The 143,259-nt window shown below is 45.4% G+C and overlaps 3 protein-coding genes across 8 annotated transcripts; 2 read left to right on the plus strand and 1 right to left on the minus strand.

Moving 5' to 3' along the window:
- Positions 1-17,694: 17,694 nt before the first annotated feature.
- ERH (ERH mRNA splicing and mitosis factor) lies at positions 17,695-32,616 on the minus strand. The gene is made up of 4 exons (XM_022570272.3): positions 32,510-32,616; positions 28,816-28,903; positions 24,890-25,010; positions 17,695-18,205 (listed from the first exon to the last, which is right to left on the minus strand). The coding sequence occupies exons 1-4, from the start codon at positions 32,510-32,512 to the stop codon at positions 18,103-18,105; spliced, it is 315 nt and encodes a 104-aa protein (XP_022425980.1). The 5' UTR covers positions 32,513-32,616; the 3' UTR covers positions 17,695-18,102.
- Positions 32,489-81,619, plus strand: SLC39A9 (solute carrier family 39 member 9). Of its 5 annotated transcripts, XM_022570267.3 has the most exons (8): positions 32,500-33,787; positions 52,625-52,733; positions 55,732-55,752; positions 66,701-66,895; positions 73,763-73,831; positions 74,929-75,014; positions 75,523-75,657; positions 77,596-81,619. In XM_022570267.3, exons 1-8 carry the CDS (start codon positions 33,692-33,694, stop codon positions 77,824-77,826), a joined length of 942 nt encoding a protein of 313 aa, XP_022425975.1. In that variant the 5' UTR covers positions 32,500-33,691; the 3' UTR covers positions 77,827-81,619. The 5 variants fall into 5 exon arrangements, with proteins under 5 accessions (XP_030619254.1, XP_022425978.1, XP_022425975.1 ...); XM_030763394.2 differs by lacking the exon at positions 73,763-73,831 and having other exon boundaries at positions 32,489-33,787; XM_022570268.3 differs by lacking the exon at positions 55,732-55,752 and having other exon boundaries at positions 32,664-33,787.
- A 10,704-nt stretch (positions 81,620-92,323) lies between these two features.
- On the plus strand, positions 92,324-121,124 carry PLEKHD1 (pleckstrin homology and coiled-coil domain containing D1). Of its 2 annotated transcripts, none has more exons than XM_022570265.2 (13): positions 92,324-92,967; positions 104,497-104,590; positions 104,916-105,005; positions 105,236-105,312; positions 106,167-106,258; positions 107,246-107,298; positions 112,359-112,453; positions 115,079-115,172; positions 116,940-117,118; positions 117,647-117,779; positions 118,154-118,298; positions 118,624-118,773; positions 119,065-121,124. In XM_022570265.2, exons 1-13 carry the CDS (start codon positions 92,819-92,821, stop codon positions 119,232-119,234), a joined length of 1,521 nt encoding a protein of 506 aa, XP_022425973.1. In that variant the 5' UTR covers positions 92,324-92,818; the 3' UTR covers positions 119,235-121,124. The 2 variants fall into 2 exon arrangements, with proteins under 2 accessions (XP_022425973.1, XP_089763999.1); XM_089907873.1 differs by having other exon boundaries at positions 92,873-92,967; positions 96,511-104,590.
- Positions 121,125-143,259: the final 22,135 nt, after the last annotated feature.

Consider the following 143,259-nt stretch of genomic DNA (forward strand, 5'->3'; position numbering starts at 1 on the left):
GTTATCTCTGACCGCTCAGGCCGTCTGAAAAGCAGGCCTTTCAACAATTCTTCTTTCAAATAAGTTGTCTCTCAAGGTGCATCCAGATAACCCGCTGGAATCACTTGAGGTGCTTGTAAGCGCGTTTGTGCCCGGGCTCCCACCCATACCTGCTTCCCAGTTCACCTGCGTGATGACACGTGGCTCGGCTGATACCACGCATGTTGAGTCCACAGTGCTCTGAAGCAGGAGGGAGAGAAAGCCGCGCAGGGTAGAGTCAGGACACAGTGCACACAGGCCGGCTCCGGATTGTGTACACTGAACACAGTGGCCCTCGACCCCACTGCGAGAAGGAGAAGCCGAGGGGGAGCTGGATGAATGTGGGGACAAGATCTGGGAGCCAGACGTCAGAGCCAGACCGGCGCCCCCATAAGGAGAAATGCCCCCAGCTGGGAAACCCTCTTTGGGAGGAGAAACCAGGGCTGGCAGGAGAGTCTGGGGTTCTGGGTCCAGAACCAGGAGGGAAGAGTCTCCAGGGCCTCGTCGGGACCTCTGCCACCGTCCGGGTGAGAGGCGGTTGCCAGCGCAGCAGGAGGCTGGCTGCAGCACGGGTGGCCCTTGGCCCCAGCCCTCTGGGGTAGCTGCATAGCTCCGGGCTCCTCTGCTTACAGGCAAGGGCAGACCTTGCCTGGATGACTCTGCTCTCCAGAGCCTCTTCTCCACAGGGGTGGGAGAGTGGGGGGTTGTTAAGTTTAAGTCAGGTCACAGTAAGCAGTGGGGGACAGCAGGTGTAGCAGCAGAGTGGTGCTGGGGGCCCTCTCCTGGGTGTGTGTGTGACCTCAGCCCTGGGCTCATGTCCTGCGGCTGTCAGGGGAGGGCAGGGGACCGACGGATGCTGGGAAGGTGAGCAGGCTCTGGGCAGCGGTTTGGGCTCCTTGTGGATACCCTTCCTGGGTCATGCAGACTCTCACACCTGTGGTATCCTCACCAAGCCCATAATGTGCTGAGCGCTGACCCCACAGAGGGCACAGAACAGGCTCGGAGGAGCCGTGTCAACCACCGACGGTCAAGGCCATCCATCCCTGGACACCAGGCAGCCAGGCCAACCTCAGCTCCCACCCTCTGTTCCTCACCCTGCAATCCAGCCAAACCGCTCTGTGTCCTGTTTCTGGAAGTTGCGGTCTGCCTTCTCTTGTCTGTACTTTTGTGTTTCTTCCACCCTCTACTTGTCATCTCCAAGGGTTGAGTGCTATCCCTTTTCCAGACAAATGCTGCTTCCATAAGGAAACCTGAAAGCATCTCTCTGGCCTGTTTCTTCCTCGTCTTGAATGTTCCTCTCCAGCTGAAGTGAGCACCTTCCTCCTTATGCTGGGAGGTGGACTTTTTTCTGTTGGACTGCAGCTCCTTGATTACGGAACCTATGTCTGCTCCAGCTTCAGACAGCACTTCCCAGCACAGTACAATACAGCTGCAGCCCAGAGCCCAGTTCTCAGACTCACCCGTAAGTGTTGGCTTGTCGAATGAATGAAATGAAAGATTCTAGCTGCATTTCATTGGTTGGTTGGTTTTTGTTTTGAGTGATAAGGCATTTTTGCATTTAGGAATCAGTACACTGCATTCAGAAGGCACCCAATCTCTATTTGTTCATTTTCCCTCTCACTTGTCTTTAAAAGCTTAGGATCTTCAAATCTCCACCCTTCCTACTTATTAGTTGTCTCTGAGCCCTCAACAACAATGCACTGGTGGATTAATGGATTGAGCATTTCCTGGGATCCCAGAACTGAAGAGGGCTACCATGTGCCTTATCTCATTTGGTGTCCACACCCCCATGAGGCAGGTTCTGGTGTGCCCACCTTAGGGATGAGGGAGTGGCGACTCAGTCAGGAGAAGAAACTTGCCCAAGGACAAACAGCAAGGTGTAAACTCAGTCCCACAGAGGTGCAGGTGAGTGGTTCTCAAAGTGTGGTCCCACAGACCAGCAGCCTCAGCATCAGGTGGGCACTTACTAGAAATACAAACTCTTGAACTCCACCCAGACCTATTGAATCAACACTGGTGGTGGCGTTCAGCCACCTGAGTTTAACAAGCCCCCAGGGGATTCTGATGCACACTCAAGTTTGAGAGCCACTCACTGGTTTGGTGACTGAGATGGGTCCTGGTCTCTTACTGGAGGGCGTGGGTCACCACCTGGCACAGAGGGCTCAGAGAGCTGACGCTGCGTGTGGCAGACCTGGCCTCTGCTAAGTAGGCTGCCAGATATCTCCGGGGCAGAGGGTGGGTGGGCAGGGGGCTTGGCCAAGGTTTGCTGCTGAGCCAGATGTCACATGCCAACTTTGCTTTGTGTGATTTCTGAGTTTCTTCCCCAATACCAGCCACAGATGGCTGACTTGGTTATAGAAGAGTTTCCACCCCAGAAGATTCATGAATCAAGGAATCAGTGCTGCACCTCCCAAGCCCACAGGATGGGCATACATTTTGCCATGAGTTATATGACTAGGTCCTTTTTATGGGTCATCCAACTGATGACATTCATAGCCAGTACTATCACTTATCCACCAGCCACTGACAGTCACACACTTCAACTTCTTTAATCCTAACAACTCTATCAGGTAGGTGTTTTATCATCACCCCGTTTACAAAGTAGGACATTGAAGCCCAGAGAGGTTAACACACCTGCCCAAGATTACCCAGCTAAGCTGGAGGTAGAGCCAGAATTTGAACTCATGAGGTCTGACCCAGGGTCCAAGCTCCTTACTGCCCTTCATTGCCTTTCATATATTAGTTCATATCCTCTTACTAACTCTGACACGCTTCTGTACTGTTATTTCCCCATCTTGCACTTAAGGAAACTGAGGCCCTGTGCAAAGCTCTCAGTCTTATTCCAGGGCCCAAGGTTTGTCCCCCTACACCCCAGTTCCTTCCATGGCTGATTCCTAGAAGCCCGAGCGGTAGGGTGGGCCAGGATCGGCTCTACTATCATCTTCTACAGATGTAGAAACAGGCTGAGAGGCCGAGACGCCCAAAGTCACAGAGCAGGAAATTGGGGGCCCCAGGAGACCTGAGAACGTAACCTTCCGTGACACAGTAACACAGACAATTGCTGATGTCTCTGCCTGGTGCCAGGCTCCCCCCCACAATGCTCCGGCCCCACAGGCCAGGGTTCTTTCCTACATTGTCTGCTTTCTCCCTGCAGCCTGGCCAGGGTACTGTTTTCCACACACCTTCCTGCCAGTAAGTTTCTTTGTTCTGCATTATTTCTCCTCAGGCCCTAGTTTTGTGCTTGCTCAGGTGGAATCTCCTTTTGCATACTAGATTCACCCAGTTCTCACCAGGCACCTAGGTGGTCTCTGTATGCTCGTCAAGCACCTGGGTTTGTTTTAAATTTATAACCCAATGTGTCCGTCCCAGTTATTTCTTGGCTGTTTACCATGTGACAACAGGGGTGGCGAGGAGGGTTCTGGCCTGGCAGTAAGAGAACAATTGCTCCAACTCTAGCCCAGCCCTTTATGAGCCAGGTAATCTCCAGCACGCCACTTAGGCTTCCTGAGCCTCAGGGTCCTCAACTGTAAACGGGGGTGATGTGGGCAGAGGTCACATGAGAAAATGTCTGTGGTCAGAAACTGGAAAGCATGTGCAGCCTTCTGGAAACTATCAGGGAGGGTTTCTCTGACCCTGGGCCAGGCCAGAGCTGCCAGACCCTGAGCCTGTGGGTTTCCCAGCTGCTAAGGACGTTCTCCAGCCAACAGGAGACGGCCTCGCAGCTCAGACATGGGGGCCCGAGTCCTGGCATCCACTTTGTTCCTGAGCTGCTGATCTGGCTCTGAAACTTTGTTGGTGCCACTTGCTTTTACCTTTGAGAAGCAGAGAAAGTTGATTCAGCAGGGGACTTGATGTTCCAACAAGGCTTTGAAAAGCTTCAGCCTGGTGGGGAGGGCCAGGATGGGAGCCGGGAGGGAGGGTTACGAGGCAGAAGCGTGGTTCCATCTGGGGTCCTCTCTCATTTGCGTCCCCGGCCTGACATGGATCAGGGCTCACTGGGCCCACCCCCTGGAGCAGAGGGGCTGTGATGACTGTCCTAGGCCAGCGGCCTCTGTCTTTGGAGGCTACACAGGCACGACCTTGACACTCTCAGCAGGCCTGAGGGGGGATGACAAAGCCACACTTTGAGAAGGCCCCACAGATATTAATCAATGACACAGAGAAAGCCCCTGTGTCATTGTTGGGAGGCCCCTTCCCAGCCCAGGGTTCACTCTGCCTGGTGGGGCAGAAAAAGCAGCGGCTGGGGAGCCACACTGAAAGCTGTGGCCCGGCTGTTTCTCTGACTAGCTGGATAACCTACAGCAAGTCACCTCACCTTTCTGAACCTCAGTCCCCTCCCTGGTAAAACAGGGAAAACATACCTGCTTCTTAGCGATGTAGTAAGAGCTGAACGAGGTGACATTTGTGAATGGACAGGAATAAACAAAGAAAAGGGGGCATGGTGCCTAGAGGGGTGCCCAAACTCTGTGAGGGGGGAAGTATTTGTCTCGTTTGCAGCTGGACCCCCAGAGCTTGACGCAGAGGATGTGCTCAATAAATGTGGATGAATGAACGAATGAATGAGTGTAGCTCAGTGGGAAGCAAACGAGTCTCCTTGGGAAGGCCTTGACTCCAACTTTAGCTCCAGCCCTGGTCCAGGGTCCCCAGGACTCCAAAAGGGGGCATGTATTCAAGATAGGTACATGTCAGGCTTGTTAACTTTGCAGACAGAGGAGTCCTGGCAGGCCCGGATCTGAGAGATGGACAAATGGATGTAATTCATGGGCAAGAATGCTGGGAGCTTCCCTGAGATTCTCCACCTCCATCCCTAGCCACTGGGGGAGGTGTCTTCCTAAAGGTTCTCTGAGCGTCCATATTTCCCCCTTTTACCTTGAATCGGGGTTGTATTCTACATTCCCACTAGAATGCAAACTGCAGGAAGATAAAGACATATCCACAGCACCTGGTAAACACCTAGCACATGGTAGGTGTTCAATAAATGTTTGTTGAATGACTGAATGAGTGCAATAAAGCTTCTGTTCTCTCAGTTCTGAGAGTCTTTAGCCTTAGAAAGCAGGGTTTGGTGTGCATGTCAATTTTTTCTCAGCTTTCTCTTCTAAACTGGCTGTTGATTTGGGTTTTCAAGGAAATCAGGTGAGGTTTGACCAGTGAAAATACTTTTTCATCAGGCAGGGAGACCCAGCATTTGCAAGTTAATGCCAAATCAGTGCCTGATTAAACAGACAATGAATGTGAGAACAAGGATAATACAGCAGAGATGATGCAGCAAATACAGATGGGGATGCACCTACCTTGTTAGAAAACTGCCTTACATAATAATGAATATATTAAAGGCTAAGGCAGTGAAAACGGCAGCTTTGGGATTATCTAAGCTTTTAGTTTAAACTGGCAGCAGAGAGAAACTGATGAAGGCTTCTCTGAGGTCCAAGCCGTGGTCTTCTTGAAGTTTCTGCCCAGGGCCATGTCCTGGCTCAGGGTGTTGGAGTCTTCAGTATTTGCATACAAATTGCAAACATCTACGAAGTCTTCGCTCAAGCAATTTTTAAGTAAAATATTATTGCTTCCCTGAAGGCTATAATTCCTTGGTTTTTCTCCTCAGTATTCTTCTCACTTAGCAGTCACTCACACTGACCCAGATTTTCCACCTGGGACTATACAGGAGAGTGGGAGGAGCCAAAGGGAGGGGAGCAAAGAAGGGAGTGGGCAGCTGGGCCACTGGGCCTGCTTTTCAGGACATGCAGAACCGGACCTAAGGGTTTTAAGTATTATTTCATTTAATTCTCAAGCCAGCTCTGTGGGGGTAGACATTATCATTATCTCCATCTGTAATGAGGAAATCAAGGTTAGCAGATGTTATGAGTCGCTCAAAGTCACACAGCTAGGAAATGGCAGGACCAGGGCTCCAAGGATGTCTGGCTTCCAGAATTATATTCTTGAACCACACTATCTCTGTAAATCACTTACCCTTTCCAGAGCGTTAAATATGCAAGGCAGTCTGGTCAAAATTATTAACAGTGATGTGTAGAATCTACTGATTTGTCCCTAAACTGTTTTCAAATCTGAATGTGCTGAGGAGGTGTCTGGAGTTATCTTTAGGGTACGGCTGGCTACATAATTTGCAGGATTTGGTGCAAAATGAAAATATGGGTCACCTAATGCATAAACTATTAAGAATTTCAAAACAATCACAGCAGCATGGGGCCCTTCTAAGCACAACACCCTGAGCAAACTGCACACATTGCACACCTGAGAAGCCGGCCCTGAGTCAGGGTTCTTGGTGGAAACATGTCTGTTTTGTCTTGGAACAAGGCATTAGGTCTGGCACATGACACACATTTAAAAACTGTTGGCTAGGGCTTCCCTGGTGGCACAGTGACTGAGAATCTGTTTGCCAATGCAGGGGACACGGGTTCGAGCCCTGGTCTGGGAAGATCCCACATGCCGCGGAGCAACTAGGCCCACGAGCCACAACTACTGAGCCTGCGCGTCTGGAGCCTGTGCTCTGCAACAAGAGAGGCCGCGACAGTGAGAGGCCCGCACACCACGATGAAGAGTGGACCCCGCTTGCCACAACTAGAGAAAGCCCTCACATAGAAACGAAGACCCAACACACCCAAAAATAAATAAATAAAATTTAAAAAAAAACAAAAAACTGTTGGCTAACTGAATGAACAATAAATACTCACCTACTACTACATACCAAGCAGTGCTCTAGGCACAGGGGATATAGCAGTCAGCAATACCTACAAGGTCCTGATATGGAGCATATATTCTAGAGGGAGAGAAAAAAAAGTAACCCACAAGATGTACCAGATTATTCTGAGATACTAATAGGTGCTATGCAGAAAGTAAATGGTGCCTATGTGGCTGAGTTACTAGGAAGGTAAGGGCTAACTTCAGATGGGGCAGGAATTGGAACTGATGCAAGACCTGAGTGCTAGGAGAGGACTGTCTGGGGAAGAGCATTTGGGCAGAGGGAGTAGTGAGTGCGAGGCCTCGCGGGAGACGCCCTTGGCCAGAATGAAAGAACCGCACAGCTGGGCGGGTGCCCCCGTACTGGGGTTTCCTGTGTGGTGAGCTAGAGTCCTGGGCTCTGCTCCCCGCCTACCTGTCCATCCTCATTTTGTTCCGCTCCCCCTTGCCGTCACTGTGCCAGTCTTCTCTGAATTCCTCAAATGTACCAACCTCTTCCCCGCTTAGGGCCTTTGCACAGCAGGTCCTCTGCCTGTAACATGCTTCTCCCCCACTCTGGCTGGCTGGCTCCTTCTCATTTTTCAAATCTCAGCTTAATGTCAAGGCTTATTGGGGCCTCTGCCTCTGCAAGCTCCAATAACTCAAAATATTATTCTCTCTCAAAAAAACCTAATGGTTTCCTTCATAATAGTAACCACATTAGTTTTGTGTGTGTGTGTGTGTGTGTGTGTTTTGCTTTTTTTTTTTTTTGCCGTGCCAAGCGGCATGCAGGATGTTAGTTCCCTGACCAGGGATTAAGCCTGTGCCCTGAAAGGGAATGGTGGAATCTTAACCACTGGACCTCCAGGGAGGTCGTCGTAACCACACTAGTTTTACTTTTGACTGTAAGCATCATGAAGGTATCATGGATTGGGATTGTGTCTATTTCATTCACTTATGAACCCTAGTTGAGGTAATAAAATGAAGTTGACCCCCGAGGCCTACACTCTTTTATAATGGAACCAGATTAATAGGCAAGTGCAGGTGAGAGTAACTCCTTGATACCATAACTCAATTAATTAGCTAATGGATTAATTAATCAACATCTTGAGAACCTATTGATATTATTTAGAAGGAACTAGGGATTCCAATATGAAAGATTTGGTTCCTCCTTCAAAGAGCAGAGAATATCGAGGGAGGTGGACAATCACACCAACAATTCCACACAGTGGGATTAAGAACCATGACAGGGCTTCCCTGGTGGCGCAGTGGTTGAGAGTCCACCTGCCGATGCAGGGGATACGGGTTCTTGCCCCGGTCCGGGAAGATCCCACATGCCGCGGAGCGGCTGGGCCCGTGAGCCATGGCCGCTGAGTGTGCGCGTCCGCAGCCTGTGCTCTGCAACAGGCGAGGCCACAACAGTGAGAGGCCCGCGTACTGCAAAAAAAAAAAAAAAAGAACCATGACAGAGGATGCTACTAGAGCTCAGAAGATAGAGGACTGGAGGGATCAGGTGATCAGGGAAGGCTTCCTGGAGGTGGTGATACTGAGTCAAGCCTTAACCTGTGATTAGGGGTTAGAGTGTGTGGGCCTTGTGGACATGATCATAAGAGGAAGGGCTTGTGCAAAGGCAAGCCAGAGGTGACGTGGTGTACTCAAGGGACCGTAAGAAGTGTGGTGGGAGCTAAGTTTGACAGGTGGCAAGGTGCTCATCATAAAAAGCCTTGGGCATCAGGCTAAAAACTTGGACTTTATTTTAAGAGTCATAGACAGCTTTAAGAATCTTAAGCAGGAAAATGACTTTCATTATAGAAAAATCTCTCTTCCACAGCAAGAAAGAGGATAGACTAGGAGAGAGTAGTGGTAGAAGCTGTTCTTTTATCAGCAGAACGGCCCCCTCCTTTTCCTGGGAAATGCGCCTTCTCTTGTGGCTTGAATAGAGGCTTCCATTTTGTTAGAGACTGCATTAGTTATCTATCACTGTGTACCAAATAACCTCACAATTTAGTGACTGAAAACAACTCATATTTATTATCTCACAGTTTCTGTAGATCTAGGATCCAGGAACGGATTAGCTGACGGTTCTGGCGCAGGGACATCATGAGGTTGCAGTCAGGGTGTCAGCCAGGGCTGCAAGCATCTCAAAGCTCAACCAGGCCTAGAGAATTCACTTCCAAGCTCACTCACATGGCTGCTGGCAGGCCTCTGATGATCTGCTTCCAAGCCCACTCATGAGGGCTTCTCCACAGGGCTGTCTCACAACATGGCAGCTGGCTGCCCCCCAAGTGAACAGCCCGAGAGAGAGAGAGAGTGTGCCTAAGATGGCAGCCACAGCCTTTTCATAACTTAATATAAGTGAGAGTCCATCACTTCAGCTGTATCCTTTTTATTAGGAGAGCATCATTAATAAGTCCAGCCCTCACTTAAGAGTAGGGGTTTACTCAAGGGCACGACTACCACGAGGTGGGGATCATGGGGGGCCATTTAAGGGGCTGTCTACCACACAGACCCCACCTCTTCCTTAGGCTACGTGACCCAAACTGGGGCAACCTGAACATTTCCTTGCGATTTGTGCACTCAACCAGAAGAAGAAATCTTTCTCAAGTGGTGAAGCTTGAAGACTGTGGACAGCCATGGTCCCCACCAAGTAGAAGCTGGTCTGTGGGAGGAATGAAGCTGACACTGAAAGGGAAGCAGAGACTGGAAATAGCAGGCTTTCCTGATTGTCCGTGTTTCTGGTTGAATCTGACCCTGAGATTCACTTGTGCTCCGGCCATTCCCGTAGTTAGGTTATACAAGTCAATAAACGGCACCTCCTCTGGTTTTGCCTAAGGTAATTCAGGTGGGTTTTTGTCATTTGTAACAAGAAAGAAGACAACTGACTGGTGCAGAGTCACACTGAGGCAGGCGAGTTAGGAAACTTGGAGTGAGACAGCTGAGAGCTGACTTAGGGCAGACCTAGGGCACTGGGAATGGTGATTAGGGCCCAAATAGGAGAACGTATAAGAACTGAAAGCAGGGGTCACATAGGACTATGTTATTCATCACTCTATCCCCAGACGTTAACCCTGTGTCTGGCGCACAGTAGTGGAAATGAATGAACGAAGGCAGGGAGACAAAGGAAAAGCAAGACTTGCTGACTGATAGGATACAGAAAATGAGAAAGAGGGAGAAATAAATCGTACTCTGGTCTCAGGCTTGAATGGCTGGCTTGCAGTCCTATTCAAGACAGGAAATGCTGCTTTGGATGGGGTCAAGGGGAAGGGTGATGAGTTTGGTTTTGAATTACTGGCATGTGTTTTCAAGGAGTGGCTAGTCTTAGGGAACAGAGATGTTAACCTGTCTACATGAGTTCATCTCTGTCATTGGCCTCCTTAGCTCTGACCATGTAACTGAGGGACGCAGCTATACGTACTCAAAGTCTATTTACTCGGTTAGAGAAAGACCTAATTTGGCAAATAGGCAATGACCACAACTGCCTTGGGACCTGGTGGTCCTTGATTAGGAATGGTCTAAAATTAGCATGGCAAAAATCAGCTGTCCAGTGTCAGCCTAACGAGTCCTTCTGACTCCCAGCATGATTCTCCAGCGTCCCCGGTATGACAGCTTACACCCAGCCAGACTGGGGAAGATTATGGAGGCCGTCGAGGAAAGTTTGAAACTGGGTATTCAGAAAGCACATTTGCTTTCCTCTAACAGGAACAATGTGTCAAGTGCAAATACCCACACTCAGGCTGGGTGTAGTTGGCAGCTTTTTAAAAACTGGTGTTGGAAAGCTGTCAGAGGCGGGAAATGCCCCCTTTCAGATTGACACTCTGTGTCCACCCAGAAGCAGTCTAGGGAGATGGTTAAGCAAAGGTTGTTAAATTCCACAAAAATTTAGTTTGAAGGGCTGACTCTGTTTACATCCCTGAGCAAAGCTCATTAACACGTGTCAGAAATGCAGCTTCAGTGGCTCCAAACATCCCAAGCTGCTCCTGGGCCTGCGGGAACGCCAGCCTGACACAGCATAGCTAGCTAGGCTTCCTTGTAAGCTCTTCCTGCCACGGTGGCCAAAATGTGCAGGGCAAAGCCTTCTTTTGTGACCCACATATGTCCTGCTTTAAGAATTCAGCATGCCCTCTTCTGAGCTCAGGTTTCGAGGAGGGAGCTGGGCAGGTGGAATGGAGTAGTGAACATGAGGTGCTGTAAATGGCCAAGCACTACACAGGGGTAAGGGACCAGTGCTCACTGCCAGCCTCACAAACGATCAGCATTACAGCTACCTATAGCCCACTAGCACAGTAGTGGCAAGATTGTAACTGTGCTATCAATTTTCTTTCAAGCTTTTCATTATGAGAAATTTCAGGCATATAAAAAGGCCAAGAGATTAATGCCCATCTCCCAGTTTCAACAGTTATTAAATTATGACTAACCTTATTTCTTCTACATCATTCCACTGGATTATTTTGAAAAAAATCATAGATATTACATCATTTTATCTGTAAATATTTCAGTACATGCTCCAAAAGATAACAATTAAAAAAAGAAAAGCACAATACCATTATCAAACCTAAGGAACTTCACAACAATTCCTTAACACTGATGGAATCGCACACTAGTAAGCAAAGGGGGCTCCCGCACTCCCATCTCCTTTACCCTTCATCCCTCAAGGAATAATGTGTCAAATGCAAAGGAACAAAAAAGGAAAAAGATCAAAGCAAAGCAAGATTGTGCCCACACTAGGATCATCACCAATATCTTAGCAACTCTGGTATGTTTAAAACATTTCTTGAAATAGGCTAAAAGAGAAGTTAAACAGCAGCCCTCACATTTTTATCAGACCTTTTGGCATTTCCCAGTGCTGCAAGGACAGCCCATTAGAGAACCAAGAAGCGTTGGGAGGTGAACCAGATTCTTTGGCTGATCGGCTGCCATAGGGTCCCAGGCCTCTACTAAGGTACAGGGATAACTTCACGGTAACGTGAATTTTTTAGACTTCTTTCTGGAAGTATTGTTTTAATAACAGTATTAAATATTTCTGGGGAATACATTTTGTTAAACTACACCATATATATAGAGAGAAAAGTGCACAAAACTCTAGGAGTTTGTTTTGTAGTAACAGTTATTACTTACTGAGCTTTACATTTATCTTGAGGATTAAGTTAAACAGTAAAAATGGCACTAAAAATGGGACGTAAACAGCATGACAGCCATTAGGGCAGCTGGTCATGTAAGTGTTTACCATGTGAAATCATCTTTGTGGAAGAGCAGAGTGAGAGGGGCCTCTCCATGAGTGGCCTAGGTGGGAATCAGAACTAAGTGGGGAGATGTCTGTGCAGAGGGTAGCCAGGTGGTGGCTGTCAGAGCCCAGTGGGGCGAAGAATCTGTCCACGTGGGGAGCCTGAGTGACCGTCCTAGCCATGGGCTCTCAGGACAGCATGCTCCATGCTGATACCAACACCGGCTCAATGTTGGGTGGTCCCTTGAAGCACTGCTACAGAATCTTTTATACAAAATGCAGAATCCCCCTATCTAAGATGGTCAGTTGCTGGACTTACTGGGCAATATTACAGAGATGGTCGCTGTTCATGTACAGGTCACATAGGCCTCAAATGCTCTGCTGTTTTAAGTAGTGACCATCAGCCTTTTACGTGAAGGAAAGATGTAATTTCTTAAACCAAGTACTTGAATAGACCCAGAGGGTCTGGCTCAGAGAAGCCCCCAAATACTGGGGTATCAAGGCTTTCCGTCTTAAATCCCTTAGCGTTGTATCAGGACCTCATGCTAAAGAGCATTTGCCCTCAATAGTACCTGTACCTTCAAATCCTTTAGTAACACTCTGCTGAAGGGAGAATGAGGCTAACTCCCCTTCCGTCAGTACAACTGCCACTTCCCATTGGGATTTTTAAATTTTTTATTTATCTATCTATCTAAATTTAGGCTGCGTCAGGTCTTAGTTGTGGCACACGGGATCTTTTGTTGCGGCATGCAAATGCTTAGTTGGGCATGCATGTGGGATCTAGTTTCCCAACCTGGGATTGAACCTGGACCCCCTGCATGGGGAGTGTAGAGTCTTACCCACTGGACCACCAGGGAAGTCCCTCCCACTGGGATTTGCTTAATCGTTGGGAAGATCATTATGGTAATCCTTTCTGGAATTGCTTTGTAGGTGAAAGGAAGCGGGTGACCATGCTTCTAACAGACTTCCGTGTTCACGGACAGTGTCAAGGACAAAGCAATCTCTGCAATCAATGGCCAGGACTTTGGAGAGAAGGGGCCCAGCATTGTCTGGTGCTCTTCAAACTGTTCATCCTGAAGCAGTACTAAAAGACTCAAACATATTCTTTCCCTCAAAGACTAGGGGGCAATACAGTTGACCAAGCCTGGGTGGGTTTTGGAACAGAGTAGATACTCCACCACAAATGCTAGTAAGTGAAGGTAGGAGTTAGCATCACCATGGCAACCCCTCCAACCTCAGGCTTCCGAGGAAGAAACCATGATCTACCCCATATCTCTTAAATTACAATCCAGAGACCTTAAATTCAAACATCTGTTGACAAGGACACAGGGCCCATCTCAGTTACGTGATGTAACCAGTTCTCATTAGCCTTCTCCCTACTCTCCTGAAAAGCAAAAGTTACCTCTGGCACAGAAGAGGCTTTTAAACCAAGCTCTTCACAATATGCCTTAAATTGAACATCCTGTTGAAGAGCTGAATTACAAAACAGAAAGGAGTGTGCTAGGTAAATTGACACAGGACCTCTAAATGTAGCTGAAGGGATTACTATTTTCTCCAAAGGTAAAATATCTTTCTTAGCTCAGGCTTACAAGTCAAACTATGTAGTGGAGACAGGAAAGTGAATCACTAAGAAATTATCATCCTCTACGTTTTCTTTCACTGAAATTCCCAACCATCAACTAGCTTCTTCTAATCTCTCCATCTCCCAATTGTCCTCCTGGTTTCAGTCTCTCAGCCCCTCCTTATCTCTTAGCCCATCTTTCACTTGCCTTTGTGTCTAGTCCAGAACTGTTAGCCTTTTGATAGTACGCTTGTTACCTGTGATCCCTTGTCACCTTAACTCTCCCCTCCCCCACCCTAGAATTCCCTCCCATAACAATTTTATATTGTTTCTTGTACTAAATTTATAATCGTCTACCCTCTACTAGATGGCAAGATTTATACTAAGATCATTCTTTGTTCACTTTTGTAGCTAATTATGTACTTCACAGTGTTTAATCAGATTCACTATTTACTATACATCTAACACACACCAGGCACTTTCCTATGTTATCTCCTGGAAAGCAGTGTGGTGTAGGATATCTTGCCTCTCAACGTGTGGGCACCTGGAAGTTTGTTAAAAATGCAGAATGTCAAAGTCCACTGACCTAAATCTGCATTTTAGGTGCAGATTTAGGTGCAAGAGGTAGGCAACATTCAGAATGACAGGTAGTGCTAGCACATCAGAACCTCCCGAAAAGTTTTTCACTTCATATATTTTGAGTTCCATTATTGAGTGGCATATTTAAGATTATGTCTCTTGGTAAATTTACCCTTTTATGATTATACAACATCCCTCTTTATCCCTGGTAACATTCCTCATTATGAAGTCTGCTTTTGTCTGATACTGACTATATAGGTCAGTTTCTTAAGCTTAGTGTTTGCATGGCATATTTTCCCCCCCATCTTTTTACTTTTTTTTTTTTTTTTTTTTTTTGCGGTACGCGGGCCTCTCCCACTGCGAAGCACAGGCTCCGGACGCGCAGGCTTAGCAGCCATGGCTCAAGGGCCCAGCCGCTCCGTGGCATGTGGGATCTTCCCGGACCCGGGCACGAACCCGCGTCCCCTGCATCGGCAGGCGGACTCTCAACCACTTGCGCCACCAGGGAAGCCCCCCCATCTTTTTATTTTTAACCTGTTTTTATACTTTTATATTTAAAGTGGGTTTAGCATATAGTTGTGTCTTGCTTTATTGATCTAGTCTGACATTCCCAATCTTTAAATTTAAGGGTTAAGACCATTTACATTTAATGTAATTACCAGTATGATGGGGTCTAAATCTATCATTTTGCTATTTGTTATCTATTTGACCACCTGTTGTTTCTTCTGGGGGTCCTGGAACAGAGTAGATACTCTACAACAAATGCATGTGGGTGAGAGGGAGTTAGCTTTACCATGGCAATCCCTCCAACCCCAGGCTTCCACATTATCCTGCCTTCTTTTGAATTGAGGGTTGTTTTTTTTTAAGTGATTGCAGTCAGGTTTACAGTATCTTTCACTTTTCGCAGTACATCTTCAAATATTATACCACTTCATGTTGGTGTTAAAAATCTCTCAAGCATGTATTTCCATTTCGCCCTACTGTCCTTTACACAACTGTTATTTAATTCTAGATGTTAACACACAGTACATCTTTAAACAGTAAATTAACTACTAGAAAATTTAAAAACGAGAAAAAAGTCTATTATATTTGCCCACATATTTACCATTTCTGGTACTTCTCATGTTGTTGTGTAGATCCAAGTTTGTTTTTATTTTCCTTCTGCCTGAGGAACTTCCTTTAACATTTCTTGTAGTACAAGTTTGCTAGCAACCAATTATCTCAGATTCTGTTTGCCTGAAGAATCTTTTATTTTGCCCTTTTTTTGGAATATGTCCAATGAATACAGAATTTTAGGTTGACAGTTTTTTCTCTTAGCATCAAAAAAATGTCATTCCATTCTTCTGGCTTGTATAGTTCCGGATGAGAATTCTACTGTCATTCTTACCTTTGTTCCTCTGTATGCAATCTGCGTTTTTCCTCTGGCTGCTAAGATTTTTTTTCTTTTTTTTTAACATCTTTATTGGAGTATAATTGCTTTACACTGTTGTTAGTTTGTTGTATAACAAAGTGAATCAGCTATATGTATACATATATCCCCATATCCCCTCCCTCTTGCGTCTCCCTCCCACCCTCCCTGTCTCACCCCTCTAGGTGGTCACAAAGCACCAAGCTGATCTCCCTGTGCTATGCAGCTGCTTTCCACTAGCTATCTAGTTTACATTTGGTAGTGTATATGTGTCAATGCTACTCTCTCACTTCATCCCAGCTTACCCTTCCCCCTCCCCGTGTCCTCAAGTCCATTCTCTACATCTGCATCTTTATTCCTATCCTGCCCCTAGGTTCATCAGAACCATTTATTTATTTTTTTAAAGATTCCATATATATGTGTTAGCACATGGTATTTGTTTTTCTCTTTCTTCACCCTGTATGAGACTCTAGGTCCATCCACCTCACTATAAATAACTCAATTTCATTTCCTTTTTATGGCTGAGTAATATTCCACTGTATATACGTACCACATCTTCTTTATCCATTCATCTATCGATGGACACTTAGGTTGCTTCCATGTCCTGGTTATTGTAAATAGTGCTGCAATGAACACTGTGGTACATGACTTCTTGAATTATAGTTTTCTCAGGGTATATGCCCAGTAGTGGGATCACTGGGTCATATGGTAGTTCTATTTTTACTTTTTAAGGAACCTCCATACTGTTCTCCATAGTGGCTGTATCAATTTACATTCCGACCAACAGTGCTAGAGGGTTCCCTTTTCTCCACACCCTCTCCAGCATTTATTGTTTAGATTTTTTTTCTTTATCACTAGTTTTTAGTTATTTAATTATGATATGTGTGTGTTTTATTTATCATACTTAGGGTTAGTTGAGCTTTGTAAATCTGAGTTTAGAGTTGTCATCAAATTTGAAAATTTCTGGCATTATTTCTTCAACATTTTGTTCTCTCCACATCCTTTTTCCTGAGACTCTCAATTATACATTTTAGACAATTTGTTATTATCTTACAGGTCACTGAAGCTTTTTTTTCCCCAATTTCTTCCTATGCTTCAGTGTTTAAGTTTCTACTGCTCTAACTTCAAGTTCATCGCACTTTTATTCTGCAGTGTCTAATCTGTTGGGCTTTAAAAAAAATTCTTATTTATTTTTGGCTGTGTTGGGTCTTCGTTGCTGCGCGTGGGCTTTAACTAGTTGCAGCGAGCGGGGGCTACTCTTTGCTGAGGTGCGCGGGCTTCTCATTGCGGTGGCTTCTCTTGTTGCAGAGCATGGGCTCTAGGTGCAAGGGCTTCAGAGTTGTGGCGCATGGGCTTAGCTGCTATGCAGCATGTGGGATCTTCCTGGACCAGGGCTCAAACCCATGTCCCCCGCACTGGCAGGTGGATTCTTAACCACTGTGCCACCAGGGAAGCCCAATCTGACTTACTTTTGGATCTATATTTTTTCCTGAGAACATCTCAGCTTTAAAAATTAGCTGATTCACAGTGAAATATTAACTAAAGCTACACATATAATTTCATTCTGCATAAAACAAGACAAAACAGTTAAAGCTCTAATGTGGAAGTGAGGGCGGGGACAAGGGAAATATGAGGCCAGTCATGAAGCCTCCGAAAAAACTGCCAATCTTATAGTGTGTAAAAATATTATTTGCTATTGGTGAAGTGTGATAATAGTAGAATCAGGGAATGTTCTCATATATGGCTGGAGGTACAATGTAGTGTATGTTCAAGTCACAATGTGACCACAATCTTTACACTAAAACCAAGATTATCTTGTATTTCTCTGTGGTCTTTCCCTCACCCTCACAGCTTCGACATAGGGGTGGTAATCAGCATTCAACTGCTGAAGGCTATGAGAAGGCACAAGGACCTTCCAGGAGAAGTACATCACCAAAGCTAAGGAATTAACCTGGCTGCTGCTGTAGATAAGCTATGTCCCCAGAAAGAGCTTCATAATGTTTGCATCAACAGTAGGTACAAACCTTGGAGATACAACTGAGATTCACTTACAAGGATGGAAAATGAGGTAAAAGCTCTTTAGCTTCATATAAGCCACAGCAAAACAAATTCAGCACATATATAGGTTTTCTTCAAATTCACCGTGTAGCAGGCTACTGGTTTAGAAACTGATAATGCTTTGGCAAGAAAATCCAATTCAGTTGAGACAAAAAAAAAAAAAAAATCACTCAGGGGGAAAATATAACTAAAGGACATTTATTTGTTTCTCACTAAGACTTTGTCTTGAGGACATAACTAAACCGCGTAACCACCCCCACCCTGATTTGAAGAAGGGTTAGTACAGTGAATGTTATAAAGCAGATACGAACAGTCTGAAGGACTGGAACCAACATTAACTGACAAAAACCAACTTCCACCTAAATCATCATAAAAATGTTTAAGTAAAAAAAAAAAGGAGTGGAGAGAAGGGGGCAAAGGGGGTTTCAGATTGAACAAGATCCTATTTTATCTAATACATTCAATCCTGGCTAGAGTGTACCAAAATGGAAACAGGATTACTATAATACAAAACTTCTACTACAGCACACTGTACACACCTGTGTTCCAAGCCCACCCCCATCCCCCTAACGCTTCCAAACTCAACTATTTCCCGGCCTGTTGGGCCTGTCGACGAAGGAGCACGTAGATCTTCTCTTTAATCCAGTCTTTGTTATAAGGCTGGTATGTCTGGGTATCAGCTCGGTAACTGAGGAACAGAAAGGTAATAAGCAAAGTTACAATGGTCAATTACTGTCACGTTTTTAAAACCTGAAATCATAACTGCCCAATGATAGCACAGATGTGCACATGTTCATACATGAGCTTAATGAAAATGTAAAAGAGCGATTACATAACTGTTGAATTTTAAGCGATATGAAGTTTAGATCACCTAGTACTATCTTACAGCAGAAAAAGAAACCAAGGCCTAGAGATCTTAAGTTAAATGTGTAATGTTACACATCTACTTCTTGACAAAGTATGACCAGAAACCATGTGTTCTTTCTCCTACATAGTTACTATTTTTATGGTTCTTTTAGTGATTAAAAAACAAAAATTGGGGCTTCCCTGGTGGCGCAGTGGTTGAGAATCCGCCTGCCGATGCAGGGGACACGGGTTCGTGCCCTGGACCGGGAAGATCCCACGTGCCCCGGAGCAGCTGGGCCCATGAGCCATGCCCGCTGGGCCTGAGTGTCCGGAGCCTGTGCTCCTTAACGGAAGAGGCCACAGCAGTGAGAGGTCCGTGTACCACACACACACACACACACACAAAAAAAAAAAAAAAAAAAAAAAATTGAACACTAATTCAAATTTGCTAAATTTACTTTGAATCAACTTAAAAAAAACACAAACCTTTAACATGTTACTGCCACAAAGATTTCTTCCCTGAAAAGTATTAACAGGAGGAAATACTTTTATATACATCCAATATTTTAGGATTTGCTTTTTAATATAAACAATGCTAGAGGCTGGGAAGGGTCTGGAGTACAAGGAGTAGCATTAGCAACGAAGCTCCAATAGGATTCCAGGGTTTTGGGAGTACAAGGCATCAACTTAATAGCCAAATCACTCAAGGTATCTTTAGAGGACTCAAAAAACAGAAACATTCCAGCTGACCTACAACTGAAATCTAGCTGGTTAAGCAATAAATTCATTTTTTTGGAGTTAAAAAAAACTAAAGCTATAGTATAAAAAAGCAGACAATAAGTAAGCAGAGATTGCACAAATACAAGGCACACCACAGCGTTTCAAAGTCATGTGCACCATCTGGTGGAAATATTGCATGGCATTCAAGAGAGGCGAAGGATACAACTTGCCTTAAAAAAAAACAACAAAAAACCCTTAGGGATGCCCTAAAAAAATGAAATATCTAATTTATCAATTATTGTTTCATTTTACCCAGAAGCCTCATTTTTTAGCTTCTCAGCAAAAAATTATATACATAAATACAAATGATAGTAAATACCTATTAAGAAGTTGCCAACTGCTAGGTATTGCTTTAGGCACTCATCTGAATCAACTCACTTAATCCTGTTTACAACAGGATTGTTGTAAACAGGATTAAGTGAGTTGATTCAGATGAGTGCCTAAAGCAATACCTAGCAGTTGAGTAGATAAAATTATTATCCTTTTTTTATAAAGGAGGAAACCAAGGCTCAAAAAAGTTCAGTAACTTATTAGCTAAGTGACTTCAGGCAAGGAGTGAAAGCTTAAACACTCCTGACCAGAGTCCTTACCGTGAACCACTAAGCTAGAAACCTATGACCCAATTTTTGAAGAAAAACAAACTCCAAAGTAAGAATGCCTTACACCATTATCATATTCTTTCCCTGAATGGCAAGGTCAGAATCTGGCTTATTAAAAATGCATAAGCTTTCTAATTTTACAAAACATTTGGCTTTTTACTGATGTCCTTTTGTTACAATGAGAAATACTCTAAAAAGTAAACCAATGTTCTTTGACTATCCTCTGTTCATATGTCCTAATTAAATAAGTGCTAATCTAGTCTACTCCAAGGTAAGGCAGAATAGACTACAATATTTATATTAACACTGGAACAGAAATAAAAAAGGAAAAGAATTTTTCGGAACTATAATATCTGGGTGGGACAGCCTTATTTAGATCATTCACCCCACCAAGATCACTTCAGAATCCATCAACTTGCATGCTATTTTCCAATGTAAGAAATAGTTAATAATGTCTTCTTTATGGAAAGCTGTATGTCGATGGCTGTTAACTGACACTTGAAAATGAGACAATTAAATGTTAAGTACATTAATAAAATCCTTAGCTGTTGGTACAGATAAATCATTTAGCCTACTATTATGGTCAGTAAGTGCAGGTTTAGGGACTTCCCTGGCGGTCCAGTGGTTAAGACTCCACGCTCCCAATGCAGGGGGTGTGGGTTTGATCCCTGGTCAGGGAACTAAGATCCCACATGCCCTACAGCGTGGCCAAAAAAGAATAAAACTAAGTGCAGGTTTATGCAAGAACAGAAGCTGTGAATCTGAGCAGGGAAATCAGCTGGGGTCTTCACTGATATCAAGCTGTCTTCCTGATTGGGAAGGAGTACCTTCCTTATTACAATAACTAAGGATAAAAATGTCCCTCTGTCTCTAAGCAAACAAGAAAAGCCCTCATCTTCGAAAGGCCAACAGGCTGTTATCTTAATCTTAAAAAAAGCCTATTTAAAAAAGAAAAAAAAAATGAAAACAAAAAAAACCACCTTACAGATCACAGAACTGTGAAGAAATCTGTACTCTGATTTCAAATATATGAAATACAAATCCTTCATGAATAAATTTTACTATTAATGCATGGTCAGTTTGTTTTGCGTTTAATTATGTCAACAAAGTATCTTATTTATTCCATTCTTCCTCTACCGGTTTAAGAATAAATAATTAAAAATATCTTGCCATTTAAACTTAATACAAGCAATGAGTACACAGCAATTACAAACCAAAAATGAACTTAATTCTCGGTCTGAGGCCAATTCTTGGCCAAGTCACAATCCCTGATTAAGAAGAGGGGCAGGATGTGCTGTCATAGGAAATGCCATGGCAATAGGTGACCTCTTTGGAAGCAATTTTGGAAATCTTATTTCTCTGGAACATTCAAATAACAAAGTCATATGAGCAAAATGGTTCTAAATCCAAATTTGATTCTGAAAGTTTTCAAAGGCCAAAAGTTCAACATTAGAGATAGAAACATAAATAGCTACAGTTTACAGTTTTATAGACAATTAAAAACTATAGATTACCATTAATCTCTCTTTTATACTATCTGAACTACTACAGCTTAGAAAAAATTATCTATAATAACTAATTATTGTAATATATATAATTGTATATAATATATATAATTAAAGATGTATTTCCTCTGTTTTGCTTTCATAATGCAAGTATTAGAGATCATTTTAGCATGCTAGACGTAGTTTCTGGTTTACACTTAATGGCACGAAGTTAGAAACGTTATGTTCTATCACTAATGACATACCTGTAGTATGTCCCCATAAAAGCTACTATTTTACTCTGTGTAACTTTCACTGTCAAAAAACCAACACCTCTTTATTCGTTAACAGTACAATTTATCTCACTTGTGAAATCTGAAACTATTATTCTGCTTGGGGCAAATTTTAAAGAACCAACCTCCTCATTGTAATTAAAAATAAAACCCTGCCTGATGTCAACCTAGTTAAAAATGGAGTTCCTGCCATATACCTGATACTGCTGCGCTAAGTAAGCACTGCATCCTCACCAGTAGTCCTGTAAGGTAGATATATCTAAATTTTACAAATAAGCAATCTGAGGTTTAGCAGTATTAAGCTAACTTGCCCAAGGGAGCTAGCAAATGACAGAGCCAGGATTCAAACTCAGCTATGTCTAATCCTAAAACTCCAGTCAGATCTTAACCATAACCTCCCAAGGTTGTAAGTAATTCCCCATCTGTTGCAAATGACTGCCATATCCCAAACCATCAGGATTAGATACCCAATGTCTCAATAAGTGATTTTTACAGAATCAGAAAGACAGCCATTAATTTTTAAAATAAAATCAACAATTCATTTAAAGAATGAAATGAGAATATGCACACTAGCTCTGTTAAAATTTTAAGTTCCAACTGAAACATCCAATGTTTAAGTTCAAGTGTGAATATTTCACCAAATACACCTAGAACATATATTAAAAAACAAAAAACAAACAAAACTCTCCATCACAGTGTAAAAATAATATAAAATACCCACAGCTTAATCAGATAAATAATATCAAAGATTTCTGAGAATACAAGACACTGCAAAATTTAGCATGAAAGAAGTCATATTAGATTCTTTCACTTTTATTTAGACCATCCTATCATTTCCGACTGTAGCTCTGTAATGCAAATGAGAGAAAAGGAAGATTACCAATAATTTTAAAAAGCTATGCCTCAAATCATATTATATTGATGACATGTATTTTAACAACCAATATTTAGTCAATACCAACTATGTGCCAAATACTATTCTAGGCACTGGGGATACAGCAGTGAACAAAAACAAAGCTCCCTGTTCTCAAATTCTAGAAAGTAAATAAACACATTACTGATGATTTCATATCCACTAGATGATCCTGCCAACATCTGGGCCTCTAAGTTCCTTGAACTCCTCTCCTCCAATGATCTCATCCCCTGCCCTTCCTTGGCCAGATCCCTATACCTTCTCATTACCAGCAACTTCAATCTCCCAATTTCAAGCACCTCGTTCTCTGATCACTACTTCCCAATACCCCACCTTCAACAATCCTTTGACCCCACTGTGACCTGTAATTAATTGATCCTACCTGTCCCCACGCCATCCCAACCCCTACATGGTCATTCAGTCCTTTGCATTAATACTCCCTTGCATACATCCTCAACTGTTAGCAAAATCTCTGATTCTCTACCTGTAGAGACTCACCTGTAACCATTCAGGTTAAGAGTGACTAGGAAAAACCTATTTACCACATGATTAATTTAACTTTAACTTCATTATCAAGTACCTCTTAAATCACACATTCCCTAATCCCTTCACCCTCCTAGATAATTTCTTACCTCTTTTCACAAGCCTCCGACACCTCCTCCCTCACCCTTAATTTCAAATGGTGTCCTTCTTCCTATTTTCCTGAGGTAACTAAAGCAATTAGAAAACAACTTCCCCAAGCTTCCACCATATCTGCCCATCCTTCCTACTTTACTATTAACGTACTGTCCAAGATCCTACCTAAAGCCATCAATTTTCCCCTCTCTACTATATCATCCCAACAGCCTGCAAACTTACCATTATTTCTCTCAGCTTAAAAACAAAATTAAAGGGAAAGAAAAAGTATTCCTTTCTCTAGCTATAACCCCATTTCTCTGCTCTGCTTCTGAGCTAAATTCTTCAAAAAAGTTGTCTGTGTTGGCTGCCTACAATTTCTCTCCTCATTAACTTAAACTCACTGGACTATATAAAGATTTTACTCCTGTCACACTACCAAAACTGCTCTGGAAGTCACCAAAAACTTCCACACAGCTCAACCAAGAGTCAGTTCTCAGTCCTCATTAATTTGATCTACCAATAATATGAAGTACTTTTGAGTTGGCTTCTAGGATATCACCCTCTCTGCCCCACCAAATTCATCTCCCTCTACTCTCCCCCTCACTTATTCTTCTGCAGCTTCACAGGGTTCCTTTTAACCTGCTTTATTCACTGCTCAATCCCCAGTGCCTAGAACACACATGGTACATAGTTGGCACTTCATAAATATTTGTTAAATGAATATGTATGTGTCTCTTTCTGTGTGCGTCAGGCAATAAACAGGTCAACTATAGTCATTACAAACTAACATAGCGTAATATATATAGCTCTATTGGCCTCAATAGTTTTCTGAGTTTTTATATTAAAATAATAAAATTATAAACACATATCATTAAAGACCAGAACTGGATCACCTGAATGTTCTGAATGAGCAAAATGAAATGGCTATAAGTGAAACACAATGAAGAGATGCAGAAAACAAAACTCAAAAATTGCAAGGAAATGCTTATTTTCACCAGCAATCTTTGGTGAGACGGCAAGTCCAGGCTTGGCTCCGGTGGTGATCCAGGAAATGCCTCAGAGCAGGACCTATATGTTTTTCACCACTGAAAAATATTTTTTTCTTCTAGCAGTGTTTGGCATGTAATAGACATTAAGGCATCTGGTGACTGAAGATCTCATTATAAGGTACTTCCATTTTCCCTTTTAAAATTAGCTGTACTTATACTCAGGCTCTTGTCCAAAAATGTTGAGGAGACTGAGTAAGTATTACAGACTCACTTGCTCCTTAGTAATAGTGGTGATAAGTAATTATCGAAATAAATGATAACAAGCATAATATGTTAGAAAAAAATTTTAATTTGACAAACCTCTGAGAATAGAAAACATAAGGGTCTATAAAAAAAAATCTCATTCTAACATGCCAAAATATACTTGATTAACACTGGGTGGAATTAAAATTAAATTCCATTTCAGTCCTATATATATTTACATTCTAAAAATAATGTCATGAAAACAGAATAATCTTAGTTTTAATCAAAGCCAACTGCTTTCGGATAAAGACTATAATGGGGAAAAAAAACTAAGAAAAAGATTAAGTTTAAGGAGCAAAGTTCTCAGTTCAAAGTTGATGCATACTAACTGCATCAATTAGCAAAGTTCTTAAGATTTTCCTGTGCCTTTAGCTTTATGTTGACAACTTAATTTATGAGCCACATGCAGAAGAAATATTAATTAATACATAGTAAGCAAAACACAACGATCAGTGTCAGGCAGAGTGAGTTCCCAACACCATAAATCGCCTCAAACAAACAAACAATAGAAAAATACAATTTAAGAGATATGGTGGCTAATACTTACACAAGGCAGCTGAGGTCTGCCAGGTCATCAATGAAGTCAAATAACTGACTGATATCATATGTGATAGAGGGGCTGTTGGGATTCATTCTCTTCAGATGTTCTTCATACATTTTACAAACACCTAAGAGGGAGGGGAAAACCAAGATCTTACAATTATATGAACTTTAGATATGAGTAGTGTTATAGCTAATATCGTAATATTTATTTTTATAAAGTTGGGCTGGGAAAAGAACAGTAAGTTGATCACTTTTGTTTTCACTGTTGCCACTAGCAAATTTTTAAAAATTTTATAAATTCACCAGAATGTTGGTATTTTGTGCCTTAATAATAAAACTTTTTTTTTTTTGGCTGCACCACGCACAGCTTGTGGCATTTAGTTCCCTGACCAGGGATCGAACCTGGGCCCCCTGCCGTGGAAGCGCAGTGTCCTAACCACTGGACCGCCGGGGAATTCCGACAGTGTGTGTCTTAGCAGGTTTTTCAACAAATAAATATGTTCTATCCTGTACATACAGGTCTTCATGTACCTCTAAATTGACTTCATAAATTTCCTAAGAAAAAGTAATATTCAACCACAGAGTTGTCAAAAGCTATCTTAGTAAGGGTTTTTTTTTTTTAAGTTTTATTTATTTTATTTATTTATTTTTGGTTGAGCCAGGTCTTAGTTGTGGCTTGCCAGCTCCTTGGTTGTGGCATGCGAACTCTTAGTTGTGGCATGCATGTGGGATCTAGTTCCCTAACCAGGGATCAAACCTGGGCCCCCTGCATTGGGAACACGGAGTCTTATCCACTGCGCCAACAGGGAAGTCCCTTAGTAAGGGTTTTTGATTGGTACTGGTACACACACTGTGATCAGAAACATCACTCATAAGTTCCTGAATAGAAAGGGTGAAATGGAAAGGAAGTAAAAACCTTTCACAATGAAGGAAATTTCATTGTAGCACTGACCAAAGTTACCATCATACTTAGCGGTGAAAGACTGAATGCTTTCCCACTCAGATGAGAAGAACACTAGAATATCCGCTCTTGCCACTCTTATTCAACATTGTATTGGAGGTTCTAGTCAGGTTGATTTGGCAAGGAGAAGAAATAACAAGCATTCAGATTGGAAATGAAGAAGTGTACCTATCTCTATTCACAAATGACACGATCTTATATACAGAACATCTTAAGGAAACTACAAAACACAAACTATTAGAACTAATAAATGAGTGCAGCAAGACTGCATGATATAAGATCAATATACAAAAATCAATATTTCTATATCCCAACAATCTGAAAATGAAATAAATAGCATCAAAAAAGAATTCTTATGAATAAATTTAATAAAAAAGATGCAAGACACACACTGAAAACTATAAAATGTCACTGAAAGTAAAGATTTAAATAAATGGAATGCTATCTCATGTTCATGGAACGGGTGACTCAGTATCAAGATGGTCATACTCCCCCAAATGACCTATAAATTTAATGCAATCCATATCAAAATCCGAGGTACTTTTGCAGAAACTGAGAAGCTGATCCTAAATTTGATACAGAAATACAGGGGTCCAGGATAGCCAACAATATTGAAAAAGAACAAAGTTGGAAGACTCACACTTCCTGATTCCAAAACTTATTACAAAACTACAGTAATCAAGACAGTGTGGTACTGCTTATGCATAAAGACAGGCACACAGATTAATGGAATAGAAGCAAGAGTCCACAAATAAACCCTCATATCTATGGTCAACTGCTTTTCGACAAGGAAACCAAGACAATCCAATGGACAAAGAGTAGTTTTATTAACAAACGGTGCTAGGACAACTGTACATTCACATGCAAAAGAAAGAACTTGGACCCATCTCACGCCGTGTATGAGATGGATGAGTAGGTGGAGCACAGGGGATTTTTAGGGTAGTAAATGGTCATTACACATGTCAAAATCCACAAAATGTTCAAAGCGAACATTAACGTAAACTATAGACTTTAGTTACTAATGTATCAGTATTGATTCTACAATTGTAACAAACGTATCAAACTAATACAGGATATAAATAATAGGGAAAACGGGGAGGGGGTGGGAAGGAAGCAGGGGTATGGTAGAACTGTACTTTCTAACCAATTTTCCTGTAAACCTGAAACTACTCTAAAAAAAATTAAATCTATTAATTTTAAAAAAGGGATGCGGGGAGGGAAAGTTCTGTATTCCAGAGGAATATTAACTACTATAACGAAGAAAAATAAGAAAGAAAATTACCATTTGGCAACCACCATGTGAGAACTGATTCCAGTATTTCCATTTTAACTTTTAAAATGTAAAATAAACCACCATTTCTAATTTTAAAAGAAAAGAAAAAAAAAAGAGCTATCAAGCCACAAAAAGACATGGAAGAACCTTAAATACATACTGCTAAGTGAAAAAAGCTAGTCTGAAAGGGGTACATATGGCAATGATTCCAATTCTATGACAAGGCAAAAACAATGGAGGCAGCAAGGAGACCAGTGGTTGCCAGGCAGCAGGGATGGGGTGAAGAGGGATGAATAGGTGGAGCACAGGGGATTTTTAGGACAGTGAGCCTATTTTATATGATACTCTAATGGTAGATACATGACATTATGCATTTGGCAAAACCCACGGAACTGCATAACACAAAGAATGAACTCTAATGCAAACTATGGACTTTAATAAAAATGTATCAATACTGGTTCATCAACTGTAACAAATGTAGCATACCAATGCAAGATTTATTAATAGGGGAAACTGGGGTTAGGGAGAAGTATATGGGAACTCTCTGTACTTCCTGTTCAATTTTTCTTTAAACCTAAAACTGCTCTAGAAATAAAGTGTATTCATTAAAAAGACAGTGTAGGTACAAAGTCTACCTTAATGGCAAGTAAGGATATCAGCAGAGGAAGGGACCTAAGAAAAGAACAAGAGCCTTGCTCTTCTAGAGCAGAATCTGATGGCAGGATCAGGAAAGCATAGAAGCTGTCTCTAATTACTAGAAGTAGCTTTTTTCCCCCCACAGGTCTACCCATTGTTGGTTTTAAATGAAGAGATTTTAAGTCTAACCCTGTTAGCTTCAGATAATCAACAAATTCAGGGACATGCCAGCAGCAAAAACACCGACTATAAAATCTTTATATGAAGTGAAGAATGTGCAATTTGCTAGACAGGGCGCAGGGGGGTTTACTTGATATAATGATTAAATGTAAAGATGAATCCAATTTGTGATGATCCAATCTATGTGCTCTCATCTAATGGTTTACTGAGGGCTAATACTTCCCTTCAGGGTGGTGCCAGCTTATCAAATGTACACGAAAGTATACTGATTTGGTTCCATTTGCCTTTATTCACTGAGCTGATTTTTTACTTTTTAACATTCTGATGGACCAGCTTTTAACATTTATTTGTTTAATAAGCAGACCATTAGGTTCCGTAGGCACTATTAGGTTCCTCGGGCCTGCCTTAACTACTCTATAGTGCTTGAGTTTAACCACAATATATAAGGAATACCTGTAAAATATTTACATAACACAGTAACAAAATAACATAACAAATAACAGAACATTTACATAACAATCAGAGGCTTGGGAAAGTCATTATATAATGAGCTTGATTAAAAAAACGTAAAGTAATATTTGCAACAGAAAAAGACAGTATATATAATTTATATTTCAAATATTCAACAAATACAGTTCTAAGTATCTACTTTCCTTGCTCAAATTAACAATGCAAGAAATCTGGAGGAAAACACAAACTCAAGACACCTGAGAGCTGCGGCACCTACCACTCTCACCCCGGGCCAGCGTCAACAAGCCGGTGTGGACGCTAGCGTAGGAATGGGGAGTCTCTACAGCCCAGCCCCCCCCGACCCCCAACACCTCCCCACCCCCGAAACAAACGCAAAGATTTCTACCCCTCGACTAGTGTTTAAACTTACCTTCCATGCATTCATTCACAGATTCGTAGTCAGCGTAAGTTCTGCCTTCTGGCCTCTTGGTAGGCTGTACCAGCAAAATGGTGTGAGACTGTGGAAAGAAAAGTGATTTCAATATAAGTTTCCAACTCATATTTGAGAAATTCATAGTATGAGATAGAATCTCCATTCATGACAAATGATCACTGGTTATTAAAACACTATTAATCAGGGTGCTCCTTCTACAATACTTATGCCTTTGCCCAAGTGTAGCACCAGAAGCTGGATTACCTTCTGTAGGGTCTCTCTTAGCCTCCCAGTCCTTAATGAGTGCTTTCTCAAACTTTTATTGCACGTACTGGCTGCAAGTACTCAGCATAAGCTACCCTGTACTGTTTTTTCTCTTTCGCACCTATCTTCCTAGCCAGATTATAAACCTGCTTAGGTGTTCTATCTCCATTGGTCACTTTCTAGCTCTAACCCTATTAAGTCCCTAATAAAAACAGATATGGGCTGATGAAAGGAGAGAAAAAGGAAAACACTATAATGACTGCAAGCACTGCATCAATCTATGTTCTTTTTCTAACTTTAGCACAACAGTGAAGTCACATCTTATCCAGGGATTAGACTCAAACATTAAGGCGTAACATAAATTGGCAATATAAAATTAGTATATATAGTTAACATTACCCTAGAAAATCCATTAAATTATTCACCTAGTAGATGACTCACCTTAAGGGGCTATGTATTTTTAAACTCTGGAATCACACAAAATAGCTAGAGGATCACATTGTAAGAGATGTGAATAGGCCTAAAGAACAGCAGATAGACTTTTATCTTCCATCTCACCCTCAATGGGGAGCATGTTTTTGTTAGTGGGTCTATTTTAGGGTTTCTCAACCTTGGCACTACTACATTTGGGGCTGGAAGGTTCCTTGTTGCAGAGGCTGTCCTGTGCATTGCAGGATGTTCAGCAGTATCCCTGGTCTATTCCCACTAAATACCAGTAGTACCTGCACTTCCACCCTCTCCTGGCCAAGCTGTGACCACCAAAAATGCCCCCAGACACTGGTCTGTTGAGGGTACAACCCCTTCCAATTTTTTGCCAAGTGTGTAAGACTTATTAAATAAATTCAAGTATGATGTAACCTCACTGTAAACCCAATCCTAAATCAAACTATTCATATTTTTCTCTTCTCTTCTGCTGTACTATTATTTTTGGGTAAAAAACAAACAAACAAAATCTCCTAATTACAGGAACCAAACTGTTTTGAAATGATCAGAATTTTTAACCACCAACAATCTGCAACTGAAGTAGCTGATGCCTGGACTTTCTGAATAATTACCCCCAAAACAGTACTTTGAACACAATATGAAAAACAAAAGAATTTATGGTACTCCTCCCTCCCCATCAAAAATGGAGTCATTCTGATTAAAAGTTTGAGGATTTGAGATAAAACAAAACTTGATGACTAGAGATGAAAACTAATTCTCACCTATAATGACCTGAACACAATCAAGGCCTTTCTTAAATAGTGAGTAAAAGCTAAAGAAAGCAGCATATTAGATTACATGTTATTTATAAGTTTTTATAAGTCACCAGTAGTTTCAATAGGTCATATGTTGAGAAGAAAATTAATTTATAAACTACATTAGCATTCCTACAAAAGGGCCTGCCCCATACACTAGCCATACCAGTTGCTACTACATTTTGTTCTTATTCTAATGCAAAATAAAGGATTAAGTCACTTAAAAGAGTAAAGATATGGGAATGAATATACAGTATGCTTTTTATATCTACCCTTAAAGTGAACCTGAGCGAAGTTTACTGTTTTCAGTACTTACTGCCCAAAGACAAGGCTTAAAAATTAAGAACAAGAAATGACTAAATTTACAGAACTGTAGTCAAAATGCTTATTTTTCTTAAGTGACAGTGCCTTTCTGTCACCAGTTTAAGATCATAATACCTCTCAAACCAATTTTGGTCACTTTCTTCTTATTGGAGCCATTTTTGGAACCCTTTCGTTTTACTAAAAATCCAAATATATTTGCCCTATCAATTTTTTCCTTCTTCTGGACGGATTTGGTCCTGGCCCTCCTTACGGTACTCTTTCTCAGGGGAATGACCAGTTCCATATATATATATATATATATATATATATATATATGTATACACACACACAGACACACACATACAAAACATAAGTACATATAGGCAAACATATATATATTTATATTTGCCACAACAGGGAGATAACACTGTGAAACCTAAATCAGAAAAATAAAATTTATGCAGGATTACCTTAATAAAATCCTTATTCTCTCTGATTACCAAGTGGCTTTGATTCACTCTAATGAATAGTTAATCTGGCTTTGTTAACTTTTTTAAAGTCTCACAAACATGAACCCTAAGAATAGTCATTCTACTGTTGCAGAAATACTACAGTACATAACACTGGCTCTTTAGCTTCAAGTGCTTCTCCCCAACTACCAAAAAGAAAAAAAAAAAAAGAAATCGAAGCTGGTATCTTCAGTAAAGCAAAAGTACTTAAGACTTTTGAACCAATAATTGTTCCCTTTAAATACAAATTCCAATTTTTAATTCTACTTGAAATAAGGAATTATCACTGATATTTGTTCAACGAGAATGGGTTGTTGATATTAACTGCTGTCATTTTCCCAGATTTTAATCTAAGCATTTTAATACAATACCAAATAGTGACATAAAAGGCAGAGAAGGAAGGAAACTCAGAGATGAAACGACTTGCCCAAGTTATAACAAAACAGGAACTGGAAACCCAGTCTTCTAATTCCTAGTCCTCTTTGGGAGATTATGTTGGGTCAAACATTGAAATTCAGAAAAGGACAACCTGAAAAAGTTCCTTGTTAACATTAGCTGCATAATCTGTTAATAACTGCAGCAACCAGAAAACGAAAATTGAAGTGTGGAAGTAACCATGACTCCTCAGAATCCCTGTAAGCGTCTCCTTTTTGCGGATTACAAAATACACACACACAAGCAAAAAACAAAAACCCACAAACAACCCTTCCCACCCACTCCACTACCAACCCGGTCAGATTCTAAGGAACCTGGACCTTCAGCTGAACCTATCTTTTCTGCCTCCAGCCCCAAGAGAATATAAATAACGATAAGCATAGGATTAAGGGCTGAAAAAACAAAAAAATAACCCCACCAAACCAGGCCTCTGGAGGTCTTAGAGAAGAGGAAAAATATTACATATTTTTCCAAAAAAGCAGAGCACAGAAAAACAAAAGGGAATAGCTGAGAGAGCACGCTACAAAGCAAAGACGACCCCTCCTGGCCCACACGCTGGGTGCAGCAGACTCAATCTGTCAGCTTTGGGACAGGATTGTCAGACATCCCTCGGCCATTGTTCCCACAGGAAGCTAGAGAGTTTGGAGGGAAAGGGTACCCTCCCCATGCCTGCCTCTACCAAGCAGCAATCGGGAGAAAGCGCATCCTCCGCACCGCACGCCTTGCCCGAGCCAGCCGGCGGGCGCGCAACCGCAGGGCGGACCCTGGCTCCGGGGCCTACCGCCAGGCTCAGCGTCTCCGCGGCGGGAAGGGGAAGGGTCGACCCACACGCCGGAGGGCCGAGCAGCTGCATACTCGCGCTGGACTGGGTGGGGAGAAGAGGTAGGGGCTGGGGTCACCCTGGAGGCTGGGGGCTCGGGGAGCCGGTTAGGCCTTTCTCACCATCGCGCCAAACTCTCGCTGCCGCCGCCGCCGCCGCCGCTGCCGACTCCGCCGCCGATTCCGCTGCCGCACACGAGTTTAGCCGCAATGTATCCAACAGCCAATCCCCGCGAGAGGAGCCGCCGGAAGTCGTCAGAAGGACACCGCGAAAGAACCTTTCGGACCATAGAGACTAACATATTTCCGGCAGCTAGAGCAGATACTGACTCTGTTTCAGCCATCTTGGAAAAGGCGACGAGACCCACGGAGAATGTATCGGAACTTGAAAAAGAATCTTTTTTTTTTCAAGACGCTGTCTTCCGTACTCTCGTTATTATGCATGCGGCTAAATTGATCACTGGTATAGAGAGTGATACAAGTCATCTTTCAATGGCCCCACGCAAAAATGGCGGCAGTATAAGAATCCCGGGGCATAGGTCAGTTGTAACCCGGAAGTACCCTTCTAAAGGAGGGGGTGGTAAGGCAATCCGGAAGTGGAGTAATGAAGAGGTGCCACTTGGCGGCCATGGCAGCTGTAGTATCGGTGGCTCCGGGTCAAGGCCCAGCGGAGTGGAGGAACATGGGCAGCACTGGGTATAGGGCAGAGACAGCTTTGTATCAGCTTCGCTACTGAACCCCTAAGGCCCATCGTTAGAAATCTGCAGGACTCCTTTCCTCATTCTAGACTCGGAAGAGAGTTTGCCGGGATTGGTGGGCTGGTCCCAGACCAGCCTGAGGATCACAGGCGGGGCGGCCCCGGGGAGATAGGGCCGCTGGAAGAACGAACGAGTTCGCTTGGGTTTTCGTGCTTTTCTGCTGCCGTCTGGAACGCTGTTCGTGGAGGAAGTAGGCCCATTGTGCTACCCTTATTCCGACGACTGAAGAAATCGTTCACTCTTATATTTCCCATTGACTTTTCTCATCTGTTAACCCACGGGAATCCAGTGACTGGTATCGGAAAATTTACGGGCAGGGACCTAAAATTGCTGAAAGTTCTCTCTGGTGCTAGTATTAGCAAAAAGGGGCTGTTTCCAGGTACGTTCAAGAGAAAAGTGCCTCGTGAACACATCTGCCGGTGGGGAGGACCAAAGAACTGAAAGTCCACTTGTTATCTTTGAACAACCACACGCGTTTAAGAACCTAAGCACCCTTCGAAGCCTCGAGAATTTGTAGGCTGGTGGTGGGTGAATAAAGGAGGGCAGAATGGATGATTTCATCTCCATTAGTCTGCTGTCTCTGGCTATGTTGGTGGGATGTTACGTGGCTGGAATCATTCCTTTGGCTGTTAATTTCTCGGAGGTAAGAAGTTCTCAATTTTCTGTTAGCTGTCAGGGTGGCAGCTAGGAAGTAGTGACAGTTGTAAAGGGAAGCTGCTTCCCCAGTTAATATCAGAGTTAAAGGTCTTATTAAGGAAGACTATCTTTTCGAAAGATGCATAACATGTAATAATAGAAACAAACCTCCTCTTCATCACCACAGTTCATAACGGGGGTGGGTGGATCCACTGAAGATTCTGGAATACTCTGAACTCGCTGAAATTGCATACCAAAATTTGGGACTGTGCATTTTACGGGAGAGAGGCACCATAATGTTCTTTTGATACCCAGAAGTTCCAAAGAATCAAGATTCTAGATTGCAATCAAAATATAAATGGAGAATGTTGTTTGTCCATATGAGTTGAAATCAATATAACTTCTCTTTTTGAGAAAATCAAGCATAGCTTTTTGGGGAAAGGTATTTGTTTGGATACCTGTAATAAGAATGAAGTAAGAAAAACACTAAATTAGATTGTTCTTAAGTCACATTTCCTTTTAAAGAAAACCATTGAATGGGTTTTTGAAGTTGTTTTCAAATGTTTGTTTAGAAATGAATTTTTTGTTAATATGGTTTGACATTTTGTTTAATTTATTTGATTCTTTATCATTACTTGAACAAACATTAACAGGGAAGAATGATGAAAGCATTTTTCAATGAAAGTGCAGATAGGTTCTTCAGGTTGTCATAAGGAGTTCACAACATGCATAGCGCTCAAAGATTGAGGGAGAAAAACTACTACATTCAGGACTTCTTGAGTATACCTTGGGGTTCAGCAGTAAGATAGTTTCACTGCCAGTCCTGAAAGTGCTTTCAAAGAAAAGGGGAGTGGAGAATGGCCTGAAGTATTGATATAAAGGAAAGGTATAGGTGAGGTGTGAGGTAGGCCTTGAGGAAACCTGAGGAAAGAGGAGGCATTTATTGCTGGTAAAGAAAATAACCTGTGGGTGAGAAAGAAGGCGGAACTAGGCATTATGAGTTTGAGAAATAAAGCCCACAGCCAGATAGAAGGGGGACTTGAATTGCTGCTGCTCCTTTTCCGTTTCCTTTTTTTATCCGTTCCTTTCAGCATCTAATGATAACATTGAGCTACAATGTTTTGAACAAATACGTTACTTAATTTCATTTAAAAAGCCCAGTGAGGTACAGATGAGGAGACTGACACTTAGATCATGTAACTTGGACGAGTTCATCAAGTGTGTTAGAGTCACAGCTGTTTTTTCAGTCTCCGTTTTTCTGACTCAGAGCAGTTCTTAGCCACTCTGTCCCTTGTGGCAGAGGTAGCAAACTGGTAGCCCATGTACCAAATCTAGCCTACACACTTACTTTATTAGATTAGCAGAACGTTAATTTTATTGTTATTGGTTTTTGTCTTTATTCCTCAAGGTAACAGTTGGCTAGAGCTGAGTAGTGGTAGATTGTCACAGTCCTTCTTGGCTGTGAAGCCTACTTCACTCATTTGGGCTACCTGCCTGCCCAGTCCTTTGTGAACCTGCCATCTCTCCTCTGGCATAAATCATATTTTCTTATAACTACAGTAGAATTGAGTTGATATTATTAGAGCTGACATTTGTGAAGTTTAAGTTGGTTTGTATATTTAAAAACTTATTGAGATAACATTTATCAAGAATTATAATTAATTCAAATGAAGAACTGATAGAACTTTTTATTTCTATAAAATTCTTAGACCTTTTCCGGTTTCAGTATTTTCTCAAACTGTCTTGAGTGATTTTTGCAATATGCAGGTATACGCTATCTTCTTTTCTCACTGAAGGAAATGTGTACGTGAGTGGTGTAATTAACTAGGCTATTAATAAGGATAATTAGTATGATATGTCACTTACGGCTTTCTAAATGGATGATCGAATGGTCTTTTTCCATATGCAGGTCTTGAAATGCTATAAGTCATCATTCATAATATCTGTTCATTATTACAGCAGTAACTGCATTTTGAGCTGTTAGGACAAAAATTAAAGTTATGTGTAACTTAGTTAAAGACATTTTAGAATTCAACTGGTGATTTTTATCTCCTAGGAGTTAGCATTTTTCTCTAGACAAATTATACTATTATTATAGATCAATGTATTGTGAAACTAGTGAGATGATAAATGTGTAAAAAATAAACTTCAGGGCTTCCCTGGTGGCGCAGTGCTTGAGAGTCTGCCTGCCGATGCAGGGAACACGGGTTCGTGCCCCGGTCTGGGAAGATCCCACATGCCGCGGAGCGGCTGGGCCCGTGAGCCATGGCCGCTGAGCCTGCGCGTCCGGAGCCTGTGCTCCACAATGGGAGAGGCCACAACAGTGAGAGGCCCGTGTACAGCAAAAATAAAATAAAATAAAATAAACTTCATTCATGGAGACTAGGAAGCACAGTTTATACGCTCAGAGAATAGCTCCCCTAACTCCTACATTGGCTAAACAACTTTTCTTTTTAAGGAAGTCTAGCTTTTCTTGGGGACTGGAGTTATTATAAATAAAAGGACCAATAAACCTAATTTATTTCGCAGTTCACTTTCATTTATATGAAAAGATACGCTTTTTATTCATGTTCTTAATCTGTCTGCTGCTTTGTCATTCCAAACTTTTTTCTTCAGAATTTCTCAGAGCAGGAATAAAAGATCAATAAAGCCATTAATTATGGCAGGATTAGTATTTAGAAATGAGTTGAAATCAAGTAGTCTGAAATTGCCGTAGCAGTGGTGTCTAGCTGCCATATCTGACCGTCAAGAGGTTTGTGTGGCATTGATTTTTTTGGTCACTTTCTCCACTACCTTGCCCCCCAACCAACTTTCTTGATGCTTTTGTAACTTCCTTATGCCTAAGTGACTTCTGAAACAAAGGAACAAAATCTCTGATTCTCAAATGCATTTATAAGTGACTGATAATCACGATGCTTTCTTCTTTAGCATATGGGCAGGAGAAAAATTAAACTTGTAAAGGCAGCCAAAACATGCTTTACACAAATGAGGTTTGGTCGGATGAAAGAGTTGGACGCACTAGTGTAGTCCTCTATTGTGTTTTAAGATTCAGTTGTTAATGAGCAGTTTTCTTTGACTCTAAATGAAAATGCTACATAAGTAGGTTGAGAGCCTGCAACTTAACATTACCTAGGATAAACCCAGCTTATCAGGTGCTCTGATTGAGGAATGAAGTTCGGATATAAATGATGGCCAGAGTGAGATTTTATATTGATGGTCTGGGGATTGTCATTTACCTGAGCATGTCTCCTTTTTGTCATAGAGCTGGGAAAGCAAAGTGTTTGCACCAGAGCTCTAGGGCAGCAGTCCTCAAATTCTCTGGTGCATGCCAGTTTTTGTTTAACTTCCATTCCATTGCAGAGCAATATACTTGTGGAAATGAAATACTAAGAAAATGAAGTGGAAAAAAGGCATACAGGGCTTCCCTGGTGGCGCAGTGGTTAAGAATCTGCCTGCCAATGCAGGGGACACGGGTTCGAGCCCTGATCCGGGAAGATCTCACACTCCCAGAGCAGCTAAGCCTGTGCGCCACTACTGAGCCCGCGTGCCACAACTACTAAAGTCCGCACGCCTAGAGCCCGTGCTCCGTAGCAAGAGAAGCCACTGCAATGAGAAGCCCATGCAGCACAGCAAAGAGTAGCCCCGGCTCGCCGCAACTAGAGAAAGCCCACGCGCAGCAACGAAGACCTAACACAGCCAAAAATAAAACAAATAATTTTTAAAAAAAAAGCATACAAAATACAAGCCCAAATGCAGTATTGTGAGATTTAACAGACATACAATTACTCCTATAACTGTAAATATCATATTGCTATAAAACTTTTTGAAGGCTTTCTCTCATTTCGTACTTTTCTTGTTACAGGCCAGTTTGGATTATAATGCCACATTTTTCATGTGTTGAAGCAGTTTAGATCCATAGATATGCAGATGAAAGTAGTGCTATTCTTACTTCAGTAAAGTTTTTAAGGTAATTAGTAATGCACTCATTTCAAAAGGAACTGTCTGAGACGGGTGGTGTCGGTCAAAATCAGTGTCACTGCTTGAGCAAAGCTGTGTAACATCCAGCTCTTCTCTTACATGACTTCATAGGATTGTTGTGAGGATGTAAGGAAATAACGAGCACAGGGCTTAGCACTGTATCTAGAACATAATAAGAACTTTAAAAAACACTGAGGATTATTCTCAGTACTAATTGTAAAAACTTTTTTAAGATTTTCATTTTTATAACTTTGTTCTAAATTATAATTTTTAAACCTTTTATTTTGGAGCAGTCTTCTATTAAGGGGTAAACTCCCCCCACCCCCAAATCACGAAACTCCTCAGCAATTTGGCATCCAAAAAGTCTTGTTTAGCGGTTGGCATTCCTGTTCACCATGAATGTTTCATTTGGAGAGGCCAGGGCGTTTCCTTTGGTCTCCCTGCTTTATAGTATTTTTCTTAGTAGTTAACTTTCTCTTCTTCATTATACTTATTCTCAGTTTAAGCTTTGTTTTGTTTTTCATGTGTTAAAGTTTTTATTTTGTGTCTAATGATAATAACTGACTCATTCATAATAAATCTCTTTGGCTCTTTGAGTTACCACCAAATCAAAGGTTTGTGTCTAAAGAACGAATTTGTTCAGTATGTTTTTTCTCTGACAATTGATTATTTTTAAAATAGATTTGACAAAGTTTCATTTTTAAGGACTTTTTGCAGTTTCTGGTGTATTAACCTTTTATTCTTTTATGGTAATACAATAGATTTTACAATTGTTTGGAATTTCATTTCTAAATTTTAGACTTTTGAAACTTTGAATTCTCTGTAGTTTATCCATATCTGGAAAGCAATCAGTAACTTTGTCTTCCCTCAGATTATTGTCTTATAATGTTATTGTCTCATAAGTATCTTTGCTTGATAAAGCTAAGTTTGAATCAAAGTCTAGGTGCAATCTGATTCAATATTATTTTCCTGAAAAAGTTATATGGATAAACATCATTGAAATTTATCTGCATAATAATATTAATAATAGTTAATGCATATTGAGCTCCTTCTATGTACCAGGCAATGATGTGCATTATCTTGTTTAATCCTCAGGATGAGACTATGAGATAGATACTCAGGCTTGAAGACATCACATACCTGGTAGAGGTGGGATTTGAACTAAGTCAGTTTGATTACCAGTCCAAAGCACTTGACCATTAGATGATATTTTCTTTCCTAATGAACATTGTAAAGAAGGAATGAAAATATTATGGATCTAAATCAGCACCTTTAGCTCCCCCAACTAGGAATATCTTGCATCACTAACATTTTACCTTCCAGAGTATATCTCATGCCTTGTGCTTACTCAGTGTAGCAGAATTAAAACTACTGAGGTAGACAATCTCTGAATACCATTGAAACCTATAAGAAAGACTGAATATGTCTCAGATGCCCTTTAAATTAGCACCTGCCAAATTGGAATCTGAAGCAGTTCTCATTTTAAACTGTTCAAGATTAACTTCACACTCGATATCTTCATAGTTTAGTCATTCTAAATTGTGCTCTTCAAGAATTGACATCCTTTTTGAGGGAAGAGGACCTGAACTGGATTCAGAATGCTTCTGTATGACAGTCTTAACCTCTCCTCTCATTGAAGAATTTAGATGTGAGACTTTGTTGAATGACAGTGAAGTTTAAGAGCCTCTGTAGCTCAGTTTGGAATTCCAAGTAATAAGTAGTAATGCTAACCATGAGTATAGGTATTTCTTAAAACTTATGATGGAATTATAAAAATCTCAATTCTCCTTTAATACTAATATTCAGTGTCTAACTTCATTGCAATAGAAGCAGGTATTAGTTGGTCTGCAAAGTCCTCTGCCCTGATTATATGGATTTTTAAGGGACAGAGTCTTGGGGTTAACTACTAGATAATTACATTAAACAATCGATTGTGAACCCTGTATTTATCTGGAGGTCAATTTTCTATTAACCAAAAAATTACACCCTAGCTTCTGCACCTTGTTGTATTAATTAATTAATTAATTAATTAATTCTTTATGCATTTGACAAAGGCAAGTTGGGGAAAGAAGACAGGTGCTAAAAGCAAAAGGTGAAACAATGAAATAGGTTTTATAGAGAAGCAGTTTAGCATGGTGCTTAAGAGTATAGATTCTGGAGCTAGACTGTGTAGGTTCAGATCATGGCTCTGCCATTTGCTGGCTTTGTGAGCCTGGACAAATTACTTGCACTTTCGCTGCCTCTGTTGTACAAAGTGGGGATAATAGAAGTATCTACCTTATAGGATTATTGTGAGGATTAAATGAGTTAATATACGTAAGGTGATTATAATTGAACGTGCCTGGCTTAGTAAGTACTTAGTGAATATTATTATTAATAGAGGTGAAGGAAAAGAATATTGATAGCACCTCTGTTATGCAGAACTTGTCCATCCAGAAGCCTCAGCAATCTAAAGGACCAGAAAAGTCTCTGATTAGCTAAATAGATAGCCTTAAGAGCAAGCACTTTACTTGCTGTCTACTGTTCTTGGCTCTCACTTGGCTCCTGTGTATCTTTTTATGTAATTTTAGTAAGCTGGTGTGCCAGTTATCGATTTATTGCCTCTCAGCTCCAAATTCACTCTTCATTAGCTACGCTGCAAAAATGGATGTGGGCCCTTTAAATATTTTTCCTTTGCCAGCTGGCACAATGTTAAGCTTTGTCAGTAGAGGATGCTGGAGAGAAGTTGTAAGGAGAAGGGGTTTTCCCTCTTGGTTCTGGCATGCTTGCTCAGCAGGCCTCCTAGGTGACAGCCTCACCAATGTCCAGCTTCTGCACTGCAGGTGGCTTTCAAAGCCCCAGACTCCTGCTGAGCACACAGCTTCTCCAGCACCCAGCAGTCAGGAGTTCCCACTGGCAACCCCGTCTTGAGTGGTTTTATAGGAGAGTCTCTCTGGTGAGACACTTTCCCATGAACAGTTTTCCCAACACCCTAGAGTACAGATTTCCAGTGAGTTAACACCAGTGTGGCACCACAGAAACTTCTCTACTTGTGATATTGTGATTTATAATAAGAAGTATGTATTTGCTTTTCCTGGCACAGAGTTCCTAAAACCCTTGGAATTTCCTAAATGATAAGAGCCATAAAGGTGTCTTATTATGTGAATGAGGTGACTTTTGGAAAGCCACTAGGTAACCTAAGGATGGGGGCTTGTCACCTGGAGAACCAACCACATGATTCCAAGGGTTGGAACTTAACAGTCCCACCAGGGAGGGGAAAGGGGATGGAGGTTGAATGAATCGTCAGTGGCCAGTGATTTAATCAATCATGCCTATGTAATGAAGCCTCCATAAAACCCCAAAGGATAGGGTTTGGAGAGCTGGTTCGGTGAACACATGGAAGGTGCTAGGAGAGTTGCATGCCCAGAGAGCATGGAAGCTCCGTGACCTTTCCCCATACCTTGCCTATGAATCTCTTATATCTGGCTGTTCTTGAGTTGTATTCTTTTATAATAAACAGGTAATCTAGTAGGTAAAATGTTTTTCCGAGTTCTGTGAGCTACTCTAGCCAATTAATTGAACCCAAGGAACCTCTGACCTATAGCTAGTTGGTCAGAAGCACTGGTAACAACCTGGACTTGGAACTGGCATCTGAAATGGCAGGGGGCCAGTCTTGTAGGACCTGATGCTATTTCCGGGTAGTGTTACAATTGAACTGAATTGTGGGACACCCTACTGGTGTCCAAGCATTGCTTGGTCTAGGGAAACCCCACCACCACACATATACCTCGGAATTGGTCCCAGACCTTTTACTGCTGTTCATTGAGCCCCAGCCATGCCCTCTCCAGCAGAGTTTGGATCTCAACCCTTATGAGACCTCTTCTTTGAGCAAATCTTATTTTGGTCCTAGGTAGTCACTGCTCCTTTTAGCTGCAGTTCTTATGTTCTTCAGAGTTCTTTCTTACTGGTTAATTTCTCATTATTCCAGCCCCCCCCCCTTTTTTTTTTTTTTTGCGGTACGTGGGCCTCTCACTGCTGTGGCCTTTCCCGTTGCGGAGCACAGCCTCCGGGCACGCAGGCTCAGCGGCCATGGCTCACGGGCCTAGACGCTCCGCGGCATGTGGGATCTTCCCAGACTGGGGCACGAACCTGTGTCCCCTGCATCGATAGACGGACTCTCAACCACTGCACCGCCAGGGATGCCCTCCAGTCCCCTTTTATAATTACTCTTTGTATTAAATTTTTCTGGTTCAAATTACTTTATGATTTCCATTTCTTGATTGAACCCTGACTAATACAGCTAGGTAACGGGTCATAAAATCATATAAGTATTGAGGCTGAGCAGTGAATCAGGCCTGGAGGAAGATAAAATGGTCCAAGTGTCATGATGTGTGGCATCTAACCTCCAGTGTCAGTGCCTGGGAGTCTAAGGGAGTCGTGAGAACTGTGGTCAACTGTGGCACAGAAGAGCATGTGCCATTTGATGACACCAGCCCTGCTGTTGTCAAATCTTCCTACTTTTCAGAAGTTGGAAATCTGGATTCCTATATGAATCTTCTAAATTTTATACTTTGGCTACTAATTCAAATATTATTGCGTCACTGTGTGGGTCAAAAAACCTGTGTTTTGGACTTCCCTGGTGGCGCAGTGATTAAGAATCCGCCTGCCAATGCAGGGGACATGGGTTCGATCCCTAGTCCCGGAAGATCCCACGTGCCACGGAGCAACTAAGCCCGTGTGCCACAACTACTGAGCCTGTGCTCTATGGCGCACGTGCCGCAACTACTGAGCCCATTGCTGCAACTACTGAAGCCCGTGTGCCTAGAGCCCGTGCTCTGCAACAAGAGAAGCCACCGCAATGAGAAGCCTGCGCACTGCAGTGAAGAGTAGCCCCCCGCTCGCTGCAAGTAGAGAAAGCCTGCATGCAGTAACAAAAACCCAACACAGCCAAAAACGAAACAAAACAAAACCAAAAAAACCCCTATGTTTTGAACTGCCAGTCTCAATCCTCTGGGCTGGACTGTCTGATTTCTAAGCTCTCTGTAAAGTAGAAAGAGCAAACTAGAAGGGGTGGGGCAACAAGTAGAGGAAATAAGTCACAGCACGACAACAAGGGGGGGAGACTGAAAAACATTTCAAATTACTACAAAACCTAAGTGTTTTGTAGTAATTTGAAGTGTTACTACGTGTTTAGAACCACTTGGTAAAGGGGAAAACATCTCTACGTGCATATTAAGGGCACTGTGCTCTCTAAGCCCACCGCAGTATAATAGTTAATAATAACAGTAGCTACAGTATCAACTCATGTGTCAAGTTCTGCACTGATTTTACAGTAACCTTGAAAGGGAAGAATTCTTATCCTGTTTATAGATGAGGAAACTGAGCCTCAGGGTTTACTAAGTTCAAAGCCACTGTTTATATAGCCTCTAATTAAATGAACAAAAAAAATTTTTTTAAGCCTGGCTATATAATAGGGATTCTTTGTGGCAAATTTAAAAAATATGATAATGTGTAAAAAGAAAATAAAATCATCCATTATCCCACTGTCCAGTGAGAATCACCAGTAACATTTTTGTTTCTTTTCATTCTTTTTTTTTTCTATTTGTTTGCATTTTTAATATGGTTGATTATGTGGTATATGTATAAATTTACATTTCCCCTTCTTTTACCTGGTAATTATAAACATTTTCCTTTATTATTAAAATCATGTTCTACGCACTTTTTTGGGGCGGGGGGCATGCTGCGCGGCTTGTGGGATCCAGGGATTGAACCTGGGCCCTTGGCAGTGAAAGTGCCAAGTCCTAACCACTGGACCACCACGGAATTCCCTATAGGCACTTTTTTTTTTTTTTTGGCTGTATTGGGTCTTCGTTGCTGCGTGCAGGCTTTCTCTAGTTGCCGCAAGTGGGGGCTACTCTTAGTTGGGGTGCGCAGGCTTCTCATTGCGGTGGCTTCTCTGTTGTGGAACGCAGGATCTAGGCGCGGTGGGCTTCAGTAGTTGTGACACGTGGGCTCAGTAGTTGTGGCTCGCGGGCTGTAGGGCACAGGCTCCATAGTTGTGGCGCATGGGCTTCGTTGCTCCACGGCATGTGGGATCTTCCCGGACCAGGGCTCGAACCTGTGTCCCCTGCCTTGGCAGGCAGATTCTTAACCACTGCGCCACCAGGGAAGTCCCCTACAGGCACTTTTTAATGTCTTCATTACGTTCAGTTATTTTACATACAGAAATTCTTATTATGCATTTAATTTGTTTTCAAGTTTTTGCTATGATAATAGTGTTGAATGAATATTTTTGTGTCTAAAGCTATGACCATATTTCAGATTATTTCTTCAGGGGTAGAATGACAGGATTAAAGAGCATAAACATCTTCAAGAAGGTTCTCAATCTATATTACCAGTTTTTTTAAATGCATTTTTTTTCAACAAATGCAAATGACACTGTGTTCTCACAAACACTGAGTACTATCGTTTTTAATTTTTAAAACTTTGCTAAAAAAAAAAAACTTTGCTAATTCGATAGAGAAAATGTAGTTTATTATTTTAATTTTCTCAGTTCAAACTTCTTATGTATTAATAATATAATATTTCATTGCCAGTGTTTTCCCAGGTCTTTCCCATGCATCAGTGGGTTTTTGTTTGTTTTTGTAGTCACATCGAACAATCTTATGGGATTTCCTTTTATTTTTAGAAAGGATTCATACAAAAAGACAAGTTAGTCTTGTTTTCCAAGATTGAAGGAAGTGGCATCAATAAAGTATTGCTTGTTCTTACCTCTATGTCAAATGAATTAGGAAAGGGGAAGCCTGTATGCCACTGGCATAATGGCAACTGTGGTAGCATTGTTCACTTGAACTTCTGTCCAAGTATCTGGGTTTTGTTTTGTGATTCTTGTGGAGGAGGGGCTTAGAAGCATTTACTGCATGCTACTGATGAGGCTGAAGATAAGTAGTAATACAACTGCTCTGTGCTAAATGTGCTAACATCATACTCCTACATGATCGCGGTAGTAGTGGCAGCCCGAAGGATATTGAACTTGCTCAGTATCACAGAGCCACTACTTAGAGGCAGGAAGCTTTTTGGCATCTTGCCTCAGTTGTAAGGACTTGAAGAATCGAGTTCATATTTGAGTTTTCTTCGTTATCTGTTACTGACACTTAGCAGCAGATAATGTAGTAGTTAAATTGACATTAGGAAGTATCTCCTTGAAGCAGGCTTATTTGTAAGAATATGGAGAAAGAAAGCCTTTGTTGCTTGAACAAGAGTTACTTTGTGCCCTATGATATTTCATCTCTTCAGTGCCTGGAGCTTTGAAGGAATCAGTCTCATAACATGAGATGCATCTTTGATTTTTTAGGAGACTATAGTTGATGCTTTCAGAACTAACATGAACATGGTATAAGGGAGATTGAAATAAACAATCTTCGGTATTAAAAGCTTTTAAAATTATCAGCATGTGCTTAGTTGAACCAAACAATTTATTGACTGTTTCTATGAGCAAGGAAAGAAAAACCATTTAACTACCTTGGTGTCTGCCAAGAAAACTGAACTGACTTCAAAGCTTTGCACTGCACTGATAGCTAATGGCATTGAATACAAACTGTTGTTTTAATGAATACTTCTGGTCAATCGTTTGGCTTAGTCAGGCTACAGATGTGAAATTGTAAAATGAGATATCATAAAATGAATGACATCGCACAGTTCATGCCTCTCTTGAGCAAATATTTCATTTCTCCACCAGAAACTATTGCTTTGGGAACTCTTTTCATCTTGGACCAACACTTGGAATTTGTAGTTCTTCATTTAAATACACCCTTTTAGTGATTTACCATAAGCAAAGGAGGGAACCATAAGCAAAATGTCAGCATTTTAACTTTGACATGTACATAGTTTTGAGATTAAATAGCAAGTTGTGAAGTTGTGTGAAAGAATACAGCTGTACAAATAAGCCACATGGATGGAGCCACATCTCAAGTGCTTGAAATAAATAAGATTGAGTCTAAAATGATTTAGGTAGTTAAAAAAAATTTTTTAAGAAAAATTGAAACTATAACCCTTGACAATTATGCCTGTTTTTTGACTATTGATTTTTTTTTCATCACAAGTGTTGCCTCTATAATTAGGTTGCTGTAAGAAAGTTAGTACACATTTATCGAGCTGATGAAAGTTATGTAGAATAAATAATCTTTATATCGCTTTGCTGAAGATTGATTGAAACAGTGCTGAAGATTGAAACAAGGTTTTGAGCTCCTTGGAAATAAAACAGTTGTCATTTAAGGTATTTGCATGAATGAGACAGATGACAGCATTGCCTCACATTTACTATGATGGAATCCTATTATGGTTCTTCATTATATGTACTTTAATACCCCTTGAGCCAAAGGATAAATTCTGAATCAAATAACCACTGAAAATTCTAGATATGGTTATGCTTTTAAGGGACTTTTTCCCTTAAAAGGCCTATTTCCTAGCACAAGTATTCTAAAGAGGTTCCAGTGCATTCATATATTTGTTGATATTAAAGGCCGGTGGAGTGGCAGGTACCAAGTCCCCAGTGCCTTGCATGATGCTGGGCATTTAATTCATTCTCTTAGTATATATTTAGGGGAGAATCTGTTATGTGCCAGATACTGTTCTATAAACTGAGTATTCAGCAGGAAATTAAAAACAAAAGTTTCTGCCTTCATAGAACTTAAAGTTTTGGGGTAAGGAGTTCCAGGAACAAACATAGGTTTGTTCAATTTAGTTAACTTAGTTAAACATAGGAAGTTTAACTTCATTTGGTAAATAAATGTGCTTTAATTTCAAAATAGACTGAAAACATAATACAGTAATTTTAGCTCACACTGCCTTTCCTCAGAGGAAATATTACAAAGCTAGATGATTTACTGAAGTTTACCTCAGTGATCTCTTTTTTACAAATTCTCAAATTCTTTTTTTTCTGACTTTTTTTATGGTATTGTAATACAGATCTCATGCTTACACTGTTGTAGACCAGGGTTTTCCGGGCTTTTGGATTTCACGGGTCAGTAATATATTTGAAATTCAGGAGAATTGATAAAGGATTGCCTGCTTTAATTTTGCAAGTAAGGACACTAAAAAACAAAAACTATTGTCACCATCATTTCTTAAAAGAAAGGACATTTTAACATAAAAGAGTATGTAGGACATAATCTTAGAATAAAGAATAGTCCTCTACATTGAAGAAATACAATGTTATGAAAAACTCATTACATTGTCCTTATTTCTCATTTTGCCATAGACTTTTAGAAAATGTCAACAGAGAACAATTATAACTAATTGTAATTTTAGTTTTCCTCTCGATGTTGCTAAGGGGTTTTTCTGACACACTATTTAAAGAGGTTGTGTGATTGGATTTTATCTTTTTTTTTAGAGGTAAATTTTATGTAATGGATTTATGTCTCGTGCCATATGAGGGACATTGTCTTGGAATGCACAGGGCAGCAGAGTGCGATGTCAAATCTGATCATGCCTCTACACTGACTAGCCTAGCTGTGTGATCTTGGGCAAATCATCCCTCATTTTTGGCTTTTGATTCTCCATCTTCATAGAGCGAGGATCATTTCTTAAATTTCTTCCAGTTCTTAAACTTGGATTCCATGTTGATAACTTTGGTAGCTAGTATCACACTTTCAAAAGTAGGTGTCTAAAGATTAATAAAAATTTTTACTGTCTTTCTAAAAATTTGGACCAGGCTCCCGTTCACATTCCTTCAGCTGAGAGCATTTAATTGTTCATACATGATTAACAAAGAAGTGTAATTTCATGACTATGTACTTTAAAGATTTACCATAATTTTTTTGTAATGATATTAGCTACACATGGAGATTTGACTGTTTTCTAGCTTGGGCCTTTGGGAAATTCTTATAAAATCTGTTGTGATAGATAATGTTCAGAAATCTGGTCCATGTAAATACGTGAATGGAATTATAAGTAATTTCATCTTAGAAACAATGTCTAAAAATATTAGATTATTTTAAATTACTTAAAATTTAAAAGACAGCATTTTAGGAGAATTATTTTTTACTTTCTTTATAGATTTGAAGCTTTTGTTTTTTATGTAGTGTCCATAGTTATTCTGGATGGTATGTATCCCTCAGTTCTCTTAAATGGTACTGTTTCAGCACCTTAATTTTGTGGTATGCAAGCCTCAAAAACTCTTCTGCTCCTGCTTGTAAAACTTGTCTCAATCTAGTGCTTCATGTGACTCCAGTGTAGAATATAATGAAGCACCTGGTAAGTGCCTTGTGAATTTGTGGATTGATCCACAATTGTAAGCACCACTGGTTTCTGCATGCAGTTATTTACATAAAATTCTGGTGAATGATTTTTAAGGACTATCTGAATGACAAATTAGATTAAGAAAAAAAGAATTTTTTTTTCGGCCGCAGCACTTAGCTTGCAGGATCTCAGTTCCCCAACCAGGGATTGAACCCAGGCCATGGCAGTGAAAGCCCAGAATCCTAACCACTAGGCCACCAGGGAATTCCCCAAGAAAACATTTTGAAAGTGGTTTTTGGTATTCTCCATAGACCTCTGACCTTGGTTTCGAAAAACTGCCATGAAGACGCCTTGTTAAAATTGAGTAGTTCTGAAATGAATCCTTTCAGAGGTCCTGGCTGAGTAAATTACTCTCCAGATAATTTTATAGAGTAAAAGGTACAAATCTTAATACAGTTTGCTAAAATGTGACAAATGTATATAAATGTAACTCACATCCCAATCAAGATTTAGAACACTTCCATCATCCTAAAAAAATAACCTGGTGCCATTTTCCAGTTAGTCTTTTCTGCCACTGTGTGGCAGAAGCAGCCTGCCAGAAGCAGCCGCTGTTCTGATTTCTATTGCCACAGATAGTTTGGCCTGCTTTTAAACTTCATGTAAATGGACTCAGTACATGCTCTCTTTGTGTAAGGCCTTTCAAACGCTGGGGTGATGTTTTTGAGATTCACGTTGCTGTATGAAGCAGTCATTTTTTCCTTTTTGTTACTGATTAGCGTTCCATTGTGTAAGTGTACCACAGTTTGTTTATCCATTCTGCTATTGCTGTACATCTGATTCAGATTCTGGCTATTATGGATAAAGCTTCTGTGAACATTCTTATACAAATTTTGGTGGGGACATATGCTTTCATTTCTCTTGGTAAATACCCCAAAGTGGAATTGCTGGTTTAACCTTATAGGAGATGACCAGTTTTCCAAAGTGGTTGTACCATTTTATGCTCTCACCAACAATGTATGAGAGTTCCAGTTGCTCTATATCCTTGCCATCATTTAGTGTTGTCAGTCTTTTTAATTTTAGCCGTTCTAGTGGGTGTGAAGAGGTATCTCACTGTAGTTTAAATTTGCACTTTCATGATGCTTAAATGATGTTGAGCACCTTTTCATGGGCTTTCAGGCCATTCATATATCTTTTGTGAAGTATCTGTTCAGTGTTTTACCTGTTTTTATTTTTTAATTTTAATTTTGTCTCTTATTGAGTTGTATTCATTCTTTATATTTCAAATACAAGCGCTTTGTCAGTGTCTTAGGTTGGGTTCCCCAGAAAACAGACTCTGAGAAGATTTGCATGCAGGAAGTTTATTGGGGAGTGCTCTTGGGAGTAACACCTGTAACTGGGTTATAGGTGTAACTTGGATTACTGGTAACCCAAGTAATTCTTGAGGGCAATTAGCTCTTTCTCTTTTCGGTACATACATCTCTTTCCTCTCTTCTCATCTTCCCTTAATTTGCAAATCTGGGGTATCTTTCATTTCCATTTCCCAGAGTAGAGCATAGTCAAAATGCTCACAGTACAATCTTCTTTCCTAGTAATTTATTCATCAGTTTGAATTGTGGAGTTCTGAAACCAAGGCCTTCAAATGAAATGGTATGCTCAGTCCAGTTCAGTTTTACCCTCATTTTTGTCCTTCCTGAGCAGTAAAACTTGACATTCATGATTTTTTTTAAACAAAGGTGACTTTTATGAATTGTTTAGAGAGAATGATGAAAAGACTAATTACCGTGTCACCTTCTACACAGAATAGAGCTGTTTTTCCATCTTGTGTTCTCCATGCTCTGACAGTTTGTCTCGAATGCTGTGATTAGCAGTACTTCGGTGAGTTTAGTGACTTGGAAAAGACAAAGACTCTTAGAATAGCTCAGTATTGAGCATTAAAATAGTAACACCAGTTGTCTGGTGTCATTTTTCCAAAATGCTTCGGCCGCTTTCTCCTTTTGACTCCTCTATCTTCACAAGACATGTAGAAATATTATTTTACAGAAGAAAAGTTGAGGGACTTCCCCAGTGGCGCAGTGGTTAAGAATCCGCCTGTCAATGCAGAGGACACGGGTTCAAGCCCTGGTTCAGGGAGATCCCACATGCCACGGAGTAACTAAGCCTGTGCGCCACAACTACTAAGCCTGCGCTCTAGAGCCAGCAAGCCACAACTACTGAGCCCACGTGCCACAACTACTGAAGCCTGCACACCTAGAGCCCGTGCTCCCCAACAGGAGAAGCCACCGCAATGAGAAGCCCGCGCACCGCAACAAAGAGTAGTCCCTGCTCACTGCAACTAGAGAAAGCCTGCGCACAGCAACGAAGACCCAACACAGCTGAAAAATTAATTGATTAATTAATTAATTAAAAAATAAGAAGAGTTGAGGTGCTAACTTGTTAACTAATTTGAACATGGAGTCAGTTCTGCCTCCCAAGCCAGTGCCCCAACCACTGGATGCATTCAGAACACTCTCAGTTTATAAGTAGTTAATGGCTATCCTGAATGTATGAAGGGGTGACCTGGCCTAGGTGCTAAGGGGATTTCCCTCTTGCTATAGGGCAAGTATTAGCTGGTGCTGACACTGCAACTGTAGTTCCCCCATTTTCAATAGATACACAATAGGTATAGATCCTTTCTTTGTTCCCAAACAAGGAACGGCTAATGTTTCAACCAGCCTTTCAGCTAAAAACCCATTTTCCTGTAGAGGCAGTACTTGTACATATATATTCCCACAGCTTCACAGTTGCAAGTTCAGTAGTATATCAGAACTAATACAACCATTGTTATTTTTGCTAACCTCATGAAAGAAACTAAAACAGAAGAGTTAAGTACATGATATACTATTAAATTGTTAAAACTTTTTCCTAAGCAACATAAATGCCCTCTTGTAGGTTTTTGTTTTTTTTTTTTAATTTCATTTTTGGCTGCGTTGGGTCTTCGTTGCTGTGCACGGGCTTTCTCTAGTTGTGGCGAGCAGGGAGTATTCTTCATTGTGGTGTACGGACTTATTGCGGTGTCTTCTCTTGTTGCGGAGCACAGGCTCTAGGTGCGCGGGCCTCAGTAGCTGTGGCTCACGGGCTTAGTTGCTCCATGGCATGTGAGATCTTCCCGGACCAGGGCTAGAACCTGTGTCCCCTGCGTTGGCAGGCGGATTCCCAACCACTGCGCCACCAGGGAAGTCCACCCTCCTGTAGTTTTAAAGATCATTTTTCATACTGCTAAGACTTCAGGAAGCCATATAGGGTACATCACCGCTTCAAGAAATTTTGAAACTTAATCTTTTATATCTTGTATGTCAGGATACTGTCTCTTAAAGAAATCTGAGTGAAAAGAAAAAACTGGGATTAAGTGGATTAAAACCATAGATCATTTATGGCATTGATTGTGATGATGGTTTCACAGATGTATACTTATTTCCAAACACATAAAGTTGTATGCATTAAATAACTATAACTCTAGTATGTCAGTCTTAGTTAAGCGTTTTTTAAAAAGCTATAGGACATTTAAGCATCAAACTGAGTACGGGGACTTCACTGGTGGTGCAGTGGTTAACAATCTGCCTGCCAATGCAGGGGACATGGGTTCGAGCCCTGGTCCGGGAAGATCCCACATGCCACGGAGCAGCTAAGCCCGTGTGCCACAACTACTGAGCCTGCGCTCTAGAGCCCGCGAGCCACAGCTACTGAGCCCGCGTGCTGCAACTACTGAAGCCCACATGCCTAGAGCCCATGCTCTGCAACAAGAGAAGCCACCGCAATGAGAAGCCCGCACACTGCAACAAAGAGTAGCCCCCACTTGCTGCAACTAGAGAAAGCCTGCATGCTTCAACCAAGACCCAACACAGCAAAAAAATAATAATAATAAATTTAAAAATAAAATTTAAAAAATGTGTTGTAAATTATATATTACACATTATGTTTATAATCTATAAAGTAAAAAATTTGTTAATGTGTAATTTATACTTGTTCTACTTGTATGTATACATTTTCAAAAGGATTATGAGATTATCAATGCATATTGTTGGCCACCAGCTTTTTCCTCATAACAGTACATCATGACTTTCTATATCCATGAATAGACCTGTATCATAATTTTTAATTGCTGAGTCTTGTGCTACTGTGATGAAGTATTAAAGTTTATTAGCTAGTCTCCTTTTGTGGACATTTAGGTTATTTTCAGGTTTGCATTCTTAATATGTGCAGTGGTCATCTTTGCATAGTTCTTTCTTTCTTAGGATAAATTTCTAGAAGTGAAATCGCTGGATCAAAGAACTCACATTTTTGAGGCTTTAAATCTAAATTGCCAAATTGGGGTCCAGGTAGGTTGCAGCAATTCACATTTCTTCCAGCGTTAGACAAGTATGCTCATTTCTCCTTATTGTGGGTAGTAGACAAGTTTTCCCACATCATTGCCAATCTGGTAAACTTAAAAATGGCATCTCCTTGTTTTAATTGGCATTATTATTCATGAAGCTGACGCTTTTTCATGTTCAGTGGCCATTGCAGATTTTGGCCTCACAGGTAAGCAGCTCACAGTCTTCATTGCAGGTACTTCAGAAACTTTACCCCGTTCATTCATCAGTCTTTTCAACAGCTTATGTTTTCTTTCCAGGAGCGACTAAAGCTGGTGACTGTTTTGGGTGCTGGCCTTCTCTGTGGAACTGCCCTTGCTGTCATCGTGCCTGAAGGAGTACATGCACTTTATGAAGATTTTCTTGAGGGTGAGAAAGAGAGACAAGCCTTTGAGATACGTTATTGCTGTGGAGGGCTGAAAGGAGAGGCTTAGTGGTATTTTTTTCTGAACACAGTTCATGTTCGCCATAGAATATATGCCAAAACATATCTTTTGACGCCTTTGACAATAAACACATCAGTAGCAGTTTGTGATTGAATGCCTCAATCCATGAATACCACTTAAGATTTATTTGCAATAATGCATGAATTCTGGGCTTTATAAGTATGACAGTCATTTTTTAATGTCCGTGCAAAAACTTCCAAGATCCTACATGATAATAATTGTATTTTTAGTGTTTTTTTTTTTTTTTTGCGGTACGCGGGCCTCTCACTGCTGTGGCCTCTCCCGTTGCGGAGCACAGGCTCCGGACGCGCAGGCCCAGCGGCCATGGCTCACGGGCCCAGCCGCTCCGCGGCATGTGGGATCTTCCCAGACCGGGGCACGAACCCGTGTCCCCTGCATCGGCAGGCGGACTCTCAACCACTTCGCCACCAGGGAAGCCCCTTTTAGTGTTTTTTAATTGAAAAAAATATATAGATAAACACATTTGGATTAAAGGACCCTTTATAGTAAGCTTTGTAGTGAGGACCTCTGTAGTAAAGGATAACTAAAACATTAAAGAGACCTTTCCTGACAAGCAGAGAACAGTATAGCTGTATAAGAGAAAATGCTGAGCAGTGTCAGCTTGGTTCACTCACCTGTTAAATGATTTGGTCCTTCACACCAGCTGGAAGGCATACTTGATTCAAATTTGTGATTCAGCAAAATCAGATGCCTACTTGTCATGAAACTTCACAGATACCTGTGAAGGACTGAAACCACAAATGTTAAATTGGTGAACTGAATCTTCAAATGCCAAGAGTCTGTTGGACTTTAAGAATAGTGTAAAGAGGTAAACACCTTCCAAATTTCTTACTAGTTATAGTATAATAAATAGTCTTTCAGGTCTCAGTAGAGGAAAAGAACTGTGTCTTTTATCCAGATTGATGATGCTCTTATGCCTAGGGTATGAACATGGGCATAATGGTAAAGAGTGAGGATTGTGGAGATTTTATTGCAAAATAGGACAGAAGCTGAGGATTGGTCAGCCTTAGCGGAAAAAAATAATAAATCAGGAGCCTTAGAGCAGTGGTTTTCACCCTTTTCTGATCATATATTCTATTGGGAAAAGAGATACACACGTGCTATTGTACTGATTTACTCTGTACATTATAAAACACACTCCTTAAGTAGAAAATTTTGGAATATGAGATTTAAAGTCCTTTCATATTCTAGTGGATCATCTTGAATTTTTCTGGATGTGATCATTACTATCCTGATATCCTAGGAAACATTCAGACTATGATTAAATAGACAATTAAAATTTGTTTTGCTCGTCTTTCTGCTAAGAATTGTGGGTGGCAGTTATTTCCTAAACTTGTCTGATAATAAAAGTTCCTTGAGGGAGGGGTGCATTTTTAAAATGTAGTTTCCTGGCCCCCAACCTAGACTACTGAATCAGAATTTCCAGGGAAGGGACCTGGGAATGTCTAATTTTAACAAGTTGTCAAATGATTCTTTTTTTTTTTTTTGCGGTACACGGGCCTCTCACTGCTGTGGCCTCTCCCGTTGCAGAGCACAGGCTCCGGACGCGCAGGCTCAGCGGCCATGGCTCACGGGCCCAGCCGCTCCACGGCACATGGGATCCTCCCGGACCGGGGCACGAACCCGTGTCCCCTGCATCGGCAGGTGGACTCTCAACCACTGCGCCACCAGGGAAGCCCCAAATGATTCTTAATAGACAAGTTTGGGAGTAAGCTTTGTAGTGATAGACAAGTTTGGGAAACAAACTTAATAGACAAGTTTGGGAAACACTGGGGTAGAGGAAAGAACTGCTTCAGGTTTAGTTTTTGTTTGTTTGTTTGTTTTTTAATAACAGTTTATGAGATAATTTACATACCATATTTCAGGTATAGTTTTAAAGTTAAACGTAGCTACTATGTGTTGGGTTGCTTTCCTTTATTTTAATAGTTTTCCTGGTTTTGTCCTAAAATAATTTTGTGGATTCATTTGAAAATGTATGTGCTGTATAAACCTGTTTTTTCAAAAATAAGCGTTCTGGTCTCTTTAACCTTTTCACCATAGATTATTCTTCTGCCCTAAGCCATCATTAAAAAATCTTTTAAGGGACTTCCCTGGCAGTCCAGTGGTTAAGACTCCGTGCTTTCACTGCAGGGCGTGTGGGTTCTATCCCTGGTTGGGGAACTAAGATCCCACAAGCCACCGAGCCTTGCCAAATAAAAGAAAAAAACACTTTAAAAATTATTTTCCCTGGTGGCGCAGTGGTTGAGAGTCCACCTGCTGATGCAGGGGACACGGGTTCGTGCCCCGGTCGGGAAGATCCCACATGCCGCGGAGCGGCTGGGCCCATGAGCCATGGCCGCTGAGCCTGCGCGTCCGGAGCCTGTGCTCCGCAACGGGAAGGGCCACAACAGTGAGAGGCCTGCGTACCGCAAAAAAAAAAAAAAAAATATTATTTTCATTTATATATTTTACACTCACTCTTTTTGGCATGAATGACTGCATTTTGCCAAATGCATAAAGTCAAAATGCAGAACAGTCCCATCACCTTCATCCCCTTTTGTAGTCAAACCTTTCCCCCAACCTTGGGCAACCTCTGATCTCTTCTCTCTCTCTATAGTTTTGCCTTTTCTGAATGTCATATACATGTAATCTTGTAGCCTTTGGGTCTGACTTCTTTCAGTTAGCATAATGAGGTTGAGAGTCATCATGTTGTTCTGTGTATCAGTGGTTTGTACCTTTTTATTTCTGAGTAGTATGCCATTGTTTGGATGAACCATTGTTTGGATGAACCATAGTTTGTTTATTCCTTCACCAGTTGAAAGACATGGGTTTTTTCCAGTGTTGGTGATTATCAGTAAAGTCACTATAAGCATTTGTGTACAGGTCTTTGTGCGAACATGAATTTTTATTTCTTTTGACAGGTGGAATTGCTGGGTTATATGGTAAGTGTGTGTTTACCTTCATAAGAAATTGCCAAACTTGTTTCCAAAGTGCCTGTACCATTTTGCGTTCCCCTCAGTAATGTGTGAGAGTTCCAGTTGACTCCCTTCCCAACACTTGATGTTGTCTATTTTGTTTTAGTTTTTTATTTTAGTCACTCTAATAGGTGGGTAGTGGTATCTCAATGTGGTTTTGATTTGCAGTTTCCTAATGGCAAATGACGTTGAACATCTTTCATGTGCTTGATTGCCATTGCTGTATCTTCTTTGATGGTATCCAATCATTTGTCCATATTTTAAATTGAGTTTTCTTATTATTGAGTTTGGAGAGTTCTTCATGTATTCTGGATACAAGTCCTTTACTGAGATATGTGATTTGCAAATATTTTCTCCTAGTCTGTGGCTTCATTCTCTTAACAGTATCTTTCACAGAGTAGTTTTTAATTTTGATGAAGTGAATTTATCAGTTCTTTCTTTCATGAATTGTGCTTTTGGTGTCATATTTTAAAACCTTTTGCTAAACCCAAGTTCACAAAGATTTTCTCTTTTGTTTTCCTCTAGAAGTTTTATAATTTTAGGTTTTATACTTAGGTCTATGATCCATTTTGAGTTAATTTTGAACACAATGTAAAGGTTCATTTTTAAAAAAAATAAATTTATTTATTTATATTTTTTATTTTTGGCTGCATTGGGTCTTTGTTGCTGCACGCGGGCTTTCTCTAGTTGCGTGAGCGGGGGCTACTCTGTTGCGGTGCATGGGCTTCTCATTGTGGTGGCTTCTCTTATTGAGGAGCATGGGCTCTATCTAGGTGCACGGGCTTCAGCAGTTGTGGCTCATGAGCTCTAGAGCGCACAGGCTCAGTAGTTGTGGCGCACAGGCTTAGTTGCTCTGCAAGCATGTGGGATCTTCCTGGGCCAGGGCTCGAACCCGTGTCCCCTGCATTGGCAGGCAGATTCTTAACTACTGCACCACCAGGGAACTCCTTCATTTTTTGCATATGGATGGATGTCCAATAGTTCCAACACCGTTTGTTGAAAAGACTATCTCTATTGAATTGTCTTTGCACCTTTGTCAAAAATCAATTGACCATGTTTGTGTTGGTCTATTTCTGGATTCTCTGTTCTGTTCCATTGATCTATTTGTCTATCCTTTGCCAATACTACATTTGTCTTCTTGATGACTGTATCTTTATAGCAGATTTTGAAATTAGATTGTGAAGTCCTTCTAGCTTTGTTCTTATTTTTCAAAATTGTTTTGGTTAAACTAGTTCCTTTGCCTTTCTATAAAAATTTAGAGTCAGCTTGTCAGTATCTACAAAAAAAATCATGCTGGGATCCTGATTGATATCAAATTGAATCTATAGATTAATTTGGGGAGAGTTGACATTTTGAGAATATTGTGCCTTCCAATCCATGAACACAATATATCTCTCCATTTATTTAGGTCTTCTTTGATTTCTTTCATCAGTATTGTAGTTTTTAGCATACAGATCTGCAAATATTTTGTTAGATTTATACCTAAATATTTCATATTTTTGTGCAATTGTAAATGTTACTTTAAAAATGTCAATTTCCGATATTCTAGTATTTAGAAATTTGATAAGCTCCATGTAGCTTGAGCTGCTGTCAGGGCAAAGTGGCAGGAGAAAAGAGAGAACAGAATAACCTGTTTTCCCCCCATACTCTTCAGACCACTGGGGCCCTTTTCCTAGATACTGTGGCCAGAAAGATGGTGTATTTCTTGGGGTTTTAACTGCTGTTGTTACTGCCATGAAGTTCTGCAGCTGGGGCTGCCTTCAAGGCAGGGCTGGGAAAGAAAAGAGAGGGAGAGTAAAAGGAAAAAGAAGGGGAGGGCTTCCCTCCACACCAACACCTCTCAGCAGTCCCTCTTCCTGGTCCTCTGCTAGAAGGACAGGGTTTCTTTTGAAGTTTTTGCTGCCCTCTCTCCTCTTGCTATTGTTTACTCTTAATAGTCTTCAGGTAGTTTTATTTTGTGTGTTTTGTCCAGAGTTTTTGTTGTAATCAGTGTGTGATTGAGACTATAGTGGGTTTACTCCACCTTGGCCAGCACCAGAAGTCCCCATCATTCTTTTTATTTTTTAAAAAATTTATTTTATTTATTTATTTTTGTCTGTGTTGGGTCTTCTTTGCCACGCGCGGGCTTTCTCCAGTTGTGGTGAGCGGGGGCTACTCTTGGTTACGGTGCACAGGCCTCCCATTTGCGGTGGCCTCTCTCCTTGCGGAGCACGGGCTCTAGGCGTGCGGGCTTCAGTAGTTGTGGCACACGGGCTCAGTCGCTCCGCGGCATGTGGGATCTTCCCGCAGCAGGGTTCAAACCCGTGTCCCCTGCGTTGGCAGGCGGACTCCTAACCACTGCGCCACCAGGGAAGCCCTCCCATCATTCTTTTTAAAAAGTAAAATGTTAATATTCCACTTTATTAAATTTTGAGGTAACTCGACCTTGATGTTAGTTTAAACTAAGCTATCTCCAGATTTTCCTCATCTCTCTCTATACTGATAAGTCACATCACTTTAGTTTCTGCTACTTTATCTTTTTCTCCCTCCACCCTTTTCCACTCTTTCTTTATTGTACATCAAACCAACTTTTCTCCAAACTTTGAAAAAGGAGTTTATTTACATGTAACTACAGCCTATGGTTTAGTTCTTCTGTGAACCTTATAATTATGATAATTAACATATTTTTTCAGAGCTCAGTGAACCATGTTAACTAAGTGCTCTGACACTTTAATAAGCATTATTAAATGCGAATTAATGTAAAAAGGAACCTCTCACATACTCTTCTGTATTTATAGCTCTAAAATCACTGGCCTTAGATGATTATCAGCATTTATGTGAGAAAACCATCTTTCTATAGAAACAGAAGGGTTTTCTTGTTTTGTTTTGTTTTTGCGGTACGCAGGCCTCTCACTGTTGTGGCCTCCCCCGTTGCGGAGCACAGGCTCCAGACGCGCAGACTCAGCGGCCATGGCTCACGGGCCTAAGCCACTCTGCGGCATGTGGGATCTTCCCGGACTGGGGCACGAACCCGTGTCCCGTGCATCGGCAGGCAGACTCTCAACCACTGCAGCACCAGGGAAGCCCTAGAAACAGAAGTTTTGAGAACATAGTTTATTGAGTACTGCAGTCCTTGTTACTATGGAGCTAATGTTTGAAACCACCATAATTCTTTGGAACATGAGAATTGATATGTTTAGGAAGGCAGACTGTTGGTCAAAGACCTAAATATAAATGTGTTGTGCTCATAACTGGATGATCATTGAAACTGTTGTGGTCAGAAATAGTTCAGTATAGATTATCCCACTTATTTCTCCAAGAATGCCGTGTGTAAGATTCTTTAGAGAGATACAGTTATCATTTTATGGCTTTCTCTGTCATTTTGCTCTACATTTAAAGTAGAGGGTTAAATCTGCTATTATATTTAATTAACTTTTATCCTATCATTCATTAATAAAAATGGAGCTTTTTAAGGCTCTTGTTATACTTTACTTTCAGGATTCTGAAACATGGATGATCCTGGACTAATACAACCTATCTCATCTACCTCTTATTCTGTCTGCTAAAATGTCTAGTCTCTGCTTTTTCCCTGCCCCTTCCTCTCCCTTCACCCCCAGCATTGTTTTATTGTTCAGTATTGTATCTGACCAGATAATCAGGCCAACTATTTCATATAAGATGTTTAAAAATAAATCTCCCAAATTAATTCCATTTAATGTGCAACTGTGTTCCTAAACATTCAGTGAGCACTTAACCACATACCAGGTATTGTGTGGATATATTGCCTGATCATCACAGCAACCCTCTGAGGTGGATACTATTTTGTAGATGAGGCTTTTGAGCCACAAAGAGGTTAAATAATTTGCCCAAGGAACTCAGCCAGTAAGCGTCAGGACCAGGATTTGAAACACAGGCTGTCTTACTCAGAAGACTACACTTTTTTTTTTCTTAACATCTTTATTGGAGTATAATTGCTTTACAATGGTGTGTTAGTTTCTGTGAAGCCTACACTTTTAATGACACTGTGCTACATGGTGGACTTTGTAAGGAATTTCACATTACCAAAACACTTTATCTGCTAAAGAAATCTGTTTCCTACCTTGTAATGAGATTCTTGTCTTTCAGAAACATGGTAGTATTTTGATAAAAGATTGACTAACATCCCTTTAAAATGTCAGCTTTATACATTTGACTATGGTCAGTTTTCTGTTTTACATCAGAAACAGAATGCATCATTATTAAGAGCTACACCACCCTATTTACTGAAAACACATCAAGTGTAAAGAACTGTCTGTCTTTGCCAGAAAAAGAAAAGTATATAGTAAAAATCTGTGTAGGTTATAAGGTGTGAGTAGAAGTTAAGAAATTTAAAACAACCAGTGAAGGCCAAAAATATAAAAATCAAAACTGGGGATCACCTCAAAAAAAACAAAAAAAAAACCCCAAATTACCTGAAGGTTTGATTCTTAGAATGCTTTGTTCTTTGTACATGTTAATCTGAAGAAGAAGTTCCAACAAATCTGTTCAAAGGGTAAATTGATTCTATTATATTAAATTTAACGTATGTGTCTGTGTCATAGAAAGGCTACATACTATACTGATGGAACTTACTGGAAGGATTCCTATATGAATATCTAGGGAAAGAATTAAGCCCATAATGATTTGCTGAACACTCTGTTAGTGGCACGAGAAATATATGTCTGATGAGCAATATCCAATGATGATACTGGGTTTATATACTCTGCAGTGGGGAATGTGATGTGGAACATGTCTCAGCTAATGAATTACCAACCAGTGCCCTGAGTAAAACAGACACAACGATAACAACCTGAAAGTTCTTTTGAGAATGAGTAACACACGTCCACAACGTAATGTATTTTAATTAAATAGCTTGGTTTTTAAAAAATTTTTATTTTATTGAAGTATAGTTGATTTACAATGTGATGTTAATTTCTGCTGTGCGGCAGAGTGATTCAGTTATACATATATATACATTCTTTTTCATATTCTTTTCCATTATAGTTTATTATAGGATATTGAATATAGTTCCCTGTGCTATACAGGAGGACCTTGTTGTTTATCCATTCTATATATAGTAGTTTGCATCTGCTAATCCCAAACTCCCAATCCATCCCCTGCCCACCCCCCTCCTCCTTGGCAACCACAAGTCTGTTCTCTATGTCTGTGAGTCTGTTTCTGTTTCGTAGATAAGTTCATTTGTGTCATATTTTAGATTCCACATGTAAGTGATATCATATGGTATTTGTCTTTCTCTTTCTGACTCACTTCACTTAGTATGATACTCTCTAGGTCATCCATGTTGCTACAAATGGCATTATTTCATTCTTTTTTATGGCTGAGTAGTATTCCATTGTATATATACACTACATCTTCTTTATCCATTCATCTGTTGATGGACATGTAGGTTGTTTCCATGTCTTGGCTACTGTAAATAGTAAATAGCTGGGTTTTGAGATCTCAGTTTTTGCTAGGTTGAGTTTCATGTCCTAGAGTAGAAGGAAGGACGGATGTGTTAATACTGAATATCTGGATCCCATTACTAATCTGTTTATGTACTAATAAGATCATGGGATTATCACTCACTTTGAAAAGTTTTTTTTGTTTTGTTTTGGCTAATGCTTGCAAATAAAACCAATAATGCCTACCATTCATTGTATATAATCCAGTAAATATTTCATGTTTTTATATAAAGTTAAATTCCACTTAAGTATAAGTAGTCAGTTCTTTTATGGAAAGCTTCAATCAACAGCACACTTATTTCAAGCCATATATATATATGTATGTGAACATGTATATATATATATATATACACATATAAAATAATGTTGCTGACATTTTACTTATTTGCCACAATTTTACATAAAATTAGGTGTTAACGCCTTCAAAATGAGAACGTCAGGAAATTATGTACTTGTATCAGTGAATGCTCAAAAAATGTTGGAACTCTTTCTTTAATTTACCTCCAGCGTATGCAGCACACTTAGATGAGAATCGTCAGTGGCAGCAGAATTTTCCTTGAAAGTAGTTTAGGTTTAGAGAAATATACAACTTATTCAATGCCAATCTGTTTGACAAGATAGGTGACCTGTTTATTCAATATTATTTTAGATCAAAAGCTGGTGATACTAGAAAGTATGACAGTTTTATTGTGATTCATAAACTTGACTCTGAATGCTGTACCAAGAGTTACAAAATTATTTAGATAAAGAAAGCATTGTTAGGATAAGGTATAGAAGGATCTTATACTCATTTAAATTTAAAAATTCTGATATAGTTATACCTTATGAAGGGAAATAATTTTGGCCACCCTTTGAAAGTTGTAATTAGGCTTGACATTTAGTTTCAGAACTATGGACACCACAAAATTAATTATCTTTAAAAATTATTATGCAACTGTTCACAAATAATAGTATGACTAACACCCTTTAATAAGGTGTTAACCCACCTTTGTACCTAAGCTTGCTTTAGCATAACCTTTCACCTAATTTAGCATGTACATCTGTTACCTGTTAAGTCTGGATTTATAAAGAAGCATGTGCATAATTATCTTAAAACGTACAACTAAAAGATTGTATTTTATTTCCATTTAAAAAAATCTTTTTGCTTAGGAAGTAATTAATTGCATAACTTTTGAGATGAAGTGCCACATAAAAAAAATACAGAAGTGAAGGCCATTTTTTTGCCTTCAACATCAATTTGTTGAGTATCTATCTACTCAATTTATGGCCTTATATTGATTGTTATCTGTTCATAGATATACAATATAACCCCTGCCTCCAAGAATTCACAGCTGATGGAAAATGAATAAATTAACAGTCAGTGACAGCAGGGGTTGGCAAACTTTTTCTGTAAAGGGCCAGATAGTAAATATTTTAGGCTTTGTGGGCCATATGGTTTCTGTTGCAGTTACTCAACTCTGCTGTCATAGCATGAAAGCAACCACAGACAGTCCATGAACAAATGAGCATGGCTGTGTTCCAGTGCAAATTTTATTTACAGAGCTAGGCATGAGCCTTTGTCCTGCAGTTTGCTGCTGTCTGAATTATGGTATAGTCATATAAAATCTATGGTAGACACGTACTACTATGCTGTGTGTACATGACTAGAGGAGGACACAGAAAATCTCAAGGAGGAAGGGACTTATGAGCTGAGTCTTGAAAGGCAAGGTGTTATCCAGGAGAAGCAGCATGGAAGGCCCATGGATTCATTAACTCCTGCAGAGTCTAAGCAAAGGCAGAGACAGGAGCCCATTTTGTTAAATATTTAGTGGGTACCTTATGAAAAGATAATCATTCAAATCCTTTCCCATAGCATCTTTCTAAATAGTGTTGAAAATTGTAGTTACCAAAATTCTATGACTGACTTCACATGTGTAGTTTCTTTACATCTATAAATATGAAGAATTGGTTTTGTATGTTAAAACAGAAGCATATCAAAAATTGCCTTGTCTTTAGAGAAAGTCAATTGTTTTACTTCGTTTACTTATTTTACATTCTTGAGGGCACGCTGAGCTATTCTCCCAGCACACAAAGACCTACTTGAAAAGTAATGAGTTCTGCCATTGGTCAGTGGCAGAGCCTAAATGTCAAGCCTAATTACAACCATCTGCCATTGGTCATCAGGGTACTGCATTTTGAGTTTATTAACTTTTCATTGAAATTGCATACAAAAAAGTATACGTCATACACACAAGAAAGTACACATATTGGCAGTATATAGCTCAATGATTTTTCACAAACTGAACACCCTCCTTTTGCCATGAGGCTACATTTTAATTGTCCAACACTACTGATCAAAATTCTTAGACTGCTTCTCTCATAAACTTAATTATTTTTCATCTCTGAGCTTTCAGTAAGTTCTCTGGCTTAAAATCCTTACTGCTAACAATAATTTTGCTTGCATGAAGGGCAGGGTGGGCTCATTCTGTCTGCCCGCCTTTTCCTCCTAGGCCTGTCTAGCATTCCGTTCTCTTTAATGGATCACTGCAGCGTAGGCTTCTGATTTCCAGGAAATACCTTTTATTCCAAAATCATCCATTTCTTCCCCGGAAAGTCTCTCTTTACCTCCAGCAGTGCTTCCAAACTGAAGGTAGCAACTCTGGATCTTGAAATAAATTTAGTAAGTTGGACTTGTGACTGGCATTTAAGAAGAGCACAAAGGAGGGACAAGACAGATGAAGAAATAGAATAGTGCATTGTAACCATTGTAAGGATAAGTATTATTTTTTGCAAATTTTTATTTAGTTTTTCATCTATGTGTATGTTTACTAGATCATGATGTAAAATTTATTTTTTACTAGGGATCATGTCCTTAAAAGTTTAAAAAACATTGTCGTAAGTCTCACGTCAGCAATTTCAAAAACTGCTTAACATTAGCACCATTAACATTAACTGCTGATACTCGTAGAACTTGTTTAAATTAATAAAATGGAAACTGGGGGGCTGGAGGAAGTTTTTTTCTGCCTGTCTCTTGGAGGAGCACTCTGTCTCATTTTAAGATGCCAATGTAACTCAAACAGAGATGTTACAAGAAAAAACATTGCAGACAGATATCCCTCATGAATGTAGATGGCACAGTGCTTTACCAAATATTAGCAAATTGAATACAGCAATATATAGACAGGATAATACATTTTGACCAATTGGAGTCTATCCTAGGAATGCAAATCAGGGGTTGGATTAATATCCAAAAACCATTTTAATTTATTATCTTAATCGAATAAAGTAGAAAAACCATTTGATCATCCTTAACAGGTACAGAAAAGCATAAACATTTGACAGAGTTAAACTCCTAATTCTCAGCAAACTAGGAAAGAACTTCCTTGCTGAGAAAGGGTATATTTGAAAAACCTACAGGTAAGATGCCTAACACTGGGAACAAAACATGGCTGTCTCCTCTCAACCACTTGTACTTAACATTGTACTTGGGGTCTTGGCCAGACGCTAGTCTGAAGTAAGGCCAGAAAAAGAAAGAGGAGGCGTAAAGATTGGCAAGAAGTAAAACTATCTGTTTGCAGATGACACGATCACCTATGTAAAAATGGTTAAAAACTTAAAGCCTCACAATATCAAATGTTGACAATGGAATGGAGCAACTAGTACTCTCAGACATTGCTGTTGGGTCTGTAAAATGGTACAGCCACTTCGGAAAACAGTTTGACAGGTTTTTTTTATAACGTTAAACATACATACACCTGTCAGTTCTGATCCTAGGTATTTACCCAAGGGAAAAGAAAATGTGTATCCACAGAAAGACTTGTACCTGAATGCTCATAGCAGCTTTATTTATAATGGACCAAAATTGGAAGTTACCTAAATGTCTATCAACAGCTGAATGGATAAACAAGTTGTGATATGTCCATACAATGGAACACTACTCAACAAAAAAGAGGAACCAAACTACATGCAAAGCTTAGACAAATCTCAAAATGTTATGCTGAACAAAAGAATCCTTATGCAAAAGAGGATATATTGCATAATTCCATTTATATGAAATCCTAGATCAGGGAAAACTCTGGGGACAAAAAGCTCTTCAGTGCCTGCTTGGGACCAAGAGTGACATATTGACTCCAGGGATGCACAAGAGAACTTTTCTGATATTTTAAAGTACTGTTCCATATCTTGACCTTGGTGGTAGTTACTAGAGTTTTTACATTTGTGAGTTATACCTCAATAAAGTTGATTTAAAAAAAAAGAGAGAGAGATTTAGACATTTTAAAACAAGTAAATGAAATCATTATTAGGGAAAAAACTCTTAAGATTAAAAAATTACTTTGGGAAGATGAAAAGTTTTAGAGATGGATGATGGTTGTAGAATGATGTGAGTGTACTTAAAGCCACAGAATTGTATGCTTAAAAATGGTTAAAATGGTAAGTAAATTTTATGTAATGTGTATTTTACCACATTTTTTAAAAGTTAAAAAAAGGTGTGTAAACAAACAAAAAATCTTTCAAGAATTAGAAAAATACATGTTTTTATTATCTTAAGATGGTATGTGCTTTGTGCTGCTCAAAAATGACTTTTAAAGAATTAAGGCAGGCTCTAAAATATTGCAACAGACTTACGTAATTTCTTTGGTCAAAGATTAAAATGCTTAATCTAATTATAAGCAAGAAATGTGTTTAGTATGTTAGCCTGTATTTATGAAACACAGCAAAGATCAGGATTCTGGCCTTGAAGTGTTTATGTTTTGAGTGTCAAATATGTGAGTATAATAAACTAGCAGTATTACTTAGCCAGGTGTCATTTACTGTAATTCAGAGTATCCCGACAATCATCTTTCTAGAACAGTCATCTTTCTAGAACAATCATCTTTCTAGAAGGAAATGTCTCTTTTAAATTGCTCTGCCCTTTTGGTTTCTAATTAGTGATTGTCCCCTGAGATTTTTTAAAGCTAAAAGTGTTTTATACTCAGTTTGCCCTTTATTTGCAATTTTTATATCAACCTAAGTGTAAAACTAGTTAAATTTGATTGTAATTATTTTCACTGTTACTGTTCTTCATTTGCCTATTTTCATCAAAATAAACCTTACTGTAGTTTCTGGTGAGATTGGTGTGAATTTCTCTAGCCGGAAAGGAAGATCTGGGGATGCTATCTATCCCTTGGGAATATGACTGCTTTCTTGGTGATTTGCTTCCACTTCCTAGGTTTTGGGAATAATAGGCAGTTAAAAGCTCAGCATGCCAAAAGCAGAGGACCCTTGGGAATTTTTTCATCATGAACTTTAAGTTAAGGGAGTTTATGATTGGCTAGATTATAATACAGGAAGTGAATGTCTTTGCAGTATTTTAGAGCTGAGTCAGGAACTGATATTTGCAGTATGTAGAGCTTGAAATACAAAAGAATGGAAGCTTCTACATGAACATGTTTTGAGGGGGAAAACACATTTTCTCTTTACGGTTCATTCTGCTCTAGGGAAACACCACCAAGCGAGTCAAACACAGAATGTGATTGCGTCAGACAAAGCAGAAATACCGGTTGCCCATGAACATGAGCACAGCCATGACCACACACAGCTCCATGCCTACATCGGTGTTTCTCTCGTACTGGGCTTTGTTTTCATGTTGCTGGTGGACCAGATTGGCAGCTCCCATGTGCATTCTACTGACGGTAAGTAGCTCCAAGGTTTTCTGGGCAGTGCAAGACATTTGCATTTTAGGTGATCACAAATGATTGAATAATTCAGTATGTATCAGTGGCCTTATTTAGTGCTAAAACTTTCTCAGGTTCTGGTGAACATTTCATTCATTTGAGAAAGCTAGTGGGTTGCGACATGTGGCACAAGGGAGTGTTTATTATATTATTACCCTGGTTATTTTAAAGCTCATTTGATGGAGGTCTAGGGCAGAAGTTCTTAACCCTTTTTGTGCCATGGAGCCTTTCAGCAGTCTAAAGCCTGTGGCCTTTAGATCAAATCAAAATTCCACTGAGATGCCATTTCTCACCTGTCAGATAGGCAAAAATTCAAAACCTTGGCAGTATACTCTGTTGGCAAAGCTGTGAAGAAACAGGCACTCTCATCTATTGCTGTGGGTGTGCGTAGTGGTACAGCCCCTGTAGTGGAGAATTTACCCTTCAACCCCAAAATCGCACTTCTAGGAATCTGTTCTGATGAATCGGCTCCAATATGAAGATACATACGCACAAGACTAATCGGCGCAGCATTGTTTATCATTGTAAAAACACTTCAACGTCCAGTCATGCAGACTGGTTGAGTGTAGTGTGGTGTGTCCATGTAATGGAGTTCTATGTAGCCATGAAATAGAATAAGGAATCCGATCTCTGTGAACCAATATGGAGAGATTTCCAGGAAATACTGTTAAGTGGGAAAAAAAAAAGCAAAAATAAATTATTATACATCATATATTATGTTTTAAGGGGAAACAAGTATACGTGTATATATTTGCTTATCTTTACAAAAAGGAAACATATGAAGGATCAGCTAGAAAACAAAGTTGATTACTTGTAGGAGTGAGGGCATGGGTGGGATAAGGTAGAAGGGTTTTGGGAGGGCATGACACTTCCCCGGGCATGCCTTTTTGATATAGTTTTGACTTTGGGAAATATGTTAATATTTTCCATATTCAAAATATAAAATGAAATCAACAAAGGATGGGGGAGCTAACTGAAACAGATGAACTATACTTCAAATGAATAACACAGTTACACTGAAGGGGATGTAGAAAAAACTAATTCAAGTAACTTATGAAAGTAGTATTTGACTATATACCTTTAGTGGTGAGTAGAGTTGGGGAAGAAGCGTAAACAGTACTGAACTCTTTTTAATAGGCTTTGCTTTTTGTAATGGTGTGGGCAAAACAGTTCTGAAACTAGTTTAGATATGTTACAAGATTGAGCAAATGAGTAAATGTGTTGCTGTTGGTGGAACCAGAGTCCTCACTGAGGAAGAAGGGACATGCAAATAGGGAATGAGGGAAAGCAAGAAAGAACCCCTACAGGGATGGGTTGGAATCGGAGCTATTGGAATCATGATTTCTAAAACTTGTATGTGTATGTGTACATATACATGTGTGTCTATGTATACATGTATGTATGTCTTAGTTCTGTGTGCAGAGAGGGCCTAGAAGTAAAGACATCCCACTAGCAATGAGCATATCAGGGCTCTTCAGAGAAATGGCTGATTCTAGGACAGGACAGGGTAAGGATAAAATGAGCTTGGAGCATCTAGTGCTCAAAGAAGATGGAAACATGTCACAGGATATAGGAACCAGCTTGAAGGGGCTTCTCTTGGCCAGATCTCAGACAGTTTCTGCACCAAGATAATTAAGAACAGCAATAAAGCGTAAATCATTGAAAAAATGGGAATCAATGGGCACATCCACATGGGAGAAAGATAAAAGGAGAAGGGAGGGCATTTGGTTCCAGCAGAAGCTAAATGCCAGTTGGTAAATGTGCAAGCAGTTGGAGTTGGACAATCATCTTTGCAACCTTCATAGTAAAAATTGGCTCAGGCCAGAATCATCAATGAATGTTAAATCTAGGGGGTATATTTTGATTTGCTTATGAGTTACAAGGGGAAAAAAAGTAACTAAATGAAGAAATCGGACAATACCTTGATCAGATGATCAAAATTAATGTCACTGGTATTCTGCTTTCAGTGTGGGCAGAATGTCCTACCAGACCAGCCTCTGTACAGATAACTGTAAACTTTGGACAGAATTTTGAAAACCACTATCTGAAGACATTGGAGAGTGAGTGACCTAAATGAGGCAAATTCTGGAAGGGAGTCTACACTTGGAACCTATTTTTACTACTTTTAGTTCCTATTTTTACTGCTTTTAGCAGTCAGTGCCTATGGGGTAACTAACTGATAGAAGACAGTCTTTCTGGCCTAAGGAACTGGAGGACAGAGTTCAAGGTACCCAGCCCCTGGAAAGTGAGGGGAGAATCTTAGAAAGGAGAGAGACAGAGAAACTCAGCCCCAAATTCTATGTGTAAACTGCCCAAGTCTCTGGCTAAGCCCTGAACCATGCTTTCTTGGGCAGACTCTAGACGGCTCAGCTAAATGTAAAAGAACCAAACTGAGATTTAGGCAGCTGCCCAGAAGACAGAGTTTGCAGTTTGAGCCAAATCAAGTTATGTAAAGCAAAGCAAAAAATCAACACTCTTTGGAGGAATATAATAGAATCCATAGTATCCACAAGATAACATTTACAACATCCAATATATAATCCAGAATTCACACCACCAGTGAGCAGCAGATGTACATCCTGTGCCTCTAGATGTGATAGCCTGAGGAGCATCACCTATGTAGTATTCCATCCAAGAATGCGTCATCTAAGGACACATCAGACAAATCCAAAAGGAAGGACCACTCTGTTATAAAACAAGAAAGGCGCAGGGAAGGAAATGTATTCTTCAGAGATATCAATGTCACACAAGTCAAAGGCAGAGAAAATGTCCCAGATTAAAGGAGACTAAAGAGATAAAACTAGGTGCAACATATGATCTTAGGCTGGATCCTTCCTGGAAAAGGAAAAATGCCCTGAAAGACATTCTTGGGCAATTGACAAATTAGAATATGCAAGAGAGAGTAGAAAAAAATATCAATGTTAAATTTACTGAAGTTGATAACTTTACTGTGATTATATAAGAAAATATCCTTTATCATCAGAAATACACACTGAAGTATCTAAGTATAAAGAGTTACAATGTATGCAATTTACTCTTAAATGGTACAGAAAAAAAGATATACACAAATATGTGTATTTGTGTAGTGTAGATAGAGAACAAGAGAGCATAAGCCCAAATGATAAAGCAAATGGGGCAAAATGTTGGACAATTAGTCGTTCTGAGAAAAGGGTATATGATTGCTTTTTGAACTATTCTTGCAACTTTTTTTTTTTTAACTAACCAAGTCTTATTTTATGAAATTGATTTTGGAGTAAAAGGTTTTACTTATGTGCTTTATTCCAAACAGCAAATGAGAAGCACCCTCTGTTGGATGGAATCTGACTCCAGCTACATTACATAGTTGTCCATAGTGGCCTTTATGACATTTTTCTTGCAATTCTTGTCAGTTTAAATTTAAAATGCATTTATAGGTGCATTAGTGTCCTGTAGCCCCATACAAAGAATTAAATGTAGTATGTGTTTATTTTTCCTCCTGTTTTGTCTCAGAGGTCACTGTTTTTGCTGGTTTTCATGTATCTGATGACCTCGCTTTACCTATTACCTGCAGGGTTTTATGTATTATTATCAGTAAAAGTTAATTCGTTTATTAAATTTATTCTGAATCAGTCTTTTCCTATAGATTTATAGAAATTGTGTTTTAATTTTAAAACCTCTAATTTTTTTTTTAATTAATTAATTTATTTTTGGGTGTGTTGGGTCTTTGTTTCTGTGCGAGGGCTTTCTCTAGTTGCGGCGAGCGGGGGCCACTCTTCATCGCGGTGCGCGAGCCTCTCACTGTCGCGGCCTCTCTTGTTGCGGAGCACAGGCTCCAGACGCGCAGGCTCAGTAGTTGTGGCTCACGGGCCCAGTTGCTCCGCAGCATGTGGGATCTTCCCAGACCAGGGCTCGAACCCGTGTCCCCTACATTAGCAGGCAGATTCTCAACCACGGCGCCACCAGGGAAGCCCCCCTCTAATTTTTTTTAAGATGCTACTTATAATTAGACCACAAGACTGTGTAAAGAAAAGCCAAAACAAGCTTGTCACACAGTGTAACATGATCGTTCTTTCCAGTTTGGGGTGATATTGAAATATCTGTTGTCTCAGAGTGATTAGGGGCTTTAGCTTCCCTTCTTGCAGTGTTTTAATTAGAAGATAATTTTTTTTTTTTTTTTTTTTTTTGCGGTACGCGGGCCTCTCACTGTTGTGGCCTCTCCCGTTGCGGAGCACAGGCTCCGGACCCGCAGGCTCATTGGCCATGGCTCATGGGCGCAGCCGCTCCGCGGCACGTGGGATCCTCCCGGACCGGGGCACGAACCCGTGTCCCCTGCATCGGCAGGCGGACTCTCAACCACTGCGCCACCAGGGGAGCCCTAGAAGATAAATTTTGTTAGTAAAAAAGATAAAGATACTTTACTTGTGCATGCTTTTTCCATTGTAAACCATTCCTTCAGTGGGCTAGACCCCTCAAAAGATTAAATTCCTTTCAATTTACTTGACTAATGTCCATCTGTCATTTCACCTGGCATTTTGATGTCCATGTCTTTGAACTTTACATTGTTTGGACATTATTTACTTGTTTATATATTTCTTTCTTTTTTTTTTTTTTTGCGGTATGCGGACCTCTCACTGTTGTGGCCTCTCCCGTTGCGGAGCATAGGCTCCGGACGCGCAGGCTCAGCGGCCATGGCTCATGGGCGCAGCCGCTCCGCGGCATGTGGGATCCTCCCGGACCGGGGCACGAACCCGTGTCCCCTGCATCGGCAGGCGGACTCTCAACCACTGCGCCACCAGGGGAGCCCTAGAAGATAAATTTTGTTAGTAAAAAAGATAAAGATACTTTACTTGTGCATGCTTTTTCCATTGTAAACCATTCCTTCAGTGGGCTATATATTTCTTATAATACCTGTAATACAGATAAATACTTTTTTAAATCTCCAACAAGGATTTATTAAGCAACTGTTGGGTGACCAGTGCTATGCTACATTCTATAAGACAAATAAAAAAATGGAAAGAAGTATAAAATTTAATTCTGTATAGTTCACAGTCAATTGGGAGGGACATATTTAAGTGAAAACAGTTTTGTATATCTAAGGTGGAATACAGAAGAAACCTTGAAGTAGCATGTAGAGACTGTGCATAGAGCTGTACATTTCTAGGCAAGGGGAGAGTTGTTCTAAGCTGGAATTAATCTTTGATTCTTTCGCAGAGTAAGCGGTCCTAGAATTAAGACTTTGAACAACGTCTTGGTTTTGGATTGATGAGCTGGGCAGTTTAGTACATGCCAAGAATTAGGGGTGAGGAGATTTGGGGAAAGGAGAATGAGACAGTTTTTGTTAGAGGGTGTTACAGAAACTGGTTTAACTGGACTGGACAGTAAGAAATAAGATGATACCAGTTGAGGACTTCCCTGGTGGCACAGTGGTTAAGAATCTGCCTGCCAGGGCTTCCCTGGTGGCGCAGTGGTTGAGAGTCCGCCTGCCGATGCAGGAGACATGGGTTTGTGCCCCGGTCCTGGAAGATCCCACATGTCGCGGAGCGGCTGGGCCCGTGAGTCATGGTCGCTGAGCCTGCGCGTCCGAAGCCTGTGCTCCGCAACGGGAGAGGCCACAACAGTGAGAGGCCCGCGTACCGCAAAAAAAAAAAAAAAAAAAGAATCTGCCTGCCAGTGCAGGAGACACGGGTTCGAGCCCTGGTCTGGGAAGATCCCACATGCCACGGAGCAACGAAGCCCATGCGCCACAGCTACTGAGCCTGTGCTCTAGAACCTGCGAGCCACAACTACTGAAACCCGCATGCCTAAAGCCTGTGCTCTGCAACAAAGAGAAGCCACCACAGTGAGAAGCCTGCGCACTGCAATGAAGAGTAGTCCCCGCTCTCTCAACTAGAGAAAGCCCGTGAGCAGCAACAAAGACCCAATGCAGCCAAAAATAAATAAATTTATTTAAAAAAAAAAAGATGATACCAGTTGATAGAGGGCTCAAGACCTACTTAACAGAGCAGTTTGGACTGAATTTGAAAAGCAACAGATTCTTAACTGACCCATCACAAGGGTGGTGATTCAGAAAGATGAATCCGACAAGGATGTGTAAGATGAATTAGGTTAGGGAGAAATGAGAATAAGGGGAGACAATCAGATGGGAGCCTACTGCTAATTTAGGTTTGAGGTGATGAAAATTTAGGTTAGGATGGTGGCAACAAAATGGAGAAAGGCAAATGTGAACGACATTTTGATGTTAGAATACAGATAAAGTTGCAGGAGGCTGGGGAGGGGGAGGGGGTAGGCAATGACAATGAGATTGGTCTAGAGAGGTGGTCAGACGCCACAGAGCACTTTCCTTGGAGAAGTGAAGCGTTAAGATAGGTGTGAGGCTGTTTGGGGTGACGTCTTTTTTTTTTTTTTTTTTTTTTTTGCGGTACGCGGGCCTCTCACTGTTGTGGCCTCTTCCGTCGCGGAGCACAGGCTCCGGACGCGCAGGCTCAGCGGCCATGGCTCATGTGCCCAGCCGCTCCGCGGCATGTGGGATCTTCCCGGACCGGGGCACGAACCCGTGTCCCCTGCATCAGCAGGCGTACTCTCTACCACTGCGCCACCAGGGAAGCCCTGGGGTGACATCTTGTCTGTTCAGGGAAGCCTGGGTCAAATGAAGAGTTTCCACCTGCCCACCTCTTCAGGACAGGGGAAACTTCCAAGTGTTTGAAGCAGAAGAAAAAAGACAATAGTGAGGAAAATAATAATCTTCTACTTTAAGAGCTTTCAAAGACTTCTTCCACCTGCAGGTGAATATTCTAATAGTTTCTGTTTCACGTTGCTTCATGGCTGACTTGCTTATTTTTACTTCAGATCCAGAAACAGCAAGGCCTAGCAATTCCAAAATCACCACCACGCTGGGTCTGGTCGTCCATGCTGCAGGTAGGGTCAGATTGCAGTGGAACCCCTTTCTTTTCTGTCACACAGGGACCATCCACATGAAATACTCTAGGGCTGGTCTTTTGGGGAAAGGGTTGCTTAATGAAGGCCTCCAACAGAAGCATGAGCCCTGGAGTACTCAGTGTTGGGGTTGCAATAAGAATGGTTCTGTATTTCCTAATGGATGAAAATAATTTGTGGCACGTGAAAAATACATGAAATTCAAATTTCAGTGTCCATAGTAAAGTTGTATTGGAACACAGCCATGGCCACTTGTTTACGTATTATCTGTGACTGCTTTCACACAATGGTAGAGTTGAGTAGTTGCAAGAGACCAAATGACTCACGAAGGCTAAAATTCTTCCTATCTATCCCTTTAACAAAAAGTTTGCTGACCTCTACTGTAGGATCTCATCTGCATAAGAGCCTGCTCACTTTTGTACTCAGTAGCCCTGGTGCTGGGTATCTACCCAAGTGCCAGGTGAGGCAGAGATAGGCTGTAGAGTGTCGAAGTCTCAGCATTGCTGACAGGGCATGCCTTAGAATCATAACCAAAACTAGTCCCAGTAGTAGGGCTCTGTAAATGACAAAAGCATGTGAAAGGTGACACACTCTTATCTGGACTTTGTAGTAAAACATGCTTTTCTAACAAAAAAATTCATCCATTTCAACCACTATTTACTCATTACGTATAAGTCATCTATGCCAAGTCGCGGTGTCTTTATTTTGGTTTTTCATCTGCAAGATGCAGAGATGCTTCCTTTGAAATTCTTTGATATTTCTGTTATTACAGTTTGATTGATTAATCAGTAGATTTTTGAGCATCATACTTTTCCAACAACAACAATAACTGACAAATTGAATATTGAATAGCACCTATGCTAAGCTCTTCACATATGTTACCTCATGAAAACCCTAGGAATACATACTTTATTGAACCCATTGTAGAAATGAGAAGGCTAAGGTTCAGAAAGGTTAAGTAACCGTCCCAGAGTCCAGTCCAGCTCTATCTGACTCTAAAGCCCACACAGTCATTCACCAACTATTATAGTTGTTATTTATAGTTATAGTGTTTTATGTTTCACTTTTTCCAAATTCAGCTGACGGTGTTGCTTTGGGAGCAGCAGCTTCTACTTCACAAACTAGTGTCCAGTTAATTGTGTTTGTGGCAATAATGCTACATAAGGTAAGCAAAATTTTGGTGTAAGATTTGGTATTGACTACACTTATAATTAGAGTTTCTCTTTGGTCATTATGTTTTTCTGGAATGGAAATTTTTTTAGTTATTTTCGTAATTGCTGTTCGTTTTAGAGAATTGAATAAATCTGTTCATAGCTGGGCCTTTTGCTACCATTTTCTTAACCTTATACTTGAAGAGGTTTTATTTTTTTATGGTCATATACACAAACTGTTAAGTCCTCTACAGATTTCTACATTTCATAGTAATTTTTGTTCATAAATATTCTTCCTTTCTTTATACTCTTTTCTTAACTATTACACAGACACACATACACGCACACACATACACAAATGGGATATTTTCTAGCTTAGAACATTAATTCCTAAAAGGCAAAGCCCAGACTTACTAGTATGCCTGGTTTTCTTGTATGAGAATTCAGTCACATGATATGTACTTCATAATGTAGAAGCAATGCAAACTTCCAGAGTAACAAGGGATAGTTTTTCTTTTCCAGGCACCAGCTGCTTTTGGGCTGGTTTCCTTCTTAATGCATGCAGGCCTCGAACGGAATCGAATCAGAAAGCACTTACTGGTCTTTGCACTGGCAGCACCAGTTATGTCCATGGTGACATACTTAGGACTAAGTAAGGTAAGTCTGACTCATTCCTAGCTTATCTAGACAAGTATCTAATTCTTTGTGATCTACTAGAAGGTGTAGTCTCTTATATTGAATTTTTCAGTTAAATTACCCCCTCAAACTAAAGATAAAATTCGAATTAAAAACCTGTACAAAGTGTACATCTTAATTCCAAGTCAATCCTCTTCATAAATTTGGAGCATTTTCTTATTCATTTAATTCGAAAACTTCTTCCCCATCAGTTCCAAAAATACTTGCACAAATATATGATCTTTAAAATAATACAACTTAAGCCTTATCAGACATGCTAATTTTATTTGACAGATACATAATAAGTCACAACAGAATGTATTTAATGTTTCAGTAGGCACAGGAAGAGGGAGGGACAAGGTTGCAGCAGCTTTGAGAGCAGTAAGGGATGAGCAGAGATCTCTGTATTCAGCTAAGACTCAGATTCTTCTACTCCCAGCTCTCATATCACTGCATGTTAAGTACCCAGGGCTTCGTCACTGCACTCAGTGTAGCTCCCCACCTGAAGTGGCATGTGTCGCTTGTCACCTCAGAGCCCGGGCATTCTGCTCTGTTGCTCCAGTTGGACCTTTCCACGCTTTATAATTTTGTCCACTAGGGCCGCAGTTCTTAGCAGCAGCCTTACCCATTTTACTTAAATATCAATTGGCAGGCAACAGGAGGAAAATCTTAGAACCAAGCCAAGTCAGGGCTAGTTCCTGGAAACCACTTTCCCCCACTGTCTCTGAAGGTCACTGATTCTTCTGAGCATCATTCAATTCGTATTTGATATAGTAAAATTTGTATTGAAAGGAACATATGAGAAATGAGATGGTTAAAGAATGGTTAATTCCTGTTAATCAAGGGTTAGTTGATCTGGATTGCTAACCCCTGATTGTGAGCTTTATCGTCTTTTAGTCACTGAGCAATACGTAGTTCCCTTTTAAATATTACCCTATTGGGACTTCCCTGGTGGTCCATTGAGTAAGACTCCACGCTGGCAAGGCAGGGGGCCCGGGGTCGATCCCTGGTCAGGGGACTAGATCCTGCATGCATGCTGCGACTAAAAGATCTCACATGCTGCAACTAAGACCCAGTGCAGCCTAAATAAATAAATATTACCCTATTTATTACTGCATTGATCAATATAAGTTTTTAGAACTTTTGAGAGGAAGGTATGATAATTTTGGAGGCATGAAGTTACATATTACATTTATGGCATGTTCTTAAATTTTCAATTAATTGTCTTAGTAGGTCCACTTTTTTCATTAAAAAAATTGAAATGAGGGCTTCCCTGGTGGCACAGTGGTTGAGAGTCCGCCTGCCGATGCAGGGGACACGGGTTTGTGTCCCGGTCCGGGAAGATCCCACATGCCGCGGGGTGGCTGGGCCCGTGAGCCATGGCCGCTGAGCCTGCGCGTCCGGAGCCTGTGCTCCGCAATGGGAGAGGCCACAACAGTGAGAGGCCTGCGTACAGCAAAAAAAAAAAAAAAAAAAAATTGAAATGAATTGTATAAAGATTAGCTTACGAGATATTTCTAGGCTCTGTGAGGGCAAGTACTGTGTCTCGATTCCCACTGTATCTCAGGCACTGGCCTAGAGCCTGGTGCATATGGCATATTTGCTAATATTAGTAGAATAAATGAATGAATGTATGAACTTTGATATCTGCATTAATGCTGTTGATTCCATCTTAATAATATAGGCCAAACCTGTTCAACCAGACTTGAAGTTTGTTTGAAAAAGTAATCGTGTACATCACCAATAGTCTTAAACCCTTGTTTGGAAGCTTCCCATAAATAACAAGATCGTTCTGATCTCAGGATGTCCCCGGTGCCCCAGATAACACGAGTTATGAATATTGGGTATTTTTTTGTTGGGACTTCTTCCTGCCTCTGGATTTTACTTGACTTAATTTTTCTTCTCTACCTTACTTCACAGAGCAGTAAAGAAGCCCTTTCAGAGGTCAATGCCACTGGAGTGGCCATGCTTTTCTCTGCTGGGACATTTCTTTATGTTGCCACGGTGCATGTCCTCCCTGAGGTAGGCGGAATGGGGCACAGCCACAAACCCGACCCCGCTGGAGGGAGAGGCCTCAGCCGCCTGGAGGTAGCAGCCCTGGTTCTGGGCTGCCTCATCCCGCTCGCTCTGTCAGTAGGACACCAGCACTGACTGTTGAGGGTCCAGCCTCAGGCCATGGCCGTTTTCCATCCAGTGAGAACAGCCAGCACGTGACAGCTGCTCACTTCCTCAGTCTCTTGTCTCGCCTTGCCCATCTCCACCCGTAACCCTAAGGATTCTGGAGGGAGGTGAGATGAAAACCTGGAGCAATGGAAAGCTTTTCGAGTAGAAACAACACACTGCGAAGGATACAGACATTCCATGTGTTGTCTTTTCAAGGGCCCTTGGCATTTTGAGTTTTCTTGTTTCCCTTAACCCTATTCTCAGGGAAGATGGAATTTAGTTTTAAGGAAAAGTGGAGACCTTCATACTCATAATGAAATAATTATGAAAGTACAGTGTTCTGTAATTAAGCTAAATCTCTTTCTTAGTTTCGAGGCTCTGCCACTTTAATCCATTGATTTTTAACATGGTTCTCGCCGTGTAAGTCTGGTGCTTTAGCATCTATGCCGCATCTATGCCACATCTATGCCTTGAATGAAGGTCATAATGCCCACTGTCTTAGATGCTAAAGATAAGTAGTTCATTTGGGGCTAGAGTCAGGAAAAGGACGGCAAGACACATTGAAAGCTGACTTTATACTTGAGAGAGAGATCCACTGAAGAGGGTATGTCTGGAGAGTCTTTTAAACACCTCCTTCTGCACTTGTCTCTTTAAAGAGAGCCTGCCATTCCATCCAATGGAGCAACAGAGGTGGACTAGCTTTTAAAGAGGTAACTAGTGTTTTATAAAGCATTTCTTTTCAAGTTCTCCTTTGTGTAGAGTAGCTGCCTGTACAGCACATTCTTTATAGAGGAGCCAGGTTCTAGTAGGTGGGCTTTCCTTAGGCATAGGCTTTCCTTCAGGAACAGTCAGGTCCCAAAGTATCTTTGGAAATTAAAGGGGATTCAATTATAAGTGAATTCGGATAGTTACTGACATCTTTGTAGTAACCTTTTTAAAAGTAAGATTACCAAAACCTATGTTGTCCTTTTTTTGTCTCTTTAAGTATTTATCTTAGCAGACCAGCAGTCCCTCTGGCAAAATACTTGGTGCCCCTTGGGGACTGCTAGGTCAGTGTCACATAAGCACCTGTAGCAGTGAAGAAAGTCAAGATGTATCATAATGGGAATTGTTTGCCTGTTGATTTAAAGCTTATTAAAATCATGTCTTTTGTCTCTTCATCTTTTCCATGCTTTTCTCCTAACTTTTCCCTCCAGCCCTTCCTCGCTACAATTTGCTGCTTACTGCTGGTGGTGATGTTAATATTTGTGAGTTGAGTTCTCTCATCAGGACAACCACTTCTTGAACTGTGATGATGAAGATAGTCTCGTGTCTGTTCTTTATTCCTTTCAGTGAAGTTACCTTTGTGTCAAATGCAGCTTTATTAAGCCCTTAAAATATCACTTCCTCATATGTGAGATGACACAATCACTAATATTCTGGTAATTTAAACAATTGAGATAGTAAAAGTGTTAAGCAAACTAGGATAATTTTTCCATATTTGCCAAAATCCCTGTAAACCTTATGTTATCAAATAAGTATATGATATATTGTTAATTTATTTTGATTTTCTGTACCATTTCAAACCACGTTACAGAAAGGGGGAACCAAGACTGTTTTCGTCAGGGCATTGGATTTAGGAGTTTGTAAAACATTTTATATGACACATAAGCCAGCATGCCCAGGATATCTTTATTTCCTTCCTAGATTTGTTACTGGGTCAGCAGCTGGGGAAAAAGAACTTGAGAGCCCTCTGCTGGCTGTAGACCAAAGTAGCATAAACAGGATCTGGTTCTGGATAGTGGCTGGCAGCCATTGTGTACGACATTAAAACCAACAGAAGGTACAGTATGAAAGTCTAAGTGACTTTCCTGATAACAGCTCTGACTTAGGAGAGAGTCATAGGGTTTCGTCTGGTCCTTCAAAATAACACAGTTGCCTTGATTCTCCCCGGAAATTTACTTAGTTAAGTAAATAGCTCATTTTAGTGTCTGGTTCGGTTTGGATAGTGGCACTTTCTATCATATTGTTGTGTGCAATGATCAGAAGTTTGTTCTGCTGGCCGAAGCCTCTTTCAGCAGTGCCTTGCCATCACACTTAAAAGTTTGGCTACAATATCTTGCTGGGTAGGGCCTTGAACTCTGGCAAGGATCAGACCATCTAACTTCCAAATTTGCCTTCCCCTCTGGACCTCACATTAACAAGCAAACCTTTCACGGCCTATCAGCTCTCAAGAGCTATGGGCTTTCCCAGATTTTAAAGCTGCTGCCTCGGAAGCACTTATTTCCCTCCTGGTCAGCAGGCAGAAATAGCCATACTAATCTTACAGGGCTCAAATGCATCTCCAGGCAGCAAGGAACCGAGCAGCGTGGCAGAGGCCTCCTTCACGGGGGGAAGGACTTGTTCATGGTGGGCAGTGTCCCAGGAGAGGTCACACTGATGGTCACTTATTGGCACATTTCAGTTCCATTTTCCTCTTGTTTAAAACTGCCTCCTTCGACGTGGATGCCTTAATGCTCTCACACATTTGAAAACCTTGGCAATACTTAAGTTGCTGCCGTGGTTACAGGTGGGGTTGTCGCTACCAGAGAGATGCAATTGATGATGGAAAGCATGGCCCTTCCTTCCTCATAACCAAAGTTAACCTGAATCGCAGTTTCACTCCCTTTCCTCGGTAGGGACAGACTTTCTTCAGATCTCAAGTGCTCTCTTAAATGGCAAATTAAGTTGAAAAACACTCCTGATGCATTCCCATCACTTGTTCGCCAGTGAATTTGCTTGTCAGTCCCCATATCCCCAAAGCAGCGATGTTCCAGGTCTGATGGCTTTCCTGTGCATGCTATTTTGCCAGATTTCATTTTTTAGGCAAAGGTTCTGCACTGGAGTGTAGAGAATGGAAACAGGACCACCTACAGAGGCTATGCTGTTCTCTCTCCCCTCATCACCTTTTTATTTCCCTATTCAAGACAGCCAAGTCTGTTCCTGTATTTGGAATCATTAGAAAAATGACAGAGGTGGCTGTTTTGAGTGGTCAGTTCTTTGTAGAAAGGAGAAAATGTAATTGTGTTTTTTACCGGCCTATTTCTAAGTGTCATTGCCTGGTTTTTCTCTTTTCCAAGGATTAGAACTCGGAGGACATGCCAGCCTCTCAGACACATGGTAGCTAGGTACTGAACGTGGGAACTGTATGTATGTCAACAGCACAAGCCCCCAAAGAACGTTCCTGTCTATGGGGCCCCCTTGGGAGACTGAGAATAATGACCGGATTCATCCAAAACTGCTGTAGGGCAAGGCGAGAACTCTCTGTAGGCGTTCCACAGGGGTACCTTCCTTACATTACAAAACTTCTGCTCGATACACAATGGTCCACATAACCCCAAGAGCACTGTTGGAGATGCTATGAAATTAAAACCAGTGATGTAGCTCCTTTGTACCTGAGACATCTAGATTCACCTGAGGAGACCTGAGGGAAATGTATGACTTGCGTAAAAGGGCTAGACAGCCATTAGGAATTTTCTAGATATGCCCAGCCTAACACGGGGAAGTTGGCTTTGATCTGTTTTCTCATAGCATCTTCTACCAAGTTGGAAGTCTCGTGGGACAACAACTGCAGTTCCCCTGGTTCAGTAGCCTGAACGGTGATTTTAAATGTCCCCTTTTCTGGATCCTTTGTAAACATGAAATCATTCCATGGATGGCTGCCTTATAATTTTGTCTCTTTCCACTTTAATTGTGAATGGTTTAAAAAAATGTTTTTGCTGTTTTCTGGTTTATTTTATGATATTAAATTTTTATTAGTGCATACCTTATGTGAGTGGTTCATTACTTATCCTCTCGGCAGTTTTCTTTTTCTGTTTGATGACCAGACTGGACCCACATTCGAACATCAGAAAAGGTAATGAAAAGTTTTGAGGGACAGTGGAAAGATGTGTCTATATGTACGTCCTTTAGGGAAGGAGGGAAGGAAAGGAGGAGGGGAGATTAAGCACTCCATACACCATCTGCCCCAAAAGATAGCAATTTATTGACAGTTTTTTTCCATGGCCATTGTTGTTAGCAAATATTATTCGTGAAGGTAGCCGTTTAATCCCAGAAAAGAGAAGCAGGCCAATAGATCCCAGTCACAGTGGGTGCATTTCAAAGGGCACAGTTACTAATATGAGTGTGTAGACGCTATGAACAACTGACTCTGGAAATAGAGATTTCAAAAGAAGTGCAATTTGTGAATTTTATAAGTGTTTTCTCCCTCTGTAGACTTTAGTACTAGATCTCATTTTTTAACTGATATACCGATAAACGCTCTGTATAGCAATGGATCAGTTAAATGTATAGCTTATGTTTATTCATTAGATTTCATTATTACTGGTCTACTTTGTGCTGACTTTCTATATGTGTCACGTGTGCTACAGCTAGTTACAAAGATTGTGCCCAGGGTGTTACATGTTGCCTGAAAACCTTTCCTCATAAATAAGAAAATAGGCCAAAAGGACATGGTATTTATGATTCCTGCCATCTCTTATGGAAGCTTTCAGGTGAAGTGCCTCATCCCTCTTTTGCCTTAAGCAGTGGTTGTGAAATCTTCAGAAGCCAGCATTATTAAGTAACAGCCCTTTCATCCTACTGCCCTGAGATCAAAATGTATATAGATATATGTGTATACATATACATATTTATACATGTGTGTCTATATACAGTTTTAGCCAAAATAGCCAACAATCCTTATTCTGTTTAATTTCTAATTCTTACAAGCTAGAGCTGCATCCTGCAGTGTACTTTTTATGATGTAGGAAATGAGCCTGCTTTGTGTCCCACTCTGGTCGCCCCGTGTCGAGAACGCCCCTCCTCTAGCTCCCTCACGCCCTCCAGGTCTTGGTCCAGAGTCTCCTTCAATTAGGCCTCCTGTGACCACCGTATTTAAAACTGTAATCTGCTCACCCCCGCCTCAGTGTTCTTTACTCTATTTCTTTCTTTCTTTTTTTTTTTTTTTTTGCGGTACGCGGGCCTCTCACTGCTGTGGCCTCTCTTGTTGCGGAGCACAGGCTCCGGATGCGCAGGCTCAGCGTCCATGGCTCACGGGCCCAGCCGCTCCGCAGCAGGTGGGATCCTCCCCACGAACCCGCGTCCCCTGCATCGGCAGGCGGGCTCTCAACCACTGCGCCACCAGGGTAGCGCATACCCTATTTCTTTTTCTGTAGCACTGATCACCTTTTAATCTGCTTTATAATATATGTCTTTGCTTTGTCCCTCTTCCCTGCTGAAATATAAGCTCCGGGGAGCTAGGTTCTTAAAAAATATGCTATTAAATGAATTGGTCTGCCCTGAGGGGGCAATTTTTTCCTGATATGTGCTCTCCCCTCCTTTTCCCCCACCAGCTTCTGCCCTGATTCGTGGCAGAATCAGCTGCTGGCCTTATGTGTAGCTCCGCCTTTGTCTCACACTGAAGCCAGGGCTGCTTGGGAGTTAGCAAAGGGGCGGGGAGTCAGGGCAGGAGACTGAGCATATACGTGGGCAATTAACTGGGTTCAGGTTACTAATCCAGTACTAACTAATGTTAGTAAGGTACTATGTGACTGATTTAGGGATCAGAAAACCTGGTTCTCCTTTCTGGCTTAGCTACTGATTTCTGTTGCAATGATAGCCATTGCCCATTTCTGTAAATTTTGGATAAGGATGTGAGTGAAAGCATGTGTCCCAATCTGGTTGCCTCATTCATAAAGGGATCCTGACAAATTCTAGAGCCGTCAGAGGAGGGAGCCCAGTGGAGAGGGGATGGGAAGCCAGGGCCTTGGAGGCGGTGTAGAAGGGACTGGATTGTTTACTTATGTCTGGAATGCTCTTGGGGACAGAATTTGATAACCATCACCAGATACTTCAAGGGCTGTCAGGTGCAGGAGGGTATAGATACCATATTCTCCAGTGGGTGGAACAGGAAGTAGACTGAGCCCCCCACCTCTCCTCCACTAACCCACCTCTTCATTCAGCAGGGTTAACAGCCCTTCCTATGGACCAGGCACTCCTCAGAGCTGAGTGTACAGAAGGCAATAAGGGTCAGTTCCAGTCCTTAAAGAGCTCATGCTTCAGTGAGGCATTCGAACAAGGAAACAGTTGGCAATGCTGAGAGCCAAGGCAATGCTGGGCGCTCAGAGAACACCTGGGGGCAAGGAACCCAGGGTGGGCTTCAGGGAGAACATCAGAGGGAGATAGCACCTGTGCTGAACTCAAAGGCAGAGCAGAATGAGCTAGTGAAGGTGGGAGAGAGAGGACCCACGAGGGCAGAGGCCTGGTGGCACAAGAAGACGGACTCCGCCTAGGAGGTGCCACGGCTGGAGGACAGGTGAGGTGAGAGCTGGTGTGCAAGACATGCTGGCTCCCTAGGTGACTTCGAAGCTTCCAGATTTGAAGTCCTACAGGTAATTGGGCCCAGCCAGGGTCTTTGTAATTCCTGCATCAACTGCCACTCCCGGGTGCAGTCCGGCTGGCCTCACCTCCTGTCACAACACGACGACTTGTGGAGGTAGAAGTCTGCACTCTGGTGGCTCTGCTGCACCTCAAGGTGGGGCTTGGTGACTTTCCCTCCCTCATCCCTGCTTGCCTTCCCCACTTCCTGGCTGGGGCCCAAGGACTCCCTCCTTCCACTTCTGAACATTGGTGTTAGTTATATTCAGAGGACCTGACCCGGCCTGGGAGGGGTGCCCCATCTTCCTTCTCTCTTCGCTTCTCCCTCCCCAACTCTGGTTTACTTAAGGGGACTTGCCCTGGATCAGGAAGTGTCCTGCCTACCATCTTCCTTTGTTACCACTGTCTCACCAGAGCCTCCACCCTCCACCTCTTGTTTCCTCCCCCGCTCCAGCCCCTGTGTGAAATGGGTCTTCCCCTGCGCTGACGGTGGGGTGGGACTGGGAATGTGAGGAGAACCTGTGTTACCTTCTCCTCTTCTGTCTCTGCCCTTCCCCTGCTCAGTACTTTGAGAAATCAGAAAAGAACGTGCTATTGGACCTAGAAGAAAGAGTCCAAGGATGACGTGATGCTGAGAGTTGGATGAAGGGGCCCTTCATATATCAAATATCACATATGATATATATGAAGTCACAAACGTTTCAAAGTAACTTGCCCAAGGTCTTTTCACTGAGTCAAGATGGAGCTACCACTGGTACCCAAGCCCCTGGCACCTGCTCCCATGAACTGCTGGCTCTGTTCTAGAGGAGGAACCAGCATCCTGGCTCTCCCTCAGACGTTCTGGGAGTGTGTGAGATTGTGACAACAAATGGCTATGGGCTTTCTGGTCAGATTGAACACTGCCCCCCCGTCCCCTAATAAAATATTATATTCAGTACTTGTTCTTAGAAGCCAAATTAATGTTTACATTTGAGTCCACACATCACCCACGAGGGGGAGCCCTTTGTACCTTCAGTGTTTCTGAGCAGCATGCTGTCCTCAGCAATGCCGTTGGGTACCAAGAGCCCGCGTCAGTGCAGTGAAAAGGCTGGCAGGGCAGGAGATCCTTGGCCACCCCCAGAGATACATCACATTGGCAACCTTGAGTGTGAGCAGGTGTTTGGCAGAGAGGGTAGAAGCCTAGCAAGAGGCTGACCCTGCTGACGAGAACAGAGCTGTCAGTTCGGTGCAATGGCCTCTTGGTCTCAAGACGTTTAGAATGGGGATTTGCTCTCCTTTGATCTCCCATCCCCTTCGTCCTTCGGCTGCTGGCTTTGACCTTACCCGTGGTGCCATTTACCCCCTTCCCTTCCCCCTCGGGTTCCCCTGCGGGCAGCCAAGCCCTGCCCCTTAGCATAGGCGTCTGAGACCTACCCTTGGTCACAGGAAATGCAGTCAAAGTGGAATACAATTCGATAAAAAGAGGTAAGTGTTTCAGTCCTCAGAAGGGGTGGCATCAGAAAGGGTTTCACAAAAGAAGAGTCATTTGAGCTGAATCTTGAAGTAGGATTTGGGGAAGTTAAGAAAGACATTCTAGACTGAGAGAACAAGTGAAAAGAAGATGTGAAAGAGCGTGGTAGCTCCTCAGAATATTAGAACCGGTGTGGCTGGAGAAGAGAATGTGGGATAAGGTGACAAGGGGTGACCGTGACAATAAGTTGGGACCAGACTGTGGAAGGTATTAGTCAAAGGTCAGGAGCTGGCAGCTGAAGTTGAAGGAATGGAGACCCATTCAAGGGTTTTAAACAGGAGGCTCATATGATCACCTTTGAGTCTTGACAAGATCATGTGAGTGAGGGTGACAAGCTGAGATTCCTTCGGGGATCCTGCTGTAGGTGGGGAGTCATTTGAAAAGGCTTTTCAGTGGAAGAGGACTGACTACATGAAGCAAGCTGGGAAGCCCAGAGAAGTCCAATGATTGTTCTCAGTTCACACAGCTAATGGCAGAACCTGGAATTAAACCCACTTTAACGCTAAAAGCAGGCGACAAGCCTGCCATCTAAAGATTGTTTCATGGCCATTCTCAGCCACCCCACAGATTCTGTTTTGTAGATGAAGGTCAGCTGAGGGCCTGAGAAGTCAGTCTCCACTCGGGTGGCAAATTGAAACAAGAAACTGTGGCGTCTGAACAGGGGCCAAGAGAAGACAAATCAGTAAGCATTTGCTGAGCACCTACTACACGCCCTGGACCCTCTCTTCAAGGAGCTCACAGTCTGGAAGGGACATACACAGAGAGAAAAACTCCAAACAAGGCAGACAGACACATGCTAGGATGGAAGGATGGGCAAAGGTCCACAGGAACCAAGAGGAGAGTGTAGTTTCAGCTGAATTGGTTCCATACCCTGTGGAATCCAGGACAGGAGCCTGAATGATGGAATTAGGGTTGGAGGAGGAAAAGAGCTTCTATGGAAGAGATTTGATACTATAGCAAGGCCTGGCCTGGAGCCCAGATCTTTTCTGTTTCTTCTGCTTCTTGGCCCTATAGGCATACTTGTGCTGGGCCCAGCCATCAGACTGACACGGGCACCGGGACAGCTCAGGGAACCTGGAGTAGAAGTGTTCCTGGGTCCTTCACTTGGCATCAGCCTGGCCTGCTTGCCTGAGGGTGGGGTCAGGGTCAGAGAGGGCTGAGGGCTGAGGAGATGGCACTATGGGAAGAGCTACTTCTGTCCAAGTTGCTGGGAGCTTTTGAGGCCCAATCAGGATGTGACTCCAGGAAGACCCTTGTCACTGTTCCCTGTCTGAGAATGTCTTCCTGCCCATCCCTGGCCGGAGCGGGTTAAGTAAGACTCTGTGTCTGGCTCGCTGTGGCTGAAGTGTAAGATCAGAGAGCTGGATCCCTGTCAGTACTCACACATTTAACTACCATGGGCTGGTCATATACAACAGCCGTGCTAATACCTGTTTCATGGAACAATGGTGACCATCACATGAGCCTGCATATGATGGATAAAAGCAACATTATGAAAATGTATGTTCTTTTTCACAGTAAAGGAAACAATCAACAAAATGGAAAAAAAAAAAACAACTATGGAATGGGAGAAATGATTTGCAAACCATTTATCTGATAAAGGGTTAACATCCAAAATATGTAAGGAACTCATACAACTCAACAGCAAAAAAGCAACCTGATTAAAAAGTGGGCAAGGGGCTTCCCTGGTGGTGCAGTGGTTGAGAGTCCGCCTGCCGATGCAGGGGACACGGGTTCGTGCCCCGGTCCGGGAAGATCCCACATGCCGTGGAGCGGCTGGACCCGTGAGCCATGGCTGCTGAGCCTGCGCGTCCGGAGCCTGTGCTCCGCAACGGGAGAGGCCACAACAGTGAGAGGCCCGCGTACCACAAAAAAAAAAAAAAAAAAAAAAGGGCAAGGGACCTGAATAGACATATTTCTAAAGAAGAAATACAAATGGCCAACAGATACATGAAAAGGTGTTCAGCATCGCTAATCATCAGGGAAATGCAAATCAAAACCACAATGAGATAGTACTTCACACCTGTTAGGATGGCTATTCTCATTAAGACAACAGATGAGTATTTGTGAGGATGTAGAGAAAAGGGAACACTTGTACACTGTTGGTGGGAATGTAAATTGGTACAGTCACTGTGGAACACAGTATGGAGGTTCCTCAAAAAATTAAAAATAGAACTACCATATGATCCAGCAATTCCACTTCTGGAATATATATCCAAAGGAAATGAAATCAGTGTATTAAAGAGCTATCTGCATTCCCATGTTCATTGCAGCATTATTTACAATAGCCAAGATATGGAAACAACTGAAAGTGTCTGTTGATGGCTGAATGGAGAAAGAACATTTCATACACACACACACACACACACACACACACACACACTGGAATATTATTTTACCATAAAAAAGAAGGAAATTCTGCCATTTGCAGCAACGTGGATGAACCTGGAGGACATTATGCTAAGTGAAATAAGTCAGACACAGAAAGACAAATACTGTATGATTTCACTTATCTGTGGAATCTAAAAAAGTCAAATTCATAGAACCAGACAGTAGAACAGTGGTTGCCAGGGGCTGGAAGGTGGGAGAAATGGGGAGATGTTGGTCAAGGGGTAAAACTTTCAGTTATAAGATGAATAAGTCCTGGAGATATAATGTACACTTAATAATACTGTATTGTATACTTGAAATTTGCCAACAGAGTAGATCTTTTTTTAAAAATTTATTTTATTGATGTATAGTTGATTTACAGTGTTGTGTTAATTTCTGCTGTACAGCAAAGTGATTCAGTTATACATATATGTACATTCTTTTGCATATTCTCTTCCATCATGGTTTATCACAGCATATTGAATATAGTTCCCTGTGCTGTACAGTAGGACCTTGTTGTTTACACATCCTACATATAATAGTTTGCATCTGCTAATCCCGAACTCCCATTCCATCCGTCTCTCATCCCCCTGCCCCCTTGGCAACGATAAGTCTGTTCTCTATGTCTGTGAGTCTGTTTCCAATAGAGTAGATCTTAAATGTTCTCACCACACACACACAAAAACAGTAACTCTGTGAGGTGATGGATGTATTAACTAACTTGATTGTGGTAAGCACTTCCCAATGCACATGTATATTAAACTATCATATTGTACGTCTTTAAAAAATCATATTATATACTAAATATATACAATTTTTATTTGTCAATCATATCTCAGGAAAGCTGGCGAGAAAATAAAAACTCTCAGAAAATGTGTGTTCATTATTAGGAGTCTATCCCTGAACACAGCTGAGAGGCTGGAATTTTACAGTGTAAGAGGAGTTTTCTCTTCAATTCTGCGGGAACTTGGTGAGTTGGCAATTGAGAGAAATTACTAGAAAAAAGTGGAGAGACTGAAAGAAAGGTCCAGCACTTTCCCAGACTGCACCTCACTCGGCAGTGTGCTGTGGTGTGACAGGTATGGGCTTAGGATTCAGACCAAATCAAGTATCTCCATCCTGCCTTTCCCTCATTCAACACGGTATCTGAGGGTCTATCATGTTCCAGGAAATGACTAGCTGGGTGACCTTAGGTAGATAACTTTTTATTTATTTATTTATTTATTTTATTTTTTTTTTTGCGGTACGTGGACCTCTCACTGTTGTGACCTCTCCGGTTGCGGAGCACAGGCTCCGGACACGCAGGCTCAGCGGCCATGGCTCACGGGCCCAGCCGCTCCACGGCATGTGGGATCTTCCCGGACTGGGGCACGAACCTGTGTCCCCTGCGTCAGCAGGCGGACTCTCAACCATTGCTCCACCAGGGAAGCCCTAGACAACTTTTTTGAACTTTATTTTTTTCATCAGGAAAACTAAAAGTAACACACACCTCATCGGGGCTGTTTCAAAAATGAAACGAAATAGATAAGATGTAAATCATATATTCAGAACATCATCTCTGTATTTGAGCCTGTAGAGCACTAGGTCCCTGAGTTTCCACCCCGACTTGCTTCCCGATAAGATTGGGCAGCCCCGGCCCACACTTGGGCTGGGGCAGTGGTTTGACACCCAGCTTGTTTTGTCTCATGCAGAAGCATCTGCCAGGCATTCAGCACTGCCACCAGCTGGAGCAGAGAACGGAAGCAGAAACAGCGTCTCCCAAGGCTGACTTAGCATGATCTGGACTGGTTAGCTGAGGGAAGCAGAAGCCACTCAAGTGCCTAGTGGACCATCAAACTCATGCTGTTTGTCTCAGGGCAGTCTTTCCACCTCTCCTTAACTACCAGTAGCTAAGGTCTCTTCAGATGTCCTGTCTGCAGAGGGAATGGGCAAAGATTGCTTTCTCTTTGCTGCTGAAGGAACTTGTGCTCTATTTCTTCCACAGAAGAAACAGAATGAAGATGGTTCTTTCCCAGGAACCATCTGGGCTCACCCAGCCCTTCTCCTTGGGAAGGACTCCCTTAAAAATGATTCCAGGCATCCTGCCTTTCTCCCACCTATGGCTCATCCCCAGTCCTCCATCACAAGCAGCTAAAACTGGTACTGACCTGATTAAGCAGAAGAGGAATTAATTTATTAAAAGGACATTGGCAGGGCTAAGGAACCAGGGGCTGACCTGGGGCGAAGCTTCCAGGAATGCTATCCAGAACCATGCGGCAGAAGCAGCCTGATGGGGAGGCTGTTGATGCTGCCATGTGTGTGCTGCCAGGAGCCCACCTGCCTGTGACTGTCCGTGTGGCCGGTCAAATGCTGCTGGTTGCGTTGGGCACGCAAACTTACCGCCGCAGCTGACCCCCAAAGCAAGTCAGATGCCTCCGGTACTTACCCTTGAGGAACTGGTGGCGGTGCATTCTCTTTCCTCATGTTTGTCCCCTGCAACTTAGTCCTGTCCTGGTGCCCCAACCAGTGAACTCCACACCACAAGCTTGTGACCCAAGTTTTCTAGCTTCCATCTGGAAAAAAACAAAACTCCTAAAGTGGCAAGTTTTCCAAGCATGAAAACGTGTCAAAAATAACCTCCCAAAGTGTGAAATGTCCACTTTGTATGCTCTCCATGGGCTCTCATCATCTTTCTAGTCCTGTCTCTTCCCACCTGGTGGACCCAGGCCCTGGACCCTGTGTTAAAGCTGTACCTGAGATGTTCTGCAGGGAAACGTGAGCCCCGAGGGGCACAAGGGGATTCAGATGGGCCCCTTTGGACAGTGAGAAACAAGAGGATGTTGCCTGGGCTTGGGAACCCAAGACTTGGTTAGGGGAAGGGTGCCAGAGTGCGGAAGCCCTTTATTAAGCCCCTTCTTAACGAGACTCATGACGTGTTAGGCCTGGGAAGGCCTTGGAGGAGCATCTAGTGAGGATCACAAATTCAAATGCCTGAAACGAGAAGCCAGGCAGGTAATAATGAGTGAAGCAGGCTTAGCAAAGGACTCCAGGGGATGGTTGCTCTGTAGAGAATGCCATTTTAGACATTAACATTTTAAACTTTTAAAAAGGCGTGCCAGTGTTGATAAGAGTCTGAAAGTGGTTTGCCTGGGTCGGAGTGAGGATGGGAAGTTGGCCAGCAGGAGCGTAAGGGAACTTCCTGGGGCGATGGAAATGTTCTGCATCTTGCTTTGGGTGCTGGTGGCTTGGTGTATACATTCATCAAATTAACTTCATCAAATAAATACCTGAGATCTGTGCGTTTTGTCATATTTTAATTATACCTCAAGTTTTTACTTTTGCTTGGGCAAATTAATAACGTCTATCTATAAAGTGATTTGGCACTCAGGCTACCTATTTGCAAACTTCTGCTCCAATCTGACGTCTTTATCTTACAGCTGAGGCATCAGAGCCCCTGAGGGGGTAAGTGGTTTTCCCAAGTGCGCGGAAGAATCCTGACTGTCCAAAGATGGCCTGCAACTCCGCGGCCAAGAGTAGGATGACTGCCGCGTGGTCCAGCCGGCTGCCTCTCCGAGCAGACTCACTTCCCTGCCTTTGGAGCGGTGCCTGCACGCAGCGATGCTAACAGAGCCTCTCCGCGGGTGGTCCCCAGAGGCAGGACAGACGTCTGCACCCGCCGGAAAGTGAGACGGTCATCTCGAGGCGCCGAGAGGAGCGGAAGTGGATGGAGCGCCAGGCCCCAGGGAGCACGGGCCAGGCGTGCAGATAAATCACTGACAGTAGCTGCTCTGACCGTTCGGGATTGGCACTGAGTGCCAAATGCCGACGCGGGCAGCCAAGTTCTGGGAAAAGAAATCCGATCCGGACGCGGCAGCGGTGGTACAAAGTGAGACCCAGCAGAGCAGGCGGGGAGGGGCTGACAGCCCCGAGGGAGCCTCCTCTCGGGGAGGGCGCTCGGGCACTGGCTGAAGTCTTACCTGGTCCCCGCCCTGCCTGAGAAGGTACAGGCGTCTCCGCTCTACAGGAGAGAAAACTGAGGCTCACCGCAGCTTCACGGAGTCACGTAAGGACTGAAGTGGGATTCCAAGCCCGATCATCTGCTCTCCCCCACCCAGAGCGAGTAGGGATCTGCAGCAGTGACTCCACGCCCGTCACAAAGCAGACGTGTTCCCGGTTTCGATGCGGGCGCTGCAACCGAGCGGAAACCCGGGAGAGAAATGGGTACGCGGGGTGGGGGTGGGGAAGTGCTGGGGCCTAGTCTCGGGGCCGCGCGACCCGCCGGGACCTTCCGGACGCACGGAGCCCGGCCCTACCGCCGGCGCCCGCACTGATTGGCGCTCGCGGCCGGCCTCCAGCCAGCTCACCTGCCCCGCCCAGCCAATCGGGGCCACCAGAATTGGGGCTGTCTCAGGGAGGTGGGTGGGCGATGCTTCTGGCTGGAGGCTGAGCCTCCCTCCCCGCCGAGCTCCCGCCTGGCCCGGCGCAGCCCCGAGCCCTAGCCGCGGGCTGCGTGCCCCTCGCCAGTTGCCGCGGCGCTCCGGGCTCCGCGCGCTTTAACGCAGCAGCTCTCGGTCGGAGCCGCCTCGCGTCTCCGCCGGCTGCGACGCGCCCCGACGGCGCCCGGAGGCGCCTGCCGACGCCGACAGCCCGCAGCCTCCCGCCGCGCCCGCCCTCGCCCGGAGCCCCGCATCCGTGCCGGCCCCGGGGAGCGGGTGGGCCCGGCTGGGGCAGCCCCGCTGAAGCAGGATGTTCACGTCCAAATCCAACTCGGTGTCGCCCTCGCCGTCTTTGGAGCAGGCTGACTCGGACGCGCTGGACATCAGCACCAAAGTGCAGCTCTATGGTGTGCTGTGGAAGCGGCCCTTCGGGAGGCCGTCGGCCAAGTGGTCCCGACGGTGAGTGCCCCTGCCGCGCCCGGTGAGGACCGCCGGGGGAGGGAGCCAGGGCCGAAGGACCCCCTACCAAACCGTCCTACCTCTGCCTGCCTTTGTGACCTTGGCCTCGCCCCATTTCACTCTACACTGGCTCCTCCTGGAAGATGTGGATCCTAGCCTGGGCTGGGTTATCTCTGCCCGAGGCTGGTCGAGCTGGGGTGGCACCGCGGAGTTCTCTGCGGAATGGATTTAAGTCGGGTTGGGGAGAGTGGGTGTGGGCTGAAGAGATCGTGGCCGTGGTAGGAGCCCAGCTGGGTCAGATTGGGCCATACTCTGCTGCGGAGGAAGAAGCCCTGTCTCCAGCCAAAGATAGCCTCCTGGGGGCCCCGCTGCGGTTCCATCATCTTCACAGCTCCCCTGCTCCAGGCTTCTAGAAGTGCACTTAAGGTGGGACATGGGTGTCCTACATCCCACCCCCCACTTCCGCCTACCCCCAACTGGTACATACACTGAGAGAGCTTCTGAAAGGCACCGGCCAGGAGAAGGGCCTAGAAGGCTCTGTGCCCACCCCTGGAGGAGTGATGCTAGGAGCCCCTCCAACTGTCCCTTGAAATGCATATATTTCAAGGGAGATGGGGCAGAGACTGAGGAAAGTGGGGGAAAGGATGGACTGGTCCTGTTAGAAGGATGGATCCCTTGGAAGGAGTGGTTGGCAAGGTCAGAGCAGCCTGGGTCTTTCAGCATCAGCTCCCTGGTCCCAGCTCAGAGGCCACACTCCCCAGACATCAGCAGCTACTTTCCACTCATAAATGAGCCTGGAAGGTATTGGAGGAAGGGGGAGTTCACAGCCCTGAATTTGCAGGAAGCTCCCAATGCTGGTTTCAGGAGCAATGGGACACCTTCTGGACAAGCCCATCTCAGTTCTGAGGTTTTCTATGGAATGGCCTAGTGAACTCAGACCCTGATTGGCCCCTCCCTGGAGGCATGATCCTGCCCAGGAAACTAGGATTGTGTCTAGATGCCCCTTCCCAACCCACACTATGAGTCTGCCCCTGAGCAGGGGGGGGCTTCATATGTTCCCAGGAACACAGTTCACGGAGACATGGTAGTGGTTGGTTCTGATGTTCTGTTTTGATGAATAATTTAATATGTCTGCAAGACCACAGAACAAACGGAGCTGTAGATGGTGTTTCACATTTTACATGCCTGGTTTCGCATACTTTTGTTAGTTCTGCTGGATTTCATTCTAGGGTTTAACGGGATGTAGGCTCCTTGAGTTCCTCCAAAGTTCAGCTTATCTCTGATCCCCTGAATGGAGGCCTGGGGCAGTGTGGAGAGCATCTTGTGAGGGGTTTCCAGGGCTGTGCTGTCTGAGCTGCAGTTCCCGAGCGCCAGGAGCAAGCTTGTCTCTACCAGGGCGTCCGAGTGGTGGTGGGAAGGCTGCTTATAACTTTAAGAACCATTAGCAGAGTGCCCCATCATCACTTCTACCTCAGCTGCTCCAGGCAGCCCACACTCCTCCACTGGGTCTGGCTGCTGTCCTTGGTATTACCTCTGGACATCCAAGATGTCTCTTTCCAGGTATTTTCACCTGATTGCATCCCTAGTAAATGCTAGGGGTCTGCAACCCTCAGGTGTGGGGACCTGGCCCCTGCAGCTACAGTTGATTCCAGGGCTGGGAGGTGTTGGGGACAAAAGCTCCAGCTAAAAGCACAGTGATGGAGCCAAGGGGGCCTTGGAGAGCTGTAGTGCCCCCACCCCAAGGATCTCCACCAGTAACCCCTACAGCCGCTCAGAAACCGTCCAATCCAAGTCAGAGCAGCGTACCTGCCCTGCAAAGTCAAGCCCTCCAGCCCCCTTCAAAGGAGACTGTCACTTCTGTTCCCTTCCTTTGTGGGAATTCTGGAGTTGCCACTGTGAAAAGACTCCCCCTGCCCACTCTAGGCCTCTGTCCATGTTCACAGTTCTGGGAACACACCAGACACACACACACACACACACGATTTAGCCTTGGATCAGCAACAGCCAGCCAGAGAGGGTCTGGGATGGGGGAGGCATGATGCTAAGCTTAGCTCCCTTTCAATGCCCAGCAGGGGCCCCTGGGTCCCAGTTCCCCATTTGTGAAGTGCAGTCTGTGGACTCCAGCTAATTAGCAGCCGCAGGAAGGCCTGGGAAGGGGCAGCTCAGGCCCGCCACTGCAGAGCCTTGCCATTAGGGCGATCGATGCCCTGGGAGGGGGGACAGCCAAGAGGAGGGGCCCTGGAAAGGCTCCCAAGCCACATAAATAACGAACGGGCAGGATGGCGGCGTCTGTGGCCAGCTGGGTTCTGTAAAACCTCTTCCGCTCAGGGTGTGTTTCAGGGCTGTGCCTCCAGCTCCTGGTGCCCCAGCAGTCCTGCTCTTCCTGGGGTGGGAAGGTGCCTTTGAGCTGAAGGGTCAGCTTTTTTTCCATGAACAACAAAAAGAGAAAGGAATCAAAAACATTCCTTAGCAGAGATAAGAGGATCTGGAAGAGGTGTCTAGAGGGCAAGGTGGATGACTCTGTCCTCCCCCTAACCTGTGAGCAGTGGAGATGCTGGTGCTTAGAGACAAGGAGGAGGGAGTAGAGCATCTCTGCCTTGGCTGGTGTCAGCCCCGTGGTAGGGCTGGTCCAGCAGACAGGCCAGCTCTCTCTCAGGGCTTCATACTTTCCCCGGCATTCCAGTCCCTCTCCCAAATCCCTCCCAACACCTCCCAAGGCTGGAGCCCCTGATGAGGCGGGCCCAGCCCATTCCTTCCTGCAGCAGGAGCGTCCACACTCCCGTCCCTCCTCCCCCAGCCCCCCAGGTGTAAGGTGACTAGTGGGCCCTGAGCCTAGCCCAGCAGCAGCTCACTCTTGGGGAACACGGGTGGGTCCTGCCTCAGGGAGCTGAGACTCACGGTGTCCACGAAGTGCCAGGGAAACCGTGGAGACAGTGGCCTGATTTCCCAAATCTCAGGCCACAACCTGCGCAGGTGTGGAAAGGTGATCTGCGCAGTTAGTGGTCATCATACCAAAAAGACTTGGGGAGACTTTCTTCACACAGAGATTTGGGTCCGGGAGTTTCATCTTTGGCTCTGAGCACCGCTTCCTAAAGGTGACACTGCGGTACTGAGCTGTCCCAAAGGGCTGAGGGGAAGAGCTAGCATATCACCTCCACGCACTAGGCTCTGCCTCACGCTCGTGACACTGGGATTTGGTCTCACTTTCTGGCTCATGTAGCGTTTCTCACAGCTGACTGGGAGGTGTCCCCCCAGCACAGCTGCAGCATTTCTGCTTGTTCTGTCCCAGCTGGAGGGTGCCCGCAGGCCCCTCTTTTTCTAATCAGCTTGTGTTCTCCAAACTTCTTTTAGAAGGACAGCATTTGGTGGTAGGCAGTGGCTAGGTGGCAGTGGAGGGATGTCCCCAGATCCCTGTGTCCATCGCACCCTGCCCCTTCTGAGGTGGTGGCATCGAGGTTACACGGAGTCCTTAGCTTAAGGAGATGGGTACGCTCTCCGGATCACAGCACAGCTGTAAGGTGAAATTAACACCCCTTATTTCAGGCTTCACTGCGGTCCTGTGCTGATTCGCCTGCACCGAAGTTAAAGGAGTTGGTTGTGCAGACAAGACACACTTCTTCCTCTCCCCGCCCTCCCAGGGAGCTGGCAGTGGAGGCTGTTTGAAAATGGGGGCCAGAACCCTTTCAGGCAATTCAACTTCCTTATGTCCAAGACTTGGAAATATAAAGCCATTTCTTTTGAGAGCAGCTGTGGCCGTTGGTGGCAGGTGAACCCATGCTTAGAGGCAGGACCTCTGAGTTCCAGTCCCAGCTCTGCCGGTGACCAGCCGCATGACTCAGGCTGAGGCATGGCTGTGTCACATCTCACTGGCTGGCAGTGTCTCATCCACAGAATGGAAATGGATCAAATTGTGGCTTTTAAACTGTTCCATGGTGATTCTACAAGTGCCTCGACTCCACCACAGGGGGGTGGGGAGAGAAGGCGGGGCTCCAAGGCCCCTCCCATTTCACCCAGTGCCTCTGCACGGTTATCTGCTTGACCTAGTAAGCGCATCTTGACTGTGTTATTTGAAGAATCCTCACATTTTTTGGAGCCCCTTGGACTTGATGATCTCTTCATAAACCCTAACTTGTCATCACCCATGTATCAATACGTCACAGGCAGGATTCCTCCTGTCCTGTCATCTCAGACCTAGAGCCAGGCAAGTGGCAGAGGCCAGGATGAGCATCCCCTGAGCATACAAGGCCACCCGGAAAGAATGAAAAGGGACATGCACTGAGGGCTGTGTCATCTCTACCTTCCTTCTGTCACTTCTGAAAGGGACACTTCTAATAAGCTGTCCTTCCCTGGCTCTAGGGTTTACCTGGCTTCAAACCCCACACCCCCGTTCTCAGTGCCTGAGGGGCTCAGGGATGGGGGAGCCTGTGTGCTGGTTGTGTGCTGGACGTTTGTGCCCAGGGAAGGAGGGGCAGCCAGGCTGCGTATCCCGCCTTCCCGTGAAACGTAACCCATGGGCAGCTCGCACGTCCGCTGGGCTCCGGCTGCCCTCTTGAGAGCGAGACGTCTGGCCCAAGGTCTCATCCCACAGGAAGACTTGAGGAAGTGTGAAGCCTGCGCAGGGTTTCTGCTAATCCCCGAGGGGCTCTAAACTCTTGTTTCCTTGTTTTTGGATGAATTGGCTGCCCAGGGTAGTTGCTTCTTGTTGCACTAGCAGATATGGACCCCAGCTCGTTCCTCCGTCTTCACGCCCACCCCACCCCCGCCACACAGATTCGCCAGCCTCCACACAAGGTCTTTGGGGGTCTAGTAGACTGTGCTGAGGGGAAGGTTTGGCAAAGAGCAGGGTGGAGGAGGCATTTAAATCCCAGAGGTGCAAGCACCTAGTTGAGGGTCAGCTCCCTAGTTTCTCGAGCTTTCCAGGCACCGCATCTCACTAGCATCAGAGCTGGGATTGTTCACTGCTATCTCTTGACCCTGTAGGACTGGGGCTCGTGCAACTTCCCTGCATCCTCTCTCCTCTGCATTCTCCCATCACCCCTCCTCCCCACCGCCCTCCAGGATTTCCCCCAACTCCAAGTTTCTCTCACTCTGTGATGCAAAGCCCTTTCCAGCCCGTACGCCCACACTTGGCTTTTGCATCTCCAAACATTAAGGAGCTCGGGCAGAGTAGATGGGCCTTTCTTTGCCAGGACCCACCCAGCCTAGAAGGTACCTGTGGGTCTAAGTACCATTTTTTCCCTCACTTCCAGCTGGATCGACTGTGAGGCCTATGTTAGCTCTCAAGCTCTGCCTGAGCCCTTGTCAACCTTCAGAGCACTGACGAGGGGAGTAAAGGTGGAGGCATAGCTTAGGAAGGTTCCCTAGTTCAGCTTGGATTGCACCTGTGTCCACCTTGTCACCTAAGCAAGTTCCTGGCCCTCACGTCATCCCAGACTGTGCTCTCCCCACTCTTGTCTATTCAACAAGCCCTGCTGATTCTTACCAGCAATAACCAATAACTAACTCTAATTTGCGCCTTTGCCGGGGTGTGGAGCCCTCAAAGCCACTGTCACCATGTCTACGACTGCAATTTGACCTCACAAGTGCCCTGTTTGAAACCCACTGGCAGCTGCCTTCATCTGCAAGAAGCAGCCCCACCTTCTCACAAGGACCACACGCCCCACCCTGGTCTGGTCCCCACTTGTCTCTTTGACCTTGACTCACCCCCTACTCTCCCTCCCCCCACACCACTGCCCACCCCTTTGGCACCTACCTGCCAGTAATGCCAGACATATTCCGATAACCTCGAACACACTATTCGTTGCATCTGCTGTTCCTTCTGTGTGGAATGCATCTCCCCTTTCCTCTTCCTCTCAGTTTCCTAGATACTCCTATTCATTCTTCCAAACCCTGCTCAGTTGTCACCTCCTCTCACTTGCCACTCCCTTGGCTGGCCACCCAAACCATTTGTTGCTCACTGGTCTGTACTCTTCCAGTGTCTCATACAAACTTACAATGTCACAGGGTACCCTGGTGCTTTGTAATGATCCCAGCTCCCCACTTACCAGCTGTGTAAGCTGGGGCACGTTACTTAACCTCTCTGTTCTCCACTTACCTCATCTAGCTCACGTGAGGAATGAGTAGTTAACAAACATTCTGATGTTACTAAAACAGTGCCTGGCACAAACGAGGAGCTTGATAAGCACTGAGTAGTTCTCAAATTATTGATTTATACAACTCTCGCTCCTGCATTTGCTCCCTGAGGGCAGGAAATCATCAAGCCCCAGGGCCCAGGCTGTACCAGGTGATTCATTCACGCTGTCTGACCTGAGCCGGCCAGGAGCTTACAGTCACTTTGCAGAGAGAAGCTGTAAGAAGGCAAACAACAATGCCAGGTCTGAAGCCATGAGGAGAGACAAGTGCAGCGATGAGGGGCAGGCATCAGAGAGCACAGCACTTGAGAACCTGAGCTCTGTCAGCATGTAACGCAACCAGGTTTGTTTGCCCGACGCACAGCAAGCCAAGCACTGAGCCACCCAGGTTTACAGCAGAGGAAAGGTTTATTCACAAGGCAGCCAAGTGAGGAGATGGGAGAATAAATCTCAAATTCGTCTCCCCGAAGGCGAGGAGCTTGGGGTATTTATGGTATAAACAACCGGGTGGTCTGAGGCTTGGGGAGAGGTGATTGGAGGGAAGGAGGTGAGGAAAGAGGCGTTCTGCGCAGGTGTATCTGAGTTACAGACTTCTTCATGGGACCCATGCGCAAATTCCAGGTGAGTTTGGTATGAACCGTGGGGGAATTTGGGGCTGTGACGTCAAAAGGTCACCTATGGGGCAAGCAAGTCTATTCTGTGCAGACTGGGATCCGCCGGGTTGGGTCCCTCCGGTTTCAGCAGGTTTCGTTGTGTTACAAGCAGAGGGGTTTTAAAGAAGCCGGTTCCCTTTTCTGCAGTTCTGTAAGACAAGCTCAAGAGTTTCTGTGAGTCACCTGTTTCTGTTATGGGTTTTTAACCCTGTGGGGCACAGTTTCAGTCCTCCCCTATCTTTTGATCCAATTCCTCAGTCTTGAGGGAAGAGGCCTACTTTCTGCTGTTAAGGGGGGAAGGCCTACAGAGGATTTGAGGAATGGAATTGTTTTGCCTTTGATTGCAAATATGGGACCAAGGCTTTGGGTCTGGGTCTTTTTTTTTTTTTTTGGCGGGGGGTGGTGGGGTGGGGGTGGGGTGGTAGTCTGGGTCTTTATGTTGATTGGTCATCATATGGATTAGAACTTGGGGCTTAAGCGTGCGTGGCAAAGAGCAAGTACAGAGTTTTAGCAAGAAGGAGTATAGGTTGTAGCAAGCACACCAAAAATGACGGTTTAAGTAATCCCTCAATTATCGACCTTATTCCTGATGGGATCCATAAGAAGATATTTCCCAAGAGATCAATCCAGGCTCTCGTGATGACCCTTGTTGGAGCCAAGTTGTCTAATGTTCTCTCAGTAGGTTTTAACTTCCAATGTGGTATTAATATACACATAACAGGAGCTACCGGCCACTCCACATATGCCCCTGTCTCTGCTGCAAACCTCGGCCTCTCAGCATTTGGCTTGCTGCGTGTCAGGCAAACGAACCTGGTTCAGTAACAGGCAGACAGAGCTGAGTTCCCAGTTTGCCCTTTGCTAGTTGCTGAATCTTTCTGTGCCTCAGTTTCCTCACCAGTGAAATGGAAAAACAAACACCCCCATCTCTTAGAATTGCTATGAGAGATTTAAATGAGATAATGTCAATAAAACACTTAGAAAAATGAGTATCTTGGTACCTCATAAATGCTCCTTAATCTAGAGGTGAAAACACTTAAATTCTTTAAAACCAGAGAGAAGAGGCAGCCAGGGTAGACACTGACCCCCCGGACACAGACTCACGCACACTCTCTGGGCTTCACCACGGCACAGTGGGCTGGACAGGGAGGCCCTGAGGGCTAGGGCTGGAGGCAAAGCTCCGCCCAGGACTGAAGTTGGCCTGGATAGAAGGGTGGGCCTTGGACAGGAGGGAGGGGCAAATGCAGGAAAGTGCTGTGTGTTTGGAGGATAGCGAGCTGGCCAGCTGGGCTGGAGCCAAGAGCTCCCTCCAGGAGGAGCTTTTGTGAGCACAAATGGGAAAGGAGGTCAGGGGAGGCTGTGGCAGACATTGAACCTAATAATAATAAATAAAATAGTAGTAATAAAAGTAAACACTTACGGAATATTTACCAGGTGTCTCACAATGTTCGAAGTCTTTAGGTGAACAAACTCACTTCATTATCCTGACAACCCTAAGAGATGTACGTACTATTATTATCCTCAAGTTACTCTGGGGGACCTGAGACCCAGAGAGATCAGGGGACTTGCCCTGGTCACACTGCTGGTAAGTGGCAGAGCTCTGACCCTTGGCTACCCCAGCCTTAACAGCTACTGCCTTTGGCCCATCTGTTTCCTGCCCAGGTGCTGGCACGAAGACCAGAGTAGCTCCCAAGACAGTGTGGTGTGGGTGTAGAAGCAGGGGCTGTTGTCTTTGGGTTGCAGTCCCAGCTCCACCTCTGCCCTGGCTGTGTGACCTTGCATGTGTTACTTCACCTCTAAGCCTCAGTTTCCTCATCTGTAAAATGGGAACAAAAAGCCCTACCTTCCAGGATTGTTACATGGATCAAATACTGATAACGTACGTTCTGCATGAAGCCAGTACATGAGAACAGCTAAGTAATCAGTGACTATCTCCGGCCCTTACTCAGCCAGCCCAACTCTGCAGGGCCCAGAAGGAGGCGGCCCCTGGCTTGCAGTCAGAATGAGAGGCCTGGGAGTAAGGGGACTTCGGAGAAAGGGGCAGGAAGAGGAAGTGGCCTGTGCAGGGGCACTCAGGCCCTGGGCCCCCACCTGCTGAGGTGAAGCCTGAGTCATCAGCTGGAGCAGTGGGCAGGCACCGAGGTGGAGTTATAAGCAAAGCCAGCCCTTTGGGTCCTCGAAGTTTGCTTGCCAAATATGCCCTTTCTTGGGCCACCCTCTTCCTTGCCAGCCAGGGAGTCGCCCTCCTCCTCCAGGTCCGTGCCGGCTCCCCTCCCTGTGACCCTCACCCCTACCCAAACCAAACCGACAGTAGCTGCAACAGAGCCAGTCTTGGCATGCATGGCGCATGGGCCCTTCACAGCCCCTGCAGCCATGGGGGCCCTGAGGCCTGCTGAAGTCTGGCTGGCGTGGAACAAAGGCTACCCTGGACATCCGTCTTCCCCTGCCTCTCTGTGCCCTCCTTCAGAGGGCAAGGGGAGGAGGGCCGTGACATCTGGGGACACATCCTGCGTGGCAGACAAGTGCAGAGGACTTTATGGGCCTTTATGCACTGGATCCTTTCTTGCCCCTTTTGTGGCCACTAATGGATCCCTGTGCCTCCCCGCCTCCCGGACACTCCCCGCTAACAATCTGTTCTCAGCCCAGCAGCCAGGCTGAACCTTTTGCAGTGTGAGTCAGATCATGTCACCCCTCTCAGAACCCTCAGTGGCCGTCCCTCTCAGAGGAAAAACCAGCCTCTAACAACTAATAGTCTGACTTTCAGCGGGCTGTGTCACCTTTCTGCTTCATTTCTGCCCATAGACACGCAGACACCTGCCTCATAGGGTAATAGCGAGTATTAAATGAATTAAACGGGTCTTCTGCGAATCGGCAGAGCGGTGAGCACAATCTCACTTGGTCCTCGCAGTAACCAGACGAGGTCGGTATGATCACCCTCATCCTACAGGTGAATACACTGACGCTCAGAGAGGTGAGCTTACTTGCCCAAGGCCCCGCAGCTGAGAAGTGGCAGGTCTGTGTCCTTAACTACTGTGTGAATTTCCCTTGCAACTCTCTGGGGACATCTCTCTCATCCCACAGGACTGAGGGACCATGGCCCGCCCTCTAGGAGCCCAGTGTCCCCTCCAGACAAGATGAGCACGCGGGGTGTGGCTATGGAGCTAAGTGCCAAGCTCATGGCCAGTCAGCAAGTGCGGGAGGAACTCCGACGGCAGTGTGGGCTGGGCTGGTCACCAAGGGTGAGGCAGGTTCAACCAGTGGGCACTCCTGGGAGAGCTGCACAATTTCCTTCGCAGGATCATGCAAAACAGAGTAAGGCAGTCGGCAGTGAGCTCAGTGTTCGCCTCGAGCAGAGAGGCTGAAGGGCAGAAGTGGTGGGAAGGCCAAGAAGGTGGGCAGGGGTCAGGTGCTGGGGGGCCCAGGAGGTGCCTGCAGTTCCGCAGAGGGTGGTATTCGTGTGTTCTTCCTCCACTGGGGGAAGAGTTGGCATTAGCAGTATGTCACCTCTGAGGTCCACAGCTCCCCTCAGTATCTGGCTGGGCAGAGAGGGTTGGTGCAAATAAAGAACGTGGGTGGGGTGAGGCACACAGCAGAGGACAGAGCTGAGCTCCTTTCCTAGGGGAGGTGAGACGGTAGCTGTCAGCCATGCCAGTGACCCTCCCGCTGTAGCCGCAGCCTCAGGAAGGGTCCCAGGGCTGGTGGCACCTTCAGAGATTCGCCAGCAACTTTTCAAGCCCCTCCCAAGAGGGTGTGTCCAACCAGTGATGTGCTGATAAATATTTAATAACTGGCTCTCTTGGGAGGGGGGTGGGGTGCAGCACTGCTTTGTAACATTTGATGATTTTCATGGTGTAAATACTCACAGTATGACTGATATCAGCTACCAGTACGGTGTCACTGAACACAGAGCCGGGGAGAGTCATGCTGTTGGCTGTCATGAGCCCATCTGAGCGCTGTTTCTGGCTCCCCCAAGTCCCATGGCTCCAACAGGGACATTAGCAGGGGCCCTGGGAGGAAGGAGCCAGCCACTCTGAGTGTCCCAGAGCCTCGGGGCTCTCAGTTCCAATTGGATCTTCCCCTGGAGGGCACCTGGTGTCTTATCCTAGTCAGCTCCAAGCACGAGGTCTGTGAGAGTCCCTAGGCCATGCTCCAGCTGTGGGCATCAGTCAGAAAGCACCAAGGGCCCAGAGATCCTAAGTTAGACCCACATCCCAGAAGGAGGCTGTGGAGCAGCTGAGCCCAGAGGCAATGCGGGTGTCACGTGTAGGCGGCAGGCCTGGCCTCACCAGCCTGGTACCCACACCCCATTTGGCTGCCAGTCTTCAGGACCACGTGTCAAAAGACCCACCTCGGGATCCTGTGTCTTCTTGCCCTCCTTCTGCCTCTCCTGGGGTAGACCCTAAGGGACCAAGATGATGGCTCACGAGGCTGAAGGTACCTGAGGGGAAGGACCACAGATACCCCCTGTGTGGCGGCTCAGGGGGCTGGAGGAGCCGGTTGTGGAAGCCACTGAAGGCCTCTTGTGTTCACTTCCACTGGTGCAAGGGTTGGGCTGCCTGCTGGTGGGTGACTGACCAGCTGAGGCCTTTGCCCGGATGTGGCACATGAGTTGGTGAGGATGAGTCTGAGCTGGTGTCCCCAGGGGCTCCCCATGTCAGCGTGGGCCCCTCAAGGTCACTCTTGTCGTCCCGAGAAACCTCACCCCTTCTCTCTCCTGGTTGCCCCTCCTTCCCCACTGCCTGCTATAGGTTTTTCATCATCAAAGAGAGCTTTCTTCTTTACTACTCTGAGAGTGAAAAAAAGAGCTTTGAAACCAACAAATACTTCAATATACATCCTAAGGTGAGGGGGCCTCTCCCCAGGGCCACAGCGGGGGAGGTCCCAGTGGGGACAACGGGGGCTGGTATCCTCTGAGGGTAGGGTACCATCTGTTGTCCTGCTCTGGTCAGGGAGCCTGGAAAACAAGTCCTTCTGGGGGCACAAGCCACCCTGGCCCCCTCCTGACCTGGGTCCCCGCCCTCCAGTGCCCCCTCTGGGAAAGTTCTGGTCTGGCTTCCTCTCGGGCCCTGGGCAACACCTGGCTATGGCTGAGGGCTCCCAGAGGACTTGAGTGACCTGGGCTGGGCGGGGGTGGGGGGGGTGGGCGCCTCTTCTGATTCTTTCTCAGGGTGTCATCCCTCTGGGGGGCTGCCTGGTGGAGGCTAAGGAAGAGCCCAGCATGCCCTACGCCATGAAAATCTCCCACCAGGATTTCCACGTGAGTAAGGCTCTCCCCTTGGCCTGGGCTCAGCAGGGGCAGAGCAGCTTCTCTGGGACCCCAGGCTCCCTAGGGGCAACCCCTCCAGTGGGCTGGCCTGGGAAGAGTGTCAGTGACTTGCGGATGTCGGGAGGGAGAGCAGAACAGGGCCTGCAGAGGCCTGGCTGTGGCCTCCATGGTCCTCAAGCTGGCCTCCTCTCAGGCACAACCATGGCTCCTCTTCCTGGCAGGGGAACATCTTGCTGGCTGCCGAGTCGGAGTTCGAGCAGACCCAGTGGCTGGAGATGCTGCAGGAGTCTGGGAAGGTGTAAGTGCGCACGGGCAGGAGGGGTCAGCCTGAGGGTCCAGAAGGGAAAAGGGTGTGGGCTGTGCCGACCCGGATCTCCCTGCCTCTCTGCTGGGATCCCGGTGGGCACTGAGCATTCTAGGAGAGGGCAGGGTGGGGAGGACAGGGCTGTGGGAGCTGGTTATTGTGGGAAGAGGAGACAGACCAGGTTTCGAGCATCTTTGGGGGGTCTCCTAAGTGAGCTTTGAGCAAAGTGAGTTTGCTTGTCTAGCGTCACAGGTGGCAGACGTGGGCACCGTTTGTCTCCAACTCTCAGGACCAAACCCAGCATCGCTAGGAGGATTTGGCTGCCTCCTGACACCTGTCTCATCTCCCCAGGCCCATAATTAACCCTAGCTCAGACCAGAGCTGGTGCTTTGTACATCAGAGTCCAGATCACAGAAACCTCCAGCCCAGCGCTATCCATTTGCACACAAACCCCTGTCCCAGCCCCTGCCTATTCATGCTGGGTCGTGCTTTTAGTTCCACAAATAATGCTGAGTGCCTGCCCCGTGCCAGGCCTTGTGCCAGGTGGTGGACATTCAATGGTGTAGCAAGCAGTCCAGGAAGCAATCTCTTCCCTGCTCCCAAAGTTCTGTTGGCCCAGCCCACGGTGGCCCACTTTGCAGCCTGGGCCAGCCTCCGGGGACTGTAACTGATCGATGCTGGTGGCGTGCCCAGAGCCGCGGGTGCCGAGGTGAATGCGAGCTGGGATTCTGGAGGAGAAAGAATGGCGAGTACACACCATGCACATTCTCTTCCTCCTCCACCCTTCTGTTTTAACGATTTTGTGTTTCTTCCTCTTCTCTCCTGTCCCATCTGCCCTCCCTCCCCAGGACTTGGAAGAATGCCCAGCTGGGAGAAGCCATGATCAAAAGCCTAGAGGCCCAGGGGCTGCAGCTGGCCAAGGAGAAGCAGGAGTATTTAGGTTGGCTGAGGGATGGGCTGGAAACTGAGGCTGCCTGACGGTAGCATTTCAGGGCCGGGGGCTGCAGCCCAGGGCTTGATGCAGCACTGAGAGAGCGTGTCTTGGGTGGGGCTTAGCAGGCTATGAGGAGCCAGAGACTGGCTCGGAGCCTGGAGGGCTGTATGGCGTGATACATGTCCTCTGGGCCAGCGTGACAGGAGGCAGGAGAGCCTGGTGGTTAGGAGCCTGGCCTCTGGACCCAGCTTTGTCATTTATTCATCAGCTGTGTGTATCTTTACGCAGCTCAGCCTAAGTTTCAGTTTCCTCGTCCTTAAAATGGAGACATTTTTGTTCCTAGCTTTTAGAGGTGGTATGAGGATCAGGTTAAATAAGAAAACGCCTGGAAGCTCTTGTGTCAGGCATGCGGTAAGGGTCCCACTAATGGAATTGACGTTATCCTGCCCAGGGCCCCAAAGGTCTGGACTTGGTCCCAGTTATGACCCCCAGCCCACTTTAAGGTTCTAGGCCCCTGTGTTCCTGACTGGCTGGTAGGCATGCTCTGTTTGAGAAAGAAGCAGGTGAGCCTGGGAAGTCGGTCCTTTGCCTGGGACCCTCTCCCCGGCTTAGACAAGTGGGGCCCCAGCACTGGTTCCCCTCTGCCTGCTCCAGACACCCTCTGCCCCCAGGACCTGCCCTGCCTCACTAGCCAGACACCAGCACAGAGGTTAACCCGGGGGTGCAGAGACCCACCTGAGCTTCCAAAGATGAGCTGTCATTGTCTTATGAATGCATGAAGCAGGGACAGTGCCGGGACGGGAGTGTAGCAGCTCAGGCCAGCATGGAGCGTCCGTCCCCGGGAGCTGCCCCACCCCCTCTGGCCTGGGCACGGCAGTGCCGACCTCTTCCTTGGGAGGAGCTGGGGGTGACGGAGGTGATCGCAGGCACTGACCCCTCAGGACTGGATCTGGAGTGAGCTTTTCGTGACAGCGTGTGTACTTGCTTTGGCAGACAAACTGATGGAAGAGACTGAAGAACTCTGCCTTCAGAGGGAACAGAGAGAGGTAGGGGCGCATCGAGGCTGCTCCCCGCCGCCTCCCGCTCTGTGGGCCCTTTCACAGCCACAGTGTACTGACTTGTGTTCCTGGCATTAGGGAGTGGTGTAGGGGAGATGGGCACCCAGACAACTCACTGGGAAATCAGACGGGCAGAGCAGGGAGGCCAATGAGATGACAGTGCTTGGGACTTGCTGTTGCTTCTTGGCAAGAAGTGTATTTCTCCTTGCCAGTCGCGGGGGAGGAAAATAAAAAGGGTGGGTGATCACTTTCTAGAGAAAGAGCCATTCAAAAATTTTATAAGCTGTGTCAGGAGGTAATGAGCTGCTTGTCACTGGTGATATTCACAGGAGGCTGCGGTGGCCTTTCTCATCCATAGCGGGGCTTCTGGCACCATAAAGGTGATTGGGTTGGATGATATCAGAGGTTCCTTCATCCTCTAAATGTCAACATACAAGTTCTAAGGAAGCCAAGCATTGGCTGGAGGCAGGCTGTGGTGTGAAGGAGACCCTTGCCTCATTTGAAGACGGGGGCTGCTGAAGCCCACGCCGTTTGGGATCTCCATGCAGCACTGGGCCTTGCCTGTTGTGAGAAATCATGACCACCCCTGAAGGGCAGGGTAGGGTAGTGGTTAGCGGTGCTGACTTGGAGTCAGGCTGCCTGTGTCTGGATTGGACCTTCACTGCTTCTGGCTGTGTGACCTTGGGCAAGTTACCTAACCTCTCTGAACATTAATAGTCTCATGTGAAAAATGGGGATAATAATAGAACCCATCTTATCAGGGATGTTTTGAGGATTCAGTGAGGTGTTACATAGAAAGTGCTTAGCACATAGTACGTGCTTAATGAATATCTACATTTGTTAGTGTTACGATCATTAATTAGCCCATCCTGCACTTGAACTGCCTGGGCCCCAAGCCCCAGAGTGGCATACCCTGAGGTGCCTGCAGAGGGAGGGCCTGATTTGGTCCACTTCTCTTTGCCTGGTGCCTGTTCCTTGTCTCTCCCAGGCAAGTCCAGGGCTGGGCCCATCAGCCTGGGCTCAGTGCCTGCCTCTCTGACTTGACTTTTGCAAACTCCTCACCCTTTCCAACCACCCGTCACTGGGCTCGGAAACGGGCCCGACAGTCAAGAAGCATCATGGCCCTGTAGCACCCCAAACACTCCCGGGGCCTGGCAGAGCACCTGGCCCAGGATGGGTGCATGATAAATGTTGTGGAATGACTCGATGAATGAATATTTTTGATTCTTATAATTTTACATTACATCTTGATTTTAATCCAGTAGGACAATCCACCCTCATTTTTCTTCTTCTAAAAATTTATCAGATATTCTTGCCCACTTTTTCTTCCAGCTGGACTTCAGTATCATTTTGTCAATTACAAAACAAACAGACGAACAAAAAACCCAAACCCAAACAAACAGAAAAGAAAATCTATTGAAGATTTGTATTAGGATTGCATGGATCTGAGGATTGGCATCATGATGGCATTGAGCCTTCTCCCCCCCAGCAGTGTGTGGGCCTCTGGGTCCGGGCTGTCATCTGGGCTCTTCCCACATTAGCATTTTGGCATTTTCTTTATACAGTTCTGTACATTTTGAAAAGTGAGACTTCTGGTGGATTGTCAGCAACTTAAAAGCAGGTGATTTAAGAAGCCAGGGGATGGGATGGAGTGACAGACACAGCCGCTGGCAGAGAGAGACAGACTTATCCATCAGAGAGACTAAATCTGGGACAGCAGTCAGCCCGAGGAAAATTTAGACACTCTATCTAGGTCTTTAGCCAGGAAATGAGGCCAGCAGAGACCCACTGCTCACAGACATTGCTTAAAGCCATAGCACGCTGAAGGAAGGAGACCTGCCAGCTGTGAACGTCCTGGGTTTTGGGTACAAAATGTGAACAAGACTCACTTGGGTCCAGCTTGGGTCCACCTTGGTGAAGGCTGCTCTGGGCTGGCAGGAGGGAGAGGATGCGCTCAGGTTCTCATTCCAGTGTCAGCTGTGTGCTCTAGATTGGGAATAGAACTCACGGAGTCACTCTGTCAAGGGTTTTCCTTCCTTAACTTGTTCATCTATATTATGGATCCACCTGCCTCCTGCACCTTTCCCATTTCCACTCCAGGTCACAGAGATGGTCTGGGAGTACCTTGCTTGGGCCACTTAGAAAGGCATTTGGTACAATGGCCCAGTGAGAAGCTGAAGATTCTCTGGTCTCCAAGAGGGAGTCTGGTTTAAAAGGAGACTCAGGGTCTGGTACCAGTCTATCACTGACTGTGTGACCTTGGACAAATTCGGCTCTGTGATGCTCCAGTAAGAGTGATGGCTGTGCCTGGCTGGCTCCCAGGTTGCTGAGGGGCTCAGTGAAATAGAAGCCAGGGAGTGCTTTGTGGGCCGGTAAGGCCTGTGCAGATACACGCTGTGTGACGGTGCAGCTCTGACATCCTCCACTTGGCAGAAAGGGCGGGGAACTCTTGGGGTACGAGCTGAGAGTTCAAAGGGAGCCATCCTGGGCTCTTCTGCCCTGGGGTCAGAAGACAATGCCGTTCCTTGGGTGCAGGTCCCTCAGTTGTCCCTGGCTCCCTTATCATCACTCTTATCCCCTGGAGGAGGGCAGCCTGCCTACCTTCCCTTTTCTGGTTGAACTGTGAGAGCTCAGCCTTGCATGTGGGCCGGCACATGGGAAATCAGAAATGCCCAGGGCCGAGTCAGGCAGGGTTCCTGCCATGCGGGGTGCTCCCAGTCAGAACTCAGACTCTTGGAGCTGGAAAGGATGGCCCCTTTCAAGGTGAGGCTCTCTGCCGACCTCCCTGATGGATACTGATCCTGATTCTGGCATGGGCAGCTCACTACCTCTGGAGGTATCCTTTGCACTATTGCTCCACTATCTGGAAGCTCTTCCTTCCGTGGAGCTGGAATTTGCCGTCTAGTGCCTTCTTTCCAACCTCATACTTTGGCAACTTAAGTCAGGTGCAAGAGTCAGAAGCAAAAAAAAAAAAAAAATAGTCAGAAGCACAAGCATGATGTGGTGGAGAAAGTCTTCAGCTGCAGGGGGTCTTAGCTCACCCCAGTCATGGCAGCGGTGCCGCAAACACTCATGCCGCCTTGGGCCGCGTGAACAGAAAGTTCTGGCTGCTTCAGCTTTATAGGTTGTGTGTTCCACTCCCATCAGCATTCTTAGGCTCTACCTGGACATCAGCTTCATTTAAGAATCACCCAGATGAAATGGAAGGTGGAAAGGAAGGGAGCAACCAGGAAGGAGATTTTCTTTCTTTTTCCTCTTTAATATAGAACTTTAACCCCTAATGGTAGAAATCGTGCTCTTTGTAGAAAATTTGGAAAACATGAAGAAGAAAACATATTTTATCCTTAACCCCACAACTGATCAGTAATTACTGTTAACTTTTTTTTTTTAACTTATTTTATTTATTTAGTTTTGGCTGTGTTGGGTCTTCGTTGCTGCGCATGGGCTTTCTCTAGTTGCGTTGAGCGGGGGCTGCTCTTCATTGCGGTGCGCGGGCTTCTCACTGTGGTGGCTTCTCTTGTTGCGGAGCACGGGCTCTAGGCCCACGGGCTTCAGTAGTTGTGGCTCGCAGGCTCCAGAGTGCAGGCTCAGTAGTTGTGGCTCGTGGGCTCCAGAGCGCAGGCTCAGTAGTTGTGGCGCACGGGCTTAGTTGCTCCACAGCATGTGGGATCTTCCTGGACCAGGGCTCGAACCCGTGTCCCCTGCATTGACAGGTGGATTCCTAACCACTGCACCACCAGGGAAGCCCCTACTGTCAACTTTTTGGTGTTTTTCCTTGGTCTTTTTTCCTATATAATATTCTTATATATATCTTAAACATAATAGGATCACATCAGATATTCATTTTTATGGCCTTTTTCATGATACCTTTCATTTTACCTTCATTAACACTGTACCTTCAGCAGTCTTCCATGTCATTGAACGTTCTTTGAAAACATTAGTTTCAGTGACTCTAGGGTCACTAGTCGGACTCTTCCCTTTCCTTTGGGTTTTATTCCTTCTCTGATTCTCCTCAAAGCCAAGGGCAACTTCTCCCTACAGGCAGCCCCACTCCCTGGTGGGGTTTCCATTCCTTGAGAACAAAGCCCCTGGGTGAAGAATGAGGGCGTAATTTGGAGCTAGAAGATGAGAGAGAAAGTGGATCTAGAAATAATATCCTCCCACAGCGTAAAATGTGGAAGAACAAAACAGTTGTCACAAAATGCTTCTAAGCACCCTTCGCTTGAAGTGCACCCCTCAATACCACCTGCCACTGAACCCCAGGAAAACAGAACCCCTGGGGGGCACCTGCTTGCTGGGAAAACACATGAGCTCGCCGGCAATCCTGAAGGGACTGGTCTGGTTCCCTTGGGGGTGAGTCCAGGGGAGGCTGCAGCCACCCGTGCTCATTGTTTCCCAGATGCCTTGAGGAAAAGGGCTTTACTCTCTGACTCTGGGATTGGGAATAGCTTTCCTTTGCCGCTTCTAACAGATGCCACTCCAGGGATCTTTAATGGAAATCTACACACACACACACACACACACACACACACACACACGTTTCCCTCCAGGGCTTGGGGGCCAGCCAACACGCCTTAGGGTGTGAGTGACTGGAGTTGCCCAGTGGAGCAGACATCTAGAATTATCATCACATCCTGTCACAGGAGATAATGTTGGGATCCTTTCTAAACCCTAGCTCAGCACGCTAAGTGTGTTCTTGTTTTGCTTTATTTTTTATTTATTTATTTTTGAAATTTTTATTGTAGTATGGTTGATTTACAATGTTGTGTTAGTTTCAGGTGTACAGCAAAGTGATTCATTTCTATACACACACACACACGTATGTATACATATTCTAAGTGTGTTTTAAGTGAGCCCAGTTCATCACAGATCTCGGTTTCCTTGAGACTGTGCGTCACTGAATGGGACCAGGGCTCCTCGGGCTTAATTCCAGGTCTGGTGCAGACGGCGCTGAACCGCAGAGGGTCCCCTGGGCTAGAGCGGGGCTTCCTGGCCTCAGGAGCCCTTTGCTGCCTGTGACGCTTTTCTTCCCCTCTGATTCTCTTTAGGAGCTTGAGCGCCTGAACCAGGTGCTGGAGGCCGAGAAGCAGCAGTTTGAGGAGGTGGTACAGGAGCTGAAGATGGAACAGGAGCAGATCAAGAGGTGGTGGTGGGGCTTCCCTGGTGGCGCAGTGGTTGAGAGTCCGCCTGCCGATGCAGGGGACGCGCGTTCGTGCCCCGGTCCGGGAAGATCCCACATGCCGTGGAGCGGCTGGGCCCGTGAGCCATGGCCGCTGAGCCTGCGCGTCCGGAGCCTGTGCTCCGCAACGGGAGAGGCCACAGCAGTGAGAGGCCCGCGTACCGCAAAAAAAAAAGAGGTGGTGGTGGTGCCTGGGGGAAGGGGGCGGGGGCAAGGTGCACCCAGGCTAGGACACATAGGACCCATGTTTCCCGTTAGGCTGGAGAGGCCTCCCCCCAGGAGATCCTCACTGCTTGATGACTTGGTTTAGATCTGTCCTCCCAATGCTCCGGGCCTTGGAGTGTGCCCAGAAAAAGCTGCAGACCCCACACTGATGGGCCACTTCTGCACCCTGGAGCATGAGGCATGGGCAGGTGCAATCAGAAATCCCCATGAGCAACGACCCCCTCCTGCCTCGGGCAAACCTCCCTTACCCGGGGCAGACAGGTCAGGCTGGTCTGGAGGTGCCCTTGGCCAAAATCCCCAACATTCCCTGTCTTTCCTGCAGTCTCTTCACATTCCGGCTAATGATGTCTGTCCCTTGGGATCTTTAGTCTGTGTATGGTTTGCAAACCCAGTTGCATATTATAATCATCTAAGAGGATTAGAATCTGCTGAAGTTAGGACCCAGAAATCTATACATTAAGTCCCCTACACATGAACGAGTTCCTTTCCAATAGCTTGTTCCTAAGTCCAATTTGTAAGTCCAACAGATTTAGCCTAGGTACCCAGCTGACCCAATCGGCTGTATAGTACTGTTCTGTAATAGGTTTATAATACTTTTCACACAAATAATACATAAAAAACAAACACAGAAGATAAAGAAAACTTTTTCGATCTTACAGCACAGTACCTTGAAAAGTAAAGTAGTCCAGTACAACTGGCATCCAGGGGCTGGCATCGAGTGAACAGGCAAGAAGTGTTACTGACTGGAGGAGGGAGAGGAGGTGGGAGATGGTAGAGCTGAAGGATCGTCAGCAACAGGAGATGGAGGACAAGCTGCAATTTCACTCACACCTGACGTTGATGGCACAGGTTCTGGTTCCTTGCTGGATTCAATTCTATCTACCCTCTTGAAAAGACGATCCAGTGATGTGTGGGTAGTAGCTCTTTCCTGGGCTGGAGATAAAGATACTCTACTCTGTACTCTATACAGCACTGTACAGTAAAGCGCACAAAAGCACAACCATTTGTAGAGGATGCACGCACGTGACAATGTACGCCAGACACGTAAACTAACTTACGTGATTGGACATGCGAATGCCTGTTCACATCTTTGAAAGTTTGCAACTTGAGGGTTCGTATGTAGGGGACTTACTGTACTTTAAAAAGTTCTCCAGGTCGTTACTTTTTCTTTTTTATTCTTTTCTGCGTTGGTTATTCATTGCTGCTCGCGGGCTTTCTCTAGTTGTGGCGAGCGGAGGCTACTCTTCATTGCGGTGCACGGGCTTCTCATTGCGGTGGCTTCTCTCGTTGAGGAGCACGGGCTTAGGTGCTCCATGGCATGTGGGGTCTTCCCGGACCGGGGATCAAACCCGTGTCCCCTGCATTGACAGGCGCATTCTTAACCACTGCGCCACGAGGGAAGTCCCTGCAGGTCATTCTATGTAGCCTATCCATGAATTTGGAGACAACTGCTCTGGTTACTGTTAATGGTGCTGGTTGTTGTCACCATCACCATCATTATCATCACCGGCACCATCATCACTACTGATTATCAGTGATAGCCCAGAAAGAGTGTTCTTGAAACAACTTTATAAAAGAAAGTCATTAGACATGTGTTTTGGGGAGGGAGAAGCTCAGAGACTCTCATCAACTAATAGCCAAGCACCTGCTCACTTCCAGAATTGTGCCAGACCCTGGAATGGAAGATAAGCCCTCTCTCCCTTGAGGATCTGGTTGGGAAAACCAGACTCACACCCAGGAAACATCAACAATGTTTACAATAATGTACAAACAGGTGCTCAAGGGCACAGCACAGACCCCCTGTTTTATAGGAATTAAGATATATGTGTGATCCCTGTGGGTTTCAACAGAGGTTAGATTGTGCTGGGCCTTGAAGGGTGGTAGGAGTTGGAAAATGGGTGGGAGAAGGAAAAGGCATCACAAGCAGGAGGAAGGGAAACCGGGTGTAAAGGCCCAAGGGGACCCAGGCTTGTTAAGACAGCAGCAAGGAGTTTGTCACCCCAGAGAAGGGCCTCAGCCATGTCCCATGTCAGAGTGAGCAGATTGTAGCAAGGGTGTCCAGGGAAGACAGGGTGAGGCCATTGTTTCTCCAGTACTCCTCTTTGCCCTTGGGGTGGCCCTGGATTTATTTTGACAGATTCATGTACACCTGGAGCAAGTGACTTCAGCCCCACTTGGCCGGGATCTCCTCCATTCAGCCCTGGGCTCCTACAGCTGGTGGCAGCACCCAGCCATGTGAGGGGCTGGCCTTCCAAAGAGCCCTCTGAGCTGTATAGGGAAGCCGTATAGGCTTCTGTGAAGCGGAAGCCACAAAGGGGCCTGGGAGGGGTGGGCACTGCCATACCCAGCCCTCTGTCCCTGCAGGGAGCTAGAACTGACTGCAAGATGCCTCAAGGGTGTGGAGCAAGAGAAAAAGGAGCTGAGGCGCCTCACAGAGTCCTTACAGCGGATGCTGGAGGTGAGGGGTCACTGGCGGGCTGGCTGCCTGGAGGGAGCCAGGGTTGGTTGGGCCACGTGATACAGTTTTTTCCAACAGTGTTGCCCCAGAGAGTTATCTGCAAGGGAAACGGGGCACGAAGGGGAGCTGATCTAAAGGGTTTCTTCTCTGTGGACCACTGGGAACTCCAGCTGACACTTGAGGCTCAAAGCAGATCCCAGAAGGGCAAATTCAAGTTTGCCCTGGCTATGACCGTGGCCTTAGGAAATCCACCTTCTTCAGTGCTTTTATATATATATATATATATATATATATATATTTTTTTTTTTTTTTTTTTTTTTTTTTTTTTTTTTGCGGTACGCGGGCCTCTCACTGTTGTGGCCTCTCCCGTTGCGGAGCACAGGCTCCGGACGCGCAGGCTCAGTGGCCATGGCTCACGGGCCCAGCTGCCCTGCGGCACGTGGGATCTTCCCGGACCGGGGCACGAACCCGTGTCTCCTGCATCGGCAGGTGGACCCTCAACCACTGCGCCACCAGAGAAGCCCCAGTGCTTATATTTTTATACTCGATGGAGGATCGATTAGGGTGGGCTGCACGGCCACCCACCACTTCCTTCTTGCAGCTCATTCACTTAGCTGTTCCCCGGTGAAATTGAGCATGAGGGAAAATCCACTGCCAGATCACCTCCACTTGATACGGAAACAGCGAGGGAGGAGAAGGAGGGGGCATGTGTCAAGGACAAGGTGCCAACTCTTTAGCAGGGCGTCCAGGTGCACACTCTGGCCCCAGCCTCTGCTACCTTCCCGTCCCCTCTCCCTCTGCTGCCCCTCCACACCCGGCACAATGACATCCCCACATCTGGTTCAAACCACTGAACACAAGTGCCCCAAGGAAGCCGTGACCTCCATCCTCCACACCTTTGCCCACACTGCTCCTTCTCCCCAGAACGTGCTCTCACCTCTTCTCTGCCTAGAGAACACTTTCATCCTTCTAAAGCTCAGCTCAAATATCACTGTAGTCAAGGTTCCCTGACTCTTCGAAGGAGGGATTTGCTCCGAGCTCTGGGTCCCCATGGCACTTTGTACATCTGTTAATGCACTTGACACATGAGGTTGTGTTTTCCAAACAGTGAGCTTCACTAGATTGCATCTTAAGTTCTCTCCAAGCCCAGCACGTCGAGTGAGCCTGGCATGTCGTGGGAGATCCGTGATGGTTACCAGATTCATGAACTGCCTTGCGGATTGCAAGGTTTCTATTCCCCCTTGACTGACTGAGGCTTTGTGGTGCCTTTATTTGTTTATCTTTCCCTGTCTTACCACAGGAAGTCGTTCTCATGGGTAGTTTCAACTCCAGAATTTCTTAGTAGTGCAAGATCCCAGTCTGATAAGTGGGGAGAATGTCTAAGTCTGCTCTTGGGCTGGTTCCTGTTGGGTGTTCTTCACACAAGCCCAGCACACTCCCTCACTTGTTCCTGGAGGAACAAGGGCCCCAGAAGCTCACGATGCCCTTGAGCCTTTGGTCCCCATTGTAGTAGGTGCCCCGTCCGCGTCCACTGCCACGAGCTGGGCTCCTCCCTGACTTCCTCGATGGAGGAGTAGCCTTGCCTCAGTGGGAGGAAGGAGATCCTCGCTGGCCTTTTACCTCAGGGAAGAATGAAGACATTTCAGGTGTCCCTCAGAGGACTGAGCGAGGAGAGCCTCACTTCCCAGAATTGAAATCCAGGTGAGGGCAGCCATGGCGGAGAACCTGACTTAGGCTCTTTCTCTTCTTCGCCTCCCTCCATGCCAGGAACTCTCCATAGAGAAGAAGAAAACCCTGGAAATGCTGGAGGAGAATGAGAACCAGCTGCAGACACTGGCCAATCAGAGCGAGCAGCCCCCTCCCAGTGGGGGTCTCCATAGCAACCTGAGGCAGATAGAGGAGAAGATGCAGCAGCTCTTAGAGGAGAAGCTCCTGGCGGAGAAGCGGTGAGGGAGCCCTAAACCCCTAAGTCCATAGAGGAAACTCTCTGTGAACTGGACACCTGGGCTCTTGGGTTCTAGTTGTCCTCGATCAAATGGGTCACTCACTTCCTTTTGGCTAGGACTCAGTTTCCCCACCAGGCAAATGGGAAGCAATCCTTCGCTATCCTAAGCAGACTTGGTAATTGTCTCTTGCAACGGTGTGACCCATACAGACAGTCACTAGGCCTGTCTAACAGAGCTTTGTGACGGGCTGGGCAGGTCCTCTCAGCCCCATTTTACAGATGAGGAAACTGAGCCTTGGAGGGGTTGGAGGACCTCCCCGAGCTCACAGAACTAGCGAGACGTGGACCCAGGACTCCCCTCACTGACCACGTTACCCCCATCACCACCTGGGAGACAGGACCCAGCCAGTTCTGGGGCTCACGAAGCAGGGTCTCAGGTTTCTCCAGCCAGGTCCCTACGAGGGGCCGCCCTCCCACTGGAAGCCCCGTTGGTGAGTGGGCCCTGAGTGAACACCTCTCCCCGGGGCAGGATGAAGGAGAACGAGGAACGCTCGCGGGCCCTGGAGGAGGAGCGGGAGTTCTATTCCAGCCAGTCCCAGGCGCTGCAGAACTCCCTGCAGGAGCTGACGGCGGAGAAGCAGCAGGCGGAGCGCGAGCTCAAGGTGCTGGGCCACTGGGAGCGTGTGGTGCTCGGGGCCCTCCCCTCACCTGGAGGCTTACTTCCCTCACATCCCTCCCCTCACCGGGCAACTTCCTGAATGAGCCCCTGACCAGCCAGGTGCAGGCAGTGCAGCCACCACGAGGGGAAGCCCTGAGCCTCACCTGCGGTGGGGCATCATTGGAGACACCTGTCCCGTGCAGGGGCTGAGTCCCGGCCATCGGGTGGAGGGCGTAAGACAAGAAGCAGGATGCGGTAACTTCCATCCCAGTCTGGAGGCGAGAAAGCCCGCTGAGCCACGGGTGATCAGGGAAGGCCTCCGAGGGATGGTAGCTGCCCCGCCAGGACCCATTTCCCTCTCCTCGCCTCTCCCCTCAGGCTGAGGTGAAGGTCCGCGTGGACCTGGAGAGGCGTCTGCGGGAGGCAGAGGGGGCCTTGCGGAGCCTGGAACAAGGGCTCAACTCCAGGGTGCGGAACAAGCAGAAGGAGGAGAGGATGCGGGCTGACGTGAGCCACCTGAAGAGTAAGCCCTGCCCCCGCCGCCGGCCCAGCCCTCGAGCTCTGCCCAGCCGTCCAGGCCCTGCGGAGCCCGGCCTGGGGCCGGAGCGCCACTCGGGGCCTGGTGTACACTAGGTGACCCATAGGTGTTGATGGGCATCTCCTGGGCGTGGCTGCCTTTGGCTCTTGGATCCGGGGTGGGGGAAAAGCCTGAAGTTCTGCCCCCTTTGGCAGGTGACTTAGGTCTCCAAAGGGATGGGGGTCAGCGTATTTCCCTCTCCACCCAACCAGGATCCTGGGGAGGGGAGGGGCGGGCAGGAGGGGAGGGTGCAGTGGAACTGCGGCCGCAGGGTTCTTTGAAGAGTGCATCCGGAATGCGGAGCTGGAGGCCAAGATGCCGGTCATCATGAAGAACTCCGTGTACATCCACAAGGCGGCCACTCGCCGCATCAAGAGCTGCCGCTTCCACCGGCGCCGGTCCAGCACCTCCTGGAATGACGGTGGGTGTGGCTGTCCCCCACCCCGGGCCCTGGCGGGTGGGACGGTCCGGGCTGTCGGTGACCAGGCAGGAAGAGGGCAGGGCGGGGAGGGAGAGGGGCTGGCCCAGCCCCGAGTGTGGCCCGAGCCCGGCTTCCCCAGCCTTGGGCTTCTCCCAGGGTCATGGGAGCCCATGGGCCGGGAGGGGCTGGAGGATGGGGTGTGAGGGAGGGGGGCTGGGGTTGGGGACAGGGCTGTGCCCCAGTGGAGGGAGGGCTGTTCACGGCCGGCCCGTGGGGCCACCGTATCCCCAGTGAAGCCGTCCCAGTCCTTCATGACATCCCAGCTGGAAGCTAACAACATGGAGGAGCTGAAGGAGGTGGCCAAGCGGCTCAGCCGGGACCAGCGCTTCCGCGAATCCATCTACCACATCATGGCGACCCAGCCTGGAGCCCCCTCTGCGCTTCCCCCGGTGGGAAAGTGATGGGCGCCCCTCCCCGCCGCCCAGGTCCTTCCTCACTGGGGGCAGGAGGGAGGGGGAGGGGAGGCCTGACTCTCCGCGGCTCCTCTCTGCCAGCGCTCCACGTGGGGGCCGGCCTCACCCGCAAAGGACAGGGGCGCCACCTCCCTTACCCTCACCCCAGACCCTACCCTTGGGTCAGCTCAGGCCAAGCTGGGTGCCGCCTGGTTGTCATGGTGAAGCAAGGATGGGGCCTGGCGGCACGGAGACTTTTCTGGCCGGGGAGGGGGATGGGCAGGGCAGGGCCCACCACCTTCTGCCATGCCCGCTGTACTTCTCTGTGACTCTGCCGCCCTCCCCACCTTGACCCTTGCTTCCCAGGGCTTCCCAACCCTCTTTGCTTCTGAGATCCACAGGCGTCCCTCGTCAAGGCCCCTCTTTGACCACACCGCGGGGCAGGGAAGAAAGGGAGCTGGCACAGCCGCTTCTGGGCCGGTGGCCTACCACCCTCGCCAGACACACCGTTCCCGGGGCCGGGCCCTGGCTGTGGGGCCACCCGCTCCCTTCCCTACTCAGGGTGACTCGCCCACCTGCAGCCTCCATGCCCTCCGGGGAAGATGTGGCCCTGACATTCCTCCTGTGCATGTACCGAGGGCCCTGGGCGGGAGGGAGCTGTGGCCAGCAGCGAAACTGAGGTCTCTCCCAGAGGACAGGCAGCAAGTCAGCGAGTGGAAGAAGGCGGCGGGCTCCTGCATATCCACTCCTGGCCCGGCAGGGAGGCTGCTCCCTCTGGCTGCCATGGCCCTGCTGGGCTGCGGGACCCCAGAGGTCTCCCTCCCAGCTGCCCTTCCTTCGGTCACCTTGCTGCCTCCTCTCCTGTAGAGGCTTTACCCAGTGAAACAATGTGACCACGAGCCCTGGAAGATGGGGGGCCACTGGTTGGCCCGGGGTCATCAGGGGCGAAGCTGAAACATCTGTTCGCAGCTTTTGTGGGAGACACTGCCCTACAGGGTGCTAAGGACTGTGTGTCCCTCTCCCATGGACAGACTGTCTGTCTGGCTCCTCTCCCTCCAGGCCTTCCCTCCGAAACTGCCTGAGTCTGTTGGTCTCTCCAGAAAAGGGGTCTCCCTGGGGTCAGGGTGCTCAGGGGCACGGGTAGTATTAAAGGTGCTGATCGTCTGCTGCTTGGACAATGGAGCCCAGTCTGAGAGGTGGACAGATGGCTGCAGGTCAGGGGCCTGCATCCTGTTCTGTGGGAAAAGGAATGTTACTGACTCAAAACATGGGCGTGTCTACGGCTGGGCCAGCCAAGGCCAGGCAGGCTGCCCTGCTCTGCGGTCAGGACTGCCTGGTGAAATGAACCTCATCAGTCCCTTCTCAGCGGTGGGTGGACTTGGATGGCCTCAGCCAGTCTCTTACGAGCCTAGGTGGGAATAGGGGTGGAGGTGCTTCAGAATCAATGCATCTGAAAGGCATGAGTCTCAATGTAAAAGCTTTAAACATGTAGAAACCTGCATAAACCTGAACTCATTGATCTAACGTGTATGTAGGATGGACTTTAAAATGAGGAAGCTTTAGAAACCAAGATTACTATTTTATTTTCTGTTTTTAAAGAATTAAATTAATAATGGTTTGTTCTTGGAGAGAGATCTTTCCGAAATTTTCAAACGCACTTCCCGGCCTGGGCAAGCTATTAACCAGAGAGGAAAGTGCTTTCTCATGCACATTCACCAATCTCTAATTTCTTCCCTCCTATCTCACCCTGTACTTTCCACGCCTCAGGCAAGTCTGTGTTATCGCCAACCAACTGATCAATCCATAAGTATTTATTTGTTAAAAACTTACTCTGTACCTAGCACTGTAAATAGAAAAAGAGTAACATCCCTATGTGAAAATATGTAGGGGTGAAAATTACTTACTGGAAATATATGGATCTGATTTTTTACAGAAACAAAACCCTATTCCTTGGCCGATTAAAAGGGTTTCCTGCCGCTCGCTTGCTCTGTGGTCATTGCTAGAGAGATGTTGCCCCCTGCAGGCTGAATGTGGAATTATGGAATTGGCTGCTTGTGCTCATTTGCACACACGTTTCCCTCCCTATGAGGAAGTACTCCCCATTGCTGCACCTCCAGGGAGTAGCTTCTTAATAACTGAAAAATCTGTGTTCCCGCCCTGAGGTCCTGGCTGTCCCCTTGTAACAAGGACTACCAGCCAGATTTTCTTCTGATTTGAGCACGGACCAAAAGGGACAGAGCTGACTGCGCCCATGGGAATAGCCTCAGGCAGGCAAAGGGTACCTAGTTTGATGGCTTGCTAGTTTTGGTGTCCCTATTGGAAACTGACAGCTCTACCTGCTCTGATGAGGAGAGGCTTATGCTTTTGTTTTGATCATGTAAGGGAGGGAGAGAAATGGTGATGACTGGGTTCTCCTCCTATTTGATCTGTTCCTTCACTGGGGAATGGATGATCTCTATCATAGCCCTTTATATGTTGTTTCCCAGCATAATTATTAATGACTCCCCCTTTTGCTATCACAAGGGTCCCAGTTTGGGTGGTATTTCCATGGTCATCTTAGCTTTAGTGCTTTTCTCCAGTGAAATGTTAATGGGTGAGGCAAGAGATCTGTAAAGTGTAAAACACTTGTGTTCTGATCTACTCTCCAGCTCCCAGCCCCTGGGAAGGATCTACTGCCTGTATTTGTCTCTGGAGGGATGTGATTCTTGCCCCCATCCATCCTATCTCACCCAGCCCAGCATGATCTGGGCAGCCTGTGTGTGCTTGGGTACCATCCACGTGAGATTTGGAGCCTACAATGAATGATGAAGGTGAAACTGAAACTTGCTCGAGCCCAGGGTGGGTCAGATTTGGTCTAATTGGAAGGTAGTTATTAAACCCATCAAACAAAGGAGCCCTCGGATAAAGGCCAGCAGTCCCTGGGGACCCTTTTGCTTCTGCGTTAAGCCAGGATGAAGCCACTCAGACCCCCAGGGTGCAGCAAGGGCTCTCCAAGATCAGAAACCCTATGGCTTTGACTCGTGGGGGGGAAAGATGCTGACTTCTCTTATCTCATCCCACACCTGGGAGCAGAGGTGAAGGGGTGTCCTTTGCAAGGCTTTGGGAGAGGGTACAGTGGTATCCTTTTGTTCTTGCCACTTAGAAATAGAGGTCCAGAGTGGTCCCAGACATCCAAAGCAACTGGGAGAAACTGGTTGTTCAAACACCCACGTGGCTGCGGACGGGTGCGGTGTAGCGCCCCAGGTTTGGTCCTCCTGACTCTTTGCACATCTCATCTCCCCTTCTCTTCCCTAGACTTGGGCTTCCACTCATTGCTACCAACTCCTCTGGCCCAAAAATGAGCTTCCCTCTCCATCCTGCTGGGTTAAAGTTGTTCAGGGGAAGTTCAGGAAGCACTCCAAGCCCAGAAATCCTGGGGGCGGGAGGGTCTTAATAAACTCCATCCCCTTGTGATGAATTCTACCTGCCACTGCCGCCAATGTTTCAATGCAGTCCGGCATTCTGTGTGTCCTTTGGCTTTCCCTCTGTGCGACCCTTGACAATCAGGCAGCGAAGTTGTTGTGAGTCAGGGCTGCTCAAAGGCCAGTTCTCAGCCACAGGGGCTCCAGGAGCTGTCCGGGCAGTTGCGGAGCCAGCCAGCGAGTTTGGGGCTCAGGTTCCCTGCCTTGCTTGCCCTGGAGGATCTGACACCTACCTCTGGGCTGAGAGTCCTGCTATGAACAGACTCAGCCTGCCCTGTTATCCTGGCAAAAACTAGGGCCGATGGGCCTTGGAGTGACACCACATGAGAGCCCTTCCTCTTGCAGGGCAGTGACCCCATCACAAGGTGCTGAGGGGAGGAACTTGTCCCACACTCTGCCTGCTGCTCCCCAGGGGGTGGGGCTGGTTAGCGCTGTCTCACTGCTTCCTGTTCTGGAGCTTTTGATAAGCCACTGTTTTAAATGTTTTTTGTACTTATATATTTTTATTAGATAGGACATAAATCTCTTAAATCTCACGAGGCTGCTCAGAGCCCTTGCAGTTTTGAAGTTGAGAACTTGCAGCCATGGAATCAACAAAGACATGGCCGCCACCGACAGCACTGACCAGGAAGATACAGTTCTCAGGGATGATGTTCCAGTTTAGGTTGAACTTGGAGCCATGCTGTTGTCAGAAGGGATGAGAAGAGGAAAGTTTAGGGTTGAGATGAGAGCAGGAAGGGTAACTGATTTATCACCCCAAGGAGAAGGTCACTTGGAAGGCTGTCCTGGGAAAGGGAAGATGTCCGTTCTCATGTTCACCCTGGCGTCTGAGATCACCTGTCAGCATCACTTCTTCCCATCTTCCGTCAACAAATATTTATTATGATTCTATTGCATGAAGTCAAGCACCTGCTATGAGCTTATTATCCCTATCACTTTTTTTTATTATTATTGTGGTAAAGTATACATAACATAAAAGTTTCCATTTTGGGAACCTTCTTAGTGGCGCAGTGGTTAAGAATCCACCTCCCAGTGCAGGGAACATGGGTTCGATCCCTGGTCTGGGAAGATCCCACACGCCATGGAGCAACTAAGCCCCTGCGCCACAACTACTGAAGCCTGCGAGCCTACAGCCCGTGCTCCGCAACAAGAGAAGCCACTGCGATGAGAAGCCCGCACGCAGCAACGAAGACACATGCAGCCAAAAATAAATAAATTTAAAAACATGTATATATATGAAAGTTACCATTTTAAGTGTATAGTTCAATGGTGTTAAGTATATTCACATTGTTGTACAATGAATCTCCAGAACTTTTCATCTTGCAAAACTTAAACTCTACACCACTTTTTTTTTTGGCTGTGTCATGGAGTATGTGGGATCTTAGTTCCCTGACCAGGGATTGAACCGTGGTCCCCGCAGTGGAAGCCTAGAGTCTTAATCACTGGGCCGCTAGGGAAGTCCTCTACACCCATTAACAACTCTCCATTTCCCCTCCCCCGCAGCCTCTGGCAACCACCATTCTACTTCCTGTTTCTATGAATGTGAGGACTTTAGTTACCTCGTGTAAGTTGAATGGTACAATATTTGTCTTTTTTGTGATGGCTTATTTCACTTAGCATAATGTCCTCAAGATTCATCCATGTTGTAGCATGCGTAGGAATTTTCTTCCCTTTTAAGCCTGAATAATATCCTATCACTTACTTTTAAAAAGAAAAATGGGTAGACATCTTATTTTTCTCATAAATTGCTGTCCAGGGGTGAGGGCCCTGCCCTTCTTAAAGGGTAAGAGAGTCACAGCTGAGCGGAAGTTGGGTCCCTATGCTTCCCTTTTTCCAGGTTGCTCCTTGTGATGGCTTCATGTGAAGGGATGCTTTGGTGTTCACCTCCTCCTTGTCCCCAGCAGATGGCAGCATGCTCTGAGCTGGGCCAGCAAATTCCAGTGGGAAAGTGAACTGAGGCTCTCAAAGAAAAGGGAGGGCTTTGTGACAAGGCCGAGGTTCCGCATTATTGGTGTGAGTCTCCCAGCTGTTCTCCCCTTTAAGACATGAAACAAAAGTCTCTGCTACAGCCAACATGTATTCAGTCTATTGTGAACCATGCACTTTCACACTGATTTCTCTCTTTTGTCCTCACAACATCCCTCTCCTTGATTTACAGAAAAATGAACCCCAAGGTCACACAGCTTCTAAATGGAGTTTCAGGTATTTGAGTTCATGGCCAGTGTTCTTTCTAGCATATGTAATATTAATGTGGAATATTAGTATGTAAAATATTATGTGTAAAGATGTAAATTGTTACATATAAATTATTTTCAGTGAGCTTCCTCCTTCCCTTCCTTGCTTCAACAAATATACTGAGCTCCTCTATGTTCTAGGCCCAGAGTCTCCACACAGATATTTTCTATCAAGGGTTCTTAAGGGATTGATTCAGGGGCTTGGTAACTGACAGTATCCCTAGAACTCTTCCTTTCTGAAAGTGTGGCTAGTCCAGTATAGGAGGTCCTGTGGGTCAGAGCTTCTCATCCTAAGGGCTTTGCAAAGCAGCGAGGCCTTTTCTCGCTGTCTCCAACCACTTCCAGGCTGGCAGTGTCCTGACCTTCACCTTCCTTTGCCCTTCCCCCTCCCCAGCCCAGTGTCCTCTGGAACAGAAGAATCCTCTCAGGGTGGAAGTAAGCAGCCCATGGGAAGGCCCTGGGCTGGGAATCTAGAGGCCCGTGTGTTCCTGTAAAGCCAGTGATTAATCCTGAGAGAGGGGCAAGCCATCTGACCTCCCCTTGATTAAATGAGGATGTGAAATTAGACGCTCTCAAAATCCTCCTTGTGGGAGAGGGATAGATTTAGAGTTTGGGATTGACATGTACACATTGCTATATTCAAAATAGATATCCGAGACTTCCCTGGTGGTGCAGTGGTTAAGAATCTGCCTGCCAATGCAGGGGTACACGTGTTCAAGCACTGGTCCGGGAAGATCCCATATGCCGTGGAGCAGCTAAGCCTGCGAGCTACAGCTACTGAAGCCCACGTGCCTAAAGTCCGTGCTCCACAACAAGAGAAGCCACCGCAATGAGAAGCCCGCACACCGCAACGAAGAGTAGCCCCCGCTCGCCGCAGCTAGAGAAAGTAGGCGCGCAGCAACGAAGACCCAACACAGCCAAAAATAAATAAATAAATTTATTTTTTTTTAAAAAAGATAGCCAACAAGGACCTACTGCATAGCACAGGGAACTCTGCTCAATATTCTGTAATAACCTAACTGGGAAAATAATTTGAAAAAGGGATAGATACTTGTATATGTATAACTGAATCACTTTGCTGTTCACCTGAAACTAACACGACATTGTAAATCAGCTATACTCCTTCATAAAATAAAAAAATTTTTAAAACGCCTTCTTGAATTCTGGTGACCCCACTTCTCTGCTGGAGACTGCTTTAGGTGTGGGCCAGGCTGGCCAATGAGATGAGAAGTCTGCTGGGGGACAGGTTTTCTCACTTTCAAAGAGAGTCATGGTGAAGATACAGTCCCTTTTCCTCCACTGGACGTTTCATGTCTGGATATGACACCTAGAACTAAGGCAGCCAACTTGTGACCATGCGGGTAGCTGACCTGAGGCCCAAGCCAGCGTGCCTAGGGTAACTGAGCAGAACGATGGCAAGGAGCCTTGGTCCCTGCTGAGTTGTCACTGAGCTAACTGACACTAGATCTGCCTATTCAGGACTCCTTGTTACGTGAGCTGATGTATCTTTCCTTATAGTTTAGGTCATTTTGCTTGGGTTTTCTGTTATTTGCGAAAAAGGAGCATAATCACCTTAGCTTTACCAGACTTGTTGTGTGATCCCAAAGTCTGAAGACCTTTTTTTTTTTTCTGCGATACGCGGGCCTCTCACTGTTGTGGCCTCTCCCGTTGCGGAGCACAGGCTCCGGACGCGCAGGCTCAGCGGCCATGGCTCACGGGCCCAGCCGCTCTGCGGCATGTGGGATCCTCCCGGACCGGGGCACGAACCCGTGTCCCCTGCATCGGCAGGCGGACTGTCAACCACTGCGCCACCAGGGAAGCCCCTGAAGACCTTTTCCTAAGAAAGTCAAGGCGTTTTTTCAGTCAGACTGGGAACTAGAATTCATCTACTCATTCATTCAACAAATATTTATTGAGAGTCTACAATCATATTCTTTAAAATTCTGTGACACACGCACCCCAACTCAAAATCTCCGAAATTGGGATGTATCTTAAGTCGATGGCAGCTTCTGATTGCTGCTGGCCGTACAGCAGCCTTGATGAGGTTGTCCTTGCCTTTGCGGGCATCAGAAGTCCCAGCATCAAAATGTGCTGAACGGGCATCAACAGTTTGGTGAAAAAAAAAAACCCCGAAATACTCACGGAGGTGCACTTAACAGATAAGAATCAGATGGTTGCCGGGGAGCTGGCGAATCAGACTTGTTTGGCAGTGCTTGAGACAGAGCTGATCCACACAACTGTAAAACTGGCTTAAGAGCCCAGCACCTATGACACTTAGTTCTTTTACGGAGTCTTTTGAGAAATGCTGCATCACTGACACTCTTGGTGCTTCAGAAGATGGAATTGTGTGGAAAAAATGTGGTCACCGTCACTCTTAGTCAAAGAGAGAGGAGTCAGATTTGGGATGAGAAGTTCTAGAAATGCCTTAGCTCACTTATTTCACTTCTATTTCCCATTTTATTATGCACAAGAGTGATATCTGATGAAAACCTATGACTAACCAAATCTAAAAAAGCTCTTTCAATAAGTGTAAAATAAAAATTCTGGGGGGACTTCCCTGGTGGCGCAATGGTTAAGACTCCACGCTCCTCACGCAGGGGGCCCGGGTTCGATCCCTGGTCAGGGAACTAGATCCCACACGCGTGCCGCAACTAAGAGTTTGCATGTCACAACTAAGACCCGGTGCAACCAAATAAATAAATTTAGTTAAAAAAATTCCGAGTGCAAGTATAGTGTCATAGTTTGATGACACCCTTTATTTCTTTTATTTATTTATTTATTTTTGGCTGCGTTGGGTCTTCGTTGCTGCGCGCGGGCGTTCTCTAGTTGCAGCAGTGAGCAGGGGCTACTCTGTTGCGGTGTGCGGGCTTCTCATTGCGATGGCTTCTCTCGTTGTGGAGCATGGGCTCTAGGCGCGCGGGCTCAGTAGTTGTGGCACGCGGGCTTAGTTGCTCGGCAGCACGTGGGATCTCCCCGGACCAGGGATCAAATTCGTGTTCCCTGCATTAGCAGGTGGATTCTTACCCACTGCAACACCAGGGAAGTCCCCACCCTTTATTTCTTCGTGGTACATAGAATAATGGTGTGCCCTATATCTAATGATGTCTTATGTTGGATGATATGTACTACGTGCCGAGCCCTGCACTGGTGCTGGGGAGATGACAGGAAACAAGAGACAAAGCCTGGTTGTTTGTGCAGGTTGACTGTGGAGAGTCCTATATATGTCATTCAGGAAACTGCATAGCGGCCAATTTTTCGCTATCAACCCAAGGCTTCCAAAGTTGCCCTGGTGTCATAGTCTCCAGCCATCCCTAACGCCTTTCCATTGGGCCTGGAAATGGCTCAGAGCTCCTCTGTCCTCATTTAATTGGCTGAAACTATCACATGGCTACATTCCCCTGCAGGGGAGTCTGGGAAACGTAGCCTGGCTGAGCACCAGGAAAAATGCGAACGTGGACACTGACGAGCAGCCAGCGGTCGGTACCCCTTGCTGAAAGCGACACTGTGGAGATCGGGGAGAGTCCCAGCAGCTCAGAGCCTCCCAAAAGGAGACAAAACAAAACACCAACCTGCTTATCCTACCACATTCTGTCTGGGGATGCTGGTCCTGAATATCAGACCCATTATCAAATAGGAAGGTGTCCATGACTCAGAATATTAACCCCATGGGTAACCAGCTATAAGCTGATGGGGTTAATGGAGGCTGTGGCGCTTATCCTAAACCATGGATCTCTACTTGAGCTATTTTGGGGCAGACGTTTTTCTGGAGTGTCTGTGAAGCCCCGTCACTTAGCACTGCCCATACCACCACTCTGCCTGCCCAGAGGGCTAAGAGGGGAAAGTTTCGCTTTTGCTCAGGGACGTATATGCTAGCGTCTCGGGACACAGGGCTCCAGTCTCCAGGAGGGAGAACAGAGCAATGGAGTCCCATGGCGGAGTTGAGGTTTCACGAATTATAAGTTGTGTGACTTGGGCAAATTACTTAACGTTTCTAGGCACTGGATTCCTCAGTTGTCAGTGTACATTCCTCACTAGTAACTGTGGCTGTAATGTCTGCCCTTACTACCTCAGAGGCTGTTCAGAGGATCCAGAGAGCTGAAGTAAGGGAGACCTTTGGGAACCGTAAACCTTTGCAAACAGGTATTGTGCAGAGGTGAGAGGGCCACCTCCGCACTTAGGAGGGACCACGTGAACGCTGCTTGGGTGAATCCTGATGGTCTTCCTCATGCTCTCTGCCTCGGATTCAGCATTTCTACGCTGCTTGTTTGAAAGTCTCTCCCTGTCCTTCACACACACAGAGGAACTTGTTCCCTTTGGTACTCAGGGTAAAGCCTCTGGGTCAGGGCTGAGGAACTGAAACCTAATGTTAGTGGGACATCCTTGGGAAGGTGAGGAAAGCTGGGGGCCGTGCTGTCCTCTCACCCTGTGTGGCAACCAGATGCCTTCTTCGCTGGCAGCAGCCTCGCAGTGGCTGGGATGCCAGGAGCAGCCCACACGCCCAGTGCCCAGTGCCGGGCCCACAGTTCTGTCACCCCGCTCAGGCCAGCTTGGCAGGGTTGGGCCCTTTCTGTCCCTTCACGTCTCTTCAGCATGAACCATTTCTGTCATTTCCTGAATCCTGTGACATATTCCTGAGTTTCCGAGCCTTCCAAGCCTTTTCTGTCTCCTCTTGTTCCATTAACAGTTCTTAGAATGAAGGGAGGTTGGGAACAAGATGAATTGTCTCCATTGTAGAGCTTTGCAAATTAAGGCACAGAGAGGGAGGGGATTTCTTCAGAAGGGGGATAGAGGTGGATGGGCGGTGCCTGAGGAGAATTCACTTGGAAAGAGGGAGGGCCCATCTGGGACAATTCTGGTTCCCGTGACAGAACATATTGGCTTTGGAGGCTGGGAAGGACTCAATCAAAGCATGAGTGACAGGAGCCAGGGCTTAGGGCCTAGAACTGGAGACTCAGCCGCCGGGATGTTGGTTCTCTTTTCTGCTTATCTTTGCTTCTATTTGTGTGTTGACTTCGCTTTCCCACCGCAAACATCTGGGAGAGGGCATGGCCGCTGCCAGCCCCAGCTTGGCACCCTAGAGGAAGGGGAGCTCCTTTTTTGAGGTTCCCTGTACTCATCCCAAGGAATGAACTGGTCCTGCAATTCAGGTCATATGCCCGCCTCTTGGCTGAATCATTGTTGTAGGTGGGGAGAAGTGGATCTGTGATTGGTCAGGAAATCCACCAGTACAGAGGTGAGTGGGAAGAATATGTGCACAGGACAGATGCAGAGGAGTGGGAGGGTTGTGGGTGTGTGTGTGAACTGTAGCCAGCGGGACTGTTGCATCACTGGGCGAGCATTGTTGAGGAGTTGACGAGCAGCAGCCGCAGCAGGACCACATCCTCTCGGGACTCCAACAGCTTCCTGGAGGCTGGGTCAGCAATGGTTGTCATGGCAACAGCCTGATGGGAGTGTTTTAAGGAAAAGACTGAGGCTGGAGTGTTTTGAATGGTATTTGCCTATAGATAAGTCCCTCTCTTGCTAAGAGCCAAAGAAAGACAGAGCCCAGCTATTTGGGCTGTCTCACTCTGAGTAGAGGGGGTTGGAGTGGGGTTTAGGTTTCCCTCCCTGTGGTTGCAAGGGAGGCTTGGCGGTAGCTCTGCCTGTTATCGGTTAACAAAGACTCGTGTTCTGCACTCAGGGAGTGATCTTTCTAGCAAGTAAATCCCATCAGGCTGCTTCTCTGCCTTAAGTCCTATAGTGGTCCGTGATTGCTGACAGAATAAAGCTCAAGTGCCTGAACCTGACATTCCTTGTCCTCAAGACCTCGTCTTGTCTGGACTCTCTGCTTTGCTTTCACTCTCCTCCACTCACACTCCTTGCAAATCTGTATTCCCAGATGGCTTCATGCCTTGGTGCCTTTGCACATGCTGTGTGCTTGGACCGTCTTCCTGCTTCCATTGGAGAATGTTGGCTCCTTCTTTAAACAAAGTGGGTGACAGCTCCTCCCACCTACATGACTCTCAGTCTAGGAGAGCACCAGCCAAGTGGCCGTGCTTGAGCCTTTTGAGCCTCATTTGTCCCTCTGGGTGCTGGAGGCCACGGCCACACCTGCCCAGCACATCTGCGCACGCGCCCCCCGCCCCCTTGCCCCCACCCGCCCCGCACCCCACCCCACCCACCCCCCGCCCCGCCAGGCTGGGCTGCTTTCCCTTTAGAGACAAGCAAACCCAAGATAAATAAAAAACCCTCTCCTTGGTTCCTTGGTTTCTTTTGCACCTTCAAAAAAGGTGACTCATCCCTTCATTTGACAAGACTTAGTGAATATCCCTTATGCACTAGGGAAACAGGAGGGAAGGGGGCAGGGCACAACCTTTAAAAGAATGACTTAGCCTGAGGACATGACATAAACTTGTTAGAACCAACTAGGCCCAAGATGGTGGATGATCGACTTCCACTAGACCTTGAGCAAGCTAAATGACACACCCACAGGTGCCATGACAGTTCCAAGGCTGACTACTAAAGGTCAAAAAGTGGGCGATGGGGCTTCCCTGGTGGCGCAGTGGTTGAGAGTCTGCCTGCCAATGCAGGGGACGCGGGTTCGTGCCCTGGTCCGGGAAGATCCCACATGCCGTGGAGCAGCTGGGCCCGTGAGCCATGGCCGCTGAGCCTGCGCGTCTGGAGCCTGTGCTCCGCAACGAGAGAGGCCACAACAGTGAGAGGCCCGCGTACCGAAAAAAAAAAAAAAAAGTGGGCGATGGTCCAATTCTTGGAAATCCCCACCCCTTCCCCGAAATAGCTGGGATATTCCTCCCACTCATTAGCCTATGAAATTACCCACCCTATAAAAACTGACAACCCCACACCCAGGCGCTGCTCTCGCCTTCTGAGATGGCCCACACTCTTGTCTGTGGAGTGTGTTTCTCTCTAAACAAATCCACTTCCTACCTATCACTTTGTCTCTCACTGAATTCTTTCTGTGATGAGACATCAAGAACCTGAGCTTCATTAAGTCCTGAGACCAGGTGTGTGATCTCAGTTAAAAGACCATGGGTTGAAAAAGAAAACAAGACCATGGGTTGGGCTTCCCTGGTGGCGCAGTGGTTAAGAATCTGCCTGCCAGTGCAGGGGACACGGGTTTGAGCCCTAGGTCTGGGAAGATCCCACATGCCGTGGAGCAACTAAGCCCATGCGCCACACCTACTGAGCCTGTGCTCTAGAGCCCACGAGCCACAACTGCTGAAGCCTGCGCACCTAGAGCCTGTGCTCCGCAACAAGAGAAGCCACCACAATGAGAAGCCCGCGCACCACAACAAGAGTAGCCCCTGCTCACCACAACTAGAGAAAGCCCGCGCACAGCAATGAAGACCTAACACAACCAAAAATAAATAAATAAATAAATTTATATATATATATAAAAAATTTCTTAGAAGACCATGGGTTCAAGTCCCAACCTGAGTTGCACCGTTTCGGTTTCACTAGGCACTGTTCCAAACACTTGGATACACTGGTAAATGAAACAGACAAAAATTCCTGCCCTCATGGAGCTTATGCTCTAGCAGGGGAGACAGACAGTAAATAGTAAATATAAGAAAAAAATAAATTATATAATTTATTAAAAGGCACTAAGGGCTATGGTAAATCGGACAAGTAGAACAAGGTAAGGGAGTTTGGGAGCCCCAGGAAGGAAGGGTGGGCAGATTGCAATAGTAATAGAGAAACAGGATCAGTCTGCTAGGGCTGCCATAACAAAATGCCACAGATCAGGTGGCTTAAACCACAGAAATTTATTTCTCACAGCTCCGGACCCTGGGAAGTCCATGATGAAGGTGCAGGCAAGTTTGGTTTCATGCTGAGGCCTCTTCTTTCTCCTGGTAGGTGGCCGCCATCTCTCTGTGTGCTTACATGACCTCTTTGTGTGTGCAAGGAAAGAGAGCTCTGGTGTCTCTTCCTCTTTTTAAAAGGACACCAGCCCTATTGGATGAAGGCCCCACCCTCATCATGTCACTTAATCTTTATTGCCTCTTTTTTAGGCCTTATCTCTAAATACCATCACATTGGGGGTTAAGGCTTCAACATATGAACTCAGGGGCAGGGTGGGGGACACAATTCAGTCCAAAATAAGCTTTATTGAGAAGGCGAAATTTGAAGATGGGATTGAAGGTGGTGAGGGAATTGGAATATCCTGGGGGAAGCATTCCAGGCAACAGAATGGCTATTGCAAAGAGCCTGGGGTGGGAATGTGTCCAGGTGTTAGAGAGATCACAAGGAGGCCAGTGTGGCCGGAGTGGGGTGAGCAAGGGGACAGTAGCAATAGGAGGTGAAGTTAGAGGAGTGACAGGACCAGATCATGCAGGGCCTTGTGGGCCATGTGACAACTTTGGCTTTTCCTGGGAGAGAGATGGGAGCCATCTCAGGAGGTTGAGCTGAGGGGCGGCATGATCAGACTTATGTTTTAAATGACAACCTGGTACTGTATTGAGACTAGACCATGTAGAAACAGGAAGACCTGTTAGGACACGCTTACAGAAATCCAGATAAGGAATAACAGTGGCTTGGACCAGGATGATGAGAATGGAGGCAGTGAGAAGCGGTCAGATTCTGTATCTATTTGGAAGGGAAAATCCACAGGATTTCCTAACAAATTGGATATGGAGTGGGAGAGGAAAAGGAGTCAAGATTACACCAAGATTTTGGCTTGGACAGTGGGAAGAATGGAGTCACCATTAGTTAAGATGTGGAAGGCTGCAAGTAGAGGAGGTTTAGGGGAAAGGATCAGGTGTTCCCATGTTAGATATATTGAGTGTGAGATGTCTGCTAGATATCCAAGTGGATGTATCAGGAAGGTAATTGGATATTTAAGCCTGGTGTTGGGAGAGAGGCTGGGATGGAGACATAAATTTGGGAGTCATCCCATCCTGATGGTATTTAAAACCGTGAAACTAGGTGAGACCATCAAGGGAGTGAGTGAAGGTCAGGACAAAGGTTTGACCCTGGGGCACCCCAACAAGAGGAGGAACCTGCCAGAAAGACTGAGAACAAGGCTGATATGCTCAGAACCAGCGTTCCAGGAGAGGACAAAGGGGAGACAGAGAACTAGAGACCACTTCCTGTAGGTTCCCAGGGACAGGTTTCTTAACCTCCTCACAAGGTTGCATCCCAGCCTGTCCTCTGAGATTATTATGCCATGGCCTAGAGGTTTTCAACGCTTGCAAACCTCCAACGTTTAAAAAAAAAAGCATAAAAATCTGAGATGAGAGTTGAAAGTTTTTACTTTGATCATCCGCTGATTTCTAGCCTCCAGGAGAAGAAGGAACCCCTGTGAGGGTCCCCTACCACCGTGCCGCATTTTGATCCACTCCATGAGGGGCGTTGCTGCCGCTGCCCCTCCCTGTGCGCCCCCTTGGTAGCCTCACCCAACCCCACTCCCTGGCTTCTCTCCTCCCCGTGGCTACTGCTGCAGCACCTGAGGACCTTATCTTCTCACCTACTCGGGCCAGATGAGCGGCAGTCAGCCTTCCCAGCTCCCCACAGCGCACACTGGTACAGGAGTGTGGCTTCACCCAGAAAAACAACCCATGGGAAAATAGCCTCACTCTTGCCCATGACTCACACAGCGTTGGGGATGCTCACGACTCATTTTTCTCACTCGCAGCGGAGACAAAGCCTTGGAGGCTTCATGGGATAATTAATAATGAGAAAACTCCCAGAGAGGCTCCACCTGCCCTCCCAGCGCCGCAGGAAAGAGACCATTAGGTCCTCCACAGGAAACTGGGAAAAAGCCACTCTTTGTGTAGACTGTAGAGGCGGAGCCCAGGAGTGGCCAGGTTGAGCCACCTTTTCAAAGGTGTGAAAGGAACCAAGGAGAGGGGTTTTTATTTGTCTTGGGTCACCCCACCCAACCCTTACCTCTCCGTTTGCGGCACCGCCAGGTCCAGCCAGGTGCACCAGACAGCCTTCTCCAGTATTCCCTCGACTCCCTGCAGAGGGTCCTTATCCTTCCTTCTACAGCTGAAAAGATCTTCCTACATTCCGTGAGATGCCACACCTCACCCCCAGATCCACTCTCAGAACTCCAACACAGAAAAAAAAGAAACCAACACTCTTTCACTATTGAATTTTGTGCTATTCCATCTGAAACTCTGCCTCTCCCCACCCCCCATCCACCCACAAACAGGCTGGCGATACCAGCGTAGAGCCTGGCACTCCCAACGCTTGTAGAATTGATTCCTGCAGCACAAGTGAGAAGGTCCATTTGAAGAGGTGACCCCCAAACAGTAATTTACAACAATGTGGGGGGTAGAAGGGAACCTCCTTCTGGGAGGGGGCAGGGTGTCGGCACATGGACTGGGGGCAGCTACACCCGATATTCTAATAGAATTTAAACATCGTCATCGTCATTGTCATCATCCAGCATTTTGTCCTTCAAACCACAGATAGTAGTAAAGCTTGCTTGAATCTTTGTGGACTATGAATTTAAAAATGTTGAGAATCAGGGCCTAAGAGATTGTTTGCTACTAAGTTCCTTGGCTGGGGGGTGAAGTCTCTCCTGAAAAATAGAGTTGGTCCTTCGGACAGTGACTACAGTATGGCCAGTCACAGAGGGAACTGCTGCTCCCTGGGGCTCGCAGCCCGGGAGGGTGAGGCAGTTCTTGGGGGTTTGGCTCACCGTGAGTCTTACTAAGGAGGTCCATGTCCAATGTGCGAACAGCACCAGATAAACTGTGATTTAACTTATTTTCTTGGCAGAACGGTTCATGGAGGACAGAAAAAAAAGAGGCAATGGACTGTCAGGCGAGTGAGGCTTCCCAAGATGCTCAGCGAGAAAGAGACTGTGGATGAGAAGGGCGTAGGATGCAGCCACCATGCCACTGTGATGGAGTAATAGATGATGCCTTGTGAGGCTGCCCAGTACCCTCTGGTTTCACTCTTTTTATGAGGAAAATTTCTGGTCTCTCACTGGGTCCCTTACATGGATTTATACCTTCTCGGAAGGATGTGGGCTCTGTGCAAATGAGGGGCTGCTTTTCCATTGTAAACAATGCACTGACATCTGGACCAGGCTGACGTGAACCTCTTTCCCAGGGTGGATTAGTGTCTGAAAGGGTCTTGGAGCTACTGAGTAAAGGACCAGGCTGGGAGTCCTGGTGACTCCACCAAGGTGTGGAGGATGCCAGGAGCCTGATTGGAGGGAGGCCAGGGGACTCAGGTGCTAGAACAAGCACGCTGACTCATACAACCATCAGTCTGCAGCAAAGAACCTGCACCAGGTTGTCTACCATTGCAGGGTGGTTCCTCAGGGTATTGCAGGAGTATGTTCTGTTCCCGACAAGCATTTAGGCAACTTGCAGGCAGGGGCTATATTTCATACACAGTGTGCGTCCCTCCAAGGAACCTGCTGCAGCCAGAGGATGCTCGTTGTCTACCTCCAGTCCAGCGAGGGCTTCCTGAAATAGGGACTGGCAGCCCCACAATGAGAGCCAGTATTGTGAGGCTCCTCGCTGTCGATACCTTCACCTCCATTGCCTCAGCCCATGAAGAAACAGGGCTAGTGCTTTTACAATTTCCATTTTAAAGATGGAGAAACAGAGATCAGAGACTGCTGGCTTCAAGAGAAGCTTGAAATCTCCCTCTTCCTAGCCCTGCCCACCCTCTCCTCCCATCCCCAAGGAACAGGATGATATCAGGGGTGATCCAGGGCCTGGGGAAGGAGGCATCACTCTAGGCCCACAAGATGGGGAAGGGTGCCTCCTTGGGCTCTTCTCCATGCCTGGGGACTTCCCTCCCTGAGTGAGCCTGAGGTGTGTGGATTGGACCTGCTCTGGCTGGATCCTGGACAGAAATTCTTGCTCACGTTTCCTTGGCATGCTTTTCCTGGGACTCACCTTTCCTTTCTATGGGAGTGTTAAGTAGTTTGGGGATACAGGAGAAAAAAATAGGCTTCTTAAGTGAGCCTTCAGCCTGCATTAGGGAGTCCCTTACATGGGGCAACCTGGTCCACCAGGGCAAATGAGCTTCAGTAGTAAAGAGTTTGCATTTGTTTGACCTGTGATAGGATAGGATTTAAAAAAAAAAAAAAATTCTATCCACTTCACCTCCTTGGAGTGGGAGGTGAATAATAAAAAATGCATTTATTTAAAAAGCAAAAGAATTCCAAGATAGTAAGCTGAGACCCTACCTGTGATGGAAGTGGGAGGGTCTCTGGCCAGATACGGTCATCCTTAGCCGGACAAAGTTACCCTGATGACACCACACATTAGTGACCCGCCTGAGGTCCCACTGCCATGAAAAGTAGAACCGGGGCTGAAACTCAGCCAAGTCCCCATCTCTTTCCTTCTATCTCTTCTAGTCTGGAGACAAAGCCAAGACAAAACAGGAGGATGGGGGAGGATCCCACAGGCTTGGGCATTCCAGGGAGGAGCTCTGCATGCTGGTGCCGGGTTCCTACCTGGGTTCGAGTTTGGTTTCACGGTGGACAAGCTCCACACTCAATGGTTACTCTCCTGTAGCTGCTCTCGAGGCAGGTTGGCCTGGCACCACAGCCTGACCACAATTCTTCCCCCAGTGCCTGTTCCCCAACATGAGCTGAAGTCCTTGGGAGCTTCTAAGACTGCTTGAAGAAGGAAATTTGTCTTATATCTGACTTCCCTTCCCTTTTCACTCCCTCCCACCCTCCTTTCTTTTATCCTTCCTTCCCTGCATCCTTCCTCCCATCCATTCACTCAAATTCACTCAAAGGGATGCAGATGCATCCCTGCAGCATCCTATCCACTGTCTCCTGTAGGTTAAGAAGCTTCAGAAACTGAATACTTCCCCTGAGTCGAGAGCCATGCTGAATTATTCATAGGCCAAATCTGTTGCAAATTTCAAAGTGATTTTTCTTCAAGGTTGTGATTGTGAGGCTACGGGTAAAAGGATTAATGAACATGCCTAACGTTCATGGAGGTCAGAAAAGCCATGAGACATCAGATAGTCCAGGGTGTCTGTCTCATAAGGCCCTAGGACAAGCATAGTGAAGAGAAATGTCTTGTGTAGAGATTCACATAACCTTGGCCTTGGACTCCCTGAACTCTTCAATCAGTGGATTGATGGATTAAATGCACCAGCAGATAGCTGGGCCTCACCCAACCTCTACAGCTGTGTAGAATCCATCTCCCCCTCAGCTGGACCATTCAGAAGGGGATCAGGGTACCCAGAGTTTTCTGACACAGACACTGGCTGGAGGTGGTGAGCTCCCCTGCACTGAAAGTGTTTGAGTTGCCAATGATGAACAACCACCAGGCACGCTGCGGGAGGGGCTCCTGCTTTGAGTCAGGTAGGACTAGACGTCTGTGGATGATCATTCAAAACTATCCTGTTGATCGGTTTGAGGAACCAGATCCTTATATCTGAGTGCCTTGAGATTCTAGAATTCAACTACTAGGGATAATTTGATCTCAAAGCAGAATCTAAACACTGATTCTCTTAGACTCAGACATGGTTGGCTTTATCGATGTGCCTTCCTGGATTCACTTGCCAACTGTTGCCAGTCCCCTCCCTGCCTCCTAGTCTTCACTCATTCCTTGCAGTGCCCCACCACTGGCACCATTCAGCCAGTGACTCCTGGAGTCTCCCATAGCCTCCCCTCTACCTTCTAGGTGGCTTCACAGAGAGGCACTGTAGCCTCATGGAGTGACCAGCAGGTCTGGAGCTGGGTGGACCTAGATCAATATCTTGGCTTCACCTTTACAGCTGTGTGACCTTGGGAAAATCACCCAACCTCTCTGACCTTCACTTCCCTCTTCTTTAAAATTAAAATGGTAACACTTTTTATTTGTAGGATTATGAGGTTTAAATGAAACCATGTAGGTAATGTACTTAGTATAGTGTATGGCACATTCCTCCCCGAGTCCATTGTACTCTCTTTCACCTCTTGCCCTTGACAAGGGCATACATGCATAGACCATTCTCTCTCCCACTGTGACAAAGACTTCTAATTGTCCACTAGTGTCCATTCTCCGCTTTTTCCCTCTTAGCTTTAGTTTGAGACATGGCAACTTAGCCAGAGATTATATTCTCCAGCCTCTTTTGTAGCCAAAAAGCGACCATATGACTAAGTTCTGGCCAGTGAGATGGAAGCAAATGTGATGCATGCAGCTCCCAGAAGAGGAAATTGTTTGTCTTCCACGTTCTCTCTTTTCCTGGAATATGGAAGCAGTGTTGGTGAGTTAGCTTTGATTATGCAAGCGAGGAAAACGCCATAGAAGATGGCAAAGTAAGATAGAAGGAAGCCAGGCCCTGGACAACCTCGTGCTGTGGGCTGTCTACCCAGTCTGGACCATCTGCCTGCCTATGGAATATCAGGCAAGAGAAAAACAAGCCTCTTCTCAGCCTTCTACTCATCCCTCCAGTCTCAGCTTAGATAACGCTTCTCTAGGAAGCTGTTACTGCTGCTCCCAGGACCAGCACTTCCTGTGAGCTCTCACCCGTGTCCTCACTGGAGCATACACATCACAGGGTCTTGTAAAAACTTATTGGCTTGGGCTTCCCTGGTGGCGCAGTGGTTGAGAGTCCGCCTGCTGATGCAGGGGACACGGGTTCGTGCCCTGGTCAGGGAAGATCCCACATGCCGCGGAGCAGCTGGACCCGTGAGCCATGGCCGCTGAGCCTGTGCTTCCGGAGCCTATGCTCCGCAACGGGAAAGACCACAACAGTGAGAGGCCCGCGTACCGCAAATTGAAAAAAACAAAAAACAAAAAAACGTATTGGCTTGTTTCCAACCCTACCTGATTGGCAGAGCTTTAAGGCAGGGACCACGATCTCACCTGCCCTCTGTTCTCAGGATCTGGAATACAGTCAGAATTAAGTGAATGTTGATTGGATCAACGGTAGTGCCAATCACTTGTGAACTGCCTTGGTTCTTGCCTAAAGGGATCATAAACACTTCCACTGCTTAATCCCAAGCAAAACCTGAAAAACAATCTCCACTCTTCTCTCCCTTCCTCCAAACACACCCAGGGCTTTCTTCCACCTCCAGTCAGCCAGTCTAGGCTTCGGAGAGAAGCGCTCCCCAGGGAGCTTGTTAACTATGGGCTAAGTGCAGCCCAGTGCTGGACCCCAGTCCATGGGGTACATTACCGTAAGACCCCTGTTATCAGGAAAGCTCCACCCTAATATGAGACCTGGGAGTATTTTGATTAGGTCTCACTAGATTATTTTTGCCTTGAAAACCTGGGCAAAAATAGTCTCTTGGTAAAAAGGGGAAAAATCCATACATCAAATTTAATTGGAAAAGGTATGTAAACTCTTTTGTAATTTGTTTTCAATTTATAGACAGCTAGGGAGGTCTGTTTACAAATCTGGGGCAGGGCAGCCCTGGTGGATTTCTCTGGTCACTGTATGGAGGGAACCATCCAATGGACCAAGGCCTTGGAAGCTGACTCTGAAAGCCGGGGCTCTGGCCTCCCGCCAGCATTTCCTTGAAGACAGTTCCCAAGAGCCTTGGCAGCAGTTAGATGCTGCTGCTTTTTATTAGTGCTTCCTTCTCTTTTGTCAGACTTTCTTTGGGGTGCTTTGCGTGGACAGCGGCTTTAATTGCGACCTGAGGGCTCGGAAGAGCACAGTTGGCCTGTCTCACTGTCCATCAGCCTTGGATTTGGGGACCAAACGCACAGCATCATCCACATTCCCAAACTTCCAAACATGCACTATTGTGATCCCGCAGCCCAGGAGGCTCAGAAATAACGTCAGCTTTCCTGATGGCTCCGTGGGTCTAGTGAGCCCCAGCCTGGGGTGTAAGCGAGCCTTTAAGGGGTTGAGTTTGCCCCAGAGCAAACTCTTTTTAGCCTAAAAAAGAGCTTTGGAGAAGAAGGGGAGTACTGCCTCAGAGCGGGGCATTCAGACCCCACATTCGTCTCAGACTTGTCCTTGACCATGACAAGGAGATGATGGTGGTTTAATTGTTCCTGGTGTTTGAGCCAGAATCGCACATGTTTGTGGAGGGATACAAAGGGCTGAGCTTCCTAGGGCTCAACCCCTGATGGGCCATGCTCAGATTTCCTCCCTAGTGGAGCACAGGGTGAGGAGGGGTCGGAGGGGAGGCCACCCTCAAATAAATCATCAAGCAGGGGGATCCCCTAGGGCCTGGGATTAGTTCACATAAGCTAATGTTGATGCAAGGTCACTGTTCCAAAGTTCATGTTCACCTTACTTAAACATGTTCAGGTGACAAATCATGTGGAAGTCATGAATCTTTGTGGTCCTAAATTTAAAAATACTCACTTTACGTTGGTTTTAAATGGTTGCCATTTTAGTCTACATTCTAGTTTAGATATCCAGAAGCACGCACCAAAGTCTTAAGAAAAACCTCACGGTGGGGGTGGGAATCTAAAATTAAAGCAGTTTTATGCGTTGACTTAATTTTGTCTGTGAATTGGCAAGAGAACTGCCTTAATTGAGCTTTGGGGGAGAAACCTCAGGAAGTTAGTTGAGGGTCCATGATCCCACCCTAATGGGCTGTTAGGGTAGACAATTTGGGTTGAACATGGACACCTCCAGCCAGTCTCTCTGTATCCCTTCTAGCACTTTCCCCCTGAGAGTGAGGTTAAGAGAAATAGTTCAGCTCATGATTACCTCTGTTTCAACAGAGCTCATCTTTTAGAAGCACCTACTTAAAAAAAATAATGATGAGATTAATCAAAAAAGCTACTTATTGCACTCATATAACGTGCCAGGCACTGTGCTCTTCTCTCTTCACTTTTTATCTCATTTAGTTCTTAGGACCACCTGTGAGGTAGGTACCATTACTGTCTCTACTTTACAGATGAGGAAACTGAGGCTCAGGGAAATTATATAATTTGCTCAAGGTGATCTGAAGGCCAGGTTGTCTGACTACAGTTTTAACCACTGCATAATTTTGTAAAAAGGTGGATTGTTAATGAAATGGGCAGAAACCAGGTTCTTCCACCTTGGCAAAGGCTGTGTCCTACCACCCACGTCTGATGGGTCCAGAAAAACACTCCCTAACCCTTGTACTCATGTGTAGGGAAAGATCGGAATGGGAATTAGATAAAAGAAAACAATAAAATAGGATGTCTGAATTTCTTTTCTCTGAGTCTAATTTTGCAACTGTAAAAGTCCTTATCATTCTTAAAATTTAAAACTCCCGAAACAGACTTCCCTGGTGGCACAGTGGCTATAAATCCATCTGCCAATGCAGGGGACACAGGTTCGATCCCTGGTCCGGGAAGATCCCACATGCTGTGGAACAACTAAGCCCGTGCACCACAACTACTGAAGCCCGTGCGCCCTAGAGCCTGCAAGCCACAACTACTGAGCCCTAAAGCCACAACTACTGAAGCCCACGCTCTCTAGGGCCTGCGTACTGCAACAAGAGAAGCCACCGGAATGAGAAGCCCGCGCACCGCAACGAAGAGTAGCCCCTGCTCGCTGCAACTAGAGAAAGCCCACATGCAGCAGCGAAGACCCAACGCAGCCAAAAATTAAAATAAAATAAAATAAAACTCCAGAAATGTTATCTCCTGGTGTGTGGCTACAGCTTCTTCTACCAAGGATAAGGATTTGGCAGACCTGGCTCCATAGGGGTAGATTTTGTGCAGCTCACGGTGCCCTGTAGAAGGGTCCTGTGCTGTGTTGAATGTTCTGCTGTAGCCGTCTGGAAATTGTTAATAATATTTGAATGAAAGGCCATGCATTTTCAGTTTGCACTGGGCACTGCGAGTTTTGTTGCCAGTCCTGTAATTTAGGAGATAAAAATAACGTACTTAATGACACAGAGTAGCCGTAGCCGTGAACTACCCCAGAGTCAAAGCTGACATGCCTGTGGCACCCCCTTGTCAACTCACTCTCTGTGTGGAGAGAAAGTGACCATAGGAAACAACCCAGAGGAGACGTCCACTCCCCCGCCCTGCAGCGAGGGCTGGTGTTGACCGCAGAGCAGGAGCTCAGCACTGACCCCATCAGGAGAACGGAGGTGGAGGGAGTCCTGATCCTATTTGAAAACCCCAGGAGAATGGTGGTAGGTGGCTCAAGGTTCCCTGAGTTTGGGTTTGCTTGATGCCCTGACTGGTGGCAAATGGTCTGATTTCAATGCCTCTGACATGAGTATGTCCTTCTGAACCCAGATCGGAGTGCAGAGGTTTGGTACCCTTTGTTTTGAGGACAAACTATTAAGACACCACACCACTGGTGAGGGCTTTGCTTAAACAGGTGGGGTGCAGGCTGGGGGAGGGTGCAGTGTGAGCATGGCAGGGAAAGCACCTGGCTCCTCGCTAAAGGATAACCTGAGGTCTGGAGGTCCTGCCTCTGGTTTAGCCATAAAGAAGCTAGATTGAAGGGCAGAGCTGGGAAGGAGAATCGGTG

The sequence above is a fragment of the Delphinapterus leucas genome, chromosome 2, assembly GCF_059928025.1.
Source record: "Delphinapterus leucas isolate spDelLeu-1000000601 "Yukka" chromosome 2, BTC_Dleu_Yukka2, whole genome shotgun sequence".
Lineage (NCBI taxonomy): Eukaryota > Metazoa > Chordata > Mammalia > Artiodactyla > Monodontidae > Delphinapterus > Delphinapterus leucas.

What these genes read in the sequence shown, in the direction of transcription:
- PLEKHD1 (XM_022570265.2), top strand. Translation starts at nt 92,819, where the DNA reads ATGTTCACGTCCAAATCCAACTCGGTGTCGCCCTCGCCGTCTTTGGAG. An exon ending in CCTTACAGCGGATGCTGGAG is followed by an intron (nt 115,173 to 116,939) that starts GTGAGGGGTCAC and finishes CCTCCATGCCAG; the next exon opens with GAACTCTCCATAGAGAAGAA. An exon ending in TGACGTGAGCCACCTGAAGA is followed by an intron (nt 118,299 to 118,623) that starts GTAAGCCCTGCC and finishes CTGCGGCCGCAG; the next exon opens with GGTTCTTTGAAGAGTGCATC.
- SLC39A9 (XM_022570267.3), top strand. Translation starts at nt 33,692, where the DNA reads ATGGATGATTTCATCTCCATTAGTCTGCTGTCTCTGGCTATGTTGGTG. An exon ending in TGGAATTGCTGGGTTATATG is followed by an intron (nt 55,753 to 66,700) that starts GTAAGTGTGTGT and finishes ATTCTGCTCTAG; the next exon opens with GGAAACACCACCAAGCGAGT. An exon ending in CATACTTAGGACTAAGTAAG is followed by an intron (nt 75,658 to 77,595) that starts GTAAGTCTGACT and finishes CTTACTTCACAG; the next exon opens with AGCAGTAAAGAAGCCCTTTC.
- ERH (XM_022570272.3), bottom strand. An exon ending in TGTGAATGAATGCATGGAAG is followed by an intron (nt 25,011 to 28,815) that starts GTAAGTTTAAAC and finishes CCTCCCTCTTAG; the next exon opens with GTGTTTGTAAAATGTATGAA. An exon ending in GCAGACCTCAGCTGCCTTGT is followed by an intron (nt 18,206 to 24,889) that starts GTAAGTATTAGC and finishes TCTGTTCCTCAG; the next exon opens with TTACCGAGCTGATACCCAGA.